This window comes from Saimiri boliviensis, chromosome 15, assembly GCF_048565385.1.
Source record: "Saimiri boliviensis isolate mSaiBol1 chromosome 15, mSaiBol1.pri, whole genome shotgun sequence".
Lineage (NCBI taxonomy): Eukaryota > Metazoa > Chordata > Mammalia > Primates > Cebidae > Saimiri > Saimiri boliviensis.
In genome coordinates, this window is record NC_133463.1 from 76,660,191 (window position 1) to 76,804,369 (window position 144,179).

Consider the following 144,179-nt stretch of genomic DNA (forward strand, 5'->3'; position numbering starts at 1 on the left):
TCTTACCATTTTTACAGTCTGTTTTAAACTGATAACAACTTAACTTTGAGGGCATACAAAAACTCTACACTTTAACGTTTTATGTTATTGGCATCATAATTTGTAACAATTTGTACTATTGTGTATTCATTAACAAATTCTTATAGGTATAATTATTTTAATACTTTTATAGTAGAGTTAAAAGTAGTTTACACAATACCATTACAGTATTAGAGTATTCTGAATTTGACTGTATTCTTAGCTTTACAGTTTTATGCGTCCTATGTTTTAATGTTGTCAGTTACTGTCCTTTTCTTTTAACTTGAAGAATTCCTTTTAGAATTTCTTGTAAGGCAGGGCTAATGGTGATTAATTTCCTTAGTTTTTGTCTGGGAAAGGCTTTATCTCTCTTTTATTGCCAAAAGATGGATTGGCTGAGTATAGTGTTGTTGGTTAGCTGGTTTTTTGTTTGTTTTCTTCTTTCAGCACTTTTAATATATCAACCCAGTCTCTCCTGGCTTGTAAGGTTTCTGTTGAATAAATCCAGTACTAGTCTTATGGAGGTTTCCTTGTATATGTCAAGTCACTTTTATCTTGCTATTTTCAAAATTTTATTTTTAACTTATAAGAATTTGATTTTAATGTGTCTCAGTGAAGATCTCCTTATGTTTAATCAATTACAAATTATTTGGGCATCATAGATCTGGACGTTTATTTTTCTCTCCAGATTTAGAGAGTTATATGAATTTTTTCTTTCAATAAACTATTGCTTTCTCCTCTGCTTTTATTCCTCTTAAATTCTCATAATGCATATTTTGGTTCACTTGATGGTGTCCCATAAGTTCCATAGGTTTTCCATTTTATTATTTTTTTCCTTTTATTCCTCTGACTAATTTCAAATGGCCTATCTTTGACCTCACTGATTCTGTCTTCTGGTTGATCAAGTCTGCTGCTGAAGTTCCTTATGTAATTTTTCAGTTCAGTCATTTTGCTTTACCACCAGAATTTCTGTTTGGGTCTTTTATTTATTTATTTTTAATGATTTATACCTCTTTGTTGAACTTCTACTTAGTTCATATATTGTTTTTCTGATTTTGTTTGTTTGTGTTCTCTTTTAGTTGAGTTTCTCCAAGACAATTATTTTGAATTCTTTGTCCGACAAGTCATAGTTCTCAATTTCTTTAGGAATGGTTAGTTTTGCTTTATTTTGTTCCTTTTGTCACGTTTCCTTGTCTGTTTGTGATCCTTGTGGCCTTGTGTTGATGCCTACACATTTTAAGAAGTAGAGATCTTTTTTATTCTTTACCAATTAGCTTTGGCAGAGAAAGCTGTTCATCAGTCAAGACATTTTGGGTGAATTGGCTGGCAGAGCCTGAGGGCAAGTTTACTGCTGGAACCCTTAAGCAGGCTGGCCTGGTACCTGGGTCCATGGCTACAGGCCTAGATTCTGGGTTCGTGGGAGCCAGAGTGGCACTGAAATACACCAGCCTGGCTTTGTTGACTGTGTTCATGCTTGTAGTGTGGGTCTGTGAAGGCCAACCTGGCAGTAGGCTCGGTGCTGCTGTTGGGTGCTTACTTTACTCTCCTTCCTCCATATGAAGGATATCTCTCTTCATGCTGCACTGTGCTATCTTTGGGGAAGGGTGATGTGGAACTGTTATTCCTACCCTTTTCAATGCATTTTTTATTATTTCTAGGCTCCACCAAGGTGCTGTAATTGCTCATCTGGATTTCTTAGCTCTTGTGAAGGTATTTTTCTTCATGGATAGTTGTATAAATTGCTGCGTCTGTGAAGGGATTAACACTGGAAGCTTGTGCTATCTTGCTAGCATTACTCTTCTCGAGTATTATTTAAAATAATACACTTAGTTTTGTTTATTTCACATCTGTCTTCCTTCACTAGATTGGAACCCTGTAAGGGGAAGGATGAGGTCAATTGTGTTTACCACAGTCATAACAATAAAAACCAGTGCTGTTTTTATTGTTTATGTCACACTATGTGTAGCGTACTGTTTTAAGTTCTTTACGTTTGCTAAATTATTTTATTCTCATAAGACCCAACTTAGGTAGAGATACTGTTACTAACTTCATTTTACAGATGGAGAAACTGAGGCATGCAAAGGCTTAGGAATGTGGTCTACTTCTCCCATGAAGATAGTAGATGGTAAAACCAGGATTTTTAACCTCACAGTGGCTCCAGGATTTGTGTAGCTAACCACTCTTCCAGACCCTTCTAATGCTTTCTTCTAGTAACCACCTCAGCAAAGATGCTCAGTAAATGGGCTGTGCATGAAACAAAGGGTTATTATCCTATTTCTTGGGTAAGTTCTCACTGTGATTTATGCACTGGGCACAGAGTTAACAGCATGGTAAAGAGGAAGGGGCCTGGATCTAGGAATTCAGCACAGCTAGATTGAAATCTGAGCCCACCCATTCACTAAGTGACTGTGAGCAAACTATTTAACTTCATTAATATATGAAATTATCAGTGTTAGCTTTTTAATCCATGAGATGAGAATGTGATGTAGCCCTGCCTGATGTCCACACAGGCTCCTCAGAATGGCTTTGTTTTGCCCCTAAATGGACTAGAGGTAGCATGTTTATGAGACAGGAAAGGATGTGAGTAATGTGAGTTTCTTAGCTGGCTTTGGAGCAGAACAGAGGTCCTTTACAATGATGGTAGTGCTCCTAATTAACTATCATAAGTCTCCCATTCTCAGCGTCTGTCAATAGGTACAGCTGCACCAGCACAGCAGACTGGCTGAGTAACCAGGAGGGCTGGGGCAAGGCCAGGCCAGAGTAGTCAACCTGTATCTCCAAGTGCCCAGCTGGTTCCGTCCTTGTATCTGACAGGGCCCTCTGATCTTCCTGCATACAATGGATTGCAGGGAAAAAGAAACTTCCTGACCCGATTGACACAAATTTGTAGGAAACAGCTGCTTTTAGTTGGGGCAAAAAAGCAAAATCCAGTGTGAGTGATAACATCTTGCCAGCTGAGTTCTGTGTTGCATATCTGCTGGTGACTATAGGAGGTGGTGGGAGGATGTGAATTCCTACAGATGCTACGTTACCATCCACTGTGTGACGACAGAGTGAGAATCTCCTATTGGTTCTCCCAACAAATAGGAAGAGAATAGCCTGGGTTTTGGGAGTTCCCAAGTGTTTGAGGTTTCACCAGTGACTGCCTTTATTGCCACTGGGAAGTGCATGAGGCACTCTACCCCATTTTCTTTGTAGTGGCAAAATGGAATTTGTTACACTTTTCCTACAGTTGAAAGGAGGTTGCGATGGCAATGACCTATGCCTAAGATGAAGTTGAAGAGAAATATGGAAAGGTCTTGACAGTTCTTTGCAGAACAGCAAGCTTGAATGGATAACTGAGGCTCAGAGAGGTGAGGTATGGCTCAAGGTCACACAGCGAGTTGAGGGTAAAGCCGGCTCCTGGAACCAGTCTTGGCTTCCTAATTGTTCCTTGCATCTGTTGGCTGAAACACTGATGGCCCACTGCAGCTGTGCCAATTCTCCTTGTGTTCTGGGCTCATTCCTTATTGGTTTCAATGTGGCTGGTCGCCTGTTGCCACATGATTTGGGTACTCCCAACTGTTGAATTTGACGGATTCTGACTGCAGTTTTCATTTATTTTGCTGCTTGTACGAATCACGACTTTGACTGGGAATGCTGGGCCCAGGTTTTTAGGGACACACAGATCACAGAGTGAGAGAAATGTCATGTCATGGTTAATTTAATCTGTCACCTTGGGTAGTTACCCAGGTTATGGTTAAAGACCAGTTCAGATGTCACCGAAGGTATTTTTCAGATAAGATTAACATTTGAATCAGCAGACATTGAGTAGAGTACACTATCTTCCACAACATGGGTGGGCCTCATCCAATCAGTGGAAAACCTTAAGAGAAAACAGATGAGGTTCCCTAAGGAAGTAGAAATTCTGCCTACAGGCTGCTTTTGGATTAGAACTACAACATGAAGGCTTCTTTGCATCTCCATCTTGCCCTCCTGCCCTGTAGAGTTCCGACTTAAGTGTCCCCACCATTATGTGACTCTATTCCTTATAATCTCTCAATATCCCTACAGACACACACACACACACACACACACACACACACACCCTATTGGTTCTGTTTCTCAGGAGGACCCTGATTAATATAATATTACATGCAAGCTTTGTGCTTGTTTATTTTTATTTTAAAAATCATAGACATCATAATATGCAGACTTTAAAATGAGTCAGATTTACATACAACTTCAAGAACTGCCAATGTCAAGGGTAAGTTACTTAACTTGTTTGTGCTTAAGTCTCTTTATCAATAAAATGGAAATAATAGTAACACCTCCTACATTAATGCCGATAAAGACTAAACAAGACAATGAATGTAATACACTTAATACACTGCCTGACTCAACACATAATTCTTGTTATTCTAAAATTTATACTTGAATGCAAGCCATGTAGGTGTGTGAATCAATTATCTATTTGCTGCACATCAAACCATTACAAAATGTTGTTTTAAGTGGTTTAAAAAACAACTTGTTTTTCTTGTAGTTCTATAGGTTGGCTGAGCTCTGCTGGTGGTTCTTCTGCTCCACATGGGAGCATTTGGAATCAGTGTGTGGCTGCATTAAATTAGGAGTCTGGGGCTTCAGCTGGGGTGACTGGAGTGGCTGGTAGCCTCTCTTTGGCCATGAGGCCATGGCAGTCTAGCTCAACCTTCTTTATTATGGTAGGTTGGGTAGTTGAATCCCAAGTGGGTAGATGTGTAAGTTTCCTGAGAGCTAGACGTAGAACTGGGACAACATCATTTCCATCACCTTCCACTGGTTAAAGCAGCCACAGACCAGCCCAGACTCACGTCAGGGAAACCAACTCCAGCTCTTGATGGGAGAAACAACATGCACATACAGAAATGGGAAGGATTCTTGTCACTCATCACTGGGCACAGTCCACCCCTGTGCACAAGCTGCTTTTCAACTTTATGACTCTCAACTTCTACTCTGTTTAACCTCGTGCATCGGTTTGTAATAATGTAGTGACCTCTGACCAGGAACTCTGCAGCAAGCCTGTCCTTTTCAAATCTTGCCTCTGCCACTGACTAGCTATGGGACCTTAGGTGAGTTTCTTATTTCCTTCATGCCTCAGATTCCTCATCAGGAAAATGGGGATAATGTTAGTATTAAAGTAGAACTTGTGTCAGGATTAATTGAAATAGGGGCATGTGTGTATTCATGCCTGTATACATATGCATGCCTATATACATGTGTTCGTGTATTTGCATATGAATGTACATGTATGTATACTCATATGCATACATGTGTGTCTGTAGACACACATGCATTGTATATATTTATATATACAATATTTATTGTGTGTATACATAAAATTTAATGCGTAACTCGCAAAGATGTTTCCCTATTTCTACATATGTTTGCATCATGTACACAAGTCCCAGGCTGCTTTACCCTGGGCCCTGCCCCAGTGTATTTGAGAAAATTTTACCACTGTGGTTGAGAGCTGGTCTTCAGCTGAGTCTTGAGCTGGGGCCTCCCGAAGCCAATGCTAGTACCTTCTCCACCACACAAATGGTTCCCAAGCTTGTCCTTGGGATGCATCAGAAGTAATATCAGTGGGTCTTGGTCAAATATGGAATCCTGGGTCCCACCCAGGCCTGCTGACTCCAAGAGATTGACCTAGGATCTTGTTATTTTGTGAGTTGCCCTGGGGTGATTCTGATGGAAATGTCACAGGCTGCTTCTGATCGTGGCGGGTCCTTGGCAGCCCATGCTTGCTCCAGTAGTACCTTCTTGACTCTGATTAATTCATTTTCCTTTTCCTCCTGAGAAAAATTGAATGCGTTCTATTTATTCACGACTATGATCTCAGAGGAGTGCAGAACACAGGGCCAGTTTCACATTTGGAATTTTAGTCTAGTTTAGCTTCCCGCATCACTGAGAAAGACAGGGTATTCTCACCTCACCATTTCCAGGCTAAGCTGACGTCAAGTTTAGCTGTGAAATGACCAGACCACCCTGGGCCTCCTTCCCATTCAGAATGATCTGACTTCCCCTAGGCCCAGCTTCTGGGTGATATGACCCCATTTCTTTGTAAGTTTCCTGAGGCCTTCCAACTAAGAAAATTACAGTTGCTCTTTATTGAGCATTAGTACTGTATACACATGTTGCTTTTCTTATTACTTACCATGTAGAAAAGGTATTATTACCCCGAAGCTAGGAGATAATAGCTTACAAAAGGGCACAGAACAAGAATTCAAACACTTATGACCAAACTCGTTCTCTTTCTACGACACCAGAAGTGAGATACGTTAAGATTTGTTTTCAAGGCTGTAAGTCCTAAGTACTTCCTAAACACTTCTGTTTAACATATATGAACAAAAACCTGCAGGGAAATTTTATCCAACTTCAAATGTACAAATTGTCCTTGGCATCACAAACAAGCACCAGAAAATGAGGAGCCACCCTAGCGCTGGCTGAGGTGGGAGGCACAGAACGAGGGGTAGCCCCCTCTGAGGAGTGGTGACCCAGAGTCCCACCGCCCACTGCCTGTCTCTGTTCAGCCTTTCAGTTTATAAACATGTTTTCCTCCCTGCACTTTGGCATCCATCATCATTTAAATTCCAGGTCATCATCCTTGTAGAACGGGGTTCAGATCTCACCATTAAATCTCCCCCGTGGTGTGTACAGGGCCTTGCCATTTGCAGAACACTTCCTGAGCCTTGGCTTATCCTGACAGCTGTGAGAAGTTACCCTGTTTGTGAGTGAGTGAAAAAAAGGCTCACACAGTGGAATCATTCAATCCAAACACTAGTCTCATCATGGATACCAGAGGTCTCCTGTTAAATTAATCATTAGCTGATTGTGTGCGGTATATGCCAAGCCTGAGATCAAATTAGGGGAAGAGGCTGCACCCTTGATCAGGAGCTGGTGCACCCCTCTGCAAATATTATAGAACATCAGCACCACTGAATGAATGGATGTGGTTATCTGAACAGCATTCCTACTCAACATGGAGCTCTGCCTGTCTCATCTCTCTCCATTCATCAGTGCATAACCCAGATCCTAGCTTGTGATGGATCCTTCCTAAGGTCGTATTGAATAAATTAATGAATAGTGATCATTTAAAAATGAGTGCGCTTTTATTCCTCCTTCCAGCCCTTGCTTTGTGCAACACATGCCTCAGATTAATTAAATCGTGATTTGTATTATTTGGAGCTGAGCCCAAGTGAGTCAGTTCCCTGCTGTGTCCTGGTGGCCAGCACATATTTTGTCATGGATAGAAGCAATGGCTGACGTCAGAAAGATTTACAATGACTCTGCTTCTGTTCTCATCTGAGAACCCTGGGTCCTGGCTTTCTCATCTGAGAACTCCCTTTGCATAATTATGATGAGGTTTAAATAAGACATGGTAGGTAGGGAAGGGCTCAGCACGGAGCTCAACATGGGTCAATAATGCTCAGTCGTTGTTCCCCAGGCTCAATGGCTGAGCAGGGCAGTTGCCTGTGTGCTGGATACTGTTTATGTGTTTTACATCAGGGGTTGCCAAACTATGCCTCATGGGCTAAGTCTGTCCCCACCACTGTATTTGTACAATCCAAGTGTGAAGAATGGTTTTTACATTTTCAAATGGTTGTAAAGAAATCAAGAGAAGAGTATTTTGTGATACATGAAAATTACATGAAATGGAAATGGAAATTTCAATGTTCATAAATAACACTTTATTAAACATATCAGACCCTTTTTCTTAACATACTGCCTATGGCTGCATTATGCTACAATGGCAGAGAAGAGGAGGGGCAGGGCCAGCTGGTCCACAATGCACAGAATTTTGATTGTCTGGCACTTTATAGGAAGAGTGTGCTGACGCCTGGGTTACATTTTGTAAGCTCATCCAATCCTGCATAGTGCCGGCAGCTATCATAGCATCCCATTTTACACATGGGGAAGTGACGTGCAAAGAGGTTCAGAAACTAACTGAAGCTCCATGCGGCATGGAAGTGGTAGAGTTGGGGTCTTGTTCCCAGAGCTGGGACTCCTTATCGTTCAGCCATAGGGTAGGTCATTGGTCTTTACAGGTGAGGGATTGTGAGGCAGGAAAAGAGAAAGTCATGTACCAATGCGAGATCGAATAAGAATTTAGAACCAGGTTCGTTGCTCTCTAAGCTCTTAGTCTGTCCTTTCACCACGCTAGTCTCCTAGGACCACCTGCTAAACATAGGCCCAGACACACAGAGGCATTCAACATATCCCTATAAATGCAGCCACTTGATAGCAATGTCAAGACTAAATGTGGTTATGCACTTCCTACTAAACATAAGCTTAATACATGTTTGTGGAATAAACAGATGAATCTGATGAATAATTTCTGGACTCTCAGAGTTTAAACTCTGGGAACAGGGCAGGGACTCAGGGAAAGCAGCCAACGCCTGAAGCTTCTCCTGGGAAGGAGACCTTCTTTCCTGAACACCACTTCTACTCCCCAGGTGGCACAGGGTGCTTGGGCCACAATGCCAAACAGTTTTGCAGTTCAACTGCCACTGAAGGAAAACTGGTCTGTCTTCTCTGCCCGTTAACAGTTGTCTTCACTTTTGTTGATTCTGAATTTCTTTTTTTTTTAAACAGCTTTGTTAAGATATAATCTATATATCATACAACTTATAAATTTTAAAATGTTCTCCTCATCTCAGAAGAAAGTCTATATCCTTTAGATATCACCTCCCAATCTCCCTTCTATCCCCAGTCCTAGGCAACCATCTATCTATCTATCTATCTATCTATCTATCTATCTATCTATCTGTATAATGGTGTCTCTCTTTGTCACCCAGGCTGGAGTGCAGAGGTGTGATCTCCTCTCCTGCAACCTCCACCTCCTAGGTTCAAGCGATTCTCCTGCCTCAGCCTCCCAACTAGCTGGGATTATAGGCATCCACCACCACGCCCAGGTAATTTTTGGACAGGGTTTTCCTATGTTGGCCAGGCTGGTCTTGAACTCTTGACCTCAAGTGATCCACCCTCCTTGGCCTCCCAAAGTGCTGGGATTACAGGCGTGAGCCACCATTGCCTGGCCATGGATTTGCCTATTGTAGACATTTCATGTAAACAGAACCACATGATATATGGTCTTTTGTTCTTTCACTTAGCATAATGTTTTCAAGTTTTGCCTATGGGACAACATATACTTCATTCTTTTTAATGCCTAAAATATATTCCATTGTATGGATATATACCCACCCCCCATTTTTTTTTATTCATTCATCAGTTGATGGACACTGGGTTGTTTCTTTGGGGGTGGGGCTGTTATGATTAATTCTGCTCTGAAGGTTTGTGTACAAGACATCGTATGGATGTGTGTTTTCATTTGTCTTGGGCCTTTATATACCTAGGAGTGGAATTGCTGGGTCTTACGGTAACTCTGTGTATAACCTTTTGAGCAGCTGTTGAACTGTTTTCCAAAGTGTCTTCCCTGTTTTACAGTCTCACCAGAAGCTGCTTAGGCTTGCTCATTATTCACGTTTATCTTTAAATGCAGAATGTGACCCCATTCATATGATGGTGCTAGAAGTCAGTACAGTGGTTGCCCTAGGACTGCAGCAGAGCCAACTACAAAAGGCACAGGAACGCCTTCTGGGAGAGGGAAATGTTCTGTATCTTGGAGGTTTGGTGCATTTGAATACTTGCATTTGTCAAAACTCATCAAACTGTTTAAGAATTGAGCATTTCACTGCATGTGACTTATCCCCGATTAAAAAAAAAAATGTACAAATGAAAAAAACATCGAGAGAAAGAAAAAGGCAAAATGTCTATATTTTAATAATCATGTCACCGGACTGGCTGCTTATCTTACCCACCTTCCCTTGGACTCAGGGCCATGCCTGGCAGGCAAGGCCACGTGTAAGAAAAGCTCTTAATTGATGTGATTAACTGCATCTCAATAGGGAACCTCGTTAACAACAGGGAGTGAAAAGGAGGCTATTTTTCACCTTCCCAACTAGTGGATGCCTGGAAGGGGTGATGGGCGCACTCGGAGGGCTGCTCCCTGCGGTGCAGGGGGAGACAGGACAGCTGCTTTTCCCTCTGGCATTAAGATAATTTTTAAAAATTATTGTCTCTCAATTGCTACAAACCCTATTCTTTATTTTCATCTTGGAGGAGGAGGAAACCGACTTAATTTTTGTTTAGTGTGTTTCTGAAGGCCACATTATCTTCCAGAAAACATTTAGTAGGAGACTCTTTAACCCTTCCTAAATGTATCTGTTCAGAGGGGCAGACAGCAACAGAAACAAGAAAGAAGTGAAAGCTTTTATCTTTCCTCCTTAGAATGTGCAGGGAGATGTATGGATTGACACAAATTCACAGAAGGTGACAACTGGACCAGGAAACACGTTATCCGTGTTTTTAAAAAGGAGAAATTATATAAATTTTGATAAAATTTCAAAAATAGTATCATGTCATTTGTAGGCCAGAAAAAATATGTGTTTGCTAGTAAAAATATAGAAGTATCAAATCACCACTACTTGGAGGAGGATGTGGCTGTGTATTTTTTTCTTATTGCTAATCTGTGATTTATTTTTTTCTGATAACCACTGATCACTTATGAATTAAATTGTTGAGAAATTACTTAGGTTTTTATCTCTGATTCAAGAGATCAGTTTCCTCAGGTTCTCTCTTTCTAGAACAGGCTTCCTTCTCTCATCCCTCCTCTGTTTAAAGTTAGGGAACTTTCAGGCAGCACTGCTTGGGCCACTGATCATGAACTTTGTGGTTAGCTGGGTCAGGGTTTGACCTTGCAGGATCTGGAGCAAGTCACAGATCTTTTTTGTGTCTTGGTTCCTCACTGGAAGAAACAGACAGATAATACTCACCCCTGTGGATTGATGTGAGACCTACATAGGAAATCCCTAGCATAGTACTTGGTCTCTTGAGTTAGTTTACCCTTCCTTTCCAACCTACCCCCTTATGCTGGACTTTCCTAGTGCCATGAAAACCAGCACTCAGTGGAACAATCTGATGACTCCTTATTGCTAACCTTCATCTCTAATCGTTGCAGATGCTTAAATACACAAGCAGGCCGGGCACAGTGGCTCTAACCTGTAATTCCAGCACTTTGGGAGACTGAGACAGGAGTATCACTTGAGGTCAGAAGTTCGCGGTCAGCTTGGCCAACGTGGTAAAACCTTGTCTCTACCAAAAATACAAAAATTAGCCAGGTGTGGTGGCACATGCCTGTGGTCCTAGCTACTCCGGAGGCTGAGACACAAGAATTACTTGAACTTGGGAAGCGGAAATTGCAGTGAGCTGAGATTGCACCACAGCACTCCAGCCTGGGCAACAGAGCAAGACTCTGTCTCAAAAAATAAAATGAAGTAAATATACATGCATATAACATTTGGTATGTGTATGCATGTGTGTGTGTGACACACGCACACACATGCACACATGTAACTTTTGTGTGTGTGGCTCAATCCAGGCACAGAAAGACAAATACTGCATAATCTCACTCATGTGAAATCTAAAAAAAAGTTGATCTCAAAGAAGCAGAAAGGAGCCTGGTGGTTATCAGGGCCCGGGGAGGGGGTTGTGGAGATACTGGTCAAAGGATGTATAATTTCAGTCAGATAGGAGAAATACATTCAAGAAGTTGATTTTGATTATAGCTAATGTGTTGTGTTGATGAACAAGGCTGAGGGAGTGGATGTAAAATGTTCCAACCATAAAAAGTATAACTACACAAGGTGATACACATGTTAATTAGCTAGATTTAGTCATTCCATAATGTACGCACTGTGTTCTTCAAGACATCATGCTGTAAATAGTAAATACATACAACGTTGTCTGTGTGTTCCAGAAAAACACGATTAAACGAAACCTCCATCCCCGTGGCTGAGTTAAGACCGCTCACTGATGGAGCTGGTACCCATCACTAAGCAAAGGTAGAACTCATTGCTGCAAACATCTGGGCGAGAATGCTATTGGTAGTCCCTCCTGCAGTGCCAGTCCCTGGCAGAAACAGCTTTAGTCTTCAGGGTGGGTGCTCAATGATATGCTAGAAATTTTTTCTTTTTTCTTTTTTTTTTCTGAGACGGAGTCTTGCTTTGTCACCCAGGCTAGAGTGCAATGGCATAATCTCCACCCACCACAGTCTCCACCTCCTGGGTTCAGCCTCCAGAGTAGTTGGGATTACAGGCATGTACCACCACACCCAGCTAGTTTTTTTTTGTATTTTTAGTAGAGGTCGGGGTTTCACCATGTTGGCCAGGCTGGTCTTGAACTCCTGACCTCATGACCTGCCCACCTCGGCCTCCCAAAGGGCTAGGATTATAGGTATGAGCCACTGCACCCGGCCCTGATATGCTAGAAATATTAACTCCTTCTGCAAATCACCAGAGGGGATGCAGTCCCAGACTGAGTTTGAGTATCGTTTTCCAGGTCTGGAGGAGGGGCTCAGTAGAGTGACTCATGGTTTTGCAAAATGTGTTTACTCTGGTGGAACGTGTGTGCTCACTGGGGCAGAAGGACATTTGCACACATGCAAAACATAAGCCATGCACCACTGTCTGTTCACCCTTGTCTGGTCACCTTTACAATCTTCCTTTCTCTTCCCTAATTACCTCCCCAAACCCCTCTCCTCGGCTTCTTTTTATGGCGGTGGTTTTCAAACCTCAGTTTGCAAATGATCATCTGGGAAACGTGCTATAGTGGAGACTCCTGGGTTCCCCCACCAGATTTTCTAATTCATTGGGTCTAGGGTCAGGCTCTGCCTGCAAACAACATTTTTACCGAACATCTGAGATAGTCCCATTTGACCAGTTAAGTGCTATAAACTGAGTGTCTGGGACTTATCATTACTTCAAAGACTCACAAACAAGCTTGAGAACAAACATGTAAAGTTCTTAGTTTAAAAATATGAAAACAGAATCGCAAAATAAAAATAGTTCCACTCTATGTTTTGTAGAACTTTATGTCAGCCTGTCAAGTTCACCTTAACTTTCAGTTACATGGGAATTATGTTTTAGTGAAGGATATGAGTGCAGTTAATGTATTTGATACACTATGTGTGAGGCCCACAAAAGCCTTATTAAAGCCATAACCCCACGGACCCTGCTCTGAGAAATATACCCCTTGCTGATTTCTTGCTTGTAGCATTTTAGATCTGGAAGGCGCCTTAGAGATGTTCTTTAATACTCAGATTTTACTATCAGAGAAACAGAGGGCTGCAGGGGGAATGCCTTGCCCAAATTTGCACAGCAAGTTCCCAAAGAGGCCAGACTAGAGTGAAGCATTTACCATTGATGGGCATGTGCATGTGTGTGCGAGGGCTGGTTACATCCCTCTCCGAAGTCTCTTCTTTTTTATTTTTATTTTTTTGAGACCCAATTTCACTGTTCCCTAGGCTGGAGTGCAGTGATGCAATCTCATCTTACTCGAAGCCGCGCCTCCCAGGTTCAAGTGATTCTTCTGCCTCAGCTTCCTGATTAGCTGGGATTACAGGTGCACGCCACCACGCCTGGCTAATTTTTGTATTATTAGTAGAGACAGGGTTTTGCCATGTTGGCCAAGCTGGTCTTGAACTCCTGACCTCAAGTGATCCACCTGCGTCAACCTCCAAAAGTATTGGGGTTGCAGGTGTGAGCCACCACACCCAGCCAGAAGCCTCTCCTTCAAGTCTCTTTCACTCTGGCTGGATTTTCCCTTTGGTCCTTCTGTTCTCAGGCCAGTCTGAAACGTGGCCCTAATCCCTGAGGGTTAAGGGAGAAAGATTAGTGGAGGTCTCAGGGCTGAGTTTGTATCTGTCAAGGGCAGTCTTCAGCTTAAGTCCCTGTAGTGGGAAAGGAAGAGGAAATACACCAAGAGGGGAAGAACTGCTGAGTCATGTCACTTCAAGCAGACACATGGAAAGCTGGCTAATCTCAGCAGCCCACTGAGTTCCGACTATGTGATGGACATTGTGCACACTAAATTAAGCTGGTGGAGTCCCCGCCCTGTGGAACTTCTTTGTTCCTTCACCCACTCATTTCACAGATATTTGCCGAGCCTCTTGCTGTGCGCCCCACACTGTCAACAAGGCAGAGATGGAGCTTAGGACCTGGCCTGTGAGACAGGGAACAACAGATGACAGATCCACAAACAATGAAGGCATTTCAGTTAAGACAGTTCAGATGGTGCCAACTGCTATGAAGAGAATAGATGAAGATAATGAGAAGGAAAGTGGCTGGGTGCAGAGCATACCATTTTAAAATAAGCTCTTGCTAGCGGAATGGATGAATAGTAAATTCCATGTGACCTGAAAGGGGATATACGTAGGCCATTTATGGTTTCTGACTCTGCCTTCCAGAGAGTAAGGCTGAACTTCTTGCCCGTTGTGAGCAATTCTGGCCAAGGAGTAGTGAGTAGCATTGATATATCATTTCTGTCCTTCATGTTGAAATTCTAATAAGAAACCCTCCAGAGGTCACTCTCTCTTCTGGCCAGCTGCTGAATAGTGCTGTGTGCAGAGGCTGCCACATTGGCCTGGTCTGGATGATGCTGAGATTGAGCATGATCTTAGGTTGCCCTGGGATGAACATGCAGCCAAAAGAAGAAATTAATCTGTGTTGCTTTAAGCCACTAAAATTTGGGGATACATGTTAGCGCAGCATCACAGTGTCACTTCTGACTAATACTAATACCACCTGCAAGGCAAAATAGGTTTGAACTGTCACTCTAGATCCATTGGTAGGGGTTTTCTTGGCCCTGCGTGGGAATTAATTCTGAAGTCTCAACTGGACCCTGTAACAAAGTGGGCTCCAAAGAATTGGAATTGACCACCATGCCTGTAGGTGGGACATGGCAGCTCTTGTACCACATGCGTCTCTTCCTGCTTTAACTGTCACAGGAGGTTCTTAACTGGATCTTTTTCTAGTCTGTCCTGAGCATCTATCCTCAGAAATGATACTCATCAACTGCCCTGCTTTATGGAGTCTTCACTCGTCTCTTTCCCAGTGCAGATTGTTCTGCTTGGGTTTTAAGTTTCTCAAAATGCTAACCCTAACACACCTTCCCTCAGGGCATTTCTTGCTGGCCACTGAGCATGCAATACCTTTTCCCTGCTCTAGGCCTTGGTCACTGAATGCTAGCCTCTCATCCCACCCCCTGCACACCTTCCTGTCCTGTGGGTATCCTTTAAATCTGGTTCTCAGAGGACTTTCCTTTCCAGCCACAGTGACCCTACTCTCCTGAACCCAGAACACACAGCGCCCACACTTGATTCATCTTTGACAGTCTTTTATCTTACACTTCATTGCTGCATGGTTAGCTCACAAGCCTCATGCTGAAGTCTCGATTCCCTAACTAGGTTATACACTCAAGGAATGGCCTTGTTTTTGCAATGTCTCACCACAATGTCTTAGTGATAACAGGCACTTGAGAAATAAGTTTTTGAAGAGTTGATTGGATTGGTGGTGTGGGGCTAGGGAGTAGAAGGGGAAAACTGACATGTTGTCATCTAATGGCCATTGTCCAGCCCATTCTGCCTGTCCTGTCTCCCAGACCAGTCCTTCCTGCCATGGCTGACACAGTCCTTGTGTGATGTCCCCTTCTTGAAATGGTTAGACTTCCAATCAAAAGGTCGAGATTGGAGCAGCCCAGCGCAAGCCATTGCAGTAGGAAACTCAGAAAAGGGATGCACAGGATGTCTTGGCAAGACGAGACTAGGCAGTGCTTTGACTTCAGGGGAAAAGGGAGGCTTCCCAGAGGAATGGATGTTTAGGCTCTTAGGCTCTTCCCAGAAGGAAGTGTGGGGATTAACCCAACAGAGGGGCCAGATGAATGATCTGTGGAGGTCGCAACCCAAGTACCAGATAAAGGCCAGGCAGAAGCACTGGAGTAGGGGTGAGCTGGAGCAACCTATGGCCAGCGACCAGTGATGGGGATGGAGGAGTGTTGTGGGGCCTCCTGCTTGCAGGGAGGAACTTGACCTTATCCTTAGCCCTGAGGGCTGTCCCAGGAGGGTTTTAAAGAAGGAAGGGACTGACCATGATCCTTCATGCCCTTACTGCATTTTCTGCCTTTCCTCTCTTGACTGCTCTTATTTTTCTATTCTTGGACTATCATAGTGTTTTTGTTTTGGTTTTGGTTTTGGTTTTGGTTATCTTATGTGAAAATCAATATAACCAAATCTATAAAAACAAGTTTAAAGAATGCCCAAACCTCAGAGCCATCATCTTACCCAATTACAACTCTTGTCTTTATGTCCGCGTGGCCTCTTGCCCCCGTTCCTGCTGTGTGTGCATACATTTTATAGAGACGTGTCCTCAGTGGACTGGGATTTTTTTTCTCTTTTGCAGCTTTTTACACAAACATTTTTATTTGTTGTTCCTGTTTTCCCTTCTTTCTGAGGAGGCTTTAGGCTCCCACTCTCTCCTCTCCCTGACTTTCTCACTGTCTCCTTCCCCGCTCCACCCCACAGGGCTGTGCATGTGAAAGTGGTCTCTTTTGATGCAGAAAACCCACTTTAGCAAGATGTCAGTGCGGTTCCACAAACCTTATAAGAGGAAAATAGCACATCAGTGAACTTGGGGCCCCTGAGAGTCACAGTGATGCCCACCAGAATCAGACACCCATAATGTTCCTTTCTCATCTGGTTGCCAAAATTTAGAATAAGTTTTATTTTGTTTTTAGTTTGTTTGGTTTTTGAGACGGAGTCTCACTGTGACACCAGGCTGGAGTGCAGTGGTACAGTCTTGGCTCACTGCAACCTCTGACTCCTGGGTTCAAGTGATTCTCCTGCCTCAGCCTCCCAAGTAGCTGGGATTTCAGGCATATGCTATCACACCCAGCTGATTTTTGTGTTTTTAGTAGAGGCGGAGTTTCGCCATGTCGGCTGTTCTCGAACTCCTGACCTCAAGTGATCTGCCCTCCTTGGCCTCCCAAAGTGCTGGGATTATAGGCGCAAGCCACCGCACCCAGCCGGTTTGGGGATTTAAGAACATGTCAGAGCCTGGCAAATACCTCCATTGCCAGTGGCAGCATAATTTGTTCTTTTGCAGTAACAATTTGTCAAGAGGCATCTTGACCTTGTATCCCTATTTGGGAAGTTTATTTAGAAGAGAGCTTCCAGAAAACGAGAAGGCTATGTGCTGAAGGGAATTCTTGCAGCCTCTTGCACTTCAGGGCAAAATTAGAAACAGGATGGACTCCAGGGTTACATGGTCCTTCTGTTTCACGGAATCTTCCCCAGACATCTGAAGGGTCTCATCATGGCAAAGAGGTAGTACCTTAAGGTGAGCAGTGACAATCTGTGATGTGATCATTACATAAGGCATTATGTCCTTCTTGAGATGACAGAAAACCTGTGTAGAGAGAGTCTAGCTGTTCATTGGAAAAACCAAGGTTTTACCTACTTGGGATAATAAGAGTATGGCAGGTTCTTTTTTTCTCTTGTTTCATCTCGTCTCTTCCCTTTTTTATATCTTGTTTTATTCAGTTAAACTTCAGTCATTACCACAGAGTAAAGTAAAAGGAAATGTATATATGTGCATGTGTATGGCTCATGTTTCACTGGGAATGACATTGCCAAAGGACAGAGTGACCCTCGCTGCTGTATCTGGCACAGCCACAGCGCATCTCTGCTGCATGCAGGGGTCAGGGCAGAAGGTGCTCCTGGGTATCATGACCCCACATTCTGTCCTTCATGGCCATGTCTCATTTCAACTTCACCATAACTGTGTTGGGTGGGTAATGTAATAATGCCCCTTTGATGGAGGAGACAGCTGAGTTCTTAGGGCTCTTGGCAGTTGCCATCCAGGAAGCCCCTGCTACATTCCAAGCTTACACTCTACCCACACTATCTCCTTGGATGCTCACACAGCGGCTCTGCAGAGCCGCTCTTCACACCTGCTCTTCATGATGGGGAAACTGAGGCTCTGTGATTTGCCCAGGAGCCATAGCCACTAAGGATCAGGGCAGCATTCCCACCTGGGTTTTCTGACTCTAAATTGGGTTGTGGTTTTTTTTTTTTTTCTTTTGAATTTGGTTATGAATGCCTTCTTTGTTCATTATCATGATCATCATCATTGGTCTCTACCAGGCCCCCTGTCCCCAGTCACTTGCCTCCTCTGTTGCAAGAGGAGATGAGGAGACAAGTATTGAGTTTTTATTCCCATTGCCTTCCCTGTCCTAGGTAGCCACTACTGTGTGCTTGCTGCAGGCCCTGAGTGTGTATCCTCCCTGTCTTGTTCTGATTGGGTATCAGTTTTTTTTTTTTTTTTTTTTTTTTTTCTGAGTCAAAGTCTTGCTCTGTCGCCAGGCTGGAGTGCAGTAGTGTGACCTCAGCTCACTCTGCCTCACAAGTTCAAGCGATTCTCCTGCCTCAGCCTCCCAAGTAGCTGGGACTATAGGCGTGAGCCGCCACACCTGGCTAATTTTTTTTTTTTTTTTTAAGTAGAGAAGGTGTTTTCTCATGTTGACCAGGAAGGTCTCTATCTCCTGACATCATGATCCACCTGCCCAGCCTCCCAAAGTGCTGGGATTACAGGTGTGAGCCACTGTGCCTGGCCCGGGTATCTGTTTTTGATTTAGACAAATAGGATTCTGCTATAGATCTCAATCTGGTTCTCCATCTGGTTCTCCTTACTCAACAGTCTTTCAGATCCAGTCTTGGTGCTCAGTGTTCACCTGGCTCATCTGAGGGGCTGCATCGACCCGGCACTTGCCATAGATCCTGGCCTATTTCTTCTCCCGTTGCTGCTGGTGGACACTAGTAACTACAGCCTAGTTCTGTGATGAGCTCTTCACACCTGTGGACTGTGAGAGTTTCTCTGATATGGACCGTGATGTGGATGAGTCATAGTGCACACTCACATTTAATTTTGCAAGTACTGCCAGATTGTGTTCCAGAATGACTGTACCAACTTACACTTCCACAGGCAGTGCTCAGGGGTTTCTGTTTTTCTCTATCCTCGCCAGCACCTGGTATTCACAGATGCATCAGAAAGGATGCATTTGATAGCTCAGCCACATCAGAGCATTCGATTAGCATCTCTCACGGCCATTTCTGCTGCAGACATCACTTTGTCATACCAGCATTTTGAGCAGGAAGAAGCATCAGGAAAGAAAAAGAGGCCTTTTTACTGTGACTCCCTGTCTTCTACTAGGGAAGAAAATTTTCCCCAGAAATCCCCAGTAGACATGCCCTGTGCCTCACTGGCGGAACTGGGCCAGGTAACCTGCCAGCCAGTCCCTGACAGAGGTAACAAGATTGTCATGGCTGTTTCATGCCAGGGCCAATGCTTCCTTCTGCCATGGACTTCTTTTGAGTACACTGTTGTCTGCCTTATCCCTGAGCAGAACTGGGAATATTTTAATAAAGAGGAAGAGAACAGTGGCTGATCAGTATCTTGGCCGCCAACAGAGTCTTCTGCATCAGAGTTCTACATATGCCAATTTTTTACATGCATGCTGCCTCTTCTATACAAGGGATCTTCCCCCACATCTGTTTGATTAACTATTTGCAGAGAATTTCAGAAGCCGTGAATCACTCATACATGTCCATTGCCTTGGAGATTAGATCTGTCCAGCTCATTTTGCCAGGCAGACAGTCGATCCATTTCCATGCCAGCTGCTCCAGCCAAGGTTCCCATGCAGGCTCCACGTGAGAGAAGTCAATAGAGAGATTCAAAGGGCAGAGCACCAAAGTTCCTGCCTTGCACCATGTTGTCAAAGTGGAATGCCTGCTGAGGACAGGTGGGGAGGAATACCTGTCAGGGATTACTACTTCCGGAGGCAGGAACTTCCCCTTCTTATCAGCCACGTGGATGCCAAAGTAACCTTGTGTTTCTGGCTAACTCAAGAAATTAACTTTTAGGATGGGTGCAGCAGCTCATGCCTGTAATCCCAGTACTTTTGGAGGCTGAGGTGGGAGGATCACTTGAGGCCAGGCGATTAATACCCGTCCGAGCAACTAAGGAGACCCCTGTCTCTACAAAAGTTAAAAATAGATAGCCAGGTTTGGTGGCACATGCCTGTGTTCCCAGCTAGTTAGGAGGCTGAAGTGGGAGGATCGTTTGAGCCTAGGAGGTCAAGGCTACAGTGAGCCATGGTCATGCATTGCTCTCACATTTTATTTCTACAATTTCATAGATACCTCATGGCAGCCCTCTGAGAGCATTTCTGTATTATTGCTGCATCACAGGCTGCTATAGAATCTTGGCTCTGACGATGATCAGCCACGTGACCTTAGGAAAGTCACTTCAATTTTTTTGTACCTTACCTTTCTCATTTCTACATGAAGAATGATAACAGTATATTGCACCTGCTCACAGAGTTATAAATATAAAGTGCTTAGAATGGCACTTGATGCTTATTAGCTGCAGTTGCTGCCATTTTTTAAAATAAAGAACCCAAGAGGTTGAGAGGGGTCAGTATACCAAAAGTTAGTTATAAGTAGCAGGGCCATGGTTTGAATCCAAAAGTTTCTGACTCTGAAGCTGGGCTTTTATCACCATTAGTTCCCTCATCAGTAGAGTCCATTTTCAGCGAAGACTCAGTGGCAAAGACCACAAAGACATGGTGTAATGCTTCTAACACATTACTGGATCATTTCTGGAAGACGGCTGGGAACATGGATACTGGGCCACAGACCAGGCATGGATGGGATGGAAAGGGCCCAGCGCGTAATTCCTAACTTGACCACTCAATCTTGCAGAGTCTCCACTTCCTTGTCTTTAAAACCAGGTTTTTATTATATTTCCTCCCAGTAAGGATTTAAAAAGTGCCTTATAAGCTGGGCATTGCCAGGGGTCCTTATTCCAGAATTAGGATTTTATGTGTCACTTTACATTTTGTTTCTTATCTTGATTTCCACTTACACTGACAAAAAGTCTAAGAGTCATTTTCCCCCAACTCCATTGTAGTCACCATGAGGCTCAGGAAACCAGAATTTCAGAATCTTCTGGAAGAGATGTTTCCTTTCTTAACCAAGCTCAATGAGCTGGAGGCAGGCACCGCTGGGGTTTTTAGAGGGGGGGTTAACTATAGTGCTTACCAGTTTGGGAGAAAATAAATCAGGTGGCTTTCTGTCACACAAGACATTCCCTCACCACATGTGTTCACCTAAGCATTTTTATTTTATTTTATTTTTTTGACAGAGTCTCACTGTTGCCTAGGTCGGAGTACAGTGGTACGATCTCAGCTCACTGCAACCTCCACCTCCTGGGTTCCAGCAATTCTCATGCCTCAGCCTTCTAAGTAGCTGGGATTATAGGTATGCACCACCATGCCTAGCTAATTTTTATATTTTTAGTAGAGATGGGGTTTCACCATTCCTCTCTTCTTTTTTTTTCGAGAGATGCTAAAAATAACTCAGCACAGATGATAAGTAGCAAACACAGAGGTCCAAGTGCAGAGGCTGTTCCGAGTCTCTGTTTTCTTCTCCAGGAGCTCATGCATGAATGTGGCCCTCCCGGAATGGAAGCTGTCCTGTGCTAATCATGAATGGGATGGAAAGCAAGCGTCATTTTCTCTTCTCTTCCTTACCTCCGAGATCTTCACTTGGCAGCTTAACATCAATGCAGAGAAAACTGAATACTTTTTCCAAGAGACCAGAAGACACATGAAGCTAGAAAAAGGAGCCCAGAAAATGGCCACATTTTACCCATATGGAAAAGCATATCCTGTCCGGGAACAGTGGTTCATGCCTGTAATCTCAGAACTTTGGGAGGCCGAGGCAGGTGAATCACAAGATCAGGAGCTCAAGAGTAGCCTGGCCAATATGATGAAACTCTGTCTCTACTAAATATACAAACGAAAGTTAGCTGGGCATTGTGGCTCATGCCTGTAATCCCAGCTACTCAGGAGGCTGAGGTAGGAGAATTGCTTGAACCCAGGAGGTGGAGATTCTAGTGAGTCGAGATTGCGCCACTGCGCTCCAGCCCAGGTGACAGCATGAGACTCCATCTCGAAAAAGGAAAGGAAAAGAAAAGCGTATCCCCCTCTTCCTTCCTGCCTATTTCTCCCGTAACACATAATGCTTTTCCCAGTGATTTGGTCACTGCTGAGCTATCTTCATTTAATGTGGTTTTGACAGAATGGTTGGTTGGGAAGTTTTATTTTCAATTAAAATTACTTGTTGAACTGCCTTGGTTTTGAAAGGATTCCATTAGGATGGCTAATTATATAGCCATTGCTACAAGGAGATATTTGCACTCAATTTCAGCTCTTAGGTAATTCAAATCAAGTGCTTGAGATTTTCCTCCCTGGAGCTGTGTGCAACCGTCTTCCCCTCACACTGCAGGCTTCCCATGAGTTATTTTTAGAAACCCAAATTTAAGCAGCAATTTTGGCAGAGCCATTTCTAGCCCAGTGGAGTAAACCATATGTACTGATAAACGCAGCCAAAGAGTCACTTTCTTTTAAAAGCCACACGACGATCTCTCTCCGTTCATGAGGGTTAAATGTTTATAAACTGCAAACTCTCCGTTGTACTGTTATATTCATTTTTGAACTCTAAGTGAAGTGAGAGATCATGGATATTCCTTTAAAATTGCAAAAGATGTGTCCATTTGCAAACTGTTGTCATAATACTCATTGTCTTTCAAGATGGCAGGCCTTGGCAGAATTGACTGGGGACTCTGTTTTAGCCTTTGGATTTCCTGTGAAACGTGGATGGAGATCTCTCTCTTTATTTTCCTATTCTGCCCTGATTTCTTCACTCACCAGAGTACTTATACTATTCTCATCATGCTTATAAGCAGGAAACCTCCTCCTTGTATGTTAGAACATATTCTTGTGGGCAGGGGCTGTACTTTTTTTTTTTTTTTTTTTTTACCTTCTTTCATTCCTGGCATATAATAGATGTTCAAATAGTGAGTGAATAGATAGGTGAATCATTAAAATTCTATTTCTGTTTCCTTTTTTAAAAAAATTATCTTTTATTACATAAATATTAAGTGATTGCATTCATTTCAGAAAAATTAAGAACTTTCTACGTAAGGCTAGTTTTCTAGCTCACCTGTCCTCAATCCTTGTCTCATTAGTTCTGTGCAGATCACATTTGTTATCTTTTAGAGGACATCGTTGCAGACCTTTCTGATGCATTTCAGAGTACACGCACGCATGTATACACACCGAGTACTACTGTGTACACCTCTGGTAGAATATTTTGCAGTTTACCCCTTTACCCTCAGTAATATGTCCAGGAGTGCTATCCATGGTAGCCACTCTGCTCTTCGTAACTGCTACATTGCTTTTTTATCGCATCAAGTGGATGCACCACCTTTTATTTGTACCAAATACACAAACTCTTTACCTGCTTTCCCATTCATTGTACTTCCAGATCCCTTCTCATGTGCAAGCTGACAAACCCAGCCACGTCCATTGCTGTTTTTTTCTGATAGCTACACCACATTTCGTCACATTAGCCACTTGCCTTAGAAATCATATCAAACCCGATAGCTCATGCCTGTAATCCCAGCACTTTGGGAGCCCAAGGCGGGTGGATCATGAGGTCAAGAGATCGAGACCATACTGGCCAACATGGTGAAACCCCGTCTCTACTAAAAATACAAAAATTAGCTGGGTGTGGTGGCGTGCGCCTGTAGTCCCAGCTACTTGGGAGGCTGAGGCAGGAGAATAGCTTGAACCCAGGAGGGGGAGGTTGCAGTGAGCCAAGATCGAGCCACTGTACTCCAGCCTGGTGCCTGGCAATGGAGCAACACTCTGTCTTAAAAAAGAAAGAAAGAAAGAAAGAAATATCTTACTCTTCCTTCTCACTAAATCTTTGAAATTCAATGTGCGTTTAGCACATACATTGCATCTCAATTTCCTTTTAAGTGCTCAATACCTATATAGGGCTCGCAGCCACCATATGGAGAGCTCAGTTTAAGATGCTGGGGTTAGCCGGGCACAGTGGCTCACGCCTGTAATCCCAGTACTTTGGGAGGCTGAGGCGGGCGGATCACGAGGTCAAGAGATCGAGACCATACTGGCCAACATGGTGAAACCCTGTCTCTACTAAAAATACAAAACAAAACAAAACAAAACAAAAATAGCTGGGTGTGGTGGCGCATGCCTGTAGTCCCAGCTACTGGGGAGGCTGAGGCAGGAGAATTGCTTGAACCCGGGAGACGGAGGTTGCAGTGAGCTGAGGTCATGCCACTGTACTCCAGCCTGGCGCCTGGTGACAGAGTAAGACTCTGTCTCGAAAAAAAAAAAAAAAGAAATTACATCAAACTAGTAGACAGATTGTGTAAGATTGGAAGGGTTGCCAGAGGGGCCAGAGTTTCTTTCTCCTCACAGTCTAGAGAAGTGCCCTGTGCTCTAGGAACCCCATGGGGTTGGATAGTGAGTGATGGTGGCCACCACTCTGTGTTGTGACAGAGTGATCCGGTGTCTGTTCTGCCCACACCCAGCTGGGTTTCCTTGGGCAGATCATTTCTTCTCCTGGGACTTTACTTCTTTCATCTGCACAATGGACTCACTGAGCAGCCTGAAGCTCTTAGACTATAATAGGGCCTACATAATGCCACCAGGATTGACATAAAGAATGTCCTGTGAGCTCACCCTTCCCTACATATTGCAGTGGAGATAGGCAATTCCTGATAAAGCTCCAAGCTCCAGCCCAGAGCTCTGACCTGAGACAATGTCTCAAGGAGCCTGTGATTGGCAAGAAGTGTATCATCTTAAGATTTTTCTCCTCTTTTCTACTATTTTGCTATCCAATTAAAATGAATTTTTTTTTCTTTTGCTTAGATTTGTCTTTGTTCTAAGCAAGGCACTAGGATGTTGAGAAAAAATGTTGTGGACCCCTGAGTTTTCCTTCCAAACTTGTTTAATTCTAGCTGTGTGTTCTTAGACAAATCACTTAGCTTCTCTGGGCTTCTGTCTATGACATCACCATTCCAAATTAGCCAGGTGTCCACTAAAATGACATTGAAAAGCTGAAAACCGCACTCACTTATGAGTGTTTCCTTTGGCATTTCTGAGCCTTGTCGCCTACAAATAGATCATCTCATGAATTGATGAGGCATCCTCAGAGACTACCAGGGCCTGTGAAATCTTCTCATTTCACAGGAGAATTTGCAGCTGTCCTGCCCCTGGTGACACATGCTAAGCCTTTCGGAGGCTTCTAAGAGAGGCCCAAAGAAGGTGCTGAGCTGCCATGATTCATAGGTGAAGTTTTCTCACCTGAGCCCTGAAGCTCTGTGGCGAATCCACAGCAAAGGGTATTCCCCTGCTTTGAGGCTCAGGACCACAGAGGTCACAGGATCTGATTCAGATGCCAGCGGGTTTCCCTAGGAGGCCTAATCAGGCTTTCCACATAGGGCGAGAGTTATGGGCCCTTGCTGGGTGTTTCACATGGGTCAGCAGACACAGTGCGGTTCTGAAGGTGAAAGGTCAGTGTGAATGGGTGTGAAGCCACGTGGGAGGCATAGCCCAGCTAAGCGACGTCTGGGGTTTTGGTTGCCCAAGTCCCAGAACTTTGTTTTTTGACCCTACTGTGAGTTTCTGTTCCCGAACACCCCTTTGGTTATGTGTTCCATGGTTGAGAAGGTTTCTACCAAAGGAAACCAAAGCCTGAGGTGTTTTCTGCTGCTGAGCTCGTTGGGACATGTGGCTAATCCTCTCCCAGCCTCTCCTTCCTAAACTGCTAGAGCTTCAGGGGGTGAAATGAGACTCTGCAATAGGTGCTCAATCCACATTTCTTTTTTCCTGTTTTATATGGAAAATAAACCATAATTTTACAGGCACTGAATTTATAACTGAGCTTCCAAAAACCCACCCTGGGCATTTTTTTTTCACATTAACCAAGATAAAGCAAAAAGGCAGTACCTCAAATAGAGAAAATATCATTAGGAAGGTATACGTGATGCGTTCGTTTTTTTAAAAAGAAATGGTAATCATTTCTATTTCTCAAGCCTCTCTGACTACACATTTTTCAGCAGCTGCGTGCCTCATTTTAATGAAATGCTTGCAGATCTGGTTTGCATTTTTGTAGATAAATGCATTTTTGTAGATAAATGGTTTGCATTTTGTAGATAAATGAAAGCGCATTGACGCTCCCTGCATTTGATCATCCTCCCAGCCATCAAATACCGTTTTCATTCACAACCCTGGAAACTTTAAGAAATGAGTCAACCTGACCTATGATTCACAGATACTTGATCTCAAGTGCTTGGGGGTGTGGGGTCGGTGGATGGGGTTCACAGATACTTGATCTGAAATACTTGGTGGTGTGGGGTTGGGGTAGAGACAAAAGAAAATTTCCTGACTCCAAAAGTCAGTTCAAGTTAACTAGAATGGGCAGAGAGGGGTCGTGGGAATGGTTCCTGCCCTTCCGGAGCTGCACTTCCAAGGCTGACATAGGGTGATCACACGCCCCGGGTTGCTAGTGAAGTTCCGGTTTATGCCTGTGATCCCAGCCTCTGAAACAGTTAGTGTGCCCATCCAGGATTAGAAATGTTACAGGTTGAAAGATACAGGGTTCTGAGGAGACTAGAGTGGGAGTTCTTAAAGGACAGAGGTAACATTTTAGTCATGTGTGTCTCCAGTGCCTAGCCTCTTGTAAGGAATTCATAAATAAATGCTTGCTGGGCAGGCGAGTGAGTGAGTGAGTAGTTTCTTAACCTCCCCTCCTTGTTCTCGAAATTTCTATTTCTCGCCTTTCTTTGCATGTTTGAAGCACCTGGTGACCCTACTGCGTTCTCAATAAGTATATTTGGAAAAAGCCAGAGGTTCAGAGGCCAGTTTCTTTGGTTGCTGGTAAGCAACCTCATGCTATCTAGCTCTGTGACTTCGAGTGGGTTACCCCAGATTAGTTAGGACCTATTACTGAGAACAGCGGTTTCCACGTAGTACGTTCCTAAGAAACGGTGGAGGTGGAGGTGGAGGTGGTGCTATTGTTATTAGCCATCTGGCTTTACTAACTATTTTTGTCTTTTTTCTCCGTTAACTGTAGAATTCATAGACTATATATATATATGTTTGAGACTTCATATATATTTTTACAAGATAAATTAAAAATAGTATAAGAAATTAGAAAAATGAATAAAATAGTTATCCTAATCTCATGCCCTTGGTAACGTAGTATTGATTATTATTATTAATGTGCTATAACCCATTTGTGTTCGTTTATACAGGTGTTGACAGGGTCTCACCTTGTTGCCCGGGCCGCAGTGCAGTGGTGCAAACATGGCTCACTGCAGCCTTGATGTCCTGGGCTCAAGCAATCCTCCCACCTCAGCATCCTCCAAGTAGCTGGAACTACAGGCACCAGCCACCACGCTGGGCTAATTAGGGTTTTGTTTTCTTTAAATTAATTTTTTTTACATAGTTGTTATCTTAAGGTGATTTCCAATTTTTTTTCCATTTGCGTGTTTCCACAAGCGTTGTCCATGTTATTCCATAACCCTTTCAACTATTATTTTGAAATTTGCTTTTATCTATGTGGTTGTTCGTGATGAACTACAGGTTGCTGACTTTTTCCCTTTCTGTAAATAAAGTTGTATTCCTTCTACATCCTGTTTCTTAAGAGGATCTCAGCAGTGGAATCATTAGATTAAAGGATATGGATGTTGCTCGCTATGGTGTGCATTTAAATTAGTAGGCTGTTTATCTGAGCAGTTGTAGGCTTACAAAAATATTGAGTCAAAAGTACAGGGTTCCCACCTACTCTCTCCTCTTCCCTCCCTGTCTCCTATTACTTGCATCTTGAGCTAATGTACATTTGTTACAATTTATGAACCAATATTGATATATTAAGAGTTCCTGGAGTCCATGGTTTACATTAGGCTTCACTCTTTGTGTTGTATAGTTCTGTGCATTTTGATAAATGTGTGCTGTTATGTACCTACCATTATAATATCATACAGATTAGTTTCACTGCCCTAAAATTCCCTTGTGCTTCCCCTATCTTTCCCCATTACTCCGTCTCTCCTCCTAACCCCTGGCAACCACTAATCTTTTTACTGTCTCCATAGTTTTGTCTTTCCCAGAATCACACAGTGTTGGAATCACGTAGGATGCACCCTTTTCAGACTGGTTCTTTCACTGAGTAGTGTGCATTTAAGGTCCCTCCATGTCTTTTCATAGCTTAACATCTCATTCACTTTTAGCTCTGAATAACGTTTCATTGTCTGGATTACCACAGTTTATTTACCCAGTAACCTACAGAAAGGCATCTTGGTTGCTTCCAGGTTTTTGGCAATTATGTCTAAAGCTGCTACAAACATTTGTGTGTAGGTTTTTGTGTGGATGTAAGTTTTCAACTTATTTGAGTAAATATCAAGGAGTTCTGTTGCTATATCTTATGGTAAGACTATGTTTTGTTTTATAGGAAACTGACAAATTGTCTTCCAAATTGGCTATATCATTTTGCATTCCCACCAACAATGACAGTCCCTGTTGTTAGAAATCCTCCACCAGAATTTGGTATTCATGTTTTGGATTTTAGCATTCTTATAGGTGTGTAGTGGTATCTAACTGTTCTTTTAATTTGCATTTTCCTGACAACACGTGATGTGGAGCATCTTTTCATGTTTATTTGCCATCTGTATACCTTCTTTGATGAGATGCCTGTTCAGGCCTTTTGCTCATTTTTTAATTGGGTTGCTCATTTTCCTGTTCTTGAGTTTTAAGACTTATTTGTACAGTTTGTTAAACATTCCTTTAAGTGACATATCTTGTGCCTATATTTTCTCCCAGTCAATGGCTTGTCTTTATAGTGTCTTTGTAGATCGGAAGTTTTTAATTTTAATGGAGTGCAGGTTACTGATTAGTTTTTTCATAGATTGTGCCTTTGGTGTTTTATCTAAAAAGTTATTGCCATACTCAAGGTCATCTAGGATTCTTTCTTTGTTATCTTGTGAGAATTTTATCATTTTAAATTTACTTTTGGGTCTATGATGCATTTTGAGGTAATTTTTATAAAATGTTTAAGATCAATGTTTAGATTCTTTTTTTGCAAGTGAATGTCCAATTGTTTCAGCACCATTTGTTAAAAAAAAAAATTATCCATTGTAATGTCTTTGCTCCTTTGTTAAAGGTCAATTGACTATGTTTATGTGGGTCTATTTCCAGGCTGTCTGTTCTGTTCCATTAATCTGCTTGTTTATTCTTTTGCCAATACCACACCATCTTGATGACCATAGCTTTACAGTGAGTGTTGGAGTTGGGTAGTGTTAGTCCTCCAGCGTGTATGTTCTTTTCCTGCAGTATTGTGTCAGCTGTTCTGGGTCTTTTGCCTCCCTATAAAAGAAGCAGCTTGTAGATATCCACAAAATGACTTGCTGGGATTTTGATACCACAGATGGTTTATTCACTCATTGAAGGATATCCTAGTTGCTTTCATTTTTTGGCAACTACAAATAAAGGTGCAACAGATGTTGGTACATAGTTTTCGTGGGAACAGAAACCCTACTCATTTGGGTAGACACCAAGGAGTACAAATTACTGGATCACATGGTGAAACTTTGTTTAGCTCATTAGGAAACTGCCATAGCTACATGTTTTTTTGCATTTGTTCTGAGATTTTTTGTTATAATATCACCAACATGATTAATCCTCAGAATAAACCTTTGGGTTTTAGCCTTGCCTTCTGGCTAATGTCGTTAAATGTTATTGCTGAAAGAAACACTGAAGATTGCTAAGCCTCTAAGCTTTCTGAGTGTAAGATCTGCACTCCCTATCACTGCTCCTCTATGGCTTCTATGGCACTGTGAGTATAATAGTTGCTCAATTAGTGTCCATTACACCCTGAATACCAATAATGGAAAAACCACTTCACCACACAGAGGTCCCAAAACAAGAAATGAGATACTTCTGGACAAATGGAATTTCACTAGTAATAGAATCAAGGCTAAAAGTAAACTACTGTGCCTTGTAGATCTGTAGATCTGTAGTTTGAACCGTCAGTTCTTGACTCAGAACATTCAAGCAAGACAAGCCAGAAGATTCTTGAATCTCTAGTTAATATTGTATTGATCACCCTTTCCTCACTTTCAAGCCTACACACTGTGGACTTTCATTGCCAGGTTGCCCAAAGACGCCCAAAATGGTGTTCTAATCTGAGTACGAGGCCACTGTAGCTACAACATCTCATAGGGTAAAGAGTGATCATAGAAATGTCAATGATAATGAAAAATAGCCAAAAATTATTGATTGCTTAGTATTGTCAGGGTCTTTGCATATATTATTTCATTTACACCCATAGCTGCCGCTTGGTTCAGTATCACTACTAGCCACAATTTAGAGATAAGTAGATTGAGCCTTAAGGGGGTTAAGTAGCTTGTCTAGGGTGCTACAACTTTCAGTGGTAAAGCCAACTGTGTGTCCATCCATTCTTGACTCCACTTAGCAGTGTACTACTTTACAGTTAAAATAGTGAGCGTTAGAGTTAGATGGTCCTGCATTAGTATTCTGGAGCTGCCACGTTGTCAGGCATGCGATCTTAACTTTGTGACTTCTAGCTGCAATGTTCCCATCACAGGGTAGTAACATCTACCATGGCAGATGCTGTCTCTTGTCACCTCAAAGCCATTGCCTCCCACCGTACATAACCTCAATATGTTCAAGGGGTTGGCAGGAGGCCCCAGGTCTCAGGGAATTCAGACTCCTATCCCAACTTGGTGAGATGAACCATTACTGGTTTAAATTAGATATGGTAATGGCAGGCAAGTTATCCAGTCTTGTTAGGAACAGTATGCTGGGGGAGGGAGTCTCTTCCCAAATAAAAAGGCAAAGCCCCTTGCAAAGGAAGCTTATTACTCTTTTCCTTTCTTCCTACCTGGATCTGCGATGTGATACCTGGATGTGCAGCAGCCATCTTGTAATTATGAGATGACAAGTCAATAGACTGAGATAGCGGAGCAGCAAAGATAGAAAAGGTCTGGATTTTTTATAGCGTTGTTGAGTTGTTCCATCAGCCCAAGACAGATGACTGTCTCCAGACTTCCTGTTATGTACAACATGTCCTGTTGATTTAAGTCACTGTAACTTGGATTGTCTCTTATTTGCAGCTGGAATTATTTCTAATAGATATACAGATTTCCAACAAAGCACAGTGAAGAGAAGCTTAACATGGTACCTATGTGCCAAAGTTCCAGAGCAAGAGTTCCTAGGTTCTAATCTTGGCTCTGTGGCGTGACTTTAAACAAGTCACTTAGCTTCTCAGTGACTCACTTTTCTCATGTGTAAAATGCTCAGTAACTGTGTATTGACTATTAAATAAAGGATAATAGTGACATAGGACTCATATGATTGTTAGGATCATTAAATGACTAAACGTTTTATAAAATGATTAGAACATGGCTTGACACATTGTAAGTAGCTGCAGGTGTGCTTGTCAAAGTAAAATTAAAAGGAAAGTAGTCACTATTGTAGGCTTGGGTTTGCATCTTGATCCCATCATTGGGCCGCTTGCGGTATTTAAGCAGAACCTTAACCCTTTCACTACTGAGGCTCATGGAGCATGAAACTCCCCCTAAAATCTGTCTCAAAGCAGCCACAGTGCTGGTTTCTTTTTGACAAAGAAAAAGGGCTCCTTAGAGAACGCTGGCTTGCAAAGAAGGAGAGGCTGTGACGACCAAGTCGCGTCAACAAGCGAATGACCAAAATACCCAAACTTGCCCATGCAAATGGGCTTGGGTCTCTCCTGGAAGCCCCCTCTGAAGCCTCTAGACTTATCTGTGAGCTCTTTTTTTTGAGAGGGTCTTTCCAACCAGTGGTTTATTCTTTGACTCTCCTCCTGTCTTTCTTCTTGCCAGAATGAGAGTGAGAAGGAAGGGCTAATGCCTCAGCTCCTGTCTTTTCTATGCAGTGAGGATCGACATCCTCAGCGCGGGATCGAGGGAACTGGTGGAACCTGAGTCTCTCATTTTCTACCACCCAGGTTGCCACGTCTGTCAAGGTCCCATCTTAATTTGGGCAGCAACTAAGCAATATTTTGAAATAAACCTTGTTCATGGGTTTAAAGGATCAACTGGTAGGTATGTCCAGTAGCAAATCCTGTGGAACCTTCCTTCAAAATATCTGCTCTTTTCACCCCTACTTACCTGCTCCACCAAGGACAGTCCAGACAAAGCTGTCACCACCTTCAGCCTGTGTGACTACAGAAGGCTCCTAATCTGTCTTCCTGTTTCCACTCTATCCTTCATTCTCCCTTAGCGGCCGGGAGATCTGTTAAACATATGACCCAAATCATGGGACTCAGTCACTCAGAATCTTCCCATGGATCTCATCTCAGATTAAAATCTTCAGTGCCTTCTCTGACTTGAGTGCACCCCAGACCCACCCTTCCTCTGCCACTTCACCCCTTGTTCTTCCTGCTCCCCACACTGGCTTCCTTGCTGTGGGCCAGACGTATCTGAGACCAGTGCGGCTTCAGGGCTTTCGCACCTACCGTTTTCCTTTTCTGGAACAGTCTCTCTTCCTTGCATGTCTGCCTGGCTCATCTCCTCCCTTCATTCAGGTGTCTGCTCAGATGTCAACTGGCAGAGAGGCCTTTTCTGACCACTCCCTCTAAAAGAGCTTCCCCCGCCCCTCGTTTCCTATCATTATCTGTAGTACCGATGACTTCTGGATGTTATTACAAATTTAGGTTATTTTTTGCATCCTCCAGCAAAACGTAAGCCTAGTGAAGAATGAGGTATTATTTTGCGGATTAAGGTATCCATAGAAACCAGAACATTCCATAGTAGGTGATCACTAAATATTTGTTAAACTATATAAAGCCATTTTAGATTAGAAATAAGGTATGGGTGACAAAATTCTAAGCCTGATGTTTCTTGTGGGCCTGCTGGATTGGCCCAGAAAGCTCTAGATATGTTCTGAATGATGGGGGCAATGCTGGGCCAGTGTTTGAGGTTCCAAGGTGAATACATTGAAAATGAAGCTACATGTGACTGGACGAAGCCTATTGCATTTGTTTGAAAATCCTCTTCATCATGTTTAATTCACGCTCCTGTTTTCTTGCTTTAACTCCCAGGGCCCAGAAAAGTAATTCCAAATATGGGGTCTTGATACCTGTCAGGACGGGGTTCCCATCTGTGGTGGTTTAAAAACAAAATGGTCTTGTTCCTTGATATTCTTTCCATTGAAAGATGGGATATGTGACTTTTCCTAGAGTCTGTGCAGGCATGTGACTGCGTCTGCGACTCCTGCCTGGTTTTCTGAGCATCCTTCTTTGGGGGAAAAGCACTGAGACTGTGAAGCCAAAGAGGCCCCTGCTGGGTGTTCTTGTCTGTAGCCTCAGCTGAGCTCTCACTGTCAGCCAGCAGCTCTGGGAGCTGCTATCTTGGATGAGCTTGGAGGCCCTCTGACTTTCTTTTTTTCTTTTGAGACATAGTCTCATTCGCTCACCCAGGCTGGAGTGTAGCGGACCTATGTCTGCTCACTGTAACCTCCACCTCCTGGGTTCAAATGATTCTCCTGCTTCAGCCTCCTGAGTAGCTGGGATTACAGGCCCGCTCCACCACACCTGGCTAGGTTTTGTATTTTTAGTAGAGATGGGGTTTCACCGTGTTGGGAAGGCTGGTCTCGAACTCCTGACCTTGGGCTCTGCCCGCCCTGACCTCCCAAATTGCTGGGATTACAGGCATGAGCCCTCTGCACTTTCAAAAGCCCTTGGCCTGGCTGACATCTGACCATGAGGGCCTGGGAAACTCCAAGTGAGAACCACCCAGCCAAGCCCATCCCAAATTCTTGACCAAAAATATCATGCAACATAAAACAATTATTGTTTTACAACATTAAGCTTTGCAGTAAATATATAATCTGCAATAGTAATGAGAACCCCACCCTAACTCTTCCTCCTACGTACGAGGCAATCATTAGCAAAAACTTTTTTAACACTTTGGGCCTCAGATTTCTCATCTGTAAGTTAAGAGTGGTAAGGCATATTAATGTGGTTGTTTCGAGCAAAAGCAAGTTTTGTCCGAAACCTAGCATGCTTCTCCACACAAACGATATTTTCTTAAATTTAAGATGCCTTCATTTGTATGACTCACCCTTAATTAATGTGCATGAAGAAAGGAACAAATGCTTCCAGCTAAACGGCTACATCACTGTATGCCACCGGTTGTAGGACACATACCTATTTTGGAGATGTTGAAATTTGAAATGATGTATGTCTTAGCATCTTTGATTTAAAGACTGATTAACAGAAGCACCCAGCTAAGCCCAGGCACAAAACAAGAACCCCAAGATTAGAGTTTATGAAATGTAAGAGAAGACGTTGAAGCAAAGGTACCTTTGTATGAAAGTCTCCAATCTGCCATTCCATTTTACACGATAAAACACAAAGATCAGTATGGACATCTCTGTGGTCCAGACAAAGTACCTTCCTTGTCAGCTGTCAAATGGTTAGAATTCAAATGACATCACATCACAGTTATTTAGCCAAAATGTATTTTGCAAAAGGGATGAGGTCAGATCCCTAAATCTGACTGTGTGTTGACAAGCTGATTTTAGCAGCAATTCATCCCTAGTAATAATAATGGTCTAAGCTCCATTTCTCTTTGGTTCTTGATAATTTCCTTTTCTTTCTTTCTTTTCTTTTTTCTTTTTTTTTTTTTTTTTTTGGAGATGGGGTTTTGCTTTTGTTGCCCAGGCTGAAGTACAATGGTGCAATCTTGGCTCACCACAACCTCCGCCTCCTGGGGGGTTTAGGCGATTCTCCTGCCTCAGCCTCCCAAGTAGCTGGGATCACAGGCAGGCGCCACCACGACCAGCTAATTTTTGTATTTTTAGTAGGGATGGGATTTCTCCATGTTGCTCAGGCTGGTCTCAAACTCCCAAACTCGGATGATCCACCTGCCTTGGCCTCCCAAAGTGCTAGGATTACAGGCTTGAGCCATTGTGCCCAGCCTAAGAATTTCCTTTTGTTAGGACATGAACTAGTAGTTCCTTAAGCATTCCAGCCAGTGGGCAGAAGGGGTCTAGGCAGCGGGCAGAAGGATGGCACAGAGAGACTCAGGGCTACATCTAGTGAGACAGAAACATAAATATCAACATCCTAGCAGGCTTGGTGCTAAGTGTTCACATGGAGCTCTGCAGTTAGTACAGCTGCCCGGAGTGTTACTATGCTGATCTCATGTAAAAGGCAAACCTATTTCAGGACCAGAGAAGTTAAGTGTCTTCCCCAAAGTCACACAGCTTGTTGATGTCAATTTAGACCATCAGACACCAGAGCCTGCACTTACACCCACAGTGCTGTACTAACCAGAATGTTTGCAAAGACACAGAAATGTTCATAAGAGGCTCCTACAGACTCAAAGCTCATACCACAACAGCTGTCTTTGTCTTGTCAGCTTTACCTAAACAGAGAAGCCTTTTAATCCATACCGTGTTTCTTTGGCCAGTACGGGTTTTCCGATAAGGCCCTTCTTACCTCCTCTTCTTCCTGGTGAAAACAAAACATCCTTGAAGATCCAGCTCAAATGGAACAGCTTAACTCCTTGCTCCTACAGGGTGGTCCCTGGCTGCGATTGGCTCCAGCACATTGTCCCTGAGGCCGTGTGGCTGGCCCTTCTGGAATTGCTGGGAGTGGTTTCTGTTGATTACTCCTATGGGACTGGAGGTTTCTTGAGGTTCTGGAGTTAGACTGCGTTTGAATCCCATCTCTATGACTTACAGCTGTGTCCCTGGGCAAATGTCTTAGCTTTCCTGGGCTTTAATTTTTGTATCTACTTCCCAGAATTGTCATAATGCAGTGTCTTTGCTTAGACTGCACGGTCAGTGCTCAATACTGTTTACTGTTATGTGATTGTCACTTGTAAGGCATCTTGGTGCATTAGCTCAGTCTTCACAACAGCCCTCTGAAGTAGGGCTTTCACTACCACCCTCTTTCTTTTTTTATTAGTATTTTTTTTTTTTTTTTTTTTTTTTTGAGACGGAGTTTCGCTCTTGTTACCCAGGCTGGAGTGCAATGGCGTGATCTCGGCTCACCGCAACCTCCGCCTCCTGGGTTCAGGCAATTCTCCTGCCTCAGCCTCCTGAGTAGCTGGGATTACAGGCACATGCCACCATGCCCAGCTGATTTTTTTGTATTTTTAGTAGAGACGGGATTTCACCATGTTGACCAGGATGGTCTCGATCTCTTGACCTCGTGATCCACCCGCCTCGGCCTCCCAGAGTGCTGGGATTACAGGCTTGAGCCACCGCGCCCGGCTTTTTTATTAGTATTACACTTTAAGTTCTGGGGTACGTGTGCAGAACGTGCAGGTTTGTTACACAGGTATACATGTGCCATGGTGGTTTGCTGCATCCATCACCCTGTCATCTACATTAGGTATTTCTCCTAATGCTATCCCTCCCCTAGCCCCCCACCCCCCTGCTATCCCTCCCCTAGCATCCCAACCCCTGACAGGCCCGTGTGTGTGATGTTCCCCTCCCTGTGTCCATGTGTTCTCATTGTTCAACACCCACTGATGAGTGAGAGCATGCGGTACCACCCCATTTTCATAGATGAGGAAACTGAGGTGAAACCTCTTGCCCATGGTTCCACAGCTCAGATGCGACAAAACTGGGCTATAATCACAGCTTTTTAAACTCCCTTCTCTCAATGGAAACCCAGTGAAAATCTCCATGAACTGATTTCTAAGGAAGTTTTGTCATGTGCCAGCCTCATTAGATGTGTTTTAATTCAGATCTTAATTTTCCACTCTTTTGTGTCTAGGTGGCATTATCCTAGTTTGTAGGAAAATGATGCTGCAACCAGATTTGTCTCCGTAAACTGTGGTCATTTACACACTTCATGCATCTGGCAATAATGTGTTCCTCCACCTGGCTCTTATGGGTGGCCGATTATTATTATTATTTTTTTGAGACGGAGTTTCGCTCTTGTTACCCAGGCTGGAGTGCAATGGCGCAATCTCGGCTCACCGCAACCTCCGCCTCCTGGGTTCAGGCAATTCTCCTGCCTCAGCCTCCTGAGTAGCTGGGATTACAGGCGTGCACCACCATGCCCAGCTAATTTTTTGTATTTTTGGTAGAGACGGGGTTTCACCATGTTGACCAGGATGGTCTCCATCTCTTGACCTTGTGATCCACCCGCCTTGGCCTCCCAAAGTGCTGGGATTACAGGCTTGAGCCACCGCGCCCAGCTTGGGTGGCCGATTATTAACAACACAACTGCCCGTTTAGATAATGAATCAAAAACATGGATCGCTCCTATTATTTGCCTTGAAAAGCTCAAGCAAACTCTTAAGTATAAAGAAGGGCTCATCTCATTCTTTAACCCAAAGGATTCCAGGGCCATGCCTGCCATTTACTTTGAATGATTGGCTCACCAAGGTTTTTGCTGGTTTTCTGTGTTGCTGTGATCATGGAAACCCTCTAACTCGACTGACATTCCTGACGTGCTACTTTCGTGTGTCTGTGTGTGTTTTGTTTTTATTTGAGATGGAGTCTCATTCTGTCGCCCAGGCTGGAGTGCCTTGGAGCGATCTCAGCTCACTGCACCCTCTACTTCTGGGTTCAAGCGATTCTCCTGCCTCAGCCTCCCGAGTAGCTTGGATTACTACATGCCACCACACCTGGCTAATTTTTGAATTTTTAGTAGAGACGATTTCACTATGTTGGCCAGGCTGGTCTCAAACTCCTGACCTCAAGTGATCTGCCCACCTCAGCCTCCCAAAGTGCTGGGATTACAGGCATGAGCCACCACATTCAGCCACTACTTTGTTTTTTTCCTCAAGACGTAACAGTTAAATTTCCCAAACAAAACAAGTTTGATTTTATTTGCCAGAGAATATTCTGAGTAAGCCGAGCAAGATCCATTACTAAATCAAGCCTTACCCCACACCTGGGCAGCCCCCTCAGGAAGACTGCGGCTTCCCAGAGTGGAAAGTAGATGCCCTGTCTGGCAGAATGCTGGAGATCTTCCTGTCTAAGCGTGGATCTGGGCTCGGAGCAGGGGTCAAGGTTAATTCACTGTCCCAGCTCATGGTGCAGGCTGGCCAGTGAGTGACACACTCAGGGCTTTAGCAATGTCCTTGGCCACTGGTTTACCTTCACCTGCAGCAGCAGCAGAAGGGTTCGTCCCACCTGTGGTGAGAAAGATGTGGGGACAGGGTTGGAGGATGAAGCTAATGTTATTGAAAAGCCTATTGTGCCAAGCACAGAGTGAGGTTCCCCATTTGCAGGTATTCGGGGATTGTCGACCTATTTACTGTTGTTAACTTCTAGCTTCTTCCCATTGTCCTCAGCGAAGATGCTGTGCATGACTTCAGTCCTCTGAAAGTGATTGAGGCTGGTTTTACGGCTCAGTGTACTGTGACGAATGTTGCATGTGCACTTGAGAAGAATACGTCCTCTGCAGTCTGGGGATGGAGTATTCCATAAATACCAGCTGTGAAAGGTGCAGTACTCAGCCTGGTATAGCGTCACTGTTCAAGAAGAGATTGTTTTCATTTATTGTCATGATTACCGGATGAATCCAAAAGGGAGATGCTGTTTTGCTGGTTGTGTGGACCAGAGGTTTCTGAAGAGAATGCAGTCTTCACTCTGCGGTGAGCTCAGAGGAGGAGAGAGGGCAAAAGTCCATGTGGGTGAGAAGGCATTGCCAGGCCCTGACCCCAGGAGGCAGGTACTGTGCCAACTTGTCCTTCATGTGGCCCAAATAAGAAGAAAAGGCCAGGAACTCTAAACAGATCACTGAGGCCAAGGGAAAATATCTTGAGATTTGCTGGAGGGAGGGAAATTTACCCATGGAAATGAGGGAAGCTATGTGCGGTAAGACCCCTTCTCTTCTCTTCAAGCTCTCGGCCAAAACTGATCAGAGACTGACTGTCTTTGTCCATTTTGGCTGCTACAACAGAACACCGTAAGATTAAATTTACTTCTCACAGTTTTAGAGGCTTGGAAGTCCAAGAGCAAGACGCTGATAGAGTCTGTGTCTGGTAAAGGCCAACTGCCTGGTTTGTAAATGATGCTTTTTTTGTGTGGTGTCTTCATGTGAAGGAAGGGGCAAGGGAGCCTTCTGAGGTCCCTTTTATAATGGCACTAATCCCAATCATGAGGGCTTCACTCTTATGACTGTCACCCCCCCCCACCCCAAAGGCCCCACCTTCTAATACCATTACCCTGGATGTTAGAATTTCAATATATAAATTTTTGGAGGATGTAAATGTTCAGTCTACAACTGGGATACAAGGATTCAACATTGCCCCTGCCTCTCTGGAATTTGCAGGCCACGAGGGAGTATGGATGATTAAACACACAATTATGCATAGCAGGGTGGGGGATCATAATTGGAAAAGTATGTCGAGATTAGAAGAGAATCATTCTTTCTTTGTTTCTCCCTCTCTCTTTCTCTGTTACACACATTTGCAGACAAACCAGGAGGATTTCCACAGGGAAGCTGAAAGGGGAAAACAGCAGGATCCTATCTATAAGCCTTTTAGAAACTGTTAAGGGAATGATTTCATGAAGGGTAAGGAACATGTGAGTTCGCTAGGGCCTCAGCCACTAGGATCAGAAATGCTTGGAACATTTTTTTGTACCATAAACCCTTTTGGCAAACTAGAGAAGCTATGGACACCTTTTCAGAATAATGCTTTTAAAATGCACATAACACAATCCTCAGATTTTGTTGCAGGAGAAACCAATTATGTTGAAATTCAGTTCTAGGCATGGGCCTTCCCTTCCACCTCGCTCAATCTAGGGGACAGGGACCTGGATGTTTACGGAGGAGTAGGGAGATATTTTGCAGACAAAGAAAAAAGTCTTTCCCAGGGTCAGCAGTTTTCTGTTTGTGGAATTGGTTACCTCCAAGGAGGACATGGCTGGAGGTTTTACTTTCAGATAGCTTTGGCTAACTCCACAGAAGGCTGTCTTTACCTGCCTCTGGTGAGCCGAAGGTTTCTTTTTCTTTTCTCAAAAGACTGTGTGCCCAAACTTCCAGAAAGTAAACATACTGATGCAGCTGCATCGTCCGCCTTTTACATTTCCCGTGTTCCCTGTATGGAGTATAATGAATTGGCAACTGAGGGAAGAGAAGAGTTAAAAGCTGTCTTTGATGGGGGGCTGAGTCGTCAGAGAATGTGTTTCTTAGGGAGACTTTCCTCCTTGTTAGTCTTTGGAACTCTCCTCGGGAGTTCATCAAACAGAGAGGGTAGCCCAGGAGGATAAGAGCTGAGGAAACGTCAGAGGTTGAGGAAGGACCCATGTCATATTGTGGGAGGTGGCGGGGGCTGGGAGTCCCATGAGATCATCCAGCAGGCATGAGGGAACGACTGGCATCCACTTTGTTCAATAATGGCTCCCGCCATGCTCATTGCCACCCTAGGACCTGCCACCACTACACCACTGAAACAACAAGTCGCTGAGCATGGTTAACCCAAGGTCATCCAGCTAGAAGTAGTGGGGCTAAGATCTGATTCCATATCATCCAGTCTCCTAAATATTTACTTTTTCCTACTGCCACCTGCCCAGCGGCCTCCCTGAGGCACGGAGGTCTTGGGTGCAGCTTGTAGAGGCAAGCTGCTGGTTTCAATTCTAGCTCCTCTATTTAAATAGCTCAATGATCCCAGGTCAGTTCCTGATCCTCATCTGTAAAATGGGGATGATTTTCTCACCTTTTCCACGATGTTCCTGGAGGATTAAAGGGAGAATGTGTCTAAAGCTCTAGGCACACGTGCCTGGCATGTGAGTGCTCCGTAAATGTTAGTTACTATGATTATTATTAGCCCAGCAGGACAGAGAGGCATGGTAGGCCCCTGGGGTGCGATCGCTCCTCTGTTTACTCCTCAGACAGTCCTGGCCTGGCCGGCGTTCCTGAGTTTGTTTTTCCTGTCCCAAGGTTGCCCTGGTACTCTGCAGTGACCGGCAGGGCTGAGATGATTATACAACCTCTACTCCGGGCCAAGTCTAGTACTTGCCTCTGCTGTCGGCTAGGCCTGCGCTGCTGTGGGTGAGGGAATCACTCCTCTCCACGTGGCTTTCTCGTGCTAGAGAAGCCTGACCTTTATTCAGAATCGTCCTCCAGCACCCACATCACACAGCACCCTGGCTCACCCACCCCTCCTATAGCATGTCCCTTACATTCTCATCTGGGGAGATAATGGGGGTTCCAGTATCCCCAAGACAGCTGCTTTTCCTTTCTTCTGTGTCCTCCAGAGGTGCTGCTTAGACTGTAGAGAAATACATGAAAGGGCGGTAAGGTGACAAAGGAAACAGCTGGGTTCAATCCTGGCTGCATACTCTGCGGGACAGACAACTGCTCTACCTTTAAAGTCACTTATCAGGATAATATACAGTATTTCCTGTATCTATACATACGTTTGTGTTATATAATACATCTCTGTGAAGTTGTGACGATGGTAAAAGCTTAGCCCGGTGACTGGCTTGTTGTAAGCACCCCACAGGGGCCAGCTGGCATCATTAGCAGTCATAGGAAAACTCAGGGCGTGTCTCCATTCCAGGCTTTGTGGCCTCTGGGTCTCAGTGCCCCCGCTGTCCCGTGGGGTTGCTGAGAGCTGTTCTCATAAGGTTGCGAGGATGGGAATTTGAGAGGAGTCTGAGAAAGCCGGAGCCCACCAGGTCCACAGCTGGACTGAGCTCACCCTTTCTCCCCTGGGCCTTGTGGGAACTTTGGGCCTGGTGGTGACATCTGCCCCTCCATCCCACCGGGCAGGCCCAGCTGACCCTCCCAGCACAGGGGTTGGGAAGCTGCGAAGAGCCCACAGGCCTAGAATTTCTACCTGTCAGTCAGCCCTACTGCCATGTCTCATTTATTTTTCTCTATCTCCTTTTCCATCTCCCCTTCTAGCACCTTCTGAAACTCCCTAGACTTGAGCTACCAACACACCAACCCTTGCTGAATTGTCGTATCAGGCAGATGGCGCAGGTGTCCCCAGCTCGCTGAAGCTCTTCCCTTCCCCTCCCCTGGGCAGGGGCCTCAGGCCTTTCTCTGAAGGATCTAACCCACCTTCCAGTGTCCAGAGGGTTAGGTTGACAAAAATCGCAATTACTTTTGCACCAACATAACCACTTTTGCACAGCCAGGAGATCTCCTGCCATCTACTCAGTCTTCCATCCTGCTCTCTGAGACTTTATTCTTGCTGTTCTTTCTGTTCCTTGCTCCCCAGGGTGCCCCCACCTCCCGTGGCTGAAATGCTGCCCTCTCCCCTCCTGCCCAGACGCCTCTTCTACCAAGCTTTTCCCACTGCCCCATCTGGAATAATACATATATGCAATTGTAAAATCTCTCTTTTTTGGTCTTTTCATTTTTTTTTTTTTTTTTCTATTTTGGTTATTTGCTGCCATGTTCCTTAGGGAAGAGATCCTACCTTCATGATGCCTAAGCAGCTTGGATCACGGCAGGAGCTTGGAGCTCTCTCCACACCTCTATCCTCTCATCAGTAAAATGGGGATAAGCGTTGTAAATAACAGCCCTCTTCAGAGTTGCTGTAAGGCTTGAAAGAGGCTTTTGGCATGAATATCACTTGTCTCAGGGCTCTGCACATTGTAAGGAACCCATGAATGAAGGGCTGAATGATGGAATGGATGAAGGCCTTTACTGGTCTACTTGAAGTTGTCAATATGGATAGGTTTTTGCTACAGTCCTCGCCGGCCCTCCGAATGCCACATCAGCAGCATGGCATGTGCACCTGCAAAGTCCGGGTTCTGCATGAGGCTCCCAGGTCACCTAAATGACAGCTGTGAATTCTTCTAAAACAAGGGTCAGCAAACTGTGATCTCTAAGGTAAATCCAGTCCGCTGCCTAGTTTTGTACAGCTTGTATGCTAAGGATGGTCGCTACATTTTAAAATGGTTTTTACATAGAAAATATTACATTTTTAAATGTAATGTAAATTAAATGCAAATGTAAACATTTACATTTTTACATACTTAAAAAAATCACAGAAAGTGCAATTTTATAGCATGAAAATTATAGGAAATTCTAACATTAGCATTTATAAATAAAGTTTTATTAGCACACCACTGTGCTCATTTATTTATACACTATCGACACAAGCTATAGTTGGTGTGTGCAGAGCTTTCACTCGATGATGGTACAGTTGAGTAGTTTCAACAGACATGGCATGGCCCACAAACCAAAATATTTACTACTTGGCCCATTATAAAAAAAAAAAAATTGTGGTGATTCTTGGTCTATGAAACAGAAGCAATGACGAATACCTGCCCTTCATGTGTGGGTGAAATGTTAAAGTGCTTGATATCAAGTGGGCACTCAAAACAGATTCTTTCTTCCACTCTCTGTTCTTCCCTGTCTTCATTCCCTTTCACAGAGGGCTCTTTATTTCAGGGTCCGAGCCATGTAAAACCATAAGGGAAAGGATGGCAGGGAGACTCTGAACCAGTGACATGCCTGTACCAGACGTCAGAACAGCAGAGCTGTGTGTGTCAGCTCCACCTTCCTGCTCCAGGGTCTCCCCAGGCCTCTAAGTCTGTGGGACTGCTGGGGTACAGGCAGAGCTGAAATCGGCATTTTTGCGTTTTGCATCTCTGGGTTCCAGATGTGGATGCGGCCAGCCCTGCCTGGCCTGCCCCAGAGAGCAGCTTCTGTTTGGTTTATCAGAGGCTTCACAGCTTTCACTCCATCTTTTCTTGCTTTGGCTATTAAAACTTGGGCTGCAGCTTTAGTTTGGCTTGGCTTATGTGGGATTCAGCCTCTGGGCTGAAATTGAGGGTCGTGATTCTGCTCTGTGAAATGATATGGCATCCTGAAAGGAACCAACATTTGGAATCTGGGCTGGAATCCTAGTTGTGCCCCACAGAACTCTAGGATTCGTACCTTTCTCTTTTTTGGAAAAGTTGGGGTGATGCATTTTACTGGAGAGGGATATTGGCAGGGTTCTCCACCATGTAGGGTGGAGGGAGCTAGGTTTTGTCTTTCTGCACTGGAGCTCAGCTCTTAGAACAGTGCCTGGCCTGGGATAAGCACTCAGCAATCACCTGCCTTAGAAAGGAGATTAAAAGATGTAGAGTTCTGGCACACGATAGAATCTTATGAAGTAGTCACATTGCCATTGTCTGTACTCAACCAGCAATTGGCAAACTATGGCCCACAGCCTGTTTTTGTGAATAAAGTTTTATTGGAACATAGCTATGCCAATTTCTTTACATCTTGTTGGTGGCTGCTTTCCTGCTATAGCGGGGGAGTGGAATAATTGTGAGAGAGACCTATGCCCTGCCAAGCCTAAAATATATACTGTCTGGCTCTTTACATCAAAACTCTGTGGTTCCTGCTCTGAATGTCAGGGTGACCCTGTCTGAGGCTGGTCATGGATTTCATTTTCCCTTGTTTGTTAATGTTGTGGTCAGTCACAAGTCGAAAACAGGGAATCAGCTTGAGGTGCGTATTCTCAGTGTCCTTTCTAAGATATGTAGGGAGGCTTTTCTCTTCTGCTCCAATCCCACCACACTCTTTTGGTGTGGTCAGAACTGGCTTCTTTGTGCCTCCCCCCCAGATCTCATATGTAAGATGGCGTTACTTTCATTTCTTTGTAAAAAGAAACTCAATCCACCTGTCAATTGCTGGTCTCTTCGTTAGGGATTAACCATGGGTCCCGCAACAAGTCTAGCTTCAGGGCTCAGAGGACAGGAGTCAAGATAAAAAAGATGACCAACCAGGTACAACTGTGCTTTGTAATATTATAGAATAGAATACAGATGGGGTATAGGAGGGAGTCCACTGTGTTTGTGGGGCACAGGGCACGTAATTTTCTGATCTACTTTTCCATCATGGCGAATGGCATGTCCTTAGACACTTTAGTTAGCTTCATTCAAACTCTGTTTTCCAATCTGTGAAATGGCAGCGTTCACTTTATGTTGTCACTCTCTTTGATGACCAGGCTCACAGTTAGGAGCCTCTCAAGACCTTGGTATCTAGGGTGGTGAAGGAGAGCTTTCTGGAATGAGTGAACATGTGTTAAGTGCTCTGAGGTCCTTATATGAAGGGCACCCTGTTCCCTGTACCAGCTGAGCAGTGTAGGTGGGCTACTGTCAAAGGATCTTTTTTTCTCTCTTTCTCTCCAGAAGGACAGAATAATGGACTCCCAGATTACCAAGCCCCGCCAAGAGGATCACCCCAGGAACCCTTGGAGGCTGAGGAGTTCACTGAGGCTAGTGCATCTGGAGACTCCAGGATGAATACCCAGCTTGGGGCTGTCAAAGGTGCAGCCTGCCAGCTGAGCTCTCCACGGGTTGAGCCCGGTCCCCTTTGACTTGTTCATGGCTTAGGACAGTGCTTAGCATAGAGTAAAACACTTGAAAATGTTTGTTAGAGGATGTACGGTGGGTCATCTCTTCTGAATGGCATACTGTCCACTGTCATTGTTCTCAGAGGCTCCAGCCTCAGGTGCTTCTTAAACTGCAATGTGGATGATGGCAGCAGGTGGGTCCGTGGCTCAGCATAAGAGCTCACAGCAGGCACTGCTCCACGCCACCCAGGCCTCCAGTCTTGCTATATTTTCTCTGCCTTACTAGGCTGACCTAGAAACTGCTTCCAACTGAAGCCAGCCAACATGTCTGCCCCTAACCACACGTACAACTCGGGTCACCTTTAGTCTAGATCAGGTGTCCTTAAACTACAGCCTTTGCCGGGCCTGGTGGCTCATGCCTGTAATCCCAGAACTTTGGGAGGCTGAGACAGGTGGATCACTTGAGGTCAAAAGTTCAAGATCAGCCTGGCCAACATGACAAAACTCCGTCTCTACTAAAAATACAAAAATTAGCCGGGCATGGTGGTGCACACCTGTAATCCTACGTACTTGGGAGGCTGAGGCAGGAGAATTGCTTGAATCCAGGAGGCAGAGGTTGCAAGGATCTTGAGACTGCGCTACTGAACTCTAGCCTGGTGACAGTGAGACTTTTTCTCAAAAAACAAAAACAAAAAACTATAGCCTTTGGGCTAAATCTGATCAGTGATCTGTGCTTGTAAGAGCTCTGAGTTAATTATAATTTTTATGTGTCTAGAGGTCTGAAGAATACAAAAAGAATATTCAACAGAAGCTATCTGGCTAGCAAAGCCTGAAGTATTGACCCTGTAGCCCCTTGACAGAAAAGGTGTGCCAGTCGCTGGATTAGGCAGTGCCGACTACACGCCAAGCTCCCTGTGAAAATTTCAAGCATGCAGACTCATTTTCTTTCTCTTATCAACACTGAGGCAGGTGTGATTATCATTCCTTGTAACGATGAAGAAACTAAGGCATGGAGTGGTTTAACTCATTTACCTGAGAATCTATTAAGTAACAGAGCCAGGATTCAAACCCAGGCAGTCCAGCTTCAGAGTCCGTGCTTCTTAACCGGCATGCCACTTGTGGCCTCTGAATATAGCTGTGATCGAGTCTTACGACTCTCTTTTGCTTAGCTGCTCTCTGGGCTGCAAGTGTAGGGATAAGCTTCAGGCAAGAACTCCCTTTTCGTTTCTGCCCCACAGCCAGTGGACAGGCGTTTTGCACTCCCGCCTGTCCTCAGCCAGCTCCTCCTCAGCCATTTCCTGCAGGGACTTAGATAGGGCTCTGGGACTACCCTCCCTTTCTGCCCCACCCGGCACCTGGAAGTCTGCTCGATCCTGTTCCCTCTGAGGCTGGACACATCTCCATGAGTGAGGCCTGAAGTTATTCCCCTCTCTGGACCTCAGGGTCTCCCTTCCTAGGGCAGTTCCTGGGTCCCCTCTCCTCTCTGCTTTCCCCACCTCCCACCAATGTCCTTCCAATAAGGGGTTGCATTTGTAGCGCGCAGCCTTGGGAACAGGGCTGGGCTCAAGGGCTGGGAACAGAGACCCAGGGCTCTGGCTGACCTGCTCCCAACCCCAAGAGGAGAAGCTGCTGTGTTTAGAGTGTCACAATGAACAGTGCTGGAGGCTTCAGTAACCAGGGGTGATGCTGAATTTTAAGGCTGAGCAAATGGGATGGTGCCTCTGTGATCAACAGACCTGGCAAAGGGGTAAAGGAAGGGAAAGACTGGAAAGACAGCTGCCAAGGGGAACAGAGAGCTTTTCAAGTCACCCTTTCCCTTCCCCACCTCACCATCGAGGCTAAGAGTAAACCTCACCATCCGGTTGCGGCCCCTCAGCCCTGGGGGTGGACATGAGTGAAGGTAGAGAGGCCATGTTCTGGCTGTGTGACCTTGCACAGGTTACGAAGCACTCTGTGTCTCATTTTCCTTGTTTTTAAAATGATGATGATGATGATGACTACCTGGCAGGATCTTACATTAGAGGTAATACAGTTCCTAGCGCGTTGCTCGGTGTGAAATTGTCTTCTGCCTGCTCCCCTTCATCAGTCCGCAGCTCCTCTGCAGAGGTTTCCTCCATGTTGAGGTTGAGGTTGAGCAAGCTGGCAGCACCTAACTTCCTGCTGGGTGCATCCCTAGTGCCTTCTGCCAGGCCTCAGGACCTCCAGGGATCCTGGCTCCTTTGGCCAGGGACTTTTGTGCCCCCCCTTCTCTTTTATCCAGGAAGAGTGAGTCCTGCACTGAATTTCCATGGGATCATTGCTTGCTAACACTTGTGAGTGAGTCACTGTCTAGAAAGCAGCTTTTCTGACCTTGTCCCATTAATTTCACAAAAGTTATCCCCCTTTGCCCTTAGTACAGCCCTGTGAGAGGTTCATTACCCCACATTAGAGACAATTAATGCTCCGAGATGACGTGACTCCCCCGGGGTCGCCTAGCTGAGCAGTGGGGAGCGGGCCACCCACACAGGCCCTCTCACTGACTCCTGTTCTCCGTGTCATTGCGTATGGCGACGTGTGGGTCACATGATCACACATCCCTGGCTGATATGAATTGTGAGCTTCTCCTGGGTCTTCCGAGGAAGGATGCTCTCAAGGGTGCTTTGGAATGAAGGCAGTGGAGGACAAGAGACCTCTAGGTCAAAACCAGGCAGGAGGGTCCTGTCAAGGGCCCAGCCAACAAGTTGCATTTCTCCCTCAGAGGCTTGAAGAGGCGGAACAGCCAGAGGAGTCTGGGGCCACCTCAGCATCACTGTGGGAAAACAGCAGCAGGAAATGTCCTCTCGCCTGCACGCACCACCTCAGCCTGCCCCTTCCCTCCTTCTGGAAGCTGTGCCTGACACTGGCCTGCCCCTTCTATGGAAATCCCTACTGACCTTGCCACTTACTATAGACTTATATGTATGCATAAATATAATTTTAATTACTTTTGTATTGCTCCAAAAGTGATAGAGAATCATGATAGAAAATTTAAATCAATAAAATAGCCCAATTAATACCAGTAATCATCCCGGTCAAATACACCCAGCTCATATTTTGGTATCTAATCGTCCAGTACATTTTCTATGTATATATTTATTTTTAGGAAGGAGACTGTATTTTACATACTGTTTTCTAAAATGTTCTTTTAAAACTATCACGAACATCTTTCCTTATAATTAAATAGTCTTCTACAACAAACTTTCCTAATGAATTTTTTTAATCATGGTCACGTTGTGTTCACGCATCTTAGTTTAGCATCCTCAGTTACACTGTAAGCTTATTAAGCACCCGTGTTCTCCAACCAGCTCCAGGATGGGTTTGTTCATTGATTGGTGGCTGTGTGGGGAAGGGGAAGGAAGTAGAAAGTGAGTGGGATTTGAGTAAACAAGCTGGGTTTAAATGCTCAGTCTGCATATTCCCTAAGCCCACCTGCCTGCCTGCCTGCCTTCTTTTCTTTCTTCATTCTTTCCTTCCTTCCTCCCTCCCTCCCTTTCTTCCTTCCCTTCCCTTCCTTCTTTCTTTCCTTACTTCTTTCCTTCCTTCCTTCCTTCCTCCCTCCCTCCCTTTCTTCCTTCCTTTCTTCTATCCTTCCTGTAACAATGCCCCGTTAGATATTTTATAGATTCATGTAAATATGCACTCATTTAAATATCATGTGAGCACCTCCTCTGAGTGGCCCTGAGCTTGGTTCTGGGGCTGTGGCACTGCACAGGAGAGACCAGGTCTCTGCTCCCCAGGAGCACAGTACGTCCAGTGGGGGCACAGACTCAAATCCAGCCAACAGACAAAACCTAAACAGGTAACTAACTGGTGTTAAGTACAACACTGACATGGATAGGAACGGGAATTACAGGGGAACACACTTGAGCTGGAGTCCAGCAACGCCCTCTCTGGGGAGGTGTCAAGCCAAGACCTAAAGGAGCCTGCTGCAGGGAGAATGGAGAAGATGTTCTGGCAAAGGCCCTGAGATGGGGAAGGCCCTGAGATGGGGAAGGCTTTAGCTTAGATGAGGGACTTTAGTTCCTCAGAGCGGCCACAGATCATGAGAGAGCAGGAAGTCTGCAGGAAGGTTGGGGTTCAACAATGTCCAGGAGACACTGGGTTCTTGGGGTTCGGCAGGGAGACTGGCTTTACTCTAAGAGCAGTGGACACAATCACTGAGGGATTTCATGTGGGTCGATTTGCATTTTAAAGTTCTTTGGGGTGCTGCGTGGAGATTAATCTGCGGAGGCTCCATTTGGCTCTCAGACCCTACTCTTCTGAATTGCATTCTTTCTCACTGGCCTCGAGAGTCACAACATTTGCCTTGAGGGCTTTGTCCTCAGATAGCTTCTCCTTTCTCTTTACACAGCTCCTTGAGTCTTAGGGAAATCTATGTCATCTTTACACTGCTGTCTCCCTCTCCTTGGCCTCCAGGCTGGTGTATCCAGCTGCTTCTGCCACATCTTCATTTGAGTGTCTAACATCATCACAAACTTCTGACCCTTGCCCCAGGATCTCCTGATCTGCCACCTTCTCCGTAGGTGTTCATGGCGACTCTGTCTTATCACTCACCCAGGCTATAACCCTGAGGTCAGTCAATCTTGGGACTCCCCTCTCTCATTCATCTTATGGAAACTACCTTTGCAAAAGGTATATCAGTGAGAAAATGATAAAAGTAAGCTAACGCCATCTCCATCTTGGCTTTCCCTTAATTATTCCTGGAATATGGGGCCAGACTAATTTTGGAAGAAATTTAGGCTACAGTTTAAATGATAATAGGCCTCGCCCCAAACTCAACCACTTTTGTAAAGCTAGAAAGAGGCCATCAGGGTGCAGGGAGGAGAGGAGCCTGAATCCAGCTAAGGCACAGATGTTATTCCAGAGGTTATGAGATATGCAACTTCCTCAATTACTCCAGCAAATAACACTTCTATTGTAGATTGGCCTTTCGCGAGCTCTTTATGCAGTGTGCAGGAAGAACCCCTTGAGCGGTTACAAATTTGGAGGCTCATCTAGGATTGCGCTGGTGGCTACCTGCCCTTGGTTCAGTAGCCCCCCACTGGCAATGGGCCTGGAGGCCAGGCCAAGCGGCTGCCTAGTTCTCCCGGCAGAGAGATGGGGGCTGACTCCGGCACCATCTCTACCGGCGGGACGCTGCTGACCATGATGTGTGGAAGCAGTGGGCAGGAAGAACCCCTTGATTGGGCAGTTAGGCCATCTCTCCAGCTCATCTGTCAAATGTATCCAGAATATCAACTGCTCTCACTTCTTGGTCCAAGCCACCGTCATTCCTACCTCGATGTTTGCAACAGCCCCTGGACCGGCCTCCAAGCTTCTGTCTTCGCCTCTCAGTCTGTCCTGAAAACAGCAGCCAGGGTGATCCTTTGAATGGCAACCAGCGCACATCAGCCCGTTTGCTTCAAAACCCTCAAAGGGTTCCATCCAATTCAGAGTAAGAGCCACAGGCCTCACCGTGGCCTGCGAGGCCCATAGGGTGCAGCCCCGTGTCGCCTCTAGTCACTCCTCGTCCTTCCCATCTCATTTCACCCTGGCATCCTGGCCCCTTTGCCATCACTCAGCCCCTCCAGGCACCCGCTGTTTCCTCTCGAGCCTGTTTGCCCACTCCCTCATCCGGCTCAGACTTTGCTCGGGTGTCATCATTTCTCTGAGGCCTTCCCTGGCCACCAAATGTCACATTCAAACCTCCCCATGTCCCACGAAGCTCACTATGCACTTCGCTGGCTTTCTTTTCCTCCATTGTTCTTGGCATCTCCTATTGGGTCCTACAATTGTCTGAGTTGATATATTAGTGTCTCCTACTCCCCTGGAGTATCAGCTTCAGGAAGGCAGGGATTTTCGTCTTATCTCTTTCCAAGAAAAGTATCTGGCCATGGTAGGCACTCCATTAAGTATTTGTAAAACAAGTGATTGGACTTCCTTATACCAAAGACAGTCTGCACAGAAAACAAACATTTGCTTCAAGCATAAACCTTTTGATATACATATATATGTCCAAGTTTCTCTATTTTTTTTTTTTCGGAGAAGGGTCCCTTCTGGTTTCCCTGCTGCCTGTCAGGAGGCACTCAAGCAGCAACTGTGCAGTAAAGGGGACACCTTTAGCCTCTGGTTTCCCAGACCAGAGAGCTGTCAACACCATAAGCTATTTCTGCCTCACTTCTGGTGTTCTGGAGTGGCAGGCGGTCACAGGTGTGGTGCATCAGACTATGAAGAGGCTGGGTGGCCATGACTCTGCTGGGACGTCGACCTCTTTGAGGCAAACAGCATGAGCTGGAAAAAGTGTGTCTATCTGAGAGTTAAAAACTGGTGAATTCCCCTGTTGCTCTTCCCCATCTGCTGGGTCCGTACGATCTGACTGCCACCCGCTTTCCCCTTCCCTCCCTGGGCTCCACACATACTGGCTTCCTTCCTTCCTGAAGCCTCCATCTCCTGCCTAGCTCAGGGCTTTGTCAGCCGCTCGCCCTGCCTGCATTGCTTCCCGTAGTGTGCTGAGCCACGTCCCCCAAAAGATACGTTCAAGTCCTAACTCCCAGAACCTCTGAATGTGACTTTATGTATAATAGAAATAGGGTCTTCCAGATGCAATCAAGTTCAGATAAGGTCGCACTGGATGAGGGTGGCGTCTAATCCACTGGCTGGTGTCCTGAGGACAGAGACGCACAGAGACCTTGGGGACATGGAGGTGAAGACGGGAATGAGGCGTCTCTGAGCCAAGGACCACCAAGGATTGCTGGCAACCACCAGACGCTAGTTAGAGGCAAGGAAAAGTTCTTCCCTACAGCTTTCAGAGGGCGCAGGGCCCCACTGACACCTTGATTTCAGACTCCTAGTCTTCAGAGCTGTGGGAAAGTACTTTCCCGTTATTTTAAGCTCCCCGGTTTATGATGTGCTGTCACGGCAGCCCCAGGAGACGAATACATTCCTTCTCCTTCAGTTCACCCCTCCAGTACCATCTCCTTGAAGAGCCATTCTTTAACTCCCAGCCATTACTAGGCTCCCAAGTTCTACACCTGCAGCCCTACAACCTATTCCCACGGGAGATTCTCTTTTGGTAGCTTCCCCTGACGGAGCAGAAGCCCCTTGGTGTCCAGGTTGCTCACTGGAAGTCCTCAGTCTCTGACAGCACCTTCAGCACTCATTGGGTGAGCAATCTGTTTTTGCTGAATGAATGTTTGCAGTCTGGAGCGAGCCTTACGGACTTCGGAGCCATCTTGATTTGACTCTATATGTTATAACCAGTCAGAAGGTTGCCCTGGGTGCTTCCCCTAGAAATCCTCAAAGTACAATTATTCAAATTGAGTTTCTCAGCCCATGGTACCCTACGGTTGCAGAAGACACAAGAAACTTGAGAACCTCTGAGGACTTTCCAGCCTGGGGCCTGTTCTTACTGTTTAGCATGAAGTGTGTTTTCTTGCTAAGAACATGAACCAGAAATGAGTTTTACCAAGTGATTAGCAAGACCTTAAATAGAAAAGAAACTCCAAAACATGTAACTTCTCTCACACTTAAGCCTCCGTTTCAACTTCCCCTTCCTGCTTCCCATCACCAGAACCTCCAGATCTGATTTCCTGGGTCATGATGAATGGTGGCCCTATTTCAGACCTCCCTGAATTCTGCTAAACTTTCCCTCTTTGGGTTTTAGACAGAGATGTGTGGTAAGCACCTCTACAACTGACATCTCCTGTGAGTCCCTTCTCTTACATGCTGTGTGGGTTTGGCCTCCGAGGAATTCAGAATGGTCTTTATTGAGCACCTAAAAAGTGCTAGCTTTAACACTAGGAATTTTGACACTCTGTAACTTCCTTTTCATTAATCTGTTCCAGAAATTTAAGTTCACTGTAATGTGATCTCCACTTCAGAGCCCTTTTACTGATGAGGAAATTGAAGCCCAGAGAGGTCAAGTGATTTGCCTAAGGTCACACAGCTAATAAATGGCAAAGCTGTTTTCAATTCTAGATCTGACTCCAAAGTTGGTGGTTTTTCTTTCCTAAATTTTACAACTAAAAACCCATCCTAACTAGAGATGGCAAGGGGTTTTATCGTAAGGATCTGGGCTGCGCCTGGGACTGCCTGGTGGTTATCCAGCAGCCTCTTGGGAGAAGTTGGACTGTTGGATTTGTGGACTTGGGACCCTTGATATGTGCTTAACACACACCACACACCTGGCCTGGACTCACCTACTCTTGGGGCTGTGTTTTCTGATTAAGGGACGTTAGGCTAGCCACTTCCGACACCCAGCTTCAGTTTCCTCAGCTATAAAGTTAAGACATAGATATGGAGGGCTCCATGCTGCCATCCCGTCCTGATAATCTGGGATTTTAGCATCCCAGGGCTACCATGCCCCATTCTTCCATACCCCTCATTTTGTATCCTATCTGGAGCCGTGGCTCACATACAAACTCCCTAGGCATCCAGGCAGGTCCCTGGAGGCCACAGCTTCTCCACCCCTGTACCTCCCCTCAGCCCGCATCCTCTCCTCTCCTGGAGTTAGTCCAGCTGGGGGAGCTCCGGCACGTGCCTTCACCTCTCTTAGCTTCCATCTCCTTCTCTTTAACAACCTCAAATGAATGTAACAACCCCACCTCACAGGCACATGATGAGGACTCGGTGAGATGAAACAGTAACCACTGTTTGCCTTTCAGACACCCGGCACAAGTGTTCGCTCTGGAGCTGGGTGGTTGGGTGCAGACCTTGGCCAGGCTGCTCCCCCCCGCCCAAGCCACGTGTGACTGGACCAGTTGTGTTGTGGCTCCATGCCTCCACATGCTCTCCTGTCAGGCAGAGACAGCACCGACTTCTCTCCAGGCCTGCCATGAGAGTTACGTTAGTTGATATTTCTTTTTTCTTTTTTTTTTTTTTTGAGACAGAGTTTCGCTCTTGTTACCCAGGCTGGAGTGCAATGGCGCGATCTCGGCTCACCGCAACCTCCGCCTCCTGGGCTCAGGCAATTCTCCTGCCTCAGCCTCCTGAGTAGCTGGGATTACAGGCACGTGCCACCATGCCCAGCTAATTTCTTTTTATTTTTAGTAGAAACGGGGTTTCACCACGTTGACCAGAATGGTCTCGATCTGTTGACCTCGTGATCCACCCGCCTTGGCCTCCCAAAGTGCTGGGATTACAGGTGTGAGCCACCGCTCCCGGCGTTAGTTGATATTTCTAAAGCATGTCAAACAGTGTGGGGCATTCGGGTAGCCCCTAATGTCTCTCATGCCAATGAGTGCTGTAGAAGAGTTAGCCAGTATTCTTAGATCAACTAATTACCCAATCAGCCTGACAAAGGAGGTACTGTGATTAGTCCTGTTTAATGAACGGGAAAGATCAGTAACTTGGCCAAAGGCCGAGGAGCAGGCCTTGAGCCCCGATTGATAAGACAGCCTAGGGGCAGGCTCCTCGCCTTCAGTTACACTGACTGCTAGACAGAAGGGGGCTCCCCACTTGGGGCCTAAAGGTTTGCAATAGCCATCTTGAAGTTCTTGAGAATCTTAATCATTTTATCTTTGAGTTTGCATTTCGTAAGTGAAGTTCTGCTTCCGCCACCTCCCCATCTCTCCAGACGTGCCCAAGACCGAGGAGGGTCAGAATCAATCCTGTATAACTGTGCCACGGGGCAGGGCTGTGGGGTCTTCAAGGGGCTGCATTCACCCTGCAAGCATTCCTGTGCCCAAGAGAATATGACATTACATAGCAGATGAAAACAAAACAAAACAAAAACACATCAGGATGGAGATCTCAGAATAAAGACAAAGGCTTTATTTTCTTCCTGTTTGAATGAGCATTTTCGTTCTGCACCAGGCCTTGCTGATAATGTAGCCAGATCTGGGTGCGAAGCATGTCATGGGTGGGAATGAAATGAGAGCACTCTTTCGCTTCAGAAAAACCTGAAAAATACTTGTTCCAAGTTGAGTAATTCAGTGCAGTTTGTTCAGACTTTTGATTCAGGTAGAGACAAAATCTTTAGCCAAGGAGAGAAAGGTAATACTTTTGCCACTGTCTACAAATATATGTGTGTATTTTCCCGAAAGCCTCCTAAGGCCTTTGCAAGATTTGCATCCAAAATGTGGGCCCTTTGCAACTGACATTCCTGTCTGGTAGTGGATGAGAGGAAAATCTTATTTTTTTTCTTCTTCTTCTGCTGTTGCTGTAATCCTCAGATTCAGAGTGTTCTCTTTAAAAGACGCTTTTAAAGGGCAATTACTTTATGCAAATGTGGGCATCTCTGGATGGCTGGCAAGGCTGGAGCCAGGCCACAGAAGCCTGGAAAGTGGACCGCACGGTCTGGGCTCGGGGCCAGGAGGGAGGCCCTGCTTGCCAGCCTCAGCAACTTTCTTCTGCTGCCCCCTGGACCCCCGGGGAGAAGGCTTAGCAGTCACAGTCCGAGCAATGGGAAGATCACAGCCATGCAGAGCAGAACCAGGGAGGACACCTTATCTGGTTTATCTCATGAGAAATAGATAAGGCTCCTTGAGATCTGAGCAAGCAGCCACTCAAAGCTAATCCCGGAAGCCACTGCAGACTTGTGTCCGATGAGAGGTCTCAGTTAAAGCAGAATAGACCACGCTGGGCTGGGAGGAACCTCTCCTGCTTCAGTATGGGCCACAGCACAGCAGTGGGTGAACATTCCAGGAAAGAGTGAAGGATGCAGGAGGAGCCTACTGGGGAGACCAGTATGGGCAAAGGCGGCCTGGGACGGTATGGTCGGGGAGAGGCAGTTGGGCTCCAGCCCCTTTTCTTACTCTCGGAGGCTGTGCAGTCTTCAAGAGGTCACTGCCCCAGTGGCTAGGCCCAATCTCATTTTCACAACCGCTTTGGGCATCTCTGTATCCCCAGATAGAGCAGCCCAGGAGTGGACACGCTGCCGTATCCACGCCGCCTTGTTGCTTAATGAGTCTGTGCTCCCCACATCCCCAGCGCCTCCCTCTCCGTTTCCTCCACTCCTCCTAGAGCGGCACCTTCCATCTCTGCATCACTGCATGCACCTTTTCTGTTTCTCTGTTTATGGGAGAAAAAATAGACAGCGTGAGAGGCAGGGCGTAACAGACTTCGCCTTGGGTTCGGTTGGATAAGTTTTGCTTCTTCTCCAAGAGGGGACCTGACTAGTGAGGCCCGAGGTTCAGATCGGTGCTCTAAATTCCCAACATGCAATCGAGTCATTTTTACGTGTTTCTACAATGTGTTAATAGTAGCTGGCCTTTACTGACTTCCGTCTATGAGCTTGGCCCCCCTGCCAATCGCTCTACTACAGGCAATATCCCTTTAATTTTTTTTTTTTAATCGCAAAATAGTTTACAGATGGCAAAATGCAAAGATCTTAGGTATAGAATCTGGCTGGTTTTGCAAATGTATACATCCATGTACCCCTCACCCCCAAACACTCCCCCTGAGAGTTCCCTTGTGTCTCTATCTTCCGACCTGATCACCCCACATGAAGAAGACCACCGGTCTGATTTCCGTCCCTACCTATGCACTTTCCCTGTTCTAGAACTTCTTAGAATCATCTTTCTTTTCCTCATGTCTGGCTTGTTTTCTTCAGTACACTGTTTATGAGATTCATCCAGGTTGTTGCATAGATCAAAAACACGTCCTTTTTATGGCTGCTTCATATTTCCTTGTCTGGATATTCCACACTGTTTATCATTTCATCTATTCCACGGACATTTGGGATGTTTTAAGTGTGTGTTGATGATGAGTGAGGCTGCTATGAGATTTCATGGACAAGTCTTTTTATGGACATATGTCTTGGGGAAATACCTAGAAGTGGAATTGTTGGATCATATGCTGAGTGTATTTTTAGCTTTCTAAGCAACTGCCAAACTGTTTTTCCAAGGGGTGGCATCATTTTTTAACTCTTGCCGGGAGCAGAGGAGAGCTCCAATTGCTCTACTCCTCACCAACACTTGGTATTGACAGTGCTGGCCATCTTAGAGGGTGTGAAGTGCTGTCTCGCCCAGCTTGTTATTTGCATTTTCCTAATTACGAATGACATCGGGCAGTGTTTCACGCACTTACTGCGTATATCTTCTTTGTGAAGTGTCCGAGTCTTTTCTGTATTTGGGAAAATGGGTCATTTGTCTTTTTATTGAGTCACAAGGGTTATTTACATATCCTAGATACAAATCCCTGGACAGTTACACGTGCTGCAAATATTTTCTTCCAGTCTCTACTCACACGATCTGTTTTAATCCTCCCAGGAACTTGATGAAGTACATGTGATTATCCTCTACTTTATTTCCCAGAAGCCAAAGCCAAAGCCCAGAGAGGTTAAGTGAAATGTTCAGAGTCACACAGCTCCGCAGTCCCGCAGTGAGAATGTGGGCCCACTGCGGTGTGACTCAGAGCATTGACATCCAGAAAATCCCAGGAAGCTTCTTTCCACACACAAAGCCTTGTATCTCTCGGGCAGTCTGGGGGCATGTGGTCCTCTAGTCAGTGCCGGGCTGGGTTATTTCGGTTCACACTCACTCCCTCTGCCCTGCACATACCATCCCATCCTGGGAAGTAGCTGGCTCCCACAGCCTGGTTGGGAGGATGGTCTTCTGGGGAGGATGCCACACAGCTCTGAGTTGCTCTGATGAACGACAAACTGCGGGTATTCTTATGAGCCTCCGAGGACGCTGGCAGGATTACCTCATGCCAGGAATAACAATGAGGGGCCCGGGCGAGCTCGCCATCAGCTCTTCTCTGGAAGGCATCACTGGAGGAAAGCAGCCAGGAGATAGGAGAGCGTGGCTGGGATATTTTGTCCATGGCTGTCTCGAAGGAGGGCTGCTGGGTGCCTCAGGGACTTCCCTCTTCCTCTTTCCTTTCTGAGCAGCAGAAAAGGGTCCCTGTGGCAGTCAGAGCAAAGGGCTAGGAGGTTTTGCGAGAGCAGGAACAGCAGCAACTCCAGCCCTCAAAATGCTAGTTGGAATAGCTAGCCTTTCTGAGCACTCGCTGTGTGCCAGACACCGTGTCCACACTTGGCAGCCCTGTCTGATGCCAGGCACTGTGTATTGGCTCTGCATTTACTATCTCCATCCTCATCACACCTCCGTGAGATACACATTATTCAAATGCCCACAGGAGGAAACGGAGATCCAGAGAGGTGAAGTAACTTGCTTAACGTCACTTATTTGCAAGTGGTTGAAGTTTCAACAGGGGTTTAGCTAATTCTAGAGCCCAGTAGCTTTACTGTTATGCGCGTCTGCCATGCTGTTCCAAAACGTTGTCAGGTTTCAAGTTTGTGTCATGAACTACACATGAGGTGTCTCGGTCAGTGGAATGTAAGATTGAATAAGACCTGTCCCTTCTTTGGGCACTGTAGTGGGTTGGATGGTGGATCCCCAAAAGAAATATCTATATCCCAGAACCTGTGAATATCATCTCACTTGGAAAAAAAAAAAAGTGTTTTTGCATATATAATTAAGTTAAGGTCCTGAGATGTGATTATCCTGGATTCTTTGAGTGATCCTAAATCTAGTGACAAGTATTTTTATAAGACACGGAAGAGGAGAAGTCCATTCAAAAAAGGAAGCAGAGATTGGGGTGGTGCAGCCATAAACCAAGGAACCCCTGGGGCCTCCAGAAGCTAGAAGAGGCAAGTAATTCTCCCTTAGGACATTTAAAAGGAGGTTAGCTTAATATATTGCGTTCATTAGAAGTGAGTCCCTAGGTCCAGCCCACCTGCAGCTGGAGTGCATCACACAAGGGCTTGAATCCTGGAGGCAGGAATCACTGTGGGGCAGCGTAAAAGCAGTCTAGCACAGTGCCACGAGGCAGGAATCACACTTTCTATTGTACAATTTTTTTGAGAAGGTGTCTTGCTCTCTCACCCAGGCTGGAGTTCAGTGGCACGATCTTGACTCACTGCAACCTCTGCTTCCTTGGTTCAAGTGATTCTCCAGCCTCAGCCTCCCTCCCACGTAGCTGGGATTACAGGCACCCACCACTACACCCAGCTAATTTTTGTATTTTTTAGGAGCGGTGAGTTTCATCATGTTGGCCAGGCTGGTCTTGAACTCCTAACCTCAAATGATCTGCCTACCTTGGCCTCCCAAAGTGCTGGGGTTACAGGTATGAGTCTGGCCCCATCTTCTATTTCTCTGGTAGTCCCTGGCCCCTACCTGAAAGAAAGAGAACTAACATTTAGCATTTTTATTTATTAAGAAATAACAGCCGGGCGTGGTGGCTCACGCCTGTAATCCCAGCACTTTGGGAGGCCGAGGCGGGTGGGTCACGAGGTCAAGAGATCGAGACCATCCTGGTCAACATGGTGAAACCCCGTCTCTACTAAAAATACAAAAAATTAGCTGGGCATGGTGGTGTGTGCCTGTAATCCCAGCTACTCAGGAGGCTGAGGCAGGAGAATCGCCTGAACCCAGGAGGCGAAGGTTGCGGTGAGCTGAGATCATGCCATTGCACTCCAGCCTGGGTAACAAGAGCGAAACTTTGTCTCAAAAAAAAAAAAAAAAAAAAAAAATAGAAATAACATTTATTGTCCATTGACTGTGTATCAACTACCATGCCAGATTCTTTAAACACATCATTTTATGCAGTATCGCTTAACCCTCCTATGAACCCTGCAGAGGAAGGTGTTCTTACCTCCATTTGACAGAGGAGGAAATCAAGACTCAAAAAGATGAAGGCCACACAGTAGCCTCTCAGAGGAAGCCAGTGGATCTCAAACTGTAGCTGCATCAGAATCCCTTGAAAACAATTTCTGGGCCCTGAGCACAGAGTTTCTGATTTAGCAGCTTTAGGGTGGGACTTAAGAATCCGTGTTTATTTTTCCTTTGTTCTTTCTTTCTTTCTTTTTTTGACATGGTGTCTCACTTTGTCTCTCAGGCTGGAGTGAAGTGGTGTGATCTCAGCTTACTGCAAATTCCGTCCCCCGCCGGTTCAAGCAATTCTCCTGCCTCAGCCTACCAAATAGCTGGGATTATAGGCATGTGCCACCATGCCTAGCTAATTTTTGTGTTAAAAATTAGCTACTAAAAGTAGAGACAGGGTTTCACTGTGTTGTCTGGTCTTGAACTCCTGACCTCAGGTGATCCACCCACCTTGGCCTCCCAAAGTGCTGGGATTACAGGTGTGAGCCACCATACCTGGCCAGAGAATCTGCATTTCGGAGAAGTTCCAAATTGAGGCTCAGGCTGTTGGTTTGCAGATCAAGCTTTTAGAACCACTGGAGAATCTTTTGCAGCAACTGACAACCCCTAAAGTTTCAATGGATTAACATATCAAATGCATTTCTTGCTTAAGTTGCAGTCATACTAGGGTAGAGCAGCTCTCCTTCACGCTATAGCTCCTATCGTTTGGAGCATATGGTCCCGAAAGTCACCATGGAGGGTCACTTAGGATGTTCAAAAAGGCTAGGCCTGGAAGGGGCTTTTGTGCCTTTTGCCCAGCCTCCGTGGGCCAAGGATCAGCCCCGAGGCCTCAAACTAGCTGCAAAGGAGGCTGGGAAATGTAGTTCTTCCCTGGGAGGAAGCAATGATAAGATAATCACACAGCTGGTCAGCGTAGGGCTGGGATTTGTGCTCAGGTGCTTTCCCTCGTTCCTTTCTTGCCTTTGTCCTGGTCCCGTTGTTTTTGGTGGGCTTTCTCAGTGTTAAGGGACTTCTGTATGTATGTGTGTGAAATTGAAAAAAGAGGAGGAAAGAGACATTATTGGGTCTTTCAGCCCACTCTCTTGCCAGCCGCCTTCACCCTCTTAGAGGTGCAGGTGCTCAGCGTCACGGCTGATCAATACTTTGAAAGCCCCTCCCGCCACCCCAACGTGCGTGCAGGGCATTCTTGCATAAGTTTCATCTGTACCATGTTAACTGATTCAGGACCACCATCTCTGAATTTGAAGAACCCTCAAGCTATTGGTTCTCCAGGACCTAAACCCTGGACTCCAGGCCACAGACAAGCTCAGAGTGGAAAACAAGTCCCTGCCACTCCTCCCCTATGCTTCAGATTGCTCCAAACCTACCTGCCTCCAACACGTGCTGTACTTTCTCGCTTCCCTTCTTTTGCATGTACTGTGACATCTGTCTGGTATCTTCCTCTCCCCTCCAGACTTGACTCAGATGACACCAGCTCTATGAAGTCTTCATCAATCTCTCAAAGAAATATTCAACTTACCCTCACTCTGGGTCAGAGGCACAGGCCTGTGTCTTTGTCTAGCCTGTGGTCTAGCACTTGTCACAGCCTGTGTAGACTTTGCCCTTGCCTGCCTCTCCTTAGAGAATGTGAGATGTTCAAGAGACAAGACCGTGTGGCATCTTCTTTTGGCCTCTTAATTTCCGACAAGACTGAGTCTGGAAGCCTTCCTGTGACCTGCGAAGCCCTCCTCAAGATCCACAGGTGAAGAAGGAAGCCTCTGGCACTTGTTTGAATCCCAGCTATGCCACTCGCAGGCTGTGTGACCAAGGGAAAATTCTTAGTCTCATGAATGCCTCAGTTTTCTTGTCTGTAAAGTGAAGCTAATAATGTTGTATATATTCAATGAAATAATGCACCTACAGCCTTTTGCACACAGTGCATGGAAACACTCAGGAAATGCCAATCATCACTGTGTTCTTATCATTGCTCTTGTTTAGCAGATGCCAGCTGCACCAGATCACTTATTTGCTGGCAATTTGGATGATCTTGCATGCCCCTTTGCTTTTGCCCCTAATCTCTTCTGCTTAGAGGTTCCTGTCCCTCACCTCTTAATTAATTAATTAATACTTATTCATTTGTAATTCATTTCTCCTCATCCTGTAGACTCATCTTGGCCCTTCCTGTCTATTCCCGTTGAATTTAGCATTTCTGTTTTGACTTCTATCTACTTTTCTGTATCTCCGTGAACAATTTGAGAGCAGAAACGAGGTGCTCACTTCCTAGTGGAGTTACTGCTCTGAACCCATTCCTAAGATCATCATCATCATGTAGTGGGAGCTCAATGAACATCTGCTGAATGAATACATGAATGTTGCTCATCTCTGAATCTGTTCCCAATGCTTAGTGCATCGTAGGTGCTTCTCCAGGACTCTTCCTCTTGCAGGAAACCAGATCACTTTGGATGCATGTCATTTAGAGGCCCTAGTCGTGGAAGGGTTACTTCATTGTATCTAGACTTTGCCACCTTGTGAACCACAAGACTCTCCATGGTCTAACCTGACCAAGTTTAAAATGTCCAGGGTTGGGAAGGCTCTCTGAACAGTGCAAGAGGGCACCATTTCACCTGTGTTTCTTGGACAATCCCTGGAGTCTTCCAAGCCCTCTCAACAGTTGCTGCATTTGAAGACGCACTGCAGAGTATGCTCTCATCATCTCCTGATACCGCAGTGCCTAGATTAGTGCCTAGTAACCAAGGGAGGAGGGAAGAGGCAGCCTTTCCCACACCGGCCAATGTCTTAGAGATGTGGATTTGGAGTCAAAATGTCTGCCCTAATGGTGTGGATGGTAACATTGGGCTAAAACCGTCCCTCAGGCTCTTCTTTCATAAATTTGTCTGATTTCTTTGGTAGCTGAGGTCTGGTTTTGATGTCCAAACTGGTTCTAGAAATTCATCTTTCTCTCTCACTTTTTTTTTTTTCCTTTTTTGAGATGAAGTCTCACTCTTTCACCCAGGCTGGAGCGCAGTGGTACGATCTTGGCTCACTGCAACCTCTGCCTCCCGGGTTCAAGTGACTGTCCTGCCTCAGACTCCTGAGTAGATGGGATTGCAGGCACATGTCACCACACCTGGCCATTTTTTTGTATTTTTAGTAGAGACAGGATTTTTCTTTATTTCGTTTTTTTAAATTGCATTTTAGGTTTTGGGGTACATGTGAAGAACATGCAAGATTGTTGCATAGGTACACACGTGGCAGTGTGATTTGCTGCCTTCCTCCCCTTCACCTATATCTGGCATTTCTCCCCATGCTATCTCTCCCCAACTCCCCACCCCCCGCTGTCCCTCCCCTATTTTCCTCAACAGACCCCAGTGTGTAGTGCACCCCTCCCTGTGTCCATGTGTTCTCATTGTTCAACACCTGCCTATGAGTGAGAACATGCAGTGTTTGATTTTCTGCTTTTGTGTCAGTTTGCTGAGAATGATGGTTTCCAGGTTCATCCATGTCCCTACAAAGGACACAAACTTATCATTTTTGATGGCTGCATAATATTCCATGGTGTATATGTGCCACATTTTTCCTATCCAGTCTATCATTGATGGGCATTTGGGTTGGTTCCAGGTCTTTGCTATTGTAAACTGTGCTGCAGTGAACATTCGTGTGCATGTGTCCTTATAGTAGAATGATTTATAATCCTTTGGATATATACCCAGTAATGGGATTGCTGGGTCAAATGGGATTTCTATTTCTAGGTCCTTGAGGAATCACCACACTGTCTTCCACAATGGTTGAACTAATTTACACTCCCACCAACAGTGTAAAAGTGTTCCTATTTCTCCACATCCTCTCCAGCAGCTGTTGTCTCCAGATTTTTTGATGATCACCATTCTAATTAGTGTGAGATGGTATCTCAATGTAGTTTTGATTTGCATTTTAGAGACGGGATTTCACCATGTTAGAAAGGATGGTCTCGATCTTCTGACCTCATGATCCGCCCACCTTGGCCTCCCAAAGTGCTGGGATTACAGGCGTGAGCCACCCTGCCAGGCCCTCTGTCACCTTTTTATGTAATTGCTTGATTTTTTTGTCTCTTGGGGGTAGCAAGGTGGGAAGTTTGCTCTCCCCAAGGCTGGCCAGGGTAGAACCTTCTGTGCTGGTGTTGCGCTGACAGTGGAAAGAGGTACAGATGCTGGGGGTTGTAAAGTCATCATGTGGGTTCAGTGTCCTATGACCTCCGTAGAGGGACCCTGTTGGCTATTGCCTGCTCATGTCATGGAGGAGCTGAATGTGACTTTTATCGACATTTTACTTTTGTTTCTAATTCTATTTATAGGAGATTGTTCAGAGGTTGCCCCAGTTTTTACTCCTTGTTATTATTTGTCATGCTTAAAGCCATGCACATTTTCTGACTATCCACTTTTCTTTTCCCTGTGAAGTAAAAATAATATCACTCGAAACTGTAATGTGTGGCGGAGACTTTCCTGGGTATTTTCACACTTGCTTCATTTGTTTTTTCATGATCATTCTGCAAGGTAGGTATTAATATTATTAGTTCCATGTTACAAGTGAGGAAATGGCAGCTTAGGGATTGTACTTTCATAAAACTAGTAAACAACTTTCTTTCATGACATGTACAATCTGTCTGGCTCTTTAATCATCCTGCCTTGAATCTGACTTCGAGTTTCTTTTTCCAGCGATTTTGGCATTTGACTCTTTCTGGGTTGCATACCATGTGCCCTGTACTACTGTGCTTGTATTTCATGGTATCTTGTAATAAATGCTTCTGAACATGGGCTCACACGTTAATTTGCTTGTAGTAATTATTTCCCTGAAGGGGAAAAAAAAATGTCCATTTATGTTTTATCTTTCCAGACCCTCAGGGGCTGATTCTCTGTGGCTCTTTTGGAGCAGATGTAACCAAGAAATCAATAGAGCCATTAGATTCATCCATAGCAACCATAAAGTCATAGCATCTCCTGCCTTGTAATGTTGACAGAACTGTCAGAGCCAGGAGGAGGGGAAAGACTTAAAAGATGGGATGGGAGCCTCTAACGTGAAGGGGAGAATTAAAACCCCACGGAACCTCACTTAGCAGATGAGAAATTGTAGGTTGTTGCCTACGGCATAATCAGGTCTTCTTTCAGAAAATGTAATGGCTTGATGTCAGGCATGGCGGGGGGATCATAGCATTTGAGTATCATGAAGCCCCTTAGCAGCTGTGGGGAGCAGCTGATGGAGCCGGAATTTTGTATTTGCCCTTTAGGTACCAGTGCTGAATGCCTCCAGAGGTGGGGTTGGCAGATCTCTTGAGATTTCCTTCTTCCACTGGATCTGGGCTTTTATTATTGTTGTTATTGTTAATTATTACCTGTGGCGAGGAAAGAGGGCATCCTTTATACGCACAGTGCTCGGTTTATGGAAAGCACTCCAGGTGTGTTTGACTAATAAGTGTTGGTCTAGCTAACACATTAAGTTAACAACTATTTATTGAGCACCTTTTCGGTGTCAGGAGCTACTGTAGGTATGGAGGTGGAGATTGGGCAGGAGACAAAGCATATGAAACCCATGCATTCAGGGATTTCACATTCTAGTCAGGACTAGGAATTCAGCTGAGTTAGTAGCGTGGATTTTCTCTCTCCAAAAGAGATTGCCCATTGCCTTACAGTATATCTTCTCCTATTCTTTATCGTAAAGCAGTATTTCTTAACCAGGAGCAAGTTTGCACCCCAAAAGACATGTCTAGAGACAGTTTTGGTTGTCACAGCTTGGTAGGAGATACAAGGTGTTGTGTGTGTGTGTGTTCATGTGTGTGCGCATGTGTGCACTGGTGCCTGTACTCACACTGCTACTATCTAGTAAGTGGAGGCCAGGGATGCTACCAAACATTCTACCGTTTGCACAGGACAGCCTGACAACAAAGAATGATCACCCTGCAGTGCCAGTAGTGCTGAGGCTGGGAAGCTCTGGTGGAGACAGAAGTGGTTGCTTGGTCAGTGACTACATTTCCCAGCTTCCCTTGCATCTAGGTGTGGCCATGTGACCGGTTCTTGCCAAGGGACCATGAACAGGAATGCTGTGCCCACATCCAGGAGGAGGGCTTTTAGGAAGTAGATATACCTCTGTTCTTTCCTCAGGCTGGATGAAGAGAACAATAAAGTTCCAGGTGACCGTGAAGCCACCAGGGGCCCTAAATCAGCATGTGGAAGAGACTTTCTGTAAATCAGAGACTCTCATCTTGGACTCCCATGTGTATAAGAAAATAAAAACCTGTTGTGTTTTAACCATTATGCATTTTAGGATTTCAGCTACAGCACTTTCATCTACCCTGACTACTGTTGTCCCGAAGTGTTCTCAGCAGTTCTTAAACAATAACAATAACTAACACTTGCACTATCAGCACACACCATGAGCCAGACATAAAACTTTTCAAATACAAGATCTTATTTTATCTTCATACAAACTCTGTGGAATAGGTAACTTTGTTTTACAGGTAAAGAAACAAATGCTCAAGGAGGTTAACAGGGCAACTAAGTGCCACATGGCAGTTCTCTTCCAAGTTCCAGGCTCAACCACTGAAGCAGATTCCTTTCTGCAGCCTTAATATCTCTTCATGTGGGCATTAGCATCTTTCTTCAGGGTCATTGTAACTGTCCCCTCTTTGGTTCCTCTGCCATCACTGTGGATACTCCAGACTGAATGGCTTTTTCAAAACCACATCTGAACATGCTTCTTACCTGCCCATCTTTCTTCAGTGACTTTTCACTGCTTTCAGGATAAAGTGCACACTTCTTAGCAGGGCAGAATATTCCTTCTGCCTCTACCCAGCCTACCCAGCTGCCTTCATCTTTTGTTCTTTTTCCCTTTTGCCACACGTTCCAGTGGTGAGTGCAGGCTTCAGCAGCACAGCAAAAGGAGAGGACTATTCGTTTTCCAAAATTATTCTTGCTCTGCAGAGGGAATCACAGTGAAAGTATCAGGCTTTCCCTGTGGATTTCCAAGAATTCAAGAAAGGATTGTTTGACCATCCCCTGGGAATACTGTTGAAAGGATTCTTACATTGGGTGGGTAGCTCATTCCAACCAGATATTCCTACAGTTCTTCAAAACACATAATTGTGTAATGTAAGGGGAACCCGGTTTTCCAGCTTTGTTCAGCTCTCAAATTCTATTTGTTCTATTAAAGACTATATTGACTTTGGAAAGTAATTTGGCAGTATTACACTATAGCAACTTTACTCCTAATTATACTCCCTAGAGAACTCTCATGTGCAAAGCAGAAATGTATTTGCAATACCAAAAAAAGTGTTAAATTAAATGTCCATCCAACAGAGAATGGACAAATAACTCATAAGTGAAAATCAATGAACTAGAGCTACATATAGTAAATATAAGTGAATCACAAAAACTGATGTAAAGCATAAAAAGCAATCTGAAAAATAGGTGTATGGCCAGGTGCAGTGGCTCACGCCTGTAATCCTAGCACTTTGGGAGACTGAGGCAGGTGGATCACTTGAGGTCAGGAGTTTGAGACCAGCCTGGTCAACATGGTGAAACCCCTATCTCTACTAAATATATAAAAATTAGCCAGGTGTGGTGGTGCGTGTCTGTGGTCCCAGCTACTTGGGAGGCTGAAGCAGGAGAATCCCTCGAACCTGGGAGATGGAAGTTGCAGTAAGCTGAGATCGTGCCACTGGACTTCAGCCTGGGCAACAGAGTGAGACTCCATCTAAAAAAAAAAAAAAACAGTAAGTGTAGTATATCATAATAACCATATATACTGTGCCTGGTAGGGTCCCAGTAGGAAGCAGAAGGCATTCCCAGTTGGAATTGGAATTGGGTTTTAAAGAGAAGGAAAGGAAGGGACCATTTACAGAATTTTCTGGAAGGAGGTTGTTTAATAACCGCAGATTCCTTCCATTCCATTATTTATGCCCCATTGCTGCTCCTTATACCCAGAAAATGAGTCCATTTTCCCACCCATTTTAATCTGGGCTGGCTTTGTGACTGGTTTAAACAAATTAGGCTGTGGCAAAAGAGATTTGAGGTGAGTTCCAGAGGTTCTGTGATTTTTGCCCTGACCCTTTTGAAATGCTCTGATTTCATGTAAAGAAGCTTCACTGGCCTACTGGAAGGCTCTTGGAGAGAAAGATACAGCCCACAGCCGTTATCAATCAGGACGAGCTGATATTGACAGACCGCAAATGTACAACGAGCCCAATCAATGCCACTTTGAGCAGAAGAGCCGCCTAGCTGAGCCAGAGTCAGATCACCAACCTACAGAATTGTGAGCAAAGAACTGGTTATTGTTTTAAGCCACTAGGTCGTAATCAACATAGTGGAGTCAAGGAGGTTCTGAGGTGTCCAGGAACTCGCAAGTTGGGAGTTACCCTAAGGGGCAAGTGTAGGAGCCCAATGGTGGCCTGAGACTCAGGGGACAGGCTGTCGGGCAGGCCCCAGGATCACACAACCATAGTAAGGATGAAGTGCAGTGGAAAATACCCAAGTCTCTCTCTCCTCCTGCTCCATCCCTCCATCTTTTGCCAGGCCCTGCGGCTGAGCCCAGTAAGAACCAGAAAACAAGGATGTCAGGGAGATGCCCTCTATTGGGAGCAGTCTCTGGGGCACAGAGATGGATCTGGGTAGGACAGTGGCAAATGGAGAATAACCAGTATGTATGTTGTTCACAAACACCAGACTACACACACATTTAAGGGAGTGAGAAACCTCAGAGTTACTTTTGGGAAGGAGGTATTTTTATCTTAAATAGAACAGCAGGCACAGGAGTACTCATTCCCATATATACTTTTTTTTGGTATGTCTGAAATCAGTTACATTTAAGGAGACCTTAAGCCACTATTGAGTCACAACCTGGGTGACCTTGGAAACGTCACTTGACCTCTGCAAGCCTCATTCTCTCCATCAAATGAGGGTGACGACAGTCCCTCATGGAATCCACATGGGGTAAAGCTTGTGAACGCCTGAGTGCAGTGCCTGCCAGCCTGGTAATTTTTAAGCAGTTACCTCTGTCACACATAAGAAGAAATCACATACGAGGATGTGTGTGTGTGTGTGTGCGTGTGTGTGTGTGTGTGTGTGTGTGTCAGAGAGAGAGAGAGAGAGAGAGGCAGACAAATAGAAAAAGAGAGAGAAAGTACTCCATTTTGGTGAAAACCATCATCTGCATGTAAAGTAAGGGAACTCTTAATGCCTTTCCAGCTACCCGGTCATAGGCAATGCTCCTCAGCACCACACAGCTACTACACACACGAAGACACATACATGCACACTTATGCTCTCTCACACACACGCATGCACACACACACTTGCACTCATATACATGTACACAGAGGCACATAAACACACATTCATGCTCACACATGTATGCATGTACACACACACGTGCGCATACACAGACACAGACACACATGCACAGTGACCTCGTAAGGCCAACAAATGCCTGTTAACACAGGAAGGGGTCAACCTCCTTCCTTCAGCTTGTCATTTTTCCTGCAGGCCTGGCTTCCTCCAACCCAGTGCTATGGCATTTGCTGACATGGAATCAGGATATCTAAATAGGAGAGTAGGCTCATGCGTGTAGTCTCAGCACTTTGGGAGATCATTTGAGGTCAAAAGTTTGAAAGCAGCCTGGTCAGTATGGTGAAAACCTGTCTCTATTAAAAATATAAAAATTAGTTGGGTGTGGTGGCACATACTTGTAATCCCAGTTACTCAGGAGGCTGAGGCAGGGGAATCGATTGAACTCGGGAGGCGGAGGTTGCATTGAGCTGAGATCACATCGCTGCACTCCAGCCTGGGTGACAGAGCGAGACTCTGTCTCCAACAGAAAAGGGAAAGTGGAGTTTGATGGGGGTTGAGAATAGCACCGTTCGCTTCAGTCTGTTGAAGTCCTGCCACCTGCCTCCTGCTAGTGCTGTGACTTGGACACCTGGGTGACAGCTCCTGAAAACCAGCTGCTTCTTGAGAAAAATGGGATTGGTGACAAGACCCACTCCAGGGCGTGCTATAGGCACTAAATGAGAGAGTGGGGTGACTCTGTGCCAGGCCCGGCACACAGTGAGCACTCAACAAATGGCGCAGGGGCTCCTGAGTTTCAGACTCAAGTCTCTTCACCTCGAGCACCTGCATCTGGATGAAAGGTCCCCCCTTGCTTGGTGGCAGGTAAAGAAGTTCGTCGGCTTCTCTCTCCTCCCTCCCTTCCTCTCTTTGCAGTTGAGGATAGGGGAAGAGACAAAATAATTCCTGCATAATATTTGTCTAAAGGGAATGTGATGTGTAAGATAAAATAGTGGGTGTGAGGTCTGTTTTTTTTTAATAGCCCCCATAGCACCTGGCATAGGTGGGCACCAGGGGATCTGTGATGATTGATAGGACTGTTTTTCAAATTCAGCTGTCAAAGACAGGGCAATCATCCTGCCTCCTGCCTGGAAAGTGATTTACAATTTTCCTCCTTGGTGGGATCCTAAGGCAAACAGACACTTTTGTTTCCATGGAGAACCCACTCTTCCCTCCCCACCTCACCCCTTCTCTGCCGCTCCCCTTTCCTCCTCCCTCTCTCCCTGCAATCCTGATGTACTCTCTCTCTCTCTTTGGCTCTCCCTTCCTCTTCCCGCTTTCTTTTCTCTCTCTCCGCTTTACTCCTCAGTCTCTCTAGCCCTTTCCTCCTCCCACGGAGTCTTCCACCCCAGAAAGGCCACATGCTACCCTTCAGCTGTATCCCCAGAAAGGGCCATGCCCATCCCTCCAACCTGCCCCTATGGAGAGATGGGACCCTCTGGGGGCTTAGAAGTTTCAACCTAGCTCTTTGGACTGTTTTCTTCTGAAGAACTTATCTTCTCAAAGAGCTCAGCTCTTTGAGAACCACACACCCAGGACCCTGGAACCATCTACCTGGGTCCCCAGACCAGGACCCAGAAGGCTGCATGATGGTCTTGGCTCCAGTGCAGGAGCCAAGTGCAAATGTAAGTGTCGTCTCATCTCTCAGTTTCTCCACCGGCAAAGAGAGAACAACTCTCCCAGGAGCTGCCAGGAGAAAGAGCTGGGGGCCGGGGGCTGAAGAGATTCCTTCCTGTAGGTCCTCTGGGTCACTCAGCTGATGGCTCTGCCTTTTGGCCTTGAAGTTTACTCAACGGCCCCAAAAGGAGATCCAGGACACTCCTCAGACCCAGCGGCAAGGGGTCCTCTGCAGACTGATTGTTGAGTGGAATCCCATGAGTGCCATCTTCATGGAGAGCTGAGGCTGTGGTGGGCTTGGGCAGGTGGAGCGGCTGGGGACTCTGAGGCTATCTTCATGCTTGGCATCTATGGAGCTTCAGAAATGCCCGGAACTGCCAAGACCCATGTCTGGGTATTCGGAAGGCATAAGACGATAAAGCCAATCTCAGAGTGTGTGTCTGTTGCCTGTGAGCAGCTCCCAGCGTGTGCCCCTCAGTCTGTATGTGTGTGCGCGTGCGAGTGTGCCCCCACCTCCAGTGGGTGGGCAGGAATTTCAAACGACAGTCATTTATTTTGCATCAGACACCAGGCTTCAGTTACAGAATGTGAATCTTGGACATCTGGTCAGAACATTGGGATGTTCAACTCCGAGTAGATAAGCCTGGTCTGAGGAACCCAGAGCCCTAACCAGGAGCCCCACTGTCCCTGCAGTGCCCACCTCGGGGCACTGTCTCTGTGTCAGAGCAGATCCATGTCCGGGTGACCTCTTTCTGCTCTGAGGTGAGGCTTGGTGTCAGGGACCCAAGCTCAGGTTTTCATGCATTTCCAGCGTATCAGTATCAGTTTTGCCTGTATTTTGCTGTGAATAATTATGCAGATTTTTACGTGGTCCCTGCTAAATATATGCCGATGCTTCTTTCCTTTTATCCTCCCTCATCTCTCTAACTCCCACATAGACCCAGCACCTTCTTTGGGCCGGGACGTCTTCCATGTGTGCTCAGCACACACACACATGATTCAGAATAGTCCCTGCCTGTGAGAAACTTCCCATCTGTTTGCGGGGAAGATAAACCAGGTTGCAGCAACAATGCCTAGTCCTGAAGGGCCATGGAGAGGGCATTCTGGGAGCGCAAAGGAGAGCCCCTAACCTCTCAGGGAACAGAATAAGGCATTAGGGAAGGAAGGATGATAGAAGAGTCTTTGTAAGAATTACAAAGCCTGTATTACAGAGGTGGGCTGTGGGGAGCAGGACAGAGTCATCGTCTCATTTCTGGAAGATGTAAGAGGCCCTCTAGTTTCTTGCAAAAAATGACTCGGCTTGTGCATTACTCTCACAGCTTTGTACTAGAAAGACACATTGAGCGGAATGGCAAGCAATACAGGGAAAACAAGGAGGGGATGAGCAACCTCCAGTCTCCGTTAATTACCAACTTAGTTCCTCAAAGAGGGGAAGGAATACAAGAGAAGAAGAATATTCACTGCTCCCCTACTGTATTTCAGTCTACTTTAAACATGATCTCATTTAGTCCTCATCAACAACTCTGGAGATGGATTGACCCCATTTTACAGTTGAGGAGACTGAGGCTCAGGTTAAGTAACTTGCCCAAGCAAAGAGCAGGATTTTAAACTACGATCTCTATGGCTTAGTTCCTGAGTCTGCGCTCTCTTTCCAACAAACCCTACTGCCCGCAAGAACCTTCTAGAGAGAACATAGCATCGTGGTCAATGAACTTCTTGTCAAGCATCATAAACTTGGAATTCAATATAAAGTCACTATTATTCCAGAAAAAAAAAAAAGAAAGAAAAGAAAAACCCTGATGCCTGCCTCCTTTTCAAAAATAGCATGCCTTAGTGAGATGGGCTATTAATATACTTTGTCACTGACATCAGTATTGCAGGCTGGTTCTTTGGGAGAGCCAGGATGATGCTAATTTGCACACTGCTTTGCATTCATTTGCATTCTCTCTCCATATGCAAAATCCAACACAGCTAATTAGTGCAACCTTGTTACAATGAGAAGCAGGCCCAGCCTTCAGTGCCAGGGCAGATGGAGCCCAGAACAGGGACTGAACCAACCCAAAGCCAGTCACATCCTGCATTGGACACACCAGGAGACTTGAAGGGAAGGCACAGACCCTGAATGAAAAGTAGGGTAACGGAGCACCATTATTCTTCAAATATTGTTCCTTTGAAGTAGCTATTGCAGAGACTGAGGGTGAGAGAGAGAAAATGACAGTGGGGGTGGGGTGGAGGGGAGGGGAATGGAGAGATCAAAGAAGGTGGCCAGAACTTTGCTGCAAGCGGATTTTGTTGGAGAAAGAGCACGGAATTTGGATCCCAAAGGTCTCCAGTAAAGTCCGGCTTGGATTGTGGCTTTGCCGCTTACAAACTGTGGGACCTCGCACTTTGTGGGCTTGCAGGGATTCCATGGAAAAAAGTGGATGGACATGTACTTTGCAAATGGTAATGCACAATATATATGTAAGGGCTCCAAGCCATGCCGCAGAACCGTGGAGGGCAGCACCAGAGGCAAGTGGGGTCTGCAGACTCAGCCTCCTCCCAGGGTCCCGAACCTGGATGTGATCCACAATATGTGGATGTATTATCAATTATGGATGATACGGTGTGTGTGTATATGCATATGTGTACATATGTATATCTATGTATACACTTCCACAGAGACGTACACACACACACGCTAGCATTTAATGATCATCTAATAGGGACCACATACTGTGCTGTGATTGTGCACATATCAATCATTTTGTTTAGTGATTCCCATGACCACTCTAAGACCTGTTTATTATTATGATCCCATCCTACAAATATCACTAAGGCAAAAAATGCTTGCCAAGTGCACCAGGGCACCCTTGACAAATGATTGGGAATTCAGATTTTATGCCCCCTCTCCCTTTTCCAGCTCCTACGGAGACTACAGACTTTCTGTTAATCTGCTTCTTTTTCTGACGTTGCCTAATTGTGGTAATTTTGATGTGGCCTTGGGTTTTGTTCTGTGTCAGCTGAGAACTCCTTCCTCTCAGTTGGTCATTTTGGTTGGGCTCAAATACTTCAGCTCCATGTTTCATTGCTTAGAGTGGTCTGTTCTACAAGGGTAGCTCCAATCGAGCAATGTAGATTACATTACTGTTCACAGTTATTCCCTGGGCTTCACAGAGGGAGGGATTATATTGTCTTGCCTCATGGGTATACAGCATGGCCATGTGGCTTGCTCTGGCCAGCGGAAGGTACTCACCTTCCGCTGTGAGTGAGTCCTTTCTAGGAAGAAGGCAGCATGCCGTTTATTATATTTGTCTTTCCCTTTTACCCTGATGATAGGCGATACTGCAGACAGGGTCTGTTTCACAGCCAGGTCCAGGAGTTTCAAAGGCAACTAGTGATGGATAAGTCATGTGAATAAGAAATAAACATTTGTTGTAATTGTTAGCCTTTGTGATTTGTTACAGGAGCACGAACTAGCCTATTCTGACTAAAACATTCACTATCTATTGAATATTATGAGATTAGCTCTTACAGGATGGCCTTTCTCCTAAATTGCAGAGGCACATTATTTGAGCCCCCTGTGAACTGACTGTAGTTGTTTCTGTGGATGGCTGGACACTTCTCCCAATGATATTGTCATTACGCAAAACATTTTCTACTTCCATTCAAAAAACTGCCTTGTATTATAAAAATACTAAACTCTTGATAACACTACTATTCCTGCTAACAGCCAATGCTTTCTAAGATTTTCTTATTTAATGTTGACAAAAGCTATGTGAGATAAGTGTTCTTAATTTGCATTTTCCAAACAAGAAAAACAGAAGCTCAGAAATATTCAGTAATGCATTCAAGATCACACAGCTAAGTAGAGTGAAGATTGAAATCAGCATTCCTCTCAGGCACAAACCCTAATCTCATTACTTTCTACTCATATTTTCCCCTTCCAAAATGGATATTAACTAGCTGAGTCACACACTTCATTCATCAGAGATGGCTGCAAAGATTTTGTCTGCTATGAAAAGCAAAATAATTATAGTAAAAATAACATTAGACTTGGTATTAGAAGATGTGGAGTCAGTTCACAGCTGTTTCTTGTAAGTCCAGTGACCTTGAGCTAGATGATTTTCCTCTCTGGACCCTGGTATTTTCCTCGGCAAAATGAAGGACTTTGCCTCAGAAAACTTAGTGCATGGATCTGGCCAGCAGGGTCCTTCAGTCTCCCAAAAGCATATGCAAAACATTGGGTGTAAATGCATTTTTCTGGGCGGAAGATTTATACTATTCACTGGGTCTTGGAAGGGGCTTGTTATTTAGTTGCAGAAGATGAGGAACTCTAATTCTCTGATTTGTGGAATGAATTTATCACTTTTCTCAGAATTGGATGTGCAGGCAAAAAGAATTTAGTCTGCAAAAATGGCAGTTAAATTTTGTAGGGTGAGTATCAGATTCATCAAAGAATAACTGGAAGGCAAGCTGTATCATTTCATTTAAAAAATCATTAACAAATGTTTCTGCCTCACATTCCTGTGGTTCCTTATTGCTTACTCTGCATAGAAGCTGTTCATTCATCTCCTCAGCCAGGGACTGTGTCATCAGTTGTGGCTATTGGTCATTTCCTGTCTCATTCAGCAAATAATCATATTATTCTGGCTGGGATGAGAATGAATCCTGAGCTGTGAACTTAGTCTCACAATAACTGGCGGATGTATTTCTTTCCATGTGGGGGGAAAGGAAAACAGAGCAGGAAAATAGTATTCATTGAGCCCCTATGCTATCCCAAGCTCTTCCATGGCATTTCATTCATTTATTTAGTCACATAGGTCTATTTTGAACCAAAATTTGGGGGCAACTATCATGCATTGGCCACTGTTTTAGGTGCTGGGTAACACTCAGACAAAAAAATCACATTCTGTGAGCCTATATTCTGGTGGGAAAGAAAAAATGTGCTAGTAAAATTTAGTAAAAAACATATTAGTAAAATATATATGCTTCACATGTGCTGCTTCAGTATATGTGATATCCTCATATTACAGAATCAGAGACGTGAAATGTGAATTATTATTGTTACATCTATATGTATGTCTATGTCTATATCTATCAAATCTAATCAGTTATTGACCTCTTTATTATATTGTCTCTCAATGTCTCTAATAATCCTGCAGTTTATTCTGTCTAACACTAATATAGCCACTCAAACTTAATTATGGTTATTATTTGCATGGCATCTTTTTTATTCTTTTACCTTTAATCTGCTTGGGTCTTATTTTTAATGTATGTCCCTTGTTGGCAGGATATAGTTGGTTCTTAATTTTTTTATTCAGTTTGAGACTCTTTCTTTTTCTGTTCTATTTATTTATTTTTGAGACGGAGTCTCACTCTGTCGCCCAGGCTGCTGTGTAGTGATATGATCTTGGCTCACTGGAACCTGTGTCTCCTGGTCTTAAGCAATTCTTGCAGACTCTCTCTTTTTATTTAAGATTGTTATAATGATTGGCAAGTTTGTACTGAGGTCATCTATTTTTATCTTCATTATTTATCTCATTTGTTTTTTAATTTTTCCCCTTTTCCTGTCATCATATTTATCAAGTATTTAAAAAATATTTATTTTAATTCCTTGTTTTCTATCTACCTGTCTCTGAATTTTTCGTACGTGATTTCTTTATGGATCTTTGAGTTAATATTAAACTAATTCTGATTTATCTGAAAAACCTCTATTCCACCTTCATTTTTGAAGCAAAATAATTAGAAACACTATTCTTGATTGATAATTTGTATTGTTTTGACTGCGCTTTGAATATACTGTTTCAATATCCTTTGATTTACATAGTTTCTGATGAGATGTCTGCCGTAGATTTTATTGTTAGTTTCCTATTGGAATGTATTATTTATTCTGGCTCTTTCCAAGGTTTTAGCTTTATATTTGGCTTCTAGCCCCCAATAGTCATAGTTTTACTATGATGTGTTTGGGAGTATATGTCTTTGTGCTTATTATGCTATGGGTTTCTTAAGCTTTGGGCACCTTTAAATTAATGGTTTATACCCACTTTGGGAACCTTTGGACCATTATGTATTCAAACAACATTTCTATTCCTTTCTACCACTTTTTCTTGGATTCTAATTATACACATGTTGGATCATGCTTGATATTGTCTCACAGGTCTTTGAGCTTCTGTTTAGTTTCTTTAAATATTTTAAATTTCCATTATTTGAATCAAATCATTTATATTGCTCTATCTTCATATTCCCTGATTGTTCTCTTCTGATATCTCTAAAAATTTAATTTATTTTTCCTTCAAAGCTGTAATTTTCACTTTAATAGTTTCTAACTCCCCATTTGAATTTCTTATTAGATCATCCATTCATGTCACGTTTTGAAACACTTTTCTGCAAACTACAGTATATTTGCCCATGCCATGTTACTTTCTATTTCCTTTTTCCCTGAGTATGGGTCACTCTTTTCTGTTTCTTTGCATGTGTAGTAATTTTTGGTTGTAAAGTAGACATCGTAGGTAACACATCATAGTGACTCTGGATTATGTTGGGTGTGTTTGAGAATTGTTGCATTTTTGTTACAGTAAGTAGTTAACTTAATACGATTCAAAGCTCAAAGGTTATCTCTCTTAGTGTGTAGCACCTGATAGCCTTACTCTTTTCTTATGGCTTCCACTGCCACTTTTTTAGCCTGACTCTCTAGGGGTCTCCTAGGTGCCTATAAAACTTGGTTATTTGCCAAGAATTTGGGCATTGTGAGCTTCACCATCTCAGTTTTCTTTTCTTTTAGAGATTTCCTCTACTTTCTAGTTTGTCTACCCACCTCAGGTTTTCTATCCTGACATTTCAGGCCTGTAAGACTTCAATTTTCTACCACCTAAGCTGTGCAAAATGGGAAAGACATTTAATTTAAAAAAAAAATAGAAAACACAGATCTTACTTTTTGTAATTCTGTCTTCAAAGAGTAAATGTCCACCTGGTCTACTTACTTATGCCCTTTCCTGGTCCCTTTGGGCCTCTCCTGTGCATGCACATTTTAGCTGTCAGCTGAAGATTTTGGCAGAATTTATACTTGATGTTTATATCTCACTACTTCTGTGATTCTCTCATTGCCAAGAATCATCCTTTAAAATATTAGCTCCTCTTCCATCCCTATATTCTGACCTTTGGCACCTTAGTCCAGTAAGATTATGGGTTTTCAGTTGCAGCCATGGGGATCACAGAGCACCCTCAAGTGAGAAAGCTGCAAATTACCAATCCTTCTCATAGTTGTGGTTTTTTAGGATTAAACTCTTCTCTGGCTACTGTCTGGTTTTGGATGCCTTCCAGTGTCTTTAAATTGTTTAAACTTTTTAAAATCCAGTTTTTATAATAGTCATCTGCAGGAGGATTTATGTAATCACTCTACTCCTATGCTATTGTTCCTAATTAGATTTCACCCTGTGAGGGTTGAAATGAAAGAGAAAATGCTAAGGGCAGCCAGAGAGAAAGGTCGGGTTACCCACAAAGGGAAGCCCATTAGACTCACAGCAGATCTCTCAGCAGAAACCCTACAAGCCAGAAGAGACTGGGGGCCAATATTCAACATCCTTAAAGAAAAGAACTTTCAACCCAGAATCTCCTATCCAGCCAAACTCAGCTTCATAAGTGAAGGAAAAATAAAATCCTTTGTGAACAAGCAAGCACTCAGAGATTTCATCACCACCAAACCTGCTCTACAAGAACTCCTGAAAGAGGCTCTACACACATAAAGGAAAAACCAGTACCAGCCACTCCAAAAACACACCAAATGGTAAAAAAGCAGCAACACAATCAAGAATCTGCATCAACTAACCAACAAAACAGCCAGGTAGCATCAAAATGACAGCATCAAATTCACACATAACAATACTATCCCTAAATGTCAATGGACTAAATGCCCCAATCAAAAGACACAGACTGGCAAATTGGATAAAAAGCCAAAACCCATCAGTGTGCTGTATCCAGGAAACCCATCTTACAAGCAAGGATACACAAAGGCTCAAAATAAAGGGATGGAGGAAGATCTACCAAGCAAATGGAGAGCAAAAAAAGGCAGGAGTTGCAATTCTCATCTCTGATAAAATAGACTTTAAAGCAACAAAGATCAAAAGAGACAAAGAAGGACATTACATAATGGTAAAAGGATCACTGCAACAAGAAGAGCTAACGATCCTAAATATATATGCACCCAATACAGGAGCACCCAGATACATAAGGCAAGTTCTTAATGACTTACAAAGAGACTTAGACTCCCACACAATAATAGTGGGAGACTTTAACACCCCATTGTCAATATTAGACAGATCAACCAGACAGAAAATCAACAAGGATATCCAGGACCTGAACACAGACCTGGAACGAGCAAACCTAATAGACATTTACAGAACTCTCCACCCCAAATCCACAGAATATACATTCTTCTCAGCACCACATCACACCTACTCTAAAATTGACCACATAATTGGCAATAAATCACTCCTCAGCAAATGCAAAAGAACAGAAATCATAACAAACAGTCTCTCAGACCACAGTGCAATCGAGTTAGAACTCAGAATGCAGAAACTAACTCAGAACCGCACAGCTTCATGGAAACTGAACAACTTGCTCTTGAATGTTGACTGGATAAACAATGAAATGAAGGCAGAAATAAAGATGTTCTTCGAAACCAATGAGAACGAAGACACGACATACCAGAATCTCTGGGACACATTTAAAGCAGTCTCTAGAGGAAAATATATAGCAATGAGTGCCCACATGAGAAGAAAGGAGAGATCTAAAATTGACACCCTATCATCAAAATTGAAAGAGCTAGAGGAGCAAGATCAAAAAAACTCAAAACCTAGCAGAAGACAGGAAATAACTAAGATCAGAGCAGAACTGAAGGAAATAGAGACACAAAAAACTCTTCAAAAAATCAATAAATCGAGGAGCTGGTTTTTTGAAAAGATCAACAAAATAGACAGACCACTAGCCAGATTAATAAAAAAGAAAAGAGAGAATAACCAAATTGATGCAATAAAAAACGATAAAGGGGATATCACCACAGATTCCACAGAAATCCAAACCATCATCAGAGATTATTACAAACAACTCTATGCACATAAACTAGTAAACCTGGAAGAAATGGATAAATTCCTGGACACCTGCAACCTCCCAAGCCTAAACCTGGAAGAAGCCGAAACCCTGAATAGACCAATAACATGGTCTGAAGTCGAGGCAGCAATAAAGAGCCTACCACCCAAAAAAAGCCCAGGTCCAGATGGGTTCACAGCTGAATTCTACCAGACATACAAGGAGGAGCTGATACCATTCCTTCTGAAACTATTCCAGACAATCCAAAAAGAGGGAATCCTTCCCAAATCATTTTACGAGACAAACATCATCCTGATACCAAAACTCGGCAGAGACTCAACAAGAAAAGAAAATTTCAGGCCAATATCCATGATGAACATAGATGCAAAAATCTTCAATAAAATACTGGCAAACCGATTGCAACAGCATATCAAAAAGCTCATCCACCATGATCAAGTAGGATTCATCCCGGGGATGCAAGGCTGGTTCAACATACGCAAGTCCATAAACGTAATTCACCACATAAACAGAACCAAAGACAAAAACCACATGATTATCTCGATTGATGCAGAGAAGGCTTTTGACAAAATTCAACAACCCTTTATGCTAAAAACCCTCAATAAACTAGGTATTAACGGAACGTATCTCAAAACAATAAAAGCTATTTACGACAAACCAACAGCCAATATCATACTGAATGGGCAAAAATTGGAAGCATTCCCTTTGAAATCTGGCACTAGACAAGGATGCCCTCTCTCACCACTCCTATTCAATATAGTACTGGAAGTTCTAGCCAGAGCAATCAGGCAAGAAAAAGAAATAAAGTGTATCCAAATTGGAAAGGAGGAAATCAAATTGTCTCTATTTGCAGATGACATGATTGTATATCTGGAAGACCCCATCATCTCAGCCCAAAATCTCCTGAAACTGATAAACAACTTCAGCAAAGTCTCAGGATACAAAATCAACGTGCAAAAATCACAAGCATTCCTATACACCAGTAATAGACTTCAAGAGAGCCAAATCAAGAACGAACTGCCATTCACAATTGCTACAAAGAGAATAAAGTACCTAGGAATACATCTAACAAGGAACGTAAAGGACCTCTTCAAGGAGAACTACAAGCCATTGCTCAACGAAATAAGAGAGGATACAAACAGATGGAGAAACATTCCATGTTCATGGTTAGGAAGAATCAACATCGTGAAAATGGCCATACTGCCCAAAGTAATTTACAGATTCAATGCTATTCCCATCAAGCTACCAATGACCTTCTTCACAGAACTGGAAAAAAACACCTTAAACTTCATATGGAACCAAAAGAGAGCCCACATAGCCAAGTCAATTCTAAGCAAAAAGAACAAAGCGGGAGGCATCACACTACCGGACTTCAAACTATATTACAAGGCTACAGTAATCAAAACAGCATGGTACTGGTACCAAAACAGAGATATAGACCAATGGAACAGAACAGAGGCCTCACAGGAAATACAACATACCCACAACCATCTGATCTTCGACAAACCTGACAAAAACAAGCAATGGGGAAAGGACTCCCTGTTTAATAAATGGTGTTGGGAAAACTGGCTAGCCATGTGCAGAAAGCAGAAACAGGACCCCTTCCTGACACCTTACACCAAAATTAACTCCAGATGGATTAAAGACTTAAACATCAGACCTAATACCATAAAAACCTTAGAAGAAAATCTAGGCAAAACCATTCAGGACATAGGTGTAGGCAAGGACTTCATGATCAAAACGCCAAAAGCAATGGCAACAAAAGCCAAAATAGACAAATGGGACCTAATCAAACTCCACAGCTTCTGCACGGCAAAAGAAACAGTCAGTAGAGTGAATCGGCAACCAACAGAATGGGAAAAAATTTTTGCAGTCTACCCATCTGACAAGGGGCTGATATCCAGAATTTACAAAGAACTAAAGCAGATCTACAAGAAAAAAACAAACAAGCCCATTCAAAAATGGGCAAAGGATATGAACAGAAACTTTACAAAAGAAGACATACAGGAGGCCAACAAACATATGAAAAAATGCTCATCATCACTGGTCATCAGAGAAATGCAAATCAAAACCACATTGAGATACCATCTCACACCAGTTAGAATGGCGATCATTAAAAAATCGGGAAACAACAGATGCTGGAGAGGATGTGGAGAAATAGGAACACTTTTACACTGTTGGTGGGAATGTAAATTAATTCAACCATTGTGGAAGACAGTGTGGCGATTCCTCAAGGACCTAAAAATAGAAATCCCATTTGACCCAGCAATCCCATTACTGGGTATATATCCAAAGGATTATAAATCATTCTACTACAAGGACACGTGCACACGAATGTTCATTGCAGCACTGTTTACAATAGCAAAGACCTGGAACCAACCCAAATGCCCAACGATGATAGACTGGATAGGGAAAATGTGGTACATATACACCATGGAATATTATGCAGCCATCAAAAACGATGAGTTCACGTCCTTTATAGGGACATGGATGAACCTGGAAACCATCATTCTCAGCAAACTGACACAAGAGCAGAAAATCAAACACCGTATATTCTCGCTCATAGGCGGGTGTTGAACAATGAGAACACATGGACACAGGGAGGGGAGCACTACACACTGGGGTCTGTTGGGGGGAAATGGGGGAGGGGCGGGGGGTGGGGAGGTGGGAGGAGATAGCATGGGGAGAAATGACAGATACAGGTGAGGGGACGGAGGGCAGCAAAGCACACTGCCATGTGTGTACCTATGCAACAATCTTGCATGTTCATCACATGTACCCCAAAACCTAAAATGCAATAAAAAAAAAAAGAAAAGAAAAAAAAAAAAAGATTTCACCCTGTGAAAATACTGTATTTAAGACATGCAGGGTGGGTGAAAGATTCTTCTTCTTCAGCCATCTTATTAAGCTGAGTCCATTTTTTTGACCTCCTTTTATTCCTCTTTGTCTCCTGTGAAATTCCTAGCAGCTGTGTCTTCAAATAAAATGTAAGCTCTTGAGGCTAACTCTTTATGAAACAGAGCTGGGTGTGCTGAAAACCTTCAGTAAATTATACAGCCTCATCAATAACAATAACTATGGTGAAAATAAAAGCAATTGTTCCTCTTAATGCATTCGTACTAGAGGAATAAGCACATACTCTGGATTCCACACTGTATTTGCTTTGCTCTACTCTGGAGATGTAGGATTGAATGTAATGGCAGCCACCTGGATGCTTTCTTCTGAACATCCAAGGTTTATTCAACTTTGCCACTCACCTCTTTTGAATCGAAGGCTGGCATGTATTGGTTTTGCCTGCCCTGTAGCCATCCTCCCTTTTGGTCCAGTGCCTTAATTTCTCCTTGAGAAACCATCCCTGACTCATTCAGATGAGTGGGACCAAGTGCAATGGGTCTATGTCCAGGCTAATTAGGGTGTCCCATCCCCTAGCTGGGGATTGAAGATGTAATATGATCCAGGTTGGTCCACTGAAACTTATTCCTGAGAATTTTTTTTTTTTTTGAACTTTGGAGAGAGATTCTCCTTCACCTGAGATTGCTAAGAAGATAGAGAATGAAACTTTATTGACTTGTCATTATTAATAACTTCAAAGAAAAATAAAAGCAATGGGATTTGGTCATTTGTTCTTTTAGCCCTATTTCCATAGAGATGGAAGCCACCTTGACATCTCTTGGAAAGAGGCTGCCCCACTGAAATCAAAACAAGAGAAATTAGACTTAAAAAGTGACATTCGTTTGTGTTTCTGGAAGCAGCCATTTCTGAAACTTTTATACCTTAAGTTTATATCTAAAGTTTTGAGCAACCTAAGCTCATAAATTTCTTTTATGCTAAAGCCAGTATGAGTTGGTTATTTCTACCACTTGCAACTCAAGAAACCCTGACTAAAAAGTAATAATCGAATCACACAAGGCCCTACATAATTGTAGTGTGTTGAATAATATCTCCCCAAAGTTCATATCCATGTGGAACTTCAGAATGTAACCTTATTTTGAAATAGGGTCTTTGCAGACATTGAAAATTGAGATGCCATCATACTGCATTAATGTGGGCCCTAAATCTAATGGCTGTTTTGGTTGTAAGAAGACAGAATGCACAGAGACACAAAGAAGAAGGTGATGTAAAGATGAAAGCAGAGATTGAAGTGAAGCATCTACAAGACAAGGGATGTGAAGGATTCCCAGGAGCCACCAGAGGTTGGAAAAGTCAAGGAGGGATTCTCTCCTGTAGCCTTGAAGGACAGCGTGGCTCTACCCACACTTTGATTTCAGTATCCTAGACTTCAGAGTCAGATAGAATAAATTTCTATTGTTGTAAGCCACCCACTTTGCAGTAGTTTGTTATGATAACCCCAGGTGACTAATACTGTAATTCCCACTTATCTTTCCAGACTCATTGTAGAGGCAACGGAGAGCACAGTGGATAATGGTACAGACCCTGGAATTGAACTGTCTGAATTCAAACTTTGGCCACTTCACTTAAATCTCTGTAGTAGTCCAGGTTTTCCAGAGAAGCAGAATTTATAGAAAATAGATAAATTAAAAAGAGACTCATTATAAGGATTTGGTTTGCATGGGTATTCAGGCTGAGAAATTCCAAGATCCGAAGTCAGCAAGACCCAGGAAAGCTGACAGTACAGTTCCGGTCCAGATACAAAGGCCCGAGCAGAAGATCAACATCCCGGGTCAGCAGCAGTGAGGCAGAGAATGAATTCTCTCTCCTTCAGTCTCGTTCTCTTCAGGCCTTCAACGAATGGAATGGGGCTCACCCACATTGGAGCAGATGATCTGGTTTACTCAGTCTACCATTTCATGATAATCTCACCTAGAAACACCCTGAAGACACAACCAGAATAATGTTTAATCAAACATCTAGGCACCCAATTCCCAATCAGTTATTTAACTGAGCTAGTAAGAGTAATAACTCATTTCTAAATAAGGTTGTCGTGAGATTAAAATTAGTCTATATTTTAAAGCACTTGAAACGGATTTTGGCACACGTGGAACACTTAGCAAATGGCTATTGTTATTACTTATTATCATTACCATCACCACTCTCTCCTGCCGTATTTCTACAAACGTTGCCTACTCCAACTACAGTAAGCTGTTTGTAGTTCCTCAAACAGAAATTAGACCAAGGAACTTGAGAGAACTTCTTGCTCACGATCAGCCAGCTCCCGTGTGTCATATTCTTTCTTTTTCATTTACCTTTTATTTTTAAATTTAAAAAAATTAATTTTCAACTTTGGATGACACATAATTATTTGTATTTGTGGGGTGCAAGGTGATGTTTCAGTACATGCATAAAATGTGTGGTGATTGAATTAGGGTAATTAGCATAACCATCACCAAAAATTTTTATGATTTCTTTGTGGTGAGTACATTCAATATCCTCCCTTCTAGCAATTTTGAAATAGACAACATATTAGCTGTAGTCACCCAGCTGTGTATCAGAACACTAGAAACTATTCCTGCTATCTAACTGTACCTTTCTACCCACTGACCAACGTCTCCCTATTCTTCCGTTCTCCTCCCTATCCATGTGTCAGATTTAGAATTCAAATCCTGGTTTGCTTCTATCCATAACCGGCACAATGACTTATTCCAGAGCAAAAAATAGTGAATGGCATGGCGGGCCTCGCTCTCCATTTCCCCATTCTGTTCTTTATCCTGAGCCCTCTCCCCCAGCTGTCAGGGCTTTTGACCAAGTTCAGTCATCACACTGTGGTTGCAGGATATGCCCACACTTTGAACAGAAGTGTTGATTTTCCCTAAGACCTGCCTGAGTGTTCTTCCTTACAGTAACAGACTCTTCTTCTTGTCTTTAAAATCAGGAAATAGCTTTGGTTTTTTTTGCAGGGACGTGAACTTTTAAAAACTCATGACTTCTATTTGTCATATTTGCAATCAGTAAGACATTCCTTAAAAGCAATTTTATAAGCTCAGAAAGACAGACTAGAAAGGAGGCCCCATAAACCTTTACAGAAATTTCTGATAAAAGCAAGTGGGAAACATATTCTTCAAAGTTCTACAGACTTTGCCATCGAAGACTTGTATTGATCTTGACTTGGTCTCTGTCAACACAGCTGTCCTTTGGGACAGTATAACCTGATTTTCCATCCCAGCTTAGGCTGGAATGAAGAAACCACTTTCTGACATTTCCAGTCAAGACATTTTCTTTGTGTTGAGGATGTAACACTGTCACAACCCTAGAGAGGTGATACCAGCATATACATAAGATATACATAGTTTTTAAAAAGTCTCCCATTCCCCTTATCGTGTGGTACTTTTTGTGATTCCCTGACCTGTTTTCTGCCTGTCCCTTTCCACTCTGTCCCTACTTTTTTTTTCTTTCTTTCTCTTTTTTCCTTTTCTTTTTGAGACGGAGTCTTCTCACTCTGTCGCCTAGGCTGGAGTGCAGTGACATGATCTCAGCTCTTGCAACCTCCACCTCCAGGGTTTGAGCGATTCTCCTGCCTTAGCCTCCAGAGTAGCTAGGATGTGTGCCACCATGTCTAGCTAATTTTAGTATTTTTAGTAGAGACGGGGTTTCATCATGTTGGCCAGGCTGGTCTCGAACTCCTGACCTCAGGTGATCAGCCCACCTTGGCTTCCCAAAGTGCTGGGATTACAGGCGTGAGCCACCACGCCCAACCCCCTATTTCTTTTCACCCATTTCCATAGCTGTCTTTCTGCCTCTTTGCCTTACCCATTTCTCTCATCTTCATTTCTCCATTTCACAACACATCTTCCACTATTTGTCATGGGAAAATAATGTTTCTTTCGAGTCTAAAGGTAATTGCCAAACCCATTAGCTTTTCTTGGTCTCCTAGATTGTGATAAGTGCATAAACCTTTTATTTTTTCTCCCACTGCAGAGGGGCCATCCTGTTAAATCAGGTTTTATTCAGTAAAATAAAGTTTTAATTCTGAGCGGGGTCAGCAAACTCTTTCTGTAAAAATCAGATAGTAATTGCTTTTTGGCTTTGTTGGTCATACATAGGTCTCTTTGCAATTACTGAGATTTGCCACTGCAGTGAGCAAAATATCACCATAGGCAATGTGCAAACACGCACTGTGTCTGTGTTTCTGATAAAGCTTTATTTATAAAGATAAAATAGTTTGCCAGTGTCTGCTCTAGAACATTCCTTGTGAGAGATGAGGTGACTCTATGTATTTCTGATTTTCTTCCTTGGTTTTATCCTCTTGGTGGTGTTGACCAATATTGCACAGTTAAGAGTGTGCGGCTGGATTTGAACCAGGTCTGCCTGAATCCCAGCTCATGCTCATTCCTCCTTCGACAACTTCTCCAGGGGTACAAGTCTTTGCTGAGGCTGAGTGGGGTCCTTTTTCCTTTCCAGAAATCTTTAATGGAAATGGGCAAAGAAAAGCTTAGCCCATTTCATCAAGAGTTGTTTCCTTCGCTTGGCATCTAAGTTCCGCTAAAGTATGGTTCCAACCTCTTTTTCCACGTTTCTGGTCCACGGGGCCTTTACCCAGATCTTCCACTGTGTCTGTCCCCTTTTCTCCACTCACTTTCCTCTGGGCAGCTGAAGTGCAATTTCACTGCTACTCCAAGGGCTGCATGGCCCCCTGCCAGGAACACCTCCCCGTTTCCCCGTATCTGTCTTTCTTAACTTTCAAGACAAGTTGAATTCCACTTAGGGAATCTGGGTTAGATACTCTCCTAGGTATTCTTGTACAGCATTCGCCTACCTGAAACTCTCCAACACCTGTCCATCATACTCACCACAGCTTGCAAAGTCCTCTGTGCTCTGTCCATTGGTGACCATGGCCTCCCCAGCAACCAGACCCCCCCCACCTCCACTTACCCAGCTCTACATATACCTGGCTTTGTGGCTGTATGTGAAGGGCTCTCTCACCTCATTGAGTGCTTGGAATGCTCTTCTTTTTGTCCTGTTGGCTGTATAACTCACTTCCTTCCACCATTCAGGTCTCTATTTAAATATAATCCCCTTCGGTATTCCTTCCCTGGCTACATGATCTAACACAGCATACCCCAAAGCTGTCATGGGGCCTTGTTTCAATTTTTGTACTGCCCTGCATGCAAAACCTGATGATATAGTCTATGTTCATTTGTTCATTGCCTTCTTCCCAACTAAATGGAAGGCCCCACAAAAAGAGGGGGGCTTTATTCACCAAATCAATCAACTGCTTAATCAACATTTGTTGACTGCATGAGGCCACCAGCAGAATAAAACTCATTATGGGAAGAACATAAATAAGAGATAGAGCAATTCAGGCATCACATACGTGGTTGGACCAAATCGCTTTACAATCCTTCTGATTGTAAGGTTTGATGATTTGAGGTGACACTATCTCTATCTGAAAATCAGATCATCCGCTTGACTTCTGTATCTCTGGTGATGGGTCCATTGTCCTTTCAGTCATTCGAAGGCTTAAAACACACCATCCATCAGAGGAGGTTGTCAGGCCCCTTCTCCGTCCTTCAGCCTGGCTTCCTCTGCCTGTTGGCTTCATGCTGCCTGCTTGGCTTTCTGTGGGGTAGAGAAGATGGCTGTACATATTTCCAGTTTGTTTCCTCCTAGATTAGCAATGTCAGCTGAGAAAAGACTTCTCTTTCCCAATATCTGTGTATTGATCCAGAAAAATATTCTGAGTAACTCTTGGTGGGGAACTTGCCCACCACTGGACTGGTCATTATTGCAGTGATGGGTTTTATGATGGACCTTCTTGCCTCCACTCCTGAGACTGAGGGTTAGGGTGAGACTACCCTGACTGAAGACTGATTAGACCCATTTGGAATGGAAAAGAGTGTAGTCCCTTCATGGAAGTATAAAGACTGGAAAGACAATAGCAGCACATGTCTTCTGTATAACTGCCTATAAACGTTCTTAGGATATACTATTGATTGTGTTATTTCCTTGCTCAAAGAAGCAAAAAAGGCTAGTACCTCTGTGTGGCAGCTGTGGCCCGGGCCATGATGCTCTAGCACTGTGGGCATAAGAGGTTTCCAGAAGAGCTGGCGAGCTTGCTGAATACTTGAGGTGAGACTCTTCCTACTCCTGAGCACTGTCTTTAAATGACTGTTGAGTCAAGCTTTTCTGAAATGCACCACCCATTTTCTGTCTTTCTTTTTGTTTGCTTCAAAAGCTTTTTCTTTCTGGAATGATTTCTTCCTCTGTCTCCATCTGAACCCACACAGAAGTGCTTTACTAAACACTTCTTGAACTCTTTTCTAATACCCCTCCCTTGAATATTCATAGCCTTTTTTTTTTGGAGTGCGGGGGCACATTTGTATTCACTCTTCTAGGTTAACAGGTTGAGAGTAAGGACTTCTTTTTTGTTTTCTGATTTATTTTCTTTTCGCTTCCTGTTCCTATAACGCTCCTAGAAGGCATGATTAATATTCGTTGGACTGAATTGAATGAAACGGTTGAATATATCAGTCTACCTAACATCTACAGTCTGTATCATTCATTCAGTATTTACATTTGCCAACCTCTACTGTTAATTACTTCGTTATGTATATTTGTCTATACAGGATTACCATTATCCAGCATGGGCCTTCACAACATTATATTACCAAAAGATATCTTGTTCAATGGGATACATATTGTTTGTGTGCCTTTTATGTGCTGGGCACTAATGTCAGGGGCCACAGCTACCACAGAGAACATGGCAGCCCTGCTTGCTGCCTTTATGGAGATCTTAGTGTGTTCTGAGGGTAAGATAGTGAAATGTGCATGTATAGTAGAACTGCATGCTGAGAGCTGAAATGGGAGAGGGGAGCTGCCAGATAATTTGGGTGGGTTGGGGAAACATTGCTTAATCTGTGTTTGTGAGATGAATGACTAGGGAAGTTATGAGTGAGAAATAGCCATTTTCTTTCTTGACTTTCTTTCTTGAAGATGTCCTCTTCTTCAGCTTATACTGAACCGCTCACATAGGGCTAAGCCCCCTCTTCTATTCTTCTGGATTTCCATGGTGCTGTCTTCTCTCCTTTCCTACTGCATTTAACACACTACATTGAAATGTGCATTGAGGTGTAAAACGTAATTGAGGTGAGGGGGGGTCTGGTTACGGGAGAGGCCATGGTCACCAGTGAACAGAGCGCAGAGGACTTTGAAGCCATGGTGTGTGTGGTGGAAAGGCATTGGAGAGTTTTAGGTAGGCAAGTGCTGTACTAGAATACCTAGGAAAGTATCGAACCCAGATATGTACGTTTCAATGCAATGTGCATTCTTGAACATTCTAGATGTACATTTCAATGGAATGTGTTACATTACGTTGATAACATGTGTGTCCATTTATAGTCTGCTTACACACAGAAAACAGACTGTATCATACTCCACAAGTCTGTCCCTGGTGTCTAGCACTATGCTTGGCACATAATGAATGTTCAAGAAATGTCTGTTGGGTGAAAAAAAAAAATGAGCTAAACAAGGTGCGTCTGAGTTGGTTGGGTTGGGGAAAATGAGAGGTTTATCAGAAAGGTGCGTTGATGGGGGTCACCTTAAGGCAAGGGTAATAACCTCTAAGAGTTTGTGAAACGTGATTCTTTGTTACAGAAGAAGGGGTAAAGGGGCCTGGGGACAGTGACAAAGACTGATGTTCTGATGTTGTTTGAAGCGAGATAATTTTATAGCTTCAAATAGGAAAGCACATGACCCTTTGTGCCAAACCAGAGGACAATAGACCTTGACTCACAACCACAGAGGCGGAGGAGATGCAGTTATTATCTTCTGCCAAGAGGTTACTCAAAATTAAACCTTCCTCTCAACTCCTAAAAGCCAGGGCCATGGCCTTGTCTGGGATTTGTCTTGTTTTGAAGAAGTCTGTTTGGCACATGGGTTTGTTTTCCTTCTTCAAAAACAAAAATAGACTCAGTCCTTGAGTAAACTATTCTTGGGGTGGGGGTGGGGGTTTTGAAGTGCAGTCAGAAAAATGGATACTGAATGAACGGATGCCTTTGGACACTGTCAGGAGTGCCCAAGGCTGGGGAAGTGGGGAGAAGTAAGAGCTATCTGTTGCCACCAGGAATGTGATAACTGCCAATCATCATTATTGTTAGTTTTTCACATTCATTACGTCATGACCATATGCCAGCCACCATGCTGAGCACATGACATGGACATTGTCATTTGTTTCAGAAAACAACCTCCTACTGTGGAGACTACCAGGATCCTCATTTTGCAGATAGGTCATTGAGGCATGGAATAATTTACAGAGCATGAATTTGTGCCAAATAGACTACTGAGTGGTGCACAGAGCTCATGTAATCCTCTCAACAGCTTTATAAAGTAGGTACCATGTAATACTCCTTGATAAGAGGCTAACTGGTATAAACTTTCTGTTAGGCCAGTTATCCATGAGATAACTAAGCCTCCAAGATGTGAAGTCACTTGCTCAGAGTCACACAGTAAATGGTACTGAAATTGGAACCTGTGTCCCAGTAGGTGGACCTGGAAGCCCCCCTAATCTTCCAGTCCATGCCACAGATCTGCCACCTCTACCAGGCATGTGTCTATGGGTAGGTAACAAGGAGTGACTGGGGACACTAAGAGTGATCAGGACATCTGAAGTTCAGAGACCTGAACTTAAAAGTAGTAGTGATTGTGAGTTTTCTGCTTCCTATGTTCAGGGACTTGATCTACATTACGTTGAGTTCTAGCAGCCCTTCTTTAATAGGGCAGCCATTATCCCCATTTTACAACGTAGGAAAGTGAGATTTCGGATGGCCGAATCATTTACTAACTGTTATTAAGCTACTCAGTGGGGAAGCTGGGTTTTGAATACAGGCCCGCTGAGAACCTAAGGCAGTGTGGACTCTTCTAGGAGACCTTCTCCCTGGTTCTCAAGTCTATACACATGAACCCTGCTTTATCTGCCAAAACAAAATACATCTGCAGAACAAAATATATCTGAAGAACAAAATATATCTGCATATACAGGGCAAATGCCTCTAGGAAGATAAAATCGGAATCAGAAAGGTGAATATTTTATCATGGTCAACACATAATCAGTGATGCTAAGCACATATAGTCAGGATTGCTATCCAGAGCGTCCCACTTGCAGGCTTCATGTGAGTGTGGCAAAGGCAGGTACATATGTCCCCATGTTCAGAAGAGCCCTAGGCTTGGTTTAATGCTCTGCTGTCCTTAGCTTTTCTCACGAATTTTCTCTTTTTTTTTTTTTTTTTTTTTTTTTTGGAGATGGAATCTCATTCAGTTGCCCAGGCTGGAGTGAGTGGAGTGGCGTGATCTTGGTTCACTGCAACTTCTGCCTCCTGGGTTCAAGCAATTCTCTGCCTCAGCTTCCCAAGTAGCTGGGATTACAGGCACCTGCCACCACACCTGGCTAATTTTTGTATTTTTAGCAGAGACAGGGTTTCACCATCTTGGCCAGGTAGGTCTTGAACTCCTGACCTCATGATCCACCCACCTCAGCCTCCCAAAGTGTTGGAATTACAGGCATGAGCCACAGCTCCTGGCCTGAATTTGAGTTTTATGAGTAAAGTTGATAGAATAATGCATCATATAAGTGATGAGAGGAGAAAGGCACAATATCACATTTCTTGTTTATCACACATCGTCCTTGCCATGCCCCGTGAGGACAGAATTCTGGTGGACTCACAGAGCCTGGAAGTTCAATGGAACTCACAGCCAGTACCAGGTAAGTGTGTGATGAAAGCCGCCACTCATTTTGAGCATTGGTATAATGTGTGTGTATTGAAAAAGAAAATAAAAATAACTGAGATTGTTTTGGGCAGTGTTTTTATTCTTTTGGTAAGAAGAAAAGATATCTCTGTGTATAAGCTGCAAAATACAAATTGGGTAATTCTGGTGATTCTGTATGTGGATTCAATTCCCTTATACCTGCTCTTAAAGCTGGAGTTGGGCCATATAAAGATGAATGCTAAAATGTATGCTGATGATTTAAAATATTTATGATGCTTATATTTACATTAAATAAAAAATTTAAAACAGCATGACAAGTCAAAAGAGAGACTGGCAGAAAGGAAATAGTTTTATATTTTATTAATAGTCCTTTGAATGATACTTTCTCCCTGCTTTTCCAACAAGGGGCCCCACATTTGTATTATATTGTCAGCTCTGCTGTCTTGTGAGAACAGCAACTTGAGGCTCAGAGAGGTTAGTGGCTTATTTTACTTCCAGGAGTTCATCATCGCCCAAGTGCCCACAGTCCGATTTTGCTGGCCTGCTGGGGATAGCTGGACTTGGAAGCTCTGAATATGTGGCTGGTGATGTTTCTGTTTCAAGACCCCTTTTTTACAGACTGGTCCATCCATTTCTCTAGACTGGTTTTCCCTAGGGGTAAGGAGAAGAGAAAGAGTCAGGAACTTGGATTCTTCTCATTTTTCCTACTTCTGTTCCTATCTGTAGACAAACTTATTTCTCGACCAACCTGAAGAATGATGAAGAAGAACTGGATGAAAATACTTAGAAAATAACCATCTGTAAGTTAGTTATTGTTAGTTGTTAGGTACAAGTTGATGTTCTAGCCTTTCTAGTGGGGAGACTTTGGGTATCTGCTAAAAACCCTCTAAACTAGAACCATTGATCTTCTGATTCTCCAGCTTTGCATCGTCTCACGCTGAGCTCAGGTGCACCCTCTCCCTCATTCCTTACCTGATTCTACCTGAGAATACTGAGGTGGGGAATTTAAGTATAGACTTGAGGTCTCACAGCTTAATTGGAGCTTCACATCTATCTATTATGTTTATTGTTTCAGTTTCCGGAATATCTCATTCTTTTTCCTGCCTCAGGACCTTTGCACATGCTCTTTCCTAGAACAATCCCTCACTCCACACTCCAGCTTGCCTTAAAGGCAGCCTCCTGCTGATCCTTCATTCCTCAATCTCATTGCACCTGATGGAAGAAACCTTTCCTATCCTCCTATCTGGGGGTTGGTTTATTGCTGTCTCTTCTCTCTTCTGGCATCCTGTTCTCTTTCCTTCATAATACCACCACAACTTTTAATTCTATCCTAACCTCTTCGTTTATTAGTTAATATCTATGTCCCTCCATAAACTCTACAAAGACAGGGACCGTGGTGTTTTTATAACTAGCCCTTCATTGTGTACATGGTGCTTGCAAAATTAACTTAAATTTTTTTTGTGTGTGGGGGTCAAGATTGAACAAACTAAGGAGAAGTTGTAAGTACAGCGAGTGAAAGGAAGGCCACCTGGGGAAGGTGGAACTGCTTACCCTCCCCCGGGGAGTTTGGTGCTGGAAGCGAGAGGGCAAGGGACCTGGGCACACCTGTGAAGCTGTTGTGTGCTCTGTGGCTTGGCTATTTCTGTAGTCACAGGTTCCGAAGGGTGCTGCTGTGGCTACCAGGGGGCGTCTCTGGTGTAGGTGGCCCTCCCTGAAGTGTGCAGCTGCTGGTGTAGGCCGAGGCCCAGCCAGAGCTTGTCCGAGGCCTGATAGATGGAGCAGCCCACAGCATTTTTCTTGCCTGGTTGCTGGCAGCTCTGACTTCAAAGCTGGGACGTGCTGACCCAGAACACTGTGACCTTTGGCACAATTTCCTCTATCCTCTCCTCTGCCTCCTCAGCAGGGAGGAGGGAGCAAGTTCCCTTGCACTGGTTTTTGCTGCCTGGAGGGAACATTTTTCTTTGATTCAGAGACTAGAGAAAGGGAGACATGGGGCAGGACCTGAGGCAGCTGCCTTCTGAGCACCAGGGGAGCCGGACTGGGTTCCACTGGGCTTGGAATTTGGCACTTTGGTAAGCTGGGTGGCAGCCCGGGAGATTTTCTTTTCTCAAGTACCATCTTGAAATGGGACCTGTTGTTGGAAGTACCTGCCTAGATGCTGGAAAAAGTAGGGCAGGGCCGCTTCTCATCTACCAGCCCTTACCATCCAGCGTCCCAAGTGCCATGTGAATAGATGAGTCAAATTGCGTTATAATTTAGCTGAGAGTTACTAACGGTTCCCCGAGCCTCAGTTCTGTTATCTTTGAAATGGAGATAGCAATAGAATAGAAACTTTCTAGAACGAGTATGAGGATTGGAGCAATGTGCATAAAGTGCCTAAGCACAGTGGCTGGCACGAGGCAGAAGGCAATCCGTCAATCAATCAATAAGTAGCTGCCATCGCCAGCAGCAGCACTGCCATAGTCTTTCCTAGGCTGCCTTATCAACATGATCTCTTTTATCCTTATGGATTGACACAACCCCTTCTTAGCAGAGGAAACCGAGGTTGGCAGGTGATCAAATGACTTTCCCACAGTCACATTGCTAATATCTGTTAAAGGACACAAAGCAAGTTTGTCTCATCTAGAAAAAGGGTATTTTTCTATTTCTTTCCTTCTTTCTTTTACTTCATATTTATTTATTATTATTATTGCCTTGGCTTACCTCCTTGAGCCACGGAAGTAGAATCTAGTTTATGTTCTTGGCATCTGCTGAAGACGTATGATTGTCACTATAACCATCTCTATCAATGACAGAGGGCTGAGGGAACTGCCAACATTAGCAGAGGACTTAATAATTTATGAGGTGCTTTCACCTATGCTGCCATTTTTGGCATCCACAATCTTGCCTGTGTAGATGGAAAAACAAGACAGTGACTTCACAGGGTTACTTCCTTCTACCTGGTTAAGGCTTTATTTGCCTATGCCAGGGAGTGAGTAGCTGATTCCTGGGATATGTACTTACGTGACCTCTTTTAATCTCAACTCTGCCATTTATGAGCTCTGTGACCTCAATCATTCTGTGACTCTTTCTTCATCTATAAAATGAAGATAATTATAGCACTGTGAGACAATATGTAACAACTGTTTATCACAGTGCCCAGCACATACAAGAGCTTGGTAAATAATAGATACATACTACTGTCAGGTTGGGAAAAAACCCCATGTTCTGTTGCTAAAATTTTTTATTTCTTTTTCAGTGATAGTAGCTGGGTAAAATTGGACTTCAAAATATTAAGTTACATAAAAGCAAAAACTGACAAAAAGTTTCTGCACAGTGAAAGAAACTATCAACAGAATAATGGGAGAAAAATTTCACCAACTATGCATCTGACAAAGGTCTAATATCCAGTATCTATAAGAAATTTAAATTTATAAGAAAAAACCCCAAACAACCCCATAAAAATTTGACAAAGGACATAAACTGACACTTTGCAAAAGAAGACATACATGCAGCCAACAAGGATATGAAAAAAAAGCTCAACATCGGTGATCCTTAGAGAAATGCAAATTAAAACCACAATGAGATAACCGTCTAACACCAGTCAAAATCGCTACTATTAAAAAGTAAAAAAGTAGCAGATGCTGGCGAGGTTGTGGAGAAAAGGGAACACATATGCAGTTGGTGGGAGTGCCAATTAGTTCAGCCATTGTGGAAGACAGTGTGGTGATTCCTCAAAGACATAAGGACAGGAATACCATTCAATCAAGAAACCTCTTTACTGGGTATATACCCAAAGGAATATAAATTATTCTGTTATAAAGACACATGCACTTGTATGTTCACTGCAGCACAATTCACAATAGCAAAGACATGGAATCAACCTAAATAAAGATTAGATAAAGAAAACGTAGTATATATACACCATGGAATATTATACAGCCATAAAAAGAACAAGATTACGTCTTTTGCAGGGACATGGATGAGCTGGAGCCCATGACTCTTAGCAAACTAATGCAGAACAGAAAACCAAATACTGCATGTTCTCACTTATAAGTGGGAGCTAAGTGATGAAAACACATGGACACATAGAGGGGGCGACACACATTGGGGTCTTTCAGAGGGTGGAGGGTGGGAGGAGGGAGAGGATCAGGAAAAGCAACCAACAGGTTGGCTTAATTTTTGCCATTTTTACAACCCCAGAAAGTAGAATAGTGCTGCATCAAAGTAGGGGATGTTCAGCATAGGTTGAATGAATGACTTGGATGATGAATAATGAATCACAGATAAATAATAAATCACACACAAAAATAACAACTATCAGTACTAGGCCTAATTCGTGGGCAATGAAATAATCTGTACAACAAACACCCGTGACACAAATTTGCCTGTGTTATCTGCACTTGTATGCCCAAACTTAAGATAAGTTAAAAAAAATTAAGTTACAGAATACTAAGGAAATCTTTGAGCACTGAGGGGATTAGGCAGGAACCCACTGCTTTAGAGTAACCAGAAATAGCAATGCCCAAGGATGTTGTTTTGCTTCAGGACCAAGGACAGCACCAGATTTGCTCCCCTGTCCCTCACTTGGGATGTGGCCTGTGGGACCAGAGTTAAGAAGTCTACCTCAGGGCTTCCTGTTCTGCACTTGCCACATGTCTCCTGACTTCTCTGCACCTGCCTCTGGCATTCTTCCCACCTAAAATGCTTTTTCCTCTCTTGTCATGAAATATTTTCAACATAGCAAGAAGCGTAGGGAATATACTAATCGCCTTTGCACCTACCACTCATATTTAACAGATGTTGACATTTGCCACAGTTACTTCTGATCTTTTGTCTTTTGAAATGAAACTTGACAGAGGCCATGGTAACTTTTTTAACGCATCTCCTCATCAGTATTTTTCCTTCCTCTCCCGAGGAGATTTTGGGCTGTCACTGTCTCCCTCCTTTCTCTACCCCAGCTCTCCTCCATTCGTCCAAGTCCTCCATATTTTAAAGAGCCAGGTCAAGGCCCCTGTCCTCCAGCTCCTGATGACCTTTCTTGCATGGCATTATTGCACTCGATTTTGGAGGGATTACTGTGATTTATTATTTATCATCCTAGTCATTCATTCGACCTGTGCTGAACAGCCTCTACTTTGATGCAGCACTTTTCTACCTGCTGGGTGAAAAAATGAGTTCCACATGGTCTCTGCTTCCAAGAGCTCACAGAACATGGCATGTGGGTGAATGTTATCTTGCGGTGAGAAGGAGAGCTTGTTGGGAAAATGACTTGTCTCTAGAAGTCTGCCACAGCTTTTGCACAGGAATTTGATCTCACATAAACACTTGTGGCCTTGTGATCAGAAGACTGGAAATGGTGTGAGAATCAGAAGCAAGGTACAGATGTCTGCCCCATGTCAGGTCTTATGCAAGGTTCGTGAAATATATTATTTCATTTAATGTGCCACAAATCAGCAAGGTAAGTGTTACTACCTTTCTTTAACAGATGTAAAGTCAAGGGTTGGAGAGACTCCAAACCTGCTGAGAAGTGCAGTTCACATTTTAACTGAAGCGCTTTAATGTCAATGCCTGTATTGATCTGTCTCCCTCTTTAGACCATGATCAACTCAAGACAGACCGAACCTAGTTCATCTCTGTTTCCCAGGCCCACCACTGTTTATGAGCAGATATTTGATGTGTGAACATATATGCTGCAGATCTCTGGAATTAAAAGAAATCAAGGATGCATAAGTCTTGCCCCCAAGGAGCTTACCAGTTAGGAGAGAGGGCAGGCTTTGTAATAGATGCAAGAAAGCAGTGCCTAGAGGCCTGTCACACAGCATGGGATTTCTGCTCTGAATGGGATAGGAGATTACATTCTCTTTGCTGATCTATCCTTTTAATTGAATGAGGCCAAATCACTTGCAGACACAGCATTTTCTCAGGACCCCTGTTTTGCTGCAGCTCAGGTTGCCTGTCTTTCCCCAAACTCTGACATTCCTGGATCTAATCCTGTCATTTCTATCTGCCCCATTGCTCTGTCACTCTTTGGACTTTGGGCTCAAACTTGCCACACGGTATCTCTGCTCTCTTCTTTCTCTTTGGTGTCTCTTGCTGTTTGGATGAGAATCTACTGCTCCAACCTCAGGGACCCCATCAGCTGGACCTAGCTCCACTTCATCACCTCCAAAGTGAGGGAAATGTGGTATACACACACACACACACACACACACATACACACACACACACACCCCATATATATATATTCTATATGTATAATCCCTCTTCCAGGAACCCATGTCTTCTTCAGAACAGAGTCTGGGGCAGGCATTCTTCTAGGTGGCATAGACCTCCATGGCAGATGGGTGAAGCCTATGATTCCTTTTCAGATGAATGACTTTAAATGCATTAAATAAAGATACATGGGATTTCAAAGGAAACTATAGCAAAAAACTGTTATGAAACAGTACACACAGACACAAGCACAGATACACAAAACTATATTAGTTATCCTCCATTGCTGGGCAGCAAACAGCATACTAGAACCACAGGCATTTATTATCTCCCAGTCTCTTTAGGTCAGGGGCTTGCGCGTGGCTTCACTGGGTCCTTTTGCTCCAGGCCTCTCATGAGGCTGCAATTCAAGTGTCTGCCAGAGCTGTAGTCATCTCGAGATGGCCTGGGCATGAGTCTGCTTCCAAGCTCACTCACAGGCTTGTGGGCAGAATTGGGTTTCTCACGAAATGTCTAACTGAGGACCTTGTTTCCTCACTGATTCTTGGCCAGAAGCTACGCTCAGTTTCTCCCCACGTGTGCCTCTCTGTGGACAGCTCCTAACGTGGCATCTGGTTCTGTCAGAGTGAGGAGGTAAGAGGGAAAGTGAGTGTGAGCAAGACCGAAGTCGTCATCTTTTGTAACCTCATCCTGGATGTGACACCACCCCACCTTTGCCCTATTCCATCCACGAGAAGCAGGTCACTAGGTCCAGCTCACCCTCAAGAGAGAGCTGAATACTGGTTGTGAAAACCAGAAGGCTCAGTCACTGAAGGGCATCTTAGAGGCCTCACTACCTTCACTACCACAAATACTCTATATGTTACATAAAGGCTTCAAAGAAGATCTATCGGAAGCCCAGTAACTAATGTAACTTTGAAATAGACATGAGGGCAATATTTTATGATCTCTGCCACAGCTGACATATGATATGAAATGATCTGTCATTTCTGTGGATGACAAAAATCATAGCTATTGCTGATAAACTGTGGCTGTCTACATACACAAGTGATAGAAATATTAAGTTTCAGTTAGAGGTTAGTGAAAATCAAGCCATATTTTTTTCTCATTCATCACAGACCTCCAGGCATCTGCTTTCTGATCCCTGCAGAGTTCATGGACCTAAGTTAAGAACCTCTCCTCAAGAGACTGCATGCAGGCAGAGATGGCTTATTGGTTCATCACAGATGATGTGAACTACTCACAGATCCCCAGATTCCTTGGGGCTAGAAGGTGTCCCAAGAGGGTTTAAAACATGGCCAGAAGTTAGTGAGGTCAAGTCTGTCCAGGTTCTTGTTCTCAGTCTTGTGTGTCTAAAATATATATTTTTTATTCTATATTCTAAGGAGAGCAGGGTTTAAGATTAGACTCACATTTACTAGATTTGTAAGAGACAGATGTATAATACATATTTTATTCACTCAATCACAAATCTAGTCAATCATTCATACAGTCTTCCATTCCTTCAGAGCACACTGTTATGTACACACTGATAGGCCACTACTGTGTGCCAGGTGCAAAGATACATGCTAGGATCAGTCGTGTCTAAATAGTAGTCAAAGACATAATCCCTCATCTCTAGGAGCTCACAATAGTTTACAGTGGTCCTTGGCTTCCCCTTTTACCCATGATACATTCATGACCGTGATATTTACTCTAGGAAAACCCGTTTTACTTCCATTCATTCCTGCATTAGCCCACTTCCATACAGAAATTCCTGTAGTCTCAGAAGAACTGGGGAGGAAGCTTGTATCCTGGTTTGCTCCTCCCCATGAAAGAATGGCTTTCAGAGTCACAGGTGTTTGTTCAGCTTCAACGTCTTCCATAACGTCAGCTCGCGGGGAGAGCCTTTGCCCTGAGTCAGGGTGATAGGAGGGGCGAGGAAGAGAAGGACCAAGGAAAGGAAATGGAGAAGGTTGTAGTTTTCTTGCTGTAACTAAGTCATCTCTAACAAAAGAGGCAGGAGCGGGAAACCTGTTTTAGACTCATTTCTAAGCCATGCGCTCAAATCCATATTTACCAGCATAGAAAAACAGTTCATCCCTACCTCACTCTCAGGTCTATGGCTCATTTAAGAGGGAAAAAGTATAATTATTACCAAATGTTTTACACTTTCCTGTGGCCATGTCCAGGATGACACACAATTCTCCATGTCCTACCTACAACTCCACACTTTTTTCCCCAATGCAAGAATGGCATTATTCAGTCCATAATTCACTTTAATGGGTCTTTATTCAACAACCATGCATTAAGCATCTATAATATGGCAAGAAATAGGCTAGACACTGAGGATTAAGGCAGGAATAATATCCAGGAGGTGTTTCTGCTCTCTTGGAGCTTACATTCTGGAGGAGAGAGACAGATTACAAACAAGTAAACCAAGATAAGGCTGAGATCCTGGAAAGTTCTTTAGAAAAAATAGACCACAGGCTGGAGGGAGGATAAATGGCATTTACGTTTGACAAGGTGGCCAGGGAAGTCTTCGCTGAGAAGAAGGCATTTGACCTGACAACTGTATGATAAGAAGTGGGGCAGGTGGAGGTTGGACAGAGAACATTCCAAGCAGAGAGAGCTGCATGAGGCCTGAGTTTCAGCTGAAGCTTGGCATGTCTGAAGAAAAGAAAAAGTTTGCATATTTTCACTTAATTGTGCTCAAAGAAAAATACATGTGATAATCTTGGTTTGATGTACAAGTGGTATGAAGGCACAGATGACTTGTAAAAGAATTTTTCTTTACGTGTATGTACGTTAATAATTTTACCTATCACACTTCGGGAAAACTAACCACTTTTAGGCCCATTCTGGAGAACTTAGAGATACTTTTAGAGACTCGAATATCTACCAGCCTCAAGAACTGTCTTTCTAGCATAGCACTGGATAACTCCTGCCTTAGTCTTCCTTCTATCCCAGACTCTACACATATTCTCTTTATGTTGATCCATTTTATCTTCATTTTGCTATACCTTAGACTTTTAAAGAATCCATTCACATAGCAACCTTCATGCAACACCATCCCAAAAGATTTCTGATTTCTATAAAGTTTTCACCCTCCTTCCTGTCCTTGATGAGATTCCTTCACCCCTAAGGACCTCTGCAATATTATAAATATTCATCATTTATTTTATATATATATATATATATATATATATATATATATTTCCTCTGGCTGTTTCCAAGTTCTCACTCTGGGAGCAAGATGCACCCAGCAGTTCCTCTTCTCCTTCCCTGTGTCCCACTGCCACTGAGGGAAGCCACACTTGGGCCCGGTGGCAGATGTTTCTACCCTCCCTTCCCTCTAAATCTTCTTGGACCTCCAATGCTAATTGAAGAGCTCAGAAAGAGGACGTTAACAAGGGGGCTTTCCGGTGGGCAACGATGAATCACCGGCAGAATCACTGTTCAGACAGTCCATCTGATGAGTCACCCCTGTGGTGGGGGGAGTGGACAGTCAGCAAGACAGATAATGTGTCAGTCTCTCTCCTCGGCCTGACCCTGGACATCAAACTAGGCTGCAGTTCCCTCCTTCTGGATCCATTGCTGGCATTTGACCTAACACTATGAGAAATTGAAATCAAGAAGGAGGGTAGTAAAGTGAAGCTTTCTAGGCTGTTGAGCTGAAGGTTAAATATTATAATGGAGATACTTAAACAGGCTTGTCATTCTGGCCAGCGACTACCCAAGCAATGTCTTGCTGACTCAGGCCATCCTCTCCACCAATATAAATGCTCTGTGTTTCATCTGAATGTTCTCATCATTGAGGTCTCGTTTCATTGAATCATGAACAATGCAGAGTGGATGAGAACCACTTTCTACAAGGCAAAAAAATTACAACAGCTTCTATAAATTAAACATCGACTGTGCCAGGGACTTGGCAGACATCACCTCATTTAATTCTCACACCTTCTCAAGTAGGTATGGCTCACTCTGCGATACAGACCATAAAACTGAGGCTCAGGAAGTTTCAGCCATTTCCCCCAAGTGCTCACGAGTAGGAAAGGGGAAAGCTGATTATAGAATAAGGTCCTTATAGAACTTATCTCCCAAACAGGGCACTTTTGAAAGTAAAAGGGAGAACTAGGAATCATTTCACCTAGCCACAGATGCAAAGATGAAAGTTCTCAGCAAGCCAGAATATAAAAATGCCTGAGTTTGGAATCAGTGTTTTTGGCTCTACGGCCTAGCCCATTCACCCAGTTGGTTGTCAGGAAGGTAAAAGGAGAAATCTGTAATCAGCTCCCCCTATTCTCTTATGATGCTTTTGCTGGCTGTTTCCTTTCTTTCTCTTTCCATTCTGAGATACTAGGATGAAGCTCAAACCTCTGTGCTTTTGAGCACCCCTGTGTGTGACTCTGATGTCCTGCCAGGCATGGGTACTCCTGATGATATGTTCTTTGAGGACAGGCAGTTGTTCTTGTTCATCATTGTATCTTAGAAAGTAACATACAGGAATGCAGGAGTGCTTAATATATGTTCATTCAATGAATGGATAAGTTATTGAATGAATGCAATGATGTGCAGAGGCAAGCAGGGATGAGTATCACTGTGTGTCTGGGGAATACCAGTGAGTTTGAGACATCCAGCATATAAAAAGAAATAAGAAAGAGGAAACTGTGGATGCATCTGCCAGACTGAGCTTCAATTTCATGGCTAAGGCCAAGCCACCAAAGTCTCTGAGCAGGAAAGTGACAGAGTCTGATTTGCATTTTGGAAAGAACATTTCTGTAGTTGTGTTCCAGGTTCAGCCTGTGAGAAACTAGACACTGAAGGTATTTAAAACATGTTTTCGAAAGGGCTACTGAGTGCCCAGCATAATAGAACCTTTTACATATTTGATCAATCTCCAAGCTGGGGCTAGAACTGCCTCTGCTTGGAGTCAGAATCTGGACGTACTTTCTGGAGAGCAATTGGTCACCTTGTTGGGACACCTAAGAGCCACTCTTTTGGGGAAATATTTTCTCTCTGTTTGTTTTCTGGCTTCTTCCCCAATATTAGCAGTTCTACCATGGGGTGGCTGGGTAGGTGGAAGGGACCCACCCAGGTTCAGGAAAGGGAGGAGCAGTTCCTGTGATGATTACAGACAGACCCATTCACTGGAATTTTTCCTAACATCTCTCGATGACCTTCATGCCTCTGAGGGCCTGGACACAGTGTAGCAGCTCTTCAGCTGGGACAGGGCATATGAAGGGGTATCATACATGAGTGTTCCCCAAAGTGGGGCTGTGGCTATCATTGCCCCCGCAGAGCACCCCAGGGGACCTTGCTGTGCACAACCCTATGTCCTGGGGTTTCCCGCAAAGCTTTGCCCTGTCTGGTGAGAAAGCTGCCAGACAGGATGAGATGAAAGACACCGTTCACACTTACGGTGACTGGAATGTGCGCTGAGACCGATTCATAAGCATTTCACAGTCCAATGATGAATGATAGGTCCCTTGTACTGACTCCTTAACTAGCTCCCTTCAAGGGATAGGCGTCTTCTGAGATTGTCTTAAAGCAGTGTTGGGTGGGGATGTTCAGGCAATGGTCAGGTCCTATCTTCCCTGCCAGCTCTATCCACCTCTCTGAAATCTTCTCCTGTCACCTGGTCCTCACCTCATTCCTTTTGCTTAAATCTGTTTCCTCCCTGGTCTCTATCTTGCTACATTCATTCCACAGCCATCTCTGTTCTATGCGCCAGGTCTTTCTCTAAGCATTTTCCATGGATACTGTAACCTAACCTTCAAGCTTTGATAGCACTTACCAGCAGAATTCTGCTTGTATCTTGGGCCAGGAGGAGTACAGCACACCCGTGGCTACAGAGAGGCTGGGAACTTTAATACTTGACTTCCCAGCTTGTATACAAAAGGTAGCAATGGAGAAGAGTGTTGGGAGAGACTTTTAGTCGGGAGTCAACAGTGTTGACTCCACACCCACCCCTGTCGTTCCGTTTTGCAGGTTAAAAAACCAAGTCACACAGAAGATAAATAACACACTCCACGTCGCCCAGCCAGAAGTGGTGGAGACGTTACTAAACTCACAGGGGACAACTCCTGAGTCTGTGCTGGGAAGAGCCAGTGAAGATGCTCACAGAAAGAGGAAGACGTAGATGAATTCATGACAAATTAAGAAGTAGGATGGTGGCTGATTGTCTTTGGGAGAAAGTGGGATCAGAACGACTCCAGGATTCTGCCTGGGATGGGACACACTAGAGTATTACTTGGGAATGTCAATAAAAATATCAAATTACTGAATGAGTTCCGTGTGCTCCTCTCTTCATACTTGAGTTCTAATTCTGTTAAGGTTGTATCGTTGTCTTCTTTTTTAAAGAGTGTGGAAACGGAGGCTCACAGAGATGGTACTGTTTTCTCCAAGTCGCAATGATGGTAAATACAGATGACAGCTGGATATCAACTGGCTCTGGGACGCTTCCAAATACAGTGACTCAATGCTGCACCACACAGCCTTCTTACAAGGAAAAACGAGAACGGAGGCCATGGGCCGGCTTCTGTGAATTGTGTGTTGTTGGAATTCCTGTCCTTCCTTGACCCAGATTTGTAAACAGAGGCTTTGGAAGCCAAAGTACACATGGGCAGATGCAAAGGAGCCCTCTGATGAGGAGAAAGTCGAATGTGCTTGGGGTGGGTAAACGCCTGCCTGAAGCACGTGTCCCCGAGGCCTCCTGCTGTCTCCGCAGCTGGCTGTCTTGGGCCCGGTGGTCTGCAGATGGCCACGAAGTGTCTCTGGGCTGTCCAGCTGCAGCCTGAGCGGGCTGCTGGTTTTGGAGGGGCTGATGCTGAGGGCGCTGGGCAGCCGCTGACAGAGCTTCCTTTTGCTACTTTTAGGCTTGTTGCTGAGCCTTTTTAAAGGGAAGGTGGGGGGACATAAGCAAAGATATTTGCTGTAACCTGGAACTGGAATGCCCCACTATAAAACCAGCTATCATTTACTCATCCAAGAAATACAGGTTGAGCCCCTGCGGAACAGCAGGCCCCATCAGGACGCAGCAGGGATGAACCCAGAGTACCTGTCCTCAGGGAACTTGCAGTTTATTGGCTAGAGACAGGCAACCTATGAAGATTTGCATGAATGTCTAATATGGGCTATAGAAAGAGAAGAAGCAATGTAAAGGAGTGAAGAATGAAAAGGCCAGGGGACACTTCTCCGACGAAGTCACATTTAGGCAGAGACCCAAACAAAGTAAAGCAGTGGGCCCAGCAGATCTCCGAGGCCGGGATGGTCTCTGGCAAAGGGAACAGCGAATTCAAAAGCCCTGAGCAAGGCAAGCCTCCAGGGCTGTGTGCCTTCTTCAGACGGGTAAAGAGCACCGTGCTTGGGGAGGGTCTGGAAGCCGTGGCCTGGAAACAAGTGAGAGAAGTGAGGTGTTTAGGGTAGAAAAGGGAAGACTTGTGAATAGCAGGCAGTTTCCCTCACATAAAGGGTTCAAAGTCTTATCCGAAGAAGGACAAGACTTTCTATTACGTAATGCCGGAAGTTGGAACCAAAGACCAGACCAGCGGATGGAAGTTGCTGGAGGCTGTTTTCAAAGGTTTGTTGAATAATGCCCAAAGCAGCAGCTCTAAAAATAAGGGACATCATATCAGTATGCTAAGGCCAACATAATAAAATATCATAGACTGGAGTGGAGGGCTTACACAACAGAAATGTATTTTTGCACAGTTCTGGAAGCTGGAAATGTGAGATGAAGGTGTTGGAAGGGTTGGTTTCTTCTGAGACCTCTTTCCTTGGCTTACAGGTGACCATCTTCTCTGTATGCCTTCACATGGTCCTTCGTCTCTGCATATCCGTCTCCTAATCTCTTTTTATAAGGACACCAGTCATATTGGATAGAGCCCGCTCACCTTACCTCATTTTTATGTAGGTACTGCTTTAAACGTCTTATTTCCAAATACAGTCATATTCTGAAGTAGTGGGGGTTAGGGCTTCAACATCTTAACTGTAAAGAGGGGACACAATTTAGCTCATAATAACCTTTCCTTCACAATTTAAATTTACTGAAGAAGCTGAATTGTTTGTTCTGAAATGAGTGATTCATTCTATCTGGATTTCTTAGATTGCCACTCTGTGGTTCACTGGTTTTCTGGTAAATGGTACTTAGATCCTTCATTGAACTTAAGTTTGATTTTCAGGCAAGAAGACTACATCAGGTGGTGGTGTATACTTCCATCAAGAGGCAGATGATATCTTGTCTCTCTGTAATGTACAAAACAATCTTCAACTAGACAAGTGAGGATTCTGACGTACCTAGAATATTTGGATGACTGCTGCTTGAATGGATGTCCTCGAGACACCTGAAGACCCTGATGTGCCTTCAAACCATGATTCAATTAGATCCATTACTTAACAACAACTCTTTTAGAAGGTACTCATTTTGTAGATGTCATTACATTCGTGTATGGGACTGGAGTCCGGAATAGAAGCCTCCACTAATCTGTCATGCAGAGGGACATAAACAGGCACCTGGGTGGGAGGGAAATGTTCCAAGAGCTGGGTTTGGATACTGGTCCTGACCTGCCACATACTAGAATGTGATTCTAGCCAAGCAGCCTAAAACTTTGGGTCCATGTTCCTTATTGGTGAAATGTGTATTACATTTCTCTCTTCAAAATTTGCTTCAGGTGTCACCTCCCCCAGATGACCTCCCCTACCTTTCTCCCAGCTTGGCCTGACAGCTCATCCCCGGGGCCTTCCTCTCACCGAATGCTCACCTCCTGCATACACGTAGCTTGCCTTTTGCTATTTACCTGTGTGTCTGCTCCTCAGACTAGGAGTTCCTTCAGGTTCAGGACTGTGTCCTCAAAACTGTTTTCAGGACAGTTGCTTGTTCGTGGCGCTCAACCAATACTTCAGTGACTAAAAGGGTTGCTCCTGAGTAGTGTTCTAAATCCCAGCTGCAAACCAGAAATCCCAAGAAGCTTTTTAACAATTACGCATATACCTCAGGGCGCAACACGAGCACTCTCCAGGTGATTCTAATACATAGGCAGCATTGAGAACCGTTGTTCTAGGGGAGTGGTTCTTAAGGTGTGGTCCTCAGACCCGCGCATGGGCATCTACGTGGTCCTCATGGGCATCTGATGCAAGCTAATGTTTGAGAAACCCTTTTCTAGGGAAGTAACCAGCAGTTGTTTTGTTTTGTTTTGTTTTGTTTTCTGTAAAGGGCCAGACAGTAAATATTTACGCTTTGTAAATCACGCAGTCTTTGTGACAACTTCTTAAGTCTGCTGTTACAGCAAGAAAGCAGCCATAGATGATATGTAAGTACATGAATTATTTTCTTTTGTTCCAATAAAACTTTCTTTACAAAAACAGAACCTAGGCCCAGAACTTGGTTTGCCAATCACTCTTCTAGGAGATAGAGTTGGTCAGTTGTTGCTATGTAGCAAGTCACCACATAAGTGGCTTCCTATCCACTAATTCGAACCACTTATTCTTATGCACAGATTTATGGTTAGCTGATGTAGTCCAGGTTTGTCTGAGAGAAGAAGTGGGGAAATACCCCCCACCTTTAGAGACCACAGCAAGTCACATGCCAACGGTGTAAAAAAGGGAAAAATGAAAGATGAAGAACTGAAATCAGTAATTCAATCTATACCAGGGAGTACACGAATTAACACATTAAAAGGGTCCAGAAGTATCTGGGCATATGATCTGTGCCTTGTAAATGCTGGCTATTGTTATTATTATTATAATTATTAATGATCATTCTTTATTTTGTATAATTCAAGGCTAGTAATTGGATACAACTGTCCATTCTTTTGGGAAGGCTGTTACAGACATACTCAGTGATGAGTGTCACTTATCATTAGCGCTTGTGACAACAGGTGTACAGAGTTGTCTGTGCTAGCAGCCTGCTCGTTGACAGAACAGTTTGTCCTCAGTGCTGTGGGCTGTTTATTCAGAGGAGGCCCCAGGACAGGCTTGTCATGTCATGATCAGTTGCTGCTGAAAAACAGGCAAATCATTCCTGATAGCTGATGTTCAGTAGGAAGGGGGAGCTGAGATCCTGGTTTGAAAGAAATGACTTGTTTGGAGCTCAAGTAACTGGATATTCTTAATTAAGGAGAGTGTGTTTTTGGTATGTCTTAGGGAAAAGAGGCACATGAAGAGGAAGCAAATTGGCCTTAGAGAGTTATTAGTAATGGTTAACTTGGCAGTGTATGTCCTGGGCTCAGTACAACTTTCCTCGTCCCAGCTCCTTCACTGGAGGTTCTCATGTGCTCTGTGTAGACCACTTGCATCCGAATCACCTGGGAATTAGCAATGCATGCATATTTCTGGTGCCTAACCCTAGAGATTCTGACTTGGGAGTGTAAGGCAAGATGCTGATTGTAAAAGTTTTCTAGTACTTGTGATGACCCATCCTGAAAGATGGCACTGATCTACCCATTTGTACACTTACATATATTTACACAATTTCACAGCAACTGAAGTCCACACTCACAGCTGATCAGAACTAGAGAGGTCTGACTTCCAAACTTTTCAAAGGGTGAGGCCATGTCTTATTCATCCTTGTATCCCGGCAAGGTGTCCCGAAGGTGTACCATATTGAATCCAGTGTTTATGGGGCCTTCATTTGATGAGATTCAAGTTGGAACCCAGGATGGCAAAGTGACTCACCCACAGGTGCGCCCCTGATGCAACTTGGGACCCTCTAAGTCCTCTACTGTCTCCTGCCTGTTGGAGTCTGGCCCTTCCAAGCTTCTCTTTGGGAGGGGAACGCCTGTACGTGAAACCCACTGACATGTTAGACGTTGTGGTAGGTGATTTAAACCTGCAATTTTATTTAATTCTTCAAGAAATAAAATCTGACAAATTGCCATTATGAACTCGACTTTATGAAAGAGAAAATGTGCTGAAAGTCACATGGCCAATGAGTGGTAGAGGTAGAATTTGAACTGAAGTTTGTTTGATGCACGTAGTGATTGAAATGGAGCATGAGTGGGTGCTTCTGGGGGGGCCTGATAACGTTCTGATTTTTGATCTGGATGTTGGCAGTTCAGGAGAGAAAAATAAATTTTTCAGTGCGTAAAAATTTGTCACCATACAGTTGGGCTTCCTGCACCCGTCCGTGAGTGTTGCTCTTCAGGAACGAGGTAGGAAAACAAAACCATGTGTGTCTGGTTTGCAAACTCATGCTCTCCATTATTTCCTCTTGCTTTTAAAAATAAGAGCTTGGTTCCTTCCCAATCATGTTTTGGGACAGTTCTATGTGAAGTGACACAGTGTGTAAAAGGATAGTCTGAGCTAGAACTCAGGTCTTTTTCTTCCTCATTTAATATCAACTGATACTCTTTTATTCCACACCAATCACCACTGGGGAAGCCCCAGCAGATGCCTGAGTGTGACTGTTTCTGGGACAGTACAGAAGCCCATTTTACACAAAACTAAGATTTCATTATAGGCCAGGCACAGTGGCTCACGCCTGTAATCCCAGCATTTTGGGAGGGCAGATCACTTGAGGTCAGGAGTTCGAGACCAGCCTGGCCAACATGGTGAAACCCCATCTCTATGAAAAACACAAAAAATTAGCTGGGCATGGTGGCATATGCCTGTAATCCCAGCTACTGGGGAGGCTGAGGCAGAAGAATCATTTGAACCTGGAGGCAAAGCTTGTAGTGAGCCAAGGTCATGCCACTGTACTCCAGCCTGCACAACAGAGAGAGACTCTGTCTTAAAAAACAAAAAAGAAGCTTTTATTATAATTGACACCTATATTCCTATGACTTTTTATCCCAGGTTTTCTTAAAACAAGTAACTTTATTTAGGTATAATTGACATATAATACGTTGCTTATATTTAAAGTGTGTAGTTTGGTAAGTTTTGACATATATCTACACCTATGAAATTAAGATAATGAACATGCCAATCACGACCAAAATTTTCTTGTGCCTCTTTGTAATCCCTTCTTCCAAACTGTCCCTGTTAACTCTCCTGTCCCTTGTCCCCAAGGCACGAATGATCTGCTTTCTGTCACTGTGATATTAGTTTTCATTTCCTAGAATTTTGTAGACAAAGAATTAACCATTATATACTCTTTAGCATGTGGCTTCTTTCACTCGGCATAATTATTTTGCAATTCACGGTCAGTCGTCAGTCTTTTCCATGTTAGCTATTCTAATAAGTATGTAGTACAGACTTTGCAGCTCTGTGTGCAGCTCTTTTCTGTCTGGTTCTGGGTTCTGTGAGCTCCCGCTACATTGTTCTACCTGGACTCACCTTCATCTCCCCAACTCAGCCTGCCTTCTGGGCTCTGCCTAGATCCCCCTCCCTGGACTGAGACCTGGAAAAGTTCTCGAGGTGGCCATCCAGGGCAATCGTAGGATTCTCCTGAGCTAGATCGCCAACCTTTGCCTCTTCAGTCAATATTCTTTAGATTTCCATACCATGCTTCAGGTATGTGTCATTGTCCTTTGTTGCCTGATGTCAAGTGTTTTCCAAACTATTGTTCATGTTTTGTCTTTTGCTGTTGTTGTTGTTAGGTGAGAAGGCAGATCCCTGTTACTCCAATTTGGTCAGAATTAGAAGTTTCCTCCACTTCCAGGGTTTTTAAATCTCTCAGGCTCTCAGTGGATGTGACTCCAGTTTCTCTAGTGCACAAAGATATCCGTGACTCACAAAGTTTTAGAGCCCTTTGTGTGTAATGAGAGTTCAAAGTTTATACTAAGTGATTATACTCTCAGGATGAAATGTGAGCATCCACCTGTGAATATGGTCATTCTTGCCCATTTGGCTTGCAAAAATGAACAAATAAACAAAAAAACAAGGACCAGCTCACAAATTTAACAAAGCCAGCTAACACTGATGATTCAGTAAAGCTGTATTGGGTACCACTCTTTTCCCAGACGTTGTACTAGACTGTGAGGATCTACACCTGAATAAAACAGATTTAGAAGAAAAAAGTAAACCCATTCAAAAGTGGGTGAAGGACAGGAACAGACACTTTTCAAAAGATGACACTTATGAGGCCAAAAAACATGAAAAATGCTCGTCATCACTGGTCATTAGAGAAATGCAAATCAAAGCCACATTCGACATACCAAGCTCTTTTCTCCCCTTGCTCTCGGCATGGCTAGCTCCTCCTTGCCATTCAAGTCTCAGCTTGGATGTCATCTTTTCAGAGAGGCTGTCCTTGACTACCTAATCTAAAGTCATACCGCACTTTCTCTATCACCTTACCCTTTTTTACTTTTTTCAACATTTGACACTACATGACTTTATCTTGTTCATTTTCCTATTGACTTGTTTATCGATTATCTCCTCCACTCGAATCAAAGTTCACTATACAAGAGACTTTCTTTTAATCAAGGTTGTATTGCCATGAGTGTCTAGAACAATGTCTGGCACATGGTATATATTGAATTAGTATAGGCACTTTTCTAAGGATTTTATCATTCTACATTTCTTTACATTGGGATTTCAGATAGAACTATACACCTTAGGGGCTCAAAGGCTAAATAGATGCTAGGCTCCCAAACCAAAATGTAGAGTATTAAATTCTGCTAATACAAAATATATATTTTTTTAATTATTGAAAGCTTTAAGTCCCATAAAAATAGTGCACAAATGAACAAGCAATAACTATACCAGCCAAATGTTCTAATCTTGTGCAAGTTGTGTTCTAGTTGAAAATGGCTCTTTCAATGTACTGAGAATAAATTATTCCCTGAACACTGGTCTTTGGGGAGAAATTGCAGAAGGCAAACTAGTAAAGAGACAAACCAGTGTGGCAGCTTGACTCTGTGGTTATGTTTCAACAGAGTGAGAAGTGAGGCTCATTGGTGCACTGAAACTGACTCACTGGTTCATAAGAGCAGGCTATGCTCACATCTTCCTAAGTCCTCATGTTGCTAACATGAAATTGACATGGTGAAAGTATTTATGCACTGGAAATTGGCAGTGTTACAAATAAGGGCTTTAAAAAGAATTGTGTGTGTGTGTGTGTGTGTGTGTGTGTGTGTTTGAAGTGCTGTTTTACTAGTACATAATTATAAATCTTCACTGTGTTTTGGCCCTGGGGAATGGGAAAGAATGAGGGGGCCAGTGGCTGGCTAGGCAGGACTTAAGATTTCTAGGTATTGTGGTGACTGGCAATATTAGCTAAAGTGCTTTATACACACACGTAAGCACCCATGCCCCTATTACCTAAGAGTAATTGCAGCATTTTATTCTGAAGCAAATGCTTGCCTGTCATTCTGCTTAAGCCACTAAGAGGTGTTTCTGCAGAGGCAGGCTGGGTGACAGTTCTATAGGGCTTATAAAGAAATGGAGATTAGAGTTGTTCAAGGAGTTGGTAATCCCTCTGGCTCCAGGATGATTTTTTTCCCAATTCAGACCCAGAATATAGAGATTTGACAATTTTTATCCCTGTGCTTATGACAGATTGCAGTAGAAAAAGCACCGGAGGGGGAGTCAGGCATCCTACAAAACACCTGGATGACATTGGACAAGTCAGTTAATTTTTCTAAGCCTCTGCTTTAGCACCTATAAAATAGAAAACATGATCTGACCTGAGAACTCATTGAATAAAGATGAAGATTTTGCAAACAGGCATGGAGCCCATTGAGATGCCCATAAAACATTAGGAGATGAAATAGTGAGGGGTGTGACTGAGACGCCTACAGAGTAGAAGAGAGATTCTGAGAAAGTCCTTGAGAAAGCTGGATCATGGACAGATATCAAATTGGTCTCTAGAAATCTTGGTAAGGTCTGATAGATCATGGGCTTGCCAGTTTGTTGCCATAAAATTAACCACCCCAACCTTAATGATATAAAACAACACCCATGTATTATGCTCACAGACTCTTCAGGATTCCATAGATTTGGACAAAGCACAGCAAGGATAGCCTGTGTGTCCTGCATGCTCTCTGGGGCCTCAGCTAGGAAGGCTTGAATGGCTGGGGATTGTTTAAATAACTGAGGGGTGGAATTTCTGAACTAGGTTAACTGGAAGCCTGTGATCAACTGGAACTGGCTACTAGGTGCCTGCAGATGGCCCTTAGATGTGGCTTGAGCTTTCTTCAAGCATGGTGGCTTCAAGATGGTCATACTTCCCACACGGGTGTTTAGAGTTCCAAAAGGAAGTGTTCCAGCAAACAAGGCAGAAGAACATGACCTTCTTTCACCCAGCCTTTAAAGTCACACAGTGTCATTTATATTCTACTCTATTAGTCAAAGCTATCATAAACCTGCCCAGATTCAGGAGAAGGAATATAGATTCTACTTCTCCATGGGAAGAGAGTTTAAAAATTTGAAGCCATTGTTCTAAATTCAATGACATAAAAAGGTCTTCTTGAAATAATAGGAGTATAAGAGTAAGTTGGGTACAAAAGGTAGTAATAAAAATAGTGACAATTATAGGTCACACTGTAGTGCTTATGTATGCCAGAGACTGTTTTATATACTTTAATTTACCCGATTCTCATAGCAATCCTAAGAAATAGAAGCATAGAGAGGTAAAGTCACTTGGTCAAACTCACACTATGAGTGATTGACAGAGTAGGAATAGCAGTAGCTAATGTGTATCAGGCACTTACCATGCATAGTCACTCTGCCACACACTTTTCATGGATTGTCTTAATTCTCAAAAGAATCCCATAACAGAGTTATTTTATTTCCACTACCTTATGGATGAGAAAACTGAGGCCCAGTGAGTTTAAATCATACAGTTAGGAAGGATTTAATCTCAACTCTGGCTTCCCCCAAAGCCTTGGGCTCAGCGTGTATGCAATGTAAGAGCCCATAAAAGAGAGTGAGGGAGGGGCCTCAGAGCAATTTTGCTGGTGCTGCTGATGGAGCAGGATTTAGACAGAGGAGTTCAGTGCTTTAATGGAAATGAAGGAGGAGAGTATTCTGAGATAAGAGGATAACTGTATGTCTGTGAGTGAGTGTGTGTGTGAGAAGGAAAGCTCATCTCAACCTAGCATGTCTTGATGATGTTCATCTGGGTGTCCATCCTTGTTCTAGTCCCCACGACGAAGGCAGAGAAGCATCGTCCGGGGGAGACCTGATCTGCACCTACTCATCCCTTCCCGGGGCTCAGCTTGTTCATATTTCCTAAACGGGTGTTTAGAGTTCCAAAAGTTCCTGTTGAATCTTCCAGAGTCTCAAGGTTTAGTTATTAGAATCTTCATTTTACAGACAAGGAAATAGAAGCCTGGAGATACAAGATAAGCAATATAAAGTTAATATGCAGTCAATCAATGTGAAGATCAGAGCTCAGGCAAGAGAGACCTTGGCCATTGTGCCATGCCAACTCCCTCGTGAGATCCAAAGAGATGAGATGACTTGCTCCAAGCCAGCACAGAGGCAGAGTATGCACCAGAACCCAAGTTTCTTGCTTCCAACTGTTCATTCATCTCACTCATCATTCCAAAGACATCTAGATTGCAACCTGCTTTTAGAAGCCTTTCTGACCCCTCCATATCCCAGAGAAGTTAAACATTTCTATAACAGTGAAGCATCTTCCAAGCTTTTATTGTTACTCTTTCCCCCCTTTATTGCCGTGTATTCCTTTTTCCTATGTGGCAGAGGACAGGGGATGAGTCGGCACAGGTCAGGTCTTCTCTGGACGACGATCTGCCTTCTTCATGGGGACTAGAACAGGGATTGACACACCTGGTGACCATCATAAACACTTGCTGGATTGAGCTGAGCTTTCTTTTACATGCTGCGTCCCAGTATCTGCCACAGAACCCAGGAAAATAGAAGGTGCTTAACAAATATTGGCTAAATGAATGATATGATGAGTCCATGAGTAAACAGATTAAGTTAAACAAATCTGGTTAAACAAAAGGGACTTGAGGGGGTCATCTTTGAAATATGGCTCAGAGTTAGAGAGGCAGAGAGGAAAGCAAGAACATTCCCAATGGGGACCCAATTCAGGAACAAAGGCCAAAGCCCACATGGGGCTCCTGATACGGCATCCTAGAACAGGACTGCAGTCATATGCATCTTAGTTTAAAACGAGGCTGGAGATGGAAGCAGGGAGCCACAGTGGGTCTCGGGATTGTCAGAGAGCATGGGCACTGTTCTTCTCGCATCTGGGGCTGCTGTTGGTTAAGGCTTCCTCTTTGATCTGGAAGTCACCATGCTGAATCATGCCTCAGTCACTGGCAGCCTGGATTCCCCTTCATAAGCACTGCTATTCTAGAAACCCCCACTCTGTTCAGGCAGACACTTCAGCTGCCATTCTCTACTGAATTAAGGGAGTGAGTCAGGGTGATGGCTTAAGACACGGTTTCCACTGTGCTCCATGCTCCCTTCCTCTTCTCTCCCTCCAATGTTATTTCAAGCACATAAACTCACAAGACTTTGTGAGGAGTGCAAGGAACATGGGCTCTGAGCTACAAGACCTCCCGGAAATCACAGCTCTGTAGTTTACTTCCTATGGGACCCCAAGCAGAGACCACATCTACTCTGGGTCTCAATTTCCTTAACATAGTGTAGGGTTGTTGTGAGAATGGAATGTTGTTAAACATAAAGGGATTTGCAGAAAATCTGGGGTACAGTGATGACCAAGAGTGCCTTTGGTTTGGGTCTGTGTGTCCTCATTCTCACCTTTCGAGATGTAGATGGCAGGGCCATTTTGACAGAGGTCTCTGGCAGGATTCTGGGAGCGGTTTTCTTCTTCCTTCTTCTTGGTTGGCCATTGTGGATCATTCCTGCAAAATTACTTTCTGTGGTTCTCCAGGGCTGGACGGCAGAGCTCAACTGCTCCTGAAACTAAACCCTTTCACAACCTCCTGGGCAGCTGCCAGACTCTAGTCTTAGCAGGGCCACACGGGTCAGGTTTTTGCTTTGAGGATTTCACTGAATTGTCCAGACACACAGTCTCAGGTCTTTTTTTCTGATCAACTCTTTGATGACATGAACAGGTATCAGAATAAGGTCCCTTTACCTGAATGGTTCCACTCAGAGTTGGTGAAGCTGTGGAATTTGCTTTTGCTTCCTGACTTTTCGATGGGCCTTCAGACTCGCCTGAAGGACTGGTCGACCAGAGGCCCCCAGATTCTTGTGTGCAGTGTCTGCTCTTCCTTCCCCACTCCACTCCTCCCCTAATGTGATCTCCTTGGGTTCAGACAAGTGCTAGTGTTTTTCTGCCTCTAGTACATCCAGTGCACCCCAGAGTGGGCACGCACTGAGTGTGTGCACTCTTTTTATGAGCATCCTCCAACCACTCCATTCAAGGCTGTCCTGTTTTGTACCTCATCTGCTCAGAGATCCTCTTCTAGCCTTGGCTTTTCTGTTCTTGGCAGTTAAGGGGTACATATAAGCTATCTTTCTCATAGGCGTAATGAACCACTCTCATTCCCGCAAAATTGCTATAACACAGGGAGCTGAGGCACTGAATTGAGAGTCATAAAATTTGCATTCCTAGCCCTACTACTCACCAGTTTTATAATCTTGGGCAAATCACTTATTCTCTCTGAGCCACAAGTGTTCATATTTGTAAGGGTGGGGCTAATGCTAATTGCCCTATTTCTCCCCATTGACCTCCCCACAGTCCCATTTACCGTGTGAATCAAATGAGATAATGTCTGTGAAAGTACTCTGCAAGCCAGAAGCTGTTATTATACAGAGGCGATCTATTATTATTAAGAACTGGTTTTCCTGATTGTACGAGCTCCCCCATCCTCTCCATCCTCTGAGTTGGCTCAAGGCTGGGGATCAGGAGAAGCACACCTTTGGAGCCAGAGGCTAGAAATCATTCTGCTTTGCTTACCAAAGAATCTTCTTAATTTCTCTGATTTAGACATGCAGAACCAGAGAAGGAGAGCTGAAAAAGTGTGACACCAAAATCTTTCTTTCTTTGGCATTTTTAAAACCCTAGTACAAGCTACCATGTTAAGCCCCACACAGAACCCAGATAGAAAACCCTGTTCACACAGGTGCTCTAGGTTTACATCCAGAAAGAATGCGTTTGGCCGGCACTGCTCCTAATGGTTTCCCCAATCTGACCGCGTTCTGGGTCCCTTTACCACTCTCCTTTTGAGGTTACCACTATTTTCCAGAAGCTTCTGCCTCCAAGCTTGCTCCCTTTATCCATTCTTACACCCACGTGAGCTCTCTAAATGCTTGTCTCTTCATATTACTTCTTTGCTTAAGCCGACTTAAGCAAAGAAGTAAGGGAATGAGGACCCCATGAGTCCCCATTCCCTTACAGTAAAGTGTACTTGTTGTAAAAGGGGCTCCTGATGAGCTTTCCAGACTTGCTCCATGACCTCTCTCCCTTTTGTGCTTGATCCTTAAGTAATTCTGTTCACTCAGCACCTTGTTCTCTGTTCTACCTCTTCTTCCTGTCGGGCCTAGCTTAGATATCACCCACTTATGAAGCCTACTTTGACTCCCCTTGACAAAGAGAGGAGCCCTGCAAATAGCATCCCTCTTTTCACCTACGGCCGCCTTCCCATCCTTCATCATTGCCGTGCGTTAAGATCTGTCTTCTCCAGGAAGCTGGAAGCTCCACGAGGGAAGGCACTATCATTGTCTTGCTTATTCATTTCATAGTCGTGACACCTAGTCCAGTGCCCAAGCCATGAACAAATGAATGGTATGGGTAAGTCCATGTTCAAGATTTTTATTCTGGAAGCTAGGGCACTTAAAATCTTCATGTATACACACAGATGAACTCATTTTAGAGAAGGATGAACACATTATGGTACCAAGTGTGCAACCCTCAATTTTCTTTTCCTAAACCTCTCAGCACATGCCAACTAGCTAATGTTGCCTAACATTTATTGAGTGCTTCGTCTGTGCTAGGCACTATAATGAGCATTTTACATGAGTCAGCTCCTTCAGCCTTCATAGCCATACTAGGGAGTGTTCTTATCCTGCAGCCACTGATGAGACACTGGTTCAGAGAGCCTGAATCACTTGCTCAAGGTCACCCAGCCAGCAAGTAAAGGATTACTATTGAACTGAGTCTGTTCTCCTCTAAAATCCATGCTTTAAATTACTGGACCAAACTGCACGGGCTTTGGTGCCAAAAATATATAGGTTTATGTTCTCAAGACTTACTAGCTGTGTTCATTGAAATGTTAGGTTACCTTCTTGTGCCGCATTCTTTACAAAAGTGTTTGTAAATGAATGAAGCGAAATAATGTTGTGACCTGCTTGGTGTTTAGTAGGTTCCCGACTTTCATTGCAAGTCAGGAAGTTAGAGACAGAGCTTAGATGCTTAAAATTCAGGCAATTGTAAGAATTAAGACTGATTGCTTTCTTCTTGAACATACCTGCACAGTGGGGACGTCAGCATATAATTGAGTTTCTTGCATCCTGGAGCATTTATCACTTTTCAGGCAGATAAATCTGCCCTTTGACAATTGAATCTGTGAGAAAATCCTTTTCATCAGAAGCCTGCTGCCTTGTAGTCCTACTTGCTCAGAGTCTTTGGAGAAAGTCTAGTCACTGTGTTACCAACACCTTCCTGTCCATTTCAGGGCAGCTGTCATGTCACCCCTTCAGCCTATGGACTCTCACTTTTCCAGAGAGGAGGATGCCAGTTTCTCCACAATTGTTCTCATGGAATGAGTCTTAAACTCTGATCATCCACTCAATTGCTAGTTTAGAACAAGCTCCAATGTATCTACATCATCTTAACCTATACTAGCTAAGACAAAGACTTAACAACAAGAACTTTCACTGCAGTATTGATTACGTTGTGAATAAATGTCCAGCAACAGAGAATTAACTGAACAGATTACAGCTTGTCCATATGAACTAATGGCCATCAAGAATGACTAAGGGAATGAACATTTATTGATCTAAAAAGATAGTTACAATGTAATAAATAGTAAAGGTAAAAACCAGGTTATAAAATAGAATGTAATGCATGATCTCCAGTTTTGAATAATAGTATGCATTTATGTATGGAAGAGAAATCTGAAAGTGTTTAAAAGAGTAAAAGTGTTTGTCTCAGGGTCACGAAATTATGAGGGATTTTCTTGTTCTAAATTTTCTATCAAGGGAGGAAGTAATAACTTGGTGGTTATGAAAATGGACTTCAAAATCGGGTAGACTTGGTTTTAGTCTATTTTCTGCCACTTAGCTTCATCACCTGAGTTTCATAATTTGTAAAGTAAGGCACATAATAGTGTTTGCTTTAGAATCGTTGAGAGAGTGATAAAACTAGCTTTGTTTTTGGAGTGCTTGCTATGGGTTAGGCACTCTGAAGCAGTTGACATGCGTGCTTTTTATCATGATTCCCATTCTCTAGATGAGAAGGAGGATCAGAGAGGCTAAGGGACTTGTCCTAATGCTACATTCAAGGGGATGATGACTTTCCCTATTCCTGGCACATGAGTTATTTTAATGTTGTAAAAGTGGAAATCTGTTTTCCTGTCATCCACATCTCCCTGCTGACTCATTTTGGAACTACTTTGACTAAAACCCCCAGACATTTTCATACTGGCCATGTCTCCTCTATTCTCCGGTTGTGATTTGTCTTTTTTTCTTTTTTTTTTGGACTTTAGTGAACTTATTATTGAGCAGACAGGTGGATGACTATGAGGAAGTCCGAGAATAAGCCTTGTAATTTGGCAGTAAAAAGTTGCTGATTAAATTCTACTATAATCTGGCAGTGAGAAGTTGCCAGTCAGACTGGGGGAGCCACAGGTGAAGCAAAATGCATGAGCTTTGCATTTTCATTTTTTGCTCATCTGGAAAGAGTGACTGCTTTTGATGGAAGAACGAATAGGAGGAGGTGCCAGGATGGATCCCAAAATTGGCCAGGGCTCCCAGAAGAGAAGCTGGAGGATACGGTTCCTTGGAACAGAACGTGGAGCACAGCTGTAAGAGTGGTATCCAGACCCCCGGCAGACCAGGATTCTAATTCCTGCTCTTATTCACCAGCTATGTGGCCCTGAGTACCTCACTAAATTCTCTGAACTTCATTTTCTTATCTTCAAAATGTGATAAGGACTTGGCTGAGTAGATTTCAGCACATCCATATAAATAAATGCTAGGCAGCCATCAAGAATGACCACAGTAATGAAATTCATTTACTTAAAAAGACGGTTACAGCGTACAGGTAAATGCAAAAAGCAGGTTGTAAAATAGAAGGGCTTGTATAGAATTCATTTATAGATGGAAGAAAATCTGGAAATCAGTCATAGGATTTGGATATTCAGCTTTCTGTAGCCATTAGTACTTGCGTGGGAATTTTAGGAGGATGAAAATGAGATTATGCAAGGAAATGGCTCAGCCATTGCTGGGACCAGTTTTCATCTCGTCTCTTCCCTGTGAGCCCTTCAATCCTTCCCGAGTGACCTGGTAAATGTTGAAGAACAAGAGACTGAATTCATGCACCAAGAGGCTCCATGACAAAGTTGGGAAAATTAGAGTTAGTAGTATAAGGGAGCTGGCCGAAACTCATCTTATATTCTCATTTTGACAAATGTATTACTGTTTTTAAATTTCCAGCATACTCATGGTACAAAAAAGTCAAGCTGTACAGGAACATTAGAGAAAATAGCAAAAATTCCTCTTTATAACTCTTCTAATTCCTTTTGTCTCTCCAAAGATAACCACAGTGAAGAGTTCTCTGTGTACCTTTCTAGACATTTTATTAAGGGATTTGAAACATACATGTCTGAAGGTACAGACTTCCTCACCAACACTATGAATCATCCACGAGTTGAATGTTCCTGAAACTTTTGTGACAAAAGTAAAATGCTGGCTAGAGAGAACAGTCAAATGGGCTCCACAATCTTGTTTTCTATGACTTTTGGGCCTGGTTTGGATATTAACAAATCCAGATGCCTACTGAATTTAGAAAATGGTGGGAATCCTCTTGACATTCTAACATTTCTGTATGACCAAAGCTTTCAGCTCTAGTTCTTATGCTTCTGCTTTGGAAGACATTACCTCAAACCAGATCTCTCTCCTGAAGGACTTGACTCCTTTAGCCAGAAGAATGATCCTTTCCCATTCAAGGGGAAAGAGTACAGACCCAGGAGGAAATATGTGCCTGAATGACAAGTTGCATGAGTCAAAGACACTTATGAAAATGACAAATGCTATTTCAGAGGAGGAAGGTAGTTGCTTCTGCTTTCTTTTCTTCTTTTGAGAATGGGTGGAAGCCCTTCAGAGATGGTGTTGAACACAGCGCTTTGCAACGAGTAACATTTAAGGGATAATATTAGCATTAATGCTTCCTTTGGTTCCTCAGTTTTGGAGAATATTAGTAATTGGGGCCAATTCAAGGGGATTGTGGGGATTATTGAGGAATAGCAAAAGCTACAAGGAGTTTCGTTTTATAGATTCTTTACCTCTCCGCCTCAAGACATTTATTGTAATACGTGATTCTAAAAAAAAGGCAGAGGCACAATGCCTTACACTAAGTAGGCACCTAATTGCTATTGATTGATTTACCTCAGTTGTCAGCATTCTTACAGACCATTCATTTATTCATCTGCTCATTAATCAAAATGTATGGAGGTAACACTATCTGCCAGGCACTGTGTCCTTTGTATCAGTATGGGCACAAAAGAGGAAGTGATCAGTTATCCTCAAGGCTGTGGCAGGGATAGGCTTTCAGAGGAGAAGACGTCTGAGAAAGCTTTCAAAACAGGAATAGGAATTTACTAGGCAAATGTCGGGGAGGGCATTTTATAAACGGGAGCAGAGTTAACCAATGTAGGAAATATAAGAGGAGGGGCAAGATAGTGAGGTTGAAAGTCATGGCCCTGACCAATTGACCTGCTTGAGCTGTCTGTCCTGTAGGGTAAAAAAATCCCAAATATTCACTGGAGAAATATCTCCTTTAACTCAACTTAAAACTAAGTTTCATTGAGCCACCAATTTACTCAACAAACATTTATTCAACACCTTTGCACTGTGCTTGATGCTAGCAATATAATACTGATAAGTTTCTAGTGGCAATTTTCCTAAAAGCTTGGTAGACACTGTTAGATTTTAACCTGACAGTGATTACCATTATATTGGACACATGTCAAAGCACACCCCTATTTAAGGGACATCCACTGTAAGGACAACGTTCTTCTGCATGTCCTGCACAATGCAAAGAGAAATTTCTTTCTTTCTTTCTTTCTTTCTTTTTTTGAGACAGAGTCTCGCTGTGTCTGCAGCGGCACAATCTCAGCTCACTGCAATCTTCACCTCCCCGGTTCAAGTGATTTTCCTGCCTCAGCCTCCCAAGAAGCTAGGATTACAGGCTCCTGCCACCATACCCTGCTAATTTTTGTATCTTTATAGAGACAGGGTTTCACCATGTTGGCCCGGCTGGTCTTGAACTCCTGACCTCAGGTGATCCGCTCACCTCGGCCTCCTAAAGTGCTGGGATTACAGGCGAGAGCCACCATGCTCGGTCACAAAGGAGAATTTGACACACTCTTTTACTACTTTCTCAAACTACAAATGTAGATTTCAATGTGACCCATTGTTTTATCTATTGCCATATACTCTAATTGTACTCCGTCTTCTAAGAGATAACATATAAAATGCCTTTGTCGGAATCATAACCATGGCTTTAAGTATAATCTTGGGTTTGGCTCTCTTGTTTCATGGGGAAGAAGTGACTTGCCTGATGTTACATAATGAGAGTTAACAGATTGTGATGGAGAACTAAGGCTGCTGATATCTATGACACAACGTTGTGTTGCCTCCATAAATAAAACATTAACGTCACCCAGTCAGTTCATAACCAAAACCATACTGTGATCGTCTCTGAGCTCAGAGTCACTGTGATCCTGTCCTCTGTCCCCACCTCCTTGTACCTCCTCCCTAATTCTAGAGTTTAAAGGGCAGTACACTCAATTTTGAACACAGTGCCTTTGGCCTCCCTCAGTTTGGCTATCTGATTTTTTGTGCACCTGTCAGTTTTCCAAAAAGACACCCTCACTCTCACCCTAGAATCTTCATTGGAAAGCCCTTTCACTTGCTACTTTATGTGTTTTTTGGTAGACAAAACCACAAACGCAGATAGGCAATTAGACATTAAGGGCAACAGTGGTTTGGGATTATTTCAGCTAATTGCTGTCCTATGTGAAAGACTGCATCATCTCTGACAGCTGGCATGAGTAATCATCACGGCTTTAGCAGTAAGTTTTCACCTTCTGTGTGGTAGGAACTGCCAACGCTATTTTGACTGGTTCATCATCAGAGTGGTGAATGGGAAAAGCTATTGTATATATCCCACTGGTGATTGTGACAATTAAATGCAACAAAGCCATCATATTGTTACTCTCTGTTTATACTGTGCATTTGATTTAGCTTGGCTGTTTTTACTTTTTAGAATCTGTGTAGCCCTGATCTTCGTGAACATTGCACCCTGTGCCATTATTTTCTGCTGTTGATGGCAGACTGGCTGTGACGCCTTCCTTTCTTCTGTATTGGGGGTGGGGGGTGATGTGATTTGCATATGGTTACCCAGAATGTTCTGCCAATGATCACGTCTCTGCTGGCTGGGACACTGAGCTCAGGAACAAGCTGCAAGGTCTAAATGGGCTTTTGAGTTATGTTCTCATTTATACTCATGTGACAAGGATTTACTACCCTGACTGTCTTAGCTGGGGTGGAAAAGGTCCCTGGACAGGGGCAGGTTGGGGAATTTGATGTCCATATATATCCACTTTTAGAGTTTTAGACTTCTTTAGAAATAGGGATTTTTTAAAAAAAAATGTCTCAGACTGCCAAGTAGAAACCCAGAAAAGGAGGAAGTTAATTCACGTTCTTGCTTTCTTCTAAGGGCAAAAAAAATGCACCGGCTCATTTTCCATCTCTGCCTGGCACATCAGTGTGCATTGTGAGCCTGTACAAAGGCCTTGGAGGGGGAATGCTGCCGAGAGCCTTACCTTTTGTATCTTCCTTTAAACGAAATGTGCCACTTCCCTGCTAACCGTGGCTTTGGGCTCTGCCCTGCTCTCCTGATGGTGTGTATACGGTGGATTCAGCATGCTGAGCCACACAGGGAAGCTGCACGGGGTGTCCAAGTTCACACATCCCCACATTCCAGGCGAATGTTTCTGACATTGAGCAATGCTATGACTCTGCCAGGTTTAGGTCTGTCTGATTGGAATGCAACCCGAAAGGAAAGTCCCGGAGTGATTCAAACACTCACCTCCCCGCAACCCCTTCTTGCTTTTTAAAAATTCCTTTTTAATTCTCCAATGACAAACTCAGCCCAGCACTCTCGCTGACCACATGGCACTTGTTGATGCTGATAAGTGCAACTTCCCAAGAGATAGGAATGCAAATCGTAATATTTTGTTGAGTCATGTGTACTCTGCGGCTCTTTCCCAAACATTGCATCAGACCTGTAATTGGCAGCTCCCAGGACTCTGCTGGATGACACCAAATGTCCAGGAAAAGCTCAGTCCATTTCTCGAAAAATGTAGTCTCACCCTCTCCATCTGCCCAGTTGTAATATCCTGTTCTTAAGGAAGCAGAACTCCTGAAGGGAGCAAGGGCAAAACTGGTTTTGCAGATAAGTTTGAAAAACACAACTGTTGGCCTTTCCCACCCACTCTGGTCTCTTAGCAACAAGACAGCTGATGGTATCCACTAGGAAAAAAAATATCATAGAACATGTGGGAGAGCCCATCTGAATTGTTGCCTACAGCCTGATTTATTTAAACTTCCACGACATTCTTGGATGTGGAGACTTAGGAGTCAAGTCCTGGGAGCTTTCCCTTGCCCTTTTCTTGACCTCCATGAGGCAGATAGAGGAAAATCTCAGAATGAGAGGAACTTTCTTCCTCTGTAAGAGTCTACCTTATCCCGGGTGGCCATTTCCTTTGACCTCAGGAGTAACCACTTGAAAGCCAGGACACATTTATAGAACATGTGGGCTCCTGGGATGCAGTGCTGGTAAAATCACAGCGCTGAGGGACTGGAGCTTTGGGTACCAATGGTGACAGTCTCTCCCTCCCTGTGGAAGCACAGGCAAGAAATCCATTGTGCCCTTGTCCTCACCCAGTGTTGATTTTCTCCACTGCAAAGGAAGGAGATTGAATCAGATCTTCTCAGTCTTCTCCTAAAGTACCTTTAACAATGAGTCTATGGGAGTGATGGTGTGTGCATGTATGTGTGTGTATGTTGTATGCCTATATATGTGTGTGTATGGGTGTGTATATTCATGTAAACTTTTTTCAATCCAATTCTCTCTCTCTCTCTCTCTTTCTCTCTCTCTCTCCACAGAGCTAAGTGGTACCACAAGAATTCAAACTTAGATCTAACCAAGTTTGAAACCCATGTTCTCAGCTCCTACCCTATGCTGTTACAATCTACACAGACAGGCACCTAGAATTTTATATCTGGTGAACTTTCTGTGTTTATCGATTTATAGGAGTAGAATTGGGAGTGTTGGGGTTCAGGACATGATATCCCAAAGTATGGCACCATGGCCTGCTGAGTACTTTGAGCTGAAGGACACAGTGGGCTCACAGAAGTGAGATCCTTCTGAACGTCTTCTGCTCCCACTCCCTTTTGGCCCAGACCCAGTCGTAGAAACTGGAAATACTACTCTAATTTTCACCTACCTTACTGTGGAGGAGCTGGCCAAAAAAGAAATTCTCTGGCCTACTTTATTGGATAGTAGATCATCAGACTCTCATTTTGGAGGAATCCTACCCCATACCTGGGAGGGAGAAATGCCACACAGAGCGGACAAGAAGAATAGAAACAGACAGGTCATGATGAATTTCCCCCATTACATCATACCCTCTGGCCCAATCACATTTTACATGGAGGTCCATTCTTCATTCAGTCTAAGCATAACAATGGAGAGTTTTCTCTAGGTCACTGGGTCTTCATTTCTGAAGGTTTGAATGTCACATCAAACTTTCATTTAAGAAAATTGTCCTGCTTTTCTCTTGGCAACCTGTCTTTGCTTATAGGAATGTCATTCTTAGGACTAGTAAGGGTGAGGAAATGTGTCACACCTTTGTGCTGCTACAGAAAGTCATAGATGATTTAGGGGTTAATCGTCAGAGAAACCTGAGTCCGCATCCTTGCTCTGCCTCTGAAGAGTTATGTGGCCTCGGGATTCTTTACTATGAAATGCAAATAACAAAGCCTATTTGATCAGGTTGCTATGAGAATTAGGGGAAATGATGTAAAAAACCTGGTACAGTACCTATAACCTAGTAAGTGCTAAATGCAAAGGGAGAGAACTTCAGAGAGACAGAGAGGGAGATGAGCTGCTGATAAACTGTAGGTTCCTTGATGACAAGAACTTGCCTCAACACATTGTGTGGCACACTGAAGACAATTGTGGTTGCTGAGCCAAACAGATGTCTCTCTCACACACACACACACACACACACACTCACAAAAGAGTGATTAATTTCACAACTTTACGTTGCTGGAATTTCTTAGTAGGGCTTTCATTTTAGGGCAATGCATCACATTTAAAATAACCAACATGATCTGGCTGTGGTTATTTCTTTAATTATTTAAAAATAGCAGTGTGGTGGGAGTGTAAATTAGTTCAGCCATTGTGGAAGACAGTGTGGCGCTTCCTCAAGGACCTAGAAATAGAAATTCCATTTGACCCAGCAATCCCATTACTGGATATATACCCAAAGGATTATAAATCATTCTATTACAAAGACACACGCACATGAATGTTCACTGCACCACTGTTCACAATAGCAAAGACCTGGAACCAACCAAAATGCCCATCGATGATAGACTGGACAAGGAAAATGTGGCACATATACACCATGGAATACTATACAGCCATTAAAAAAGGACGAATTGGTGTCCTTTCTAGGGACATGGATGAATCTGGAAACCATCATTCTTAGCAAACTGATACAAGAACAAAAAATCAAACACTGCATGTTCTCACTCATAGGCAGGTGTTGAACAATGAGAACACATGGACACAGAGAGGGGAGCATCACACACTGGGGTCTGTTGTGGGGACAGGGGAGGCACAGTGGGTGTATGGGGAGGTTGGGGAGGGATAACATGGGGAGAAGTGCCAGATATAGGTGATGGGGGAAGGGAGACAACAAACCACATTACCATGTGTGTACCTATGCAACAATCTTGCATGATCTGCACATATACCCCAGAACCTAACTACAATAAAAAAAAAATCAACAGTTGCTTTTCAAAGCACTTGGATTATTATTATTGTTATTGGACCAGATTTTGTGAGGGTGTTTCTCTCTTTCTACCACTCCTCTTTTTCTTGAGCACTTACTATACGTCGAGTCCTGGATCAGGTGTCTTATATTCATTGTTTTATTATTATTCCAACTATCCTCCTAGCAACTCTGTCAGATGGGTTTTGCTATTTCCCTGTCGCAACTGAAAATCTTGAAGCTCAGACCACACACCGGGTCAGTGGCAGAGAAATAATGAACCTACATCTTCCTGCTTATTAAAGTGTGTGTGTGGCGGCGGGGTGGGGGGAGTAATTTATACATATTTGGTCTTGATAATTGAGCTTGCTCCTTTGGAAAAAAAAATAACCATTGACTTCCTATTAATACTAGAGAACTTGAAGCACTTCATGTTTTCCTGCACTGAGCAACATTCATTACACACTATCTTATTTAATCCTATTAATGACTCTGTAGGGTAGGTACCAATTATTAGGCATAAATTTCAGAGATGGTAATTACTGACCTGCAGATTAAGTAATAAGCCTGAGTAACTGGGATTTAAACTTAGGTAGCCTGACTCTAGAGTGAGTTTTCCTCATAAGAGTGATCTACTGATTTTGTTCATGCCCATGAGGTTATGTGGTCTTCATGCACTTGGGAAGCATTATTGTGGCTTATCTAGAACCTAACTTCTGCTCTTTTTGGAGATGTCCATCACCTCCTTCTCTGCCTTGAGAATAGACAATAGAAACTGAGGATACAGAAGCTGTAGAATCAGAGGCCAATAGTTTAAAACTTGAAAGACTTCTTTAAGAGATTGTCTAGTCTAATGGTTTCCAACTATGGAGCATTGCTTGTTTAGTGAATTATAAAATCAATTTAGTAGTTCATGGCTGACATTCAAACAATGAGGTGAGTAGAACAGAAAACATGAGATTGTGTTGTACTTACAGTGAAGTTGTCTCAAGAGCAGTAGCTTCAGTTATCCATATGTTTGCGTGTTCTGGGTCACTATGTGAAACGCATTTCTTACTGAGGGTTATGCTTGTGAAAGTTTGAAAAATGTTGATTTCATCCAGTGTTTTTCAAATTCTATTCCATGGCATCTGAGGAGGCCTCAGATATCTTATGGGAGATTAGGATGGAAAAAGTTAAGTAGAAAGAATTCCAGAAATGTCTTCTCATGTTTATCTGCCTTTCATGTTGGATTTTCATAAAGTATTTTATCTTAAAAAGAAGAACTTTACTGAAAATAAAGAAGAATTCAAGAACCACTGACTTACCCCATTGGAATTGTGTTGTTTTGGGTATTGATTCATTCTTACATAATTTCATGTGTAACCAAGGATGAGCTATGTGTTCAGAACAGCAATGGCTACTGTAGAATATGCAGGAAGACGAGAAAATGTGGTTATCCCTGCCCTTAAACTGTTGATAGAACCAATCTGATATCAGTTTATTGCTTACATCAACTATAATAAGAAAATACATGAAAAGGTTATTCGGAATTCGGCAGTGTATTTAAAGAGCAATCAAACGATTGCTACAAGAAGTGATATAAAGGGATCAAAGCTGGCTGAAGCAATGGAGATGAAATTGAATATGAAAGGTTATAATTTGGTTCTGATCAGCTGCATAAATGCAAGTGTAATATGAATTTAGTTGGCAACAGTCTCCGGTTGTTTATTGACTTCTCTGAGTTAACAGTGTGTGATGAGCCAGAACCTAAGGCAAGCTTGGTTGTATTCAATGCATTCATGAACATACAGTACAGAATACTCCTGTTGTGGAATTGCAGAAATGATCACTGTACGTTCCAGCTTCTCCTTTCTGAGGTTCCAGCTATTTTTCATTCTGGTCTGGCCCCATGACTTGCTTTGACCATTAGAATATGGTAGAAGTGAGGTTGTGTCACTTGAGCCCATTTTTCAAACATGTAGTCTCCATTCTCGAACTTGTAGAACCCCGATACAGCCATGTGAACAAGTCCTGGTTAGCCTTCTGGAGGAAGACAAATAGTGTTGAACGAGATCCCACCTGTACTAGCCCGGGTCACCTTAGACCAGCCAATCTGTAGCTGATCTGCAGCTGATGCAGACACATGAATGGTCACAACTGAAATCACCAAGCCCAATCCAGACCAGAAGAATTGCCTGACCTCTAGAAGTGTGAGCTAACCTTTAGAATGTTTTGTTAGGCATCAAATCCTAACAGATGTACCCATTGGCTTGCACTGGCAAAGCCACTCTGGAAGACAATACCATGACCACATTTGATTGCTAGAAACATTCACAAACACTGGCTACAAATGTTTACGAACTAAACGTGTTCAGATCAGGGCAGTGGGGAGGAGAAAGACTCTGAAAACCTGCTGGGTAAGGAGTTGAGAAAGCTTAGCTTGAAAGGTAAAGATGTTTGTAGGAACATAAACTCCACCTTCTGAGATCTGAAATTAGTAGGAAAAGTGAGCTGAATAATTTGTGACTTCTGTGGTTGGTTCGATGTTTGGCTGCAATTCTGGCCCCATTGCATCCATTTTGTCATAGCCGTATGACAGGCAGCACATAGCTTCCTTCCCCTTTGCCTTGTTTAGATGTGTGGCTTGCTTTGGCCAATGAAATGTAGGTGGATGTTTGCAGAGTGCCAATTCTGACCCTATAAGGAATACCTCACATTTCCAATCATTCTCCTATACTTCTGCTATCACTGTGATAACCTGCCCCACTTGGCCCACTGGTCCCAGATAAGGTGAGAAACATGTGGAGCAAAGCTACCTCCCACCACCCTGCAGCATGCTCCAGAGCCTTCCCAGCTAGCCCATACCTTCATAAGTGAGGAATTAATGCTTATTGTACATGCCTCTGAGGTCATGATAGTGATTCTTACCCTGAAATAGTTGGCCAACATACCTCTAAGATAGGGTCAGGGGGAAAAAATAATTAGGATCAAGGAATAGCTGCACCAAGGAAGCAGACTTTTATTGCATTTAGGGAGGAATCGCTTTGTCAAGAAAGAAAAACTGGTAAAATTAGGAATTTTGTATCCCTGGGGATGTTCAACCATCAGCAAGATGTACATAGTCTTTGTAGCTGGGGTGAGAATCAGACTTTCATTTCCCAGTGACCAAGATATTAAGTAATGTGGGGGGTGAGTAGCAGGCCATTTCAGCTGCATTTCAGTAGAGAGGATGAGCATGGGAGTTTATGTGTGTGCAGGGAAGCTGCTGCTAAGGAGAGGCAGAGACTGGAGAGCTTTGAATGCCTCATCGAGGTGCTGACCTTTGATTCAACCCTGTGTGTATTTGTTACTCAATCTGGAATTCCTCCCTCTTACCAACAAATTCTGCTCCTGAAGATCCAGCTGAAGTCTAACTTTCTCTACGCCAACTTTCTCTGACCTTTCCAGCCTATAGGGACCAACACATCTCCGAATTTTTTTATCTTGGCTGTAACTTATATGCTGCCTTTCCTTGACTTTTTTTGAGGCTGAGTTAGATGTTTTCCATGTACTCATACAGTGTTTTCTCAAATTAAAGAACCTGTTACTCTGACCATGGTCTTGTCCCTTCCTTGAAACCTGTGAACTGATGGCCTATTCACTCTCGTGCCCCTGTATCAACCACAATGCCCAGCATGCCATAGGGCCTCAGGAAATAGTTCTTGAATTAGTGAATATGGATTTGTCCTTTTGATGCAAGTATAAATTCCTAAAAGGCTACTGGCCCTTACATTCTCATAGTTCTCCAAGGCCTGTGCATTTATTCATTCAACCCATATTTGATGAATGATTCTTACTGTGGCTTACAAAGTCCTATGTCACCTGGCTCCTAACCATCTCTTTGACATCATCTTCTGTGACTCTCTCTCTCTGAATCACTGACCTTTGCTAGTCACATTCATTTTTTTCCAGTTTTTTTAAGCCCTTAAATTTCCTTTCCATGTCAGGGTTTTGCAGTTTCTTTGGATCCAATATCTTCCCCTTGATTTTCTGTGGCTCCCTCTTTCTTGTTATTCAAGTTTCAGTTTGAAGGTCTCCTTTTCTTGAGAATCCTGTTCTGAATACCCAATTTGAGGTATCATCTCCATCACATCTTCCAATCTCAGTTTTCCGCATGATATGCCTCACTTTTTGATAATTTCCCTTTTTCCTTCTTTCCTTCCTCCCTCCCTCCCTCCCTTCCTTCTTTTCTTCCTTACATCTTTTCAACTTGCTTATTTATTAATTGGTTGTCTTTGTTCGCTAAAATGTAAGCTTCATAATAACAAGCACCGTTCTGATTTTGTTCACTGCTGTAATCCTGTTGTATAGTAAATATGTTTTGAATGAATAAATGAATGAATATGAGTCTAGCACTCAGATGAATGTTGGGAATAGAGAGGGATAAATTCAGAGACAAAGTTATTGTCTTTGAGTATTTTACAATTTTTGCTGAATGATTAATGTGTAAATGACAAAGCAAAACGAACAAAAACTTAAACAAAATAAAACAAAAAACCGACCAACCAATCAAACAGCAAAAACAAAACAGACTGAATTGTATGTAGCCCATCTGAAGTACTTAAGCCTCAGCTTTCTCTGTGAAATAGGAATAATAATATCTAGTATGCATGTTTCCATGAGGATTAAGTGAGACAGTGAATGGACAGCAGCATATCATACCTAGAATATCATACCTGGAATTCAGCAGGTGCTCCAAGAATGGTATTCTTTACTTCCCTGCCTCATTTCCCTCCTGATACATGAAATAAAGTATATTCAGAAGCTCATATTCGTCTCCCATCTGAACCACTTCAGAGAATTGAACGCCAATTCGAAGTATGACTCCTAGTTTTAAAACCAGTTGTGAAAATCTCTCTATGCCAGATTCTCCAGAGCATTAAAAGTGGAGGTGGAACTGATTATAGTTCATTTGTGCGGCATGCACTTTGATTCTTTCAAAGCCTTCGTGTGACCTGGGAAGTCTTGTTAGTTGCTATTCCAGCACAGCGTGGTGGGGAACTATGTGATAATTGGCTAAAAGCCACTGGAAAAGCATAAAGAGTCTGGAAATGCTACAGACAGGGTTGGTCTTTTGCAGAAGTGCAGTTGACAACGGCTGGTGTTTCCTGAAACACCACCATCGAAGAGTCAGTCCTTTAGGTTATATCATTGCTAGATTAAAAAAAAAAAAAAAACTTTAGTGGTGATTTGTATGTTAATGCAAGTTTGATGATTAGCAGTGTTTAGTTCTAGACCTGTAAATAGATCTTGTTCAGCCCTGACATTCAAGACAATTGTAATATTCTACAAGCAGAACCCTGACATGACTATAATAAGGTTAAGTGAATCCGTATTTTGGCATATTTCTTTCTGAGGCTGAGTGGCTGTGTCTAGTAAAGAGGTCCCACAAAAGCCCTGGAGAAGGGGAAGTTTAGCCACTGGAAGGGGCAAGGTTAAGGGCAGTTACACAACAGAACTCCCAAAGTAAACCCATCACTGTTCCTAATCTATTTCCCTCCACCCTCCACCTACACGGATGTGCCCTTTAAATATTGATTTGCCCACCTTTGCGGTATGTGGTAGACTTTGTCTCAGAAGTCAGCTTGATCCCTTTGAAAGTGTTTACTAATTAAATCAGACTGGGAGGTTAGGCAACTTCAGATATATTTATCCTGTGTATCCCTGAACCCAGGACTCCTAAACAGCCCCAGAGAGGTCAGGTACAGTTTTCCTGCTTGTTTTCTGTATTGGAGGAAGTCCTAACCATTGCCCAATTAAGCTGAATGACATTGCTTCTTTTTCTACCATTAGCTCCTGATCTATTTCTAAGACAGACATCAGAATGGCTGGAGCTAGAACGCTAACTGCTCTTAACAAGTATGGTTACGGACCAGTTTCCCACACAGCCATATGAAATTCTCACTCAGTGACACAGCATTTGGGCCACAGACACTGACTCGAATACAATTTGGCTTGGAAGGAAAAATGCTGCTGTAGTAATTCATAGGTGATTTCCTTCTAATCTTTTAAAATAATATTTGTTTTGGGAGAGTCTGTGCACATGCATGGATGTATGTGTGAGTGTATGTGAGTAGGGCCTGTGTGTATGCATTTGTATACATCTTTAGCTAGGAGAGCCTTCAGAAGAGGCAAAACACAAAGTGGGAGGGAGAACTCCATTGTATTGGGTCTCAGGACAGCCTCTGCCTCAATACAACCCATTGTCTTGAGTTCAGGCTTATTTCATTCTGTTTATCTGCTTTGGTCATTTTCACTGGTCTGATAGAGAGTGAGAAATAGCCGATCATGATTATAGGAAATGTCTATTCTTGGTCTCAGGGAATCCCCTTAAGGATTCTTGTCTTAAAGGTCTTCATTAGTTCCCAGAGCAAAGCCAAGCACTTTTCATTTCTGGAGCAGTGGGATGAAGCACTTGAGGGTGCCTGAAAGCACACTGAGAATCCTGCAGTTAGCACTATGACAAAACTGTGAGTGCTCATTGGGCTTTGCTGGGCATGACCCTCCTCTCACGGATAGAGTCTGGAGCATTCTGCTTTCTGCATCTATGGGTCGTCGTTCACAGGGCCGCCATGTCCATAATCCACAGTCTCTTAGTATTTTTACCATGAAGCTCAGAGCACTTTAACTCTATAACCTCAACCCCTAGCTCTGTTCCTGTTAGCATAGAATAAATAGCTAGTAGTGGTGTTTCTGTTTAAAGGGCTTGTACTTTTTAAGGTTTTGATGAATACTGCCTAATTATTCTTCAAAAAGGCTTTACCAAGTTCCTTTCCCAATAATCTATGGCAATAATTTCAATCTTCCCCGCCCCCTCCCTTTTATTTTCACTTCTAGTTACACATAAGAAAGGAAAAGTTTTGTATGATGAACTTGGCTAAAGAGAAGGATGACATCTTTGGGAACTTGAGCCGCTTGTAGGAATGAGAGCAAAATCCTGCATAACCATGATTCATCAATGATCACTATTATGCTGCTCCATTCTGTCTGGCTGCACTAGTTTATAATAGTGTTTTTTGTTTGTTTGTTTGTTTGTTTTTTTAAACAGAGTTTGCCTCTTGTTTACCAGGCTGGAGTGCAGTGGCGCAATCTTGGCTCACTGCAGCCTCCGCTTTGTGGGTTCAAGCTATTCTCCTGCTTCAGCCTCCCGATTAGCTGGGATTACAGGTGCCCACCACCACCCCAGATAATTTTTGTATTTTTAGTAGAAATGGGGTTTCACCATGTTGGCCAGGCTGGTCTCGAACTCCTGACCTCAGGTGATCCACCAGCCTCAGCTTTCCAAAGTGCTGGGATTACAGGTGTGAGCCAGCACGCCCAGCTATCGTAGTTTTTATGCATCCTATTAACTCTGGGTTTTTATTTCAGAAGAAGCCTTTTTTTTTTTTTTTTTTAGAGGAGCAAGGCTGAATGGTGGGTTAGCAGAGGACTGGAGGAAAGACAGTCAGTGCTACAGGTGAAGAGATATGAACTTCAGTTGTGCCCACTGGGATGCAACCAGCTGTTGGGGCTTAAAACTCAAGCACATTTCTTCGGTGATAATTTCCAAGAAGTAGGTACTTTTGACTGAGACGGCCTCTGGTACTTTTGACTGAGACGACCTCTGGTACTTTTGACTGAGACGACCTCTGAGTTCCCCAGCTTGTCAGTGGAACTCAGTGGTCCTGAATGAATCATAATGAAGAAGCATTACTTGTGGGATGTGGCCAACCTTTCTGTTCAGCTTTTATTGGAGAGCTGATGGCAGCAGCTGGACTTTATGAAGGCGATGGTGGCTCAAAGCCTTTCTGCCCCACTGTGTCCCATAAAGCTTTTATGAAGCCTCAGTCATCTCTTCAGCAGATCCTGTGTCATGAATAAGGATGCAGAAAGCACCTATCCCAGGTTTCTAAACCTTCCAGAGAGGGGAAATTAGTATTCTTGGCTCTGGCTAAGAAACCAGATTGCTGAAGCTATGGGACTTGTCCCAAACTGCAAGATCTTGTTCGATGGGAATGATTGTAGCTTTAGGTAACTCTAGGCTTATTGGCTTGGGTGAGAGTTCCCCAGCATCTGCTGGAATGTGTTGACTGTATGATGCAGGGAGGAGAAATGGAAAAGGTGGGTCTTTGTTGACCCAACAGAGCCTTGTAAAAAGGTACCAACTATAAACATGCAGTCTGTGCATTTCAAAAGCAACAAACAAAATCAATTTACCAACTCTCTCTCGAGAAAATGGATTATCATTTACTGCAAATTCTCCTAGGTAAGCAGGAAAATTTTCAATCTCCTAGGTAAGAATTTTCAATCCTTCCTAGGATTGAATCTTTCTCATCTTTCTTTCTCTTTTCTTCCTTGAGTCTTGTGACATGCGATAATATTCAAAAAACAAACACAAAACAAAACAAAAATGGTCTTAGAATAAATTTACCTGGAATCAAGTCATTGTGAAATGTCCGAATTCTTTGACCCTCAGTATTCCCATCTGCAAACTAGGAATAATAAGACCCGCGTTTCTCCATGGACCATTAGTAAATTGAGCTTCAATTACCTAGTTAGAGAAACAGTGAAATACTGTTTCCAAAATTTAACATACATTTTAATATTTTTACTTTCTGCTTTTAAAAATATGCTTCTTATTTTCTTCCCCTGACTAGATCTTTGACTGCCAGAAAGCTGTATAAGCATCTTGAGCTCTACTGGTAGAGTTATGAGTTCTTGAATTTAGAGGTTATTAGAAAAATTTCCCCTACTGTTTTCATACAAATTACCACTCAGGAAATAATGGTGAAATAGAATCTATTTTTTTTCCCTTTCACAGTACCTTTTTCATTGCTTCCAAACTTTTCATACCTTTTCTACATCTCCCAACACCATCCTATACCAGCCAGACTGCCACTGCAATACACTCGTAACCCTTTCCACGCCAGCACATTCTACACCTAGCATTCATTCAGTCATTTGCTCACTTAGCAAACATTGCAGTAGGTACTAGGCATATGAACGAGTTCAAATATCTTCTTTAGATTCCTATCACCTGTCATATAAATGTCAAGGCCAATTGCCTATGATTCAAAAATCTCTGCATTTACTTGTTTTAACCTGCTTTTATACCCTTAAACTTTTTCACCCCTTTTTCTTCTTTTCTTTAAGAAAGAAGTGCTTGCAATGTTACCCAGGATAGATTTTAACCCAGGAAGATCAAGGGATCTTCCTGCCTCAATCTCCTAGTTAGCTGGAACTGTAGGTGCATGCCACATACCCAGCTCAACCTGCTTTTTAATTCTTTCTCTTACTACATGGTATTATGAACTCTAAGCTCCAGGTTGGCCAGTCTTCTCTTGTGTCTGTGCCTACACTTTAGTGGTCCTCTTCCAGGTGTGCCCCCCATCGTGATTTCACTTGTTCAAACCTAATATTCAGTGGGGAGTTCCCGATGTTGCTGCTTTTGTGAAACTCCCCTGACTACCCCTCCAAAGGACCCTTGTTGCTTAATATCTGAAAGTATATAATTCGAACTGCTAGTTATCTTTTTAAGCATATAGGAAAAAAAATACAATTTCAAGGTAGTTAAATGAAAAGAGAGAAAGATATTGGCTTATATGTTCTCTTACCCTCCATAGAATCTAACACCGTCTTACTCAGCAAATACTTGCCTATTTATTGTTGAAGCCATATAATAACACATAAAAATGGAAAGTGATGTATTGTTGGGGTTCTTCCAGTAGTATATTGCTTCCCTCTTATTTATTTATTTTTTGGATGACTTCAGACACCAACTTGGTTCAAACCCTTCTCAAAAATGACCTTTCCAACTTGGCTTCTATGGAGTCATCATCCTTCTTCTGTCCTTGCTACAGAAATACAGGATTGTCTTCTCTAGTCTGGGGAGCACAGTATCAGGTAGTGGAAAGAGCTGCAGCTTTGCACAGAAAACTAGATCTGAGTTCTAATTCTTTCTGCAAATTGTTTGACTCTAGAAATATCTTGCCTTGCTCAACTTCAAGTTCCTCTTCTATAAAGCAGAATCAACAAAACCCATTATAGGGCTGTTGTGAAAATAAAATATGATACTATATGAATATAGTACCTATTTTGCTCACTACACAGTAGGGGATCACTAAATTATAGCTATTATTTATATCAACCATGAATGCTATAGTGTTCTTTATCTTCTAGGGCTCTGGAAGAACCACTAAACTTACAGGAATGCATACCAGCCTGCTGTGTAGTGGGCTCTTGTAGACTTTAATTTTGGGAGCTGTCCAGCATGCAGACTCCTTCCTGGTTGGTACAGAGCCTCTTTTTTGTAGTATTGTTAGAGAATAGTGGCCTCTACTTATCACAGATGTCAGAGACTTTAAATCCTCCCTCTCTTCATCTCTAGGTTGATAGAGTTTAGCAAATGCCCAGAGGTTGTCCCATTATATTCCTCTGCCACCTTGCCTCTGGGTTTGAATCCTGACTGTGTGACTTGCTTCTGGGATTTTGAAGCCTGAGCCTATGTCTCAAAGCTAAATGTGCAGGTAAAATTTATTCACAGCACAGGCAGCTGCAGAATGGTATTCAGCTATTTTCTTCCTTCCTCCTACAAGATCATTGTTGAGTTTCCTCTTCTTTAATCATCCAGACTGCTATATAAGGTTCTTGTTTTCTAAGTCTTCTGTTGCTGTGAATATCTGATAAACTTACAGTAAGTCCCCAACCCCTCTTTCCCAATTTTTTTCGCATATGTAACTTGAAACCAAGAACTCAGAGTGACATAGTACATGTCCCAGGCACTTCATTCAATGACAAAGGACCATGATGCATTGGCTTCCCTTTGATCTTGTCCTTGTGACTGGCTGTAAGGGTTGGTGAGGTTTTCTGCTGTCATTTTTTTTTTTTTTTTGTATTCTAGTTTCCATTGTTTTTAAGGAACCCTGGAGCCAGAAAGACTGTTGAGGTGCCCTCTAGCTAAACCATTGGCTTTCGAGTCACTTCCTGTCTATTTTCACAGGATGACATTTCTCACCTTGAATTATTCCCATTTTCCAGTTTTCCCCCTCCTTTCTTAGAAGAATGGCTCAGCCAATGAAATTCTGGCACCTTCTCTTTCAACACCTGGACAAGTTATCAGGAGATAAACATTCTCATGTAACCTTTGCCGTCGGTAGTCTTGTGTAAACTGGTTCATCTCTTTGTCCTTCAATCTTCTCACCTATAAACTAGGCTAAGTAGCAGCAGAGGGTCATTTTGAGGGGAAAATTTAAAAAAAATTGTCATGGTAGACTGGAAGTAATAAGCAGATGGCACCCTGAATATTTTTCACAAAGCAATGATAATAAAATGAATGGTAACAACATTAGGAAAGGTTGGGTGACTTTTGGGTTTGGATATTAGCCATAGATAATTGTGCATTGAGTCGCAGTGAGGGGCTGGGGACTGGACAAAAGCTATGGTTTTTCTTAATCAGGTAGTGACCTCTTCTGGGGAAAGAAAGAGTCTAGCAGGGCCTCAGCATTTGGAGACACATACAACGTTTGTACCAAGGCAACCAATGATAGAGAGGATGGTCCCCAGAGGGAGAACCTCTCTGGTTAGATGTTTGCCCTGGGCAGCCAGGTGGAAAATAAAAATAAATGAACTGAAACTAAAAATCACTTTCCGGATAGCCTTACCCAAAAGAGCCCTCATTGAGAGAGCTAATGAAACCTTGTGGACCTGTGTATGCATTGTGGTGAGGCTACTGTCCGTGCGAGCCGGCCAGATCCAAGAACCCAAGGTTGGTTCTTAGGGAGAACCGTTCAAAAAAAGTCCAGATGGGATATGTATTTGTGTGCATTCCTAACTGGAGGGGAAAAGAAGGACTCTTTCAGAGAGACAAGGCAAGATTCAGGTGGATGGCGATATCTTGAAGAGCAAGCGACTTTTGCTCAATGGTCCTTTAGTGGGTAGAAAAGGCTCAGGCTCCTATTGCAGTCTTGTCAATTAAACTAGAGTAGTACAAACAGTAAAAGATTTTTTTTTTCTCTACCACACACCACTGTATCCATCTGGTACTTAAAGGTCTTGGAAGGAGGAATAAAACCTCTAGGAAGTCTTCTTGGTGACTTCAGCAACAATTGTATTCCCCTTTTCTGGCTACCTAAAGGACTTAAATTGTGCTAGAGAATGGAACGTTAAATCAGACAGGTTCTATCTTGAAGAGTGCTGCATGACATTACTGAAGATACAAGCTATTGCTTCCACTTAGACCTATGGGCAGCAAGGTGTAGGGCTGATGAAAACTGTATTGTCTTATCTATTTTTGAGTAGCATGAGAAGAATGGGTCTCAAAGGTGAAGGGATTTGCTGGAGGCCAACTCAGAAACATATGGGCATGGCTCACATTAGAACTGGGACTTCTGACGATCTTTTTTGTTTTGTTTTGTTTTCTGTTAGCAGTTACTCCTCTTCCACCTTTCTCTAGCCCCACACTGCATTTTTTTAAATTGCATTTTAGGTTTTGGGATACATGTGAAGAACATGCAAGATCATTGCATAGGTACCCACATGCAGTGTGATTTGCTGCCTTCCTCCCCGTCACCTATATCTGGCATTTCTCCCCATGCTATCTCTCCCCAACTCCCTGCCCCTGCTGTCCCGCCTCTATTTCCCCTGACAGACCCCAGTGTGTGATGCTCCCCTCCCTGTGTCCATATGTTCTCATTGTTCAACATCTGCCTATGAGTGAGAACACGTGGTGTTTTTCTGTTCTTGTGTCAGTTTGCTGAGCATATTAAATCGATTAGACATCTTCTCTTAATATTACCTGCATATTAGATTGATTAATAATATGGTAGCTACAATTTAAGCAACTACCACTTGATAGTCTCTGTCCATTCATGCATTCAACAGATATTTATTGGGTGCCTACCTTGGGCTAGGCACTGGAGATACAATAGCAAGCAAAAATGACAAACTCAGCCGTTGTCAAAAATGTCATCAACAAAGATATAATGATGTGGTAAGGGGTTATGATGGGAAGGGTGTGGTTATTATTCTAGGGAGAGCTTTCTGAAGGAAGTGAAAATTCTCTTCATGTGTAGCTCAGGCCTAAAATTCTCAGTGTCATCTTTGACTTCTCTCATTTTCTTACACCCTATATTCTATCCATCAGCAAATCTGGTTGGCTCTGCATTTGAAATATTCAGAACCCACCTGCTCCTTACCACCTCTGCCGCCATCCTCCTTTGCCCAGACACTTTTTGTCTCTTGTCTGTATTGCTGGGATATGGTGTCTCCGCTTTCACTCTTGTCTCCTCATGCTCAAATGTATTTTGACAATACTGAGTCAAAGTAAATTTCCAAGTCTTGTACTGCTGCAGGACTTCTCAGAGGCTTTCATGAGCTAACTAAGGTACTGACTCTCCAAGAAATGGGTGCAGTATACAGCATATTACAGACATTTGACCACAGGACTCTTTTCCTACAGTGCATTTCACACAACTGCTGTTCCATGGAAGCCATTCTGGAAAACACAGAAAATGTTTAAGAAAATATTAATACATCACATGAAGTGTTACTATTCCACAGGAGAACACGATGGAATATGGAACCACCTACAACAGTTTCGTGGAACAGGGAGTCCGGTTTACTGAGTTCTAGCTGTGGTTACCTTTTCCTGACCTGTGCGGCATTTGACAAGTTATTTAATGTCTCTGGGTTTCCTCATCTGTGAAACATAGACAATAATTCCTGTACTGTCTACTTTGCCAGGCTATTGGAAGAATCAAATCAAATCAAAAATGTTAAAATAAGAGCATCCCTTTCCCTCCACTACACCAAACATGAACTAAATCCAACACCATTACTGTGCTAGTGTGGACACTTAGAAAATCATTAGTATTTTCAGTTACACGATCTCTGCACTTAATCAATGAGAACAAATTAACATTTGGTTTATTTATTTAAGCAGCCAGGAGTAAAACCCAAAGAGTTGCTGGCTGTTGGCTGGAAATCAAACAAAGAATTAATTGGAGCTAAGGCTGTGGAGAGTGCCAGTCTGTGACATTCACGGAAGAAAGCTAGAAAAGTCTGGAGTGACCTGGACTGCATAGTAGAAAGAAAAATCCCTGCAGGGACTGTGTGAAAAAGACTAGAGAGGTAAGAGAACCTGAAAATACAGCACTGCAGGTAGAAAGCTGTAAAACTAGAATGACGCTAACAAAGACTTTCTTATTACCTTAGCTGACAGCAGTGGCATAATGGCCTACACAGAATCATTGAATAGCATCAGCCATGGTAATTCAGGGAAGGCCAGTGGGGCAATGTGGAAACTCTAAGCTGGCAAAGTTCTGTGGTTTTCGTAAAGTGCCTATCCAGAGTACATGGTCCATTCATGCCAGGTCAGCAAGAAGCAGCTGCTGATGTGATGATGATTTCCCTTTTGGGCTAAACCTCAACAGAGTTCCCTTTTTCTCTAGGGCTTTTGGCTGTTACTGATGAAGTTGCCTTAGGCTCAGGATTTTGACACCCCACAAAAGCAAAAATTGACAAATGGGATCTCATTAAACTTAAGAGCTTCTGCACAGTAAAAGAAACTGTCAACAGAGTAAACAGACAACCTACAGAACAGGAGAAAATATTTGCATACCATGTATCCAACAAAGATCTAGTATCCAGTATCTTCAAGGAATTTAAACAAATCTATGAGAAAAAAACCAAACAACCCCATTAAAAAATGGGCAAAGGACATGAACAGACACTTCAAAAGGAAACATATATGAGGCCAAAAAGCATATGAAAAAAAAGTTCAATATCACTGGTCATTAGAGAAATGCAAATCAAAGCCACAATGAGATACCACTTTACACCAGTCAGAATGGCTATTATTAAAAAAGTAGGCCAGGCGTGGTGGCTCACACCTGTAATCCAAGCACTTTGGAGGCCAAGGCAGGTGGGTCACCTGAGGTTGGGAGTTCAAGACCAGCCTGATCAACATGATGAAACCCTGTCTTTAAAAAAAATAAAAATAAAAAAGTATAAAAATGGCTGGGTGCAGTGGCTCACACCTGTAATCCCAGCACTTTGGGAGGCCGAGGCAGGTGGATCATCAGGTCAAGAGATCAGGACCATCCTGACCAACATGGTGAAACCCTGTCTCTACTAAAAAAATACAAAAATTAGTTGGGCATGGTGGCATGTGTCTGTAGTCCCAGCTACTCGATAGGCTGAGGCAGGAGAATTGCTTGAACCCAGGAGGCAGAGATTACAGTGAACCAAGATTGTGCCACTGCACTTCAGCCTGGCGCCTGGTGACAGAGCAAGACTCTGTCACGAAAACAAACAAACAAACAAACAAACAAAAAAAACACAAATATAAAAATAACCGGCAATGGCAAAGTTGCAGAGAAAAAAAAAATACACTGTCAGTGGATTGTGGAAGCAGTGTGGTGACTCCTCAAAGACCAAAACAAAGAACTATCATTTAGCTCAGCAATCCCATTACTGGGCATATACCCAAAGGAATAGACATCATTCTGCCATGAAGACACACACTCGGATATGTTCATTGTAGCACTATTCATGACAGCAAAGACATGGAATCAACCTAGGTGCCCACTAATGGTAGACTGGATAACGAAAATGTTGTACATATACACCATGGAATACAATGTGGCCGTAAAAAGAATGAGATCATGTCATTTGCAGGACCACAGAAGGAGGTGGCAGCCGTGATCAGCAAACTAACACAAGAAGAGAAAATCAAATACGGCATATTCTCATTTGTAAGTGGGACCTAAGTGATGAGAACACATGGATGCAAATGGAACCAAAAGCCAATGGGGCATACTTGAGGGTGGAAGGTGGGAGGAGGGAGAGGATTAGAAGAAACAACCATTGAGTACTATGCTTGGAACCTGGGTGATGAAATAATCTGTGCAACAAACCCCGTGACAAGAGTTTGCCTATATGACAAACTTGCACATGTTCCCTTGAACCTAAAGTAAAAGTTGAAAAAAATAAATAAAAATAAAAGATTCTGATGCCTCAGACTAACTTACACTCAGTAAATACATTCTGATGTATTTGTGGGCCAAAGATCCTAACGGAGTTGGTGATGATGATGATGATCATCATCATTGTATCGATAATGGTAATGGTAATGAAAGACAGCTTTCATAGGGAATCAGGTTTACTGAGAGTATATGAGATACAATACTCTTTCAGAGGGATAAAGCAAGATTCGGAGGATGGTGAGGGAGAGATCTAGAGGAGCAAGCTACTTTTGCCCAGTGGTCATATAGCAGCTTAAAAACCACACTACCATTCACCATTCTGAATGGTAATTGTCTGGCCCTAGTAGACTAACAGGTCTTGGAGGGCAGGGAGCATGTCTCATTCATTGCTATATCTCTAGTACCTAGTATATAAAAACTCTCAGAAAACAGTCATTGACTGACTGAAGGAATAAATAAACATACGAATAGCTGTTGAATGTAG